General features: G+C 45.4%; 1 protein-coding gene across 2 annotated transcripts; it reads left to right on the plus strand.

The window, feature by feature from the left end:
• Positions 1-18,159: 18,159 nt before the first annotated feature.
• On the plus strand, positions 18,160-95,424 carry EPS15 (epidermal growth factor receptor pathway substrate 15). Of its 2 annotated transcripts, XM_073643490.1 has the most exons (26): positions 18,165-18,289; positions 35,014-35,055; positions 38,377-38,466; positions 41,377-41,424; positions 50,251-50,346; positions 52,121-52,186; positions 53,811-53,936; positions 54,129-54,188; positions 54,767-54,973; positions 56,171-56,316; positions 57,035-57,191; positions 58,701-58,760; positions 63,636-63,721; positions 72,328-72,400; positions 78,982-79,143; positions 80,031-80,228; positions 82,359-82,565; positions 83,166-83,255; positions 83,827-83,935; positions 85,368-85,403; positions 87,887-88,179; positions 88,283-88,352; positions 89,114-89,193; positions 89,483-89,633; positions 90,994-91,148; positions 94,736-95,424. In XM_073643490.1, exons 1-26 carry the CDS (start codon positions 18,263-18,265, stop codon positions 94,880-94,882), a joined length of 2,982 nt encoding a protein of 993 aa, XP_073499591.1. In that variant the 5' UTR covers positions 18,165-18,262; the 3' UTR covers positions 94,883-95,424. The 2 variants fall into 2 exon arrangements, with proteins under 2 accessions (XP_073499592.1, XP_073499591.1); XM_073643491.1 differs by lacking the exon at positions 58,701-58,760 and having other exon boundaries at positions 18,160-18,289; positions 94,736-95,422.
• Positions 95,425-129,438: the final 34,014 nt, after the last annotated feature.

Below are 129,438 nucleotides of genomic sequence, written 5' to 3' on the forward strand. Positions count from 1 at the left end.
TTGGCTCCGGTGAAAGATTTGCCCCTCCCCCCGCATGTTGGTTAGATGTATGGGCCCTTGTAGCGTTCTAAATGCTATAAGGATATACAAGTTGCACCCCTCCCCCATTATGTCCCTCATCCTGGTATATATGTCCCTCATCCTGGCCCCATCCTGGTATATATATACATATATATATATGTGTGTGTGTCCTCCATCCTGGTATATATGTCCCCCGTCCTGGTATATATGTTCCCCATTCTGCCACTGTGCTTTAATGCATAGAAAAAAAAATGATTCTATACACCTTCCCTCTGCTCCCCCGCCACGCGGCGTCCTCTTCTGAAGCTGGCAGCTGACTTCAGCGTGCAAATGACAGGGGCGCATGACGTCACTGCCATGCACCCTCAGTTACACGCACGCTGACGTCAGCTGCTGGCCTCTGATTGGCTGGCAGCATGTATTGCAGTGCACAGACCCAGCGGGTCTCTGCGCTGCAATACACTTCAGCTGAACAGCTGAATGTGCGTCTGAGGTTGAAGCTTACGCTGGTATTGGCAGGCCCTTCACCCACATGGGCCCTGGCACGACCCCTGCAACTATGATCGTTACACCCCTGCATACACATTAGATTACATGAATCCGCCAATATAGGCCGACACTCTAAAGGCCGACACTCTTCCGAGATAAGTCACTGCCAGAGGAGTCTGCCATAGGAGGGATTTTGCCGAGTGCTCCTGTGTATGGGGGACTCAGCAGTCAGCCGACCAGCCGAGAGATATCTAAAGTGTATGTGGGCTTTAGAAAGAAAAGCAAGGAAAACTGGATTTCTTAATTTCTGTATGTGGACCTGTTATGTTAAATAAATAAAGTATAAAAACACAAGATTTGTTTCTGCAGACTGTTACTAAAGGCATGAAGGGAGTCAGTGTTTTCCATTGTATTTGTTTGTTCAGATGGGATTCATCAGTGCAATAGTTGGAGGTTTATACGTCTGTTTACACCTCTATGCGCTGCCAGCACTTCCAGTTCAAGCTTTCATACAGGGCAAGATGGCTGTCCCTGATGGTCATTTAGTAAGTATGTAATTGTTTCCTTATTTAACACAGGGGAAAACCAGCGGGGAACTTTATATTCTCTAGGGACTTTTTCTTTAAAGGTTCCTGTGTCAATGTTTAATAAAGAGTACCCAGAACTTGTGATATTATATTCTTCAACAAAGGCATCATGGCCCTTCTTGAATTTGTTCAACCATCACAAGATCTTGTGACAGAGACGGTGATACTGTGACGCCTCTACTCGAAAGCCCTTTATTTACCCTGGGTGATGGGGGACTCGAAGTCGGGTCCTGTGATGGAGAGATGGGGTGCAGCCGTGGCCCGGACCCGACCCGTGCTCAGGGCCGTCACATTAAAAAGGGATGGTGTGGGCTTATCCGAGTTGAGTGGCTGATTTACGACTACGCCACCTGTGGCACCTGGTGAAGGCCACCAGCGCCGCTGCAGTCCGCTGAGGCATGGTGTTATGGCGGCCAGAGTTATTACTACTCCCCACAGGCGGAGCAGGGCCTCAGGGCAGAGGGACAGGATGGAGGGGGTAGTAGTAGAGGAGTACGGGCGCCGCGTCGTGCGGTGTAGCGCAGAATAAGCAGTCCGGAGGCCATAGGGGTGAACTTCCAAGGCTTTACTCACATAAGAGATGGCAGAAGGAAGGCGACTCCTGCAGTCACCAGGGACGGGGGTCCGACAACCTCCGAGCAAGTCCAGCGTTCAATCAGGACCCTGCACCAGAGTGTTCCTGAACTACAGACCGTATCCTTTCCTGTCCGTGTGTGTAGATAGGCCGGGTCTCCCTCTGAGCTCCTCTCAGACAACGGGTACCGGTGGCAGCTCCGCTCCTTCCGATACCCGGTGGGATCCTCAGGGCCTCCCGGGCTTTCCCGACCAGGACGCGGAGTAGCAAGGTCGGGTGTGGGGGGCCGGTACCCCTCTTGCAGCCGGACGCCCTCTGAATATACCAGCATGGCGAGGACAGGTGGCGTACACCGCTCCGTCTGCATCCTCCCTGGGATCCATTTGCTGTGAAGCTACACTCTTAAGCTACGGGCCTTCTTGTTCATGGTCCTTGAACAGGTTGAGACATTCTTGGTCTACAACCTGCCACTCGACCCAAGACCAGTGTCCGAGGGCTGTGTCTCCATCCTCTGTAGGCCCACACAGGATCCACGCTCAGGGTAGGAGATCACAGTACTTGACCGCCAAGAGACTTGACCTTCAAGGTCTAGGCTTCCTTGGACTAAAAACACTAAAAAGGACCAAGAACCAAAATGGCTCTTTATTAAATATGAAATTTACAGTGTCACTAGATTGTGAGTCCTTCACCCTCACCCACTAACTGGTTTCCCTAACTCTTCGTTCCCCAGTCTCCTTGTAACCAGGAGGGCAGCACCTAGTGCATTCTAGCCCCCTCCGGTGGAGAAATGTGGTGTTGGATGTAAAGGTAGGGTTCCGACCATCAAGCTGTTCTTACCTCAGAGGAGAAACACTACACTCCATTAGTGCAGCATCCCTGAGGCGGTCGAACCCTCAGGGGCGCCACAATAACTTCTTTCCTCCAGATGATGAGGATGGCCCCTTGTGATAGTTTTACACGCCTGGGTGCAAACAAATCATAAGAAATGTTTCTGTGTTGTCCATTAGTGTGGTGCCCAAAATTGGGTACAGTGCGGGACATTCATTCAAGGGGTTTACGCCATTCATCCATCTGCAGATTGTTTAAAAAACAAAAAAAATGTTCTTTATTCACCCTCCTTGGGTCCAGTGATGTGCCTCTGCCTCTGCTCCCAGTGTCTGTTACTGTCTGCAATGCTGATGTCATGTCAAAACCACTGCAGTCAATCAGTGAGCTCAGAGGCTAGTGCTGTCAAAATGGGAAAAAACGCTAAGCTCAGTTATTGAATGCAGAGCTGTCAACATGACGTCAGCACTGCAGACAATAACAGACACCTGGAGCAGCGACAGAGAGCTGTGGGGCAGAGGCGATTGATTGAGTAAAGCACAGTTTGTTCATTTTTTTCTTTAAAGGGAACCTGTCACCAGGTTTTCCGATCACCTTTAAGGCCTCTTTTACAGCATTCTAGTAAGCTCTATAGAAGTTCCCAACTCCCTCTGCAGATCCCAAAGAAGGCCTTTTATGGAACCCACAAACAGTCTGGTACAGTCTGATAGTTGTCTCTGGTTAAAGGTATGGCTATGTGCCCACGATGCAGAAATGCTGCATATTTTTTACGCTTCTCCCTGGCAGGAAAAACGCATGCGGATTTTACATGCGTTTTTCCCGCCAGGTAGAAGCGTTTGTCAAGCGTCTTTGCATGCATTTCTGCATGCGGGTTATCAAGCGCTTTTCCAAGCGATTTTAGCATCACTTGGAAAGTGCTTGACAACTTGTTCACACTATATAAATCCATGCAACCAGCATGGATTTATAGTAGTGTGACCAAGTTAGTTAAAAAAAAAAAGAATAAGAATGGTAAAAAAAAAAAAAGATTATACTTACCTTTCGATGTCCTCCCGGTGTTTTCTCCGCCGCGTCCGGACTCTCGCACTGCTCACAGTGGTGTGAAGGACCTGCGGTGACCTCATTCAGTCATGTGACAGGTCACATGACTCAATGACGTCATGGCAGGTTCTTCACAACACCGCGAGCAGTGCAAGAGACCGGACGGAGCGGACAAAACACCGGGAAGACATCGGAAGGTAAGTATAATCTTTATTGTTTATTTTAAATTCTTTTTTTTACAGTTGCTAGGTTACCCAGGTCTGGAGGAGAGTCTCCTCTCCTCCAGACCTGGGTACCATCCGCACATTGAACCGTGTGATATCCGCTTGTGCAGATGCAGTGATGCGGATGTCACGCGGTCCAATGCAAGTCAATGGCGGCGATTACGCTGCGTGTCCGCAAAATTAATGGACATGCTGCGGATTTTTGAGCGCAGCATAAATGCTGCGGAAAAATCCGCAGCAAGGGCTTTGACATTGCGGCTTGTCATTGGGAACCATGGGGGACGGATTACCAAGCGTTTCCCAAGCGTTTACGCTGCGTAAATTCCGCAGCATAAACGCTTGGAAAATGCTACGTGGGCACGCAGCCTATTAATTACCAGGGGTCACCTGCATTGTACAAAAAGGACACCCCTCACGCATATTTCACATTAGGTTCTTCTGAAGAGTTTTAGATACTAGAGATGTTCTGAACAAAGTTAATAATATTCATCTGTAAGATGCCAAGTGTTTACCTACATTGGAGCCTTATACACATCAATCAGACACCAAGATGGTCTATGGGTTAATAGCGTTACAATGCTGGCCAGCCGCCTCCCTGGAAGCATGGCTACCGGAAGAAAATTAACTTATTCCTTCTGGGAGCCGTCGGCTTTCAGTCAGAAAGGCGTGCCCAAAGCGGCCACAGTCATCGCAACAGTATCCACAACTTCTTCATCTTGAAAGAAACACTCTATCTACAGCTTCAGGGAACTGCTATGGGGGTGGCATTCGCACCATCATATTCAAATTTGGGAACCGCTATGGGGGTGGCATTTGCACTATCATATACAAATTTATTCCTGGGGCTGTAGGAGAGGGAAATCTTTTTCACTAATCCAATTGATTTTATCGATAAGGTTCTACTTTGTTCTCGATCTGAGCTCAGCAAAGTAATGCCCACATCCAGCCCTCTGACTATTCCAGTCCGGCCCATGGACTGAGACAACTGAAGGGCTGAAAACAGTGTCCCATGGGCTGCACCATGTTCTTGCCTGGTTCCCGATATCACCACTATCCGCATCCTCAAGATGCAGACAACGGTTTATACATTGGTGGAGGACGAAGCCGCCAACTTCTTCTTCCACCAACCAGGGCGTGCGACTAGGAAAACAGACATGATGATGACACTACACTGCGACTACTGTTGATTGGAAAGCAGAGCGCCAGGGGAATAGGATCGAGGTGAGTGTTGTTTTTTCATATGTGTATGGGATGTTTGCAGGTATATAGGAGGTAAGCAGTGGCTTATACTGCATTTAGTGGGCTTTGCGAGGGTTCATATTGTATATAGAAATGCTATGTGGGGGCTCATACTGTGTATCAGAGGCTATGTGGGGGCTCATACTGTATATCGGAAGCTATGTAAAGGCTTATATTGTATATAGGGGATATATTGGGGCTCACGCTGTATATAGGGGGCTATGTGGGAGCTCATACTGCATATAATGATGCTACATGGGGCTTATATTGTATATAGGAAGCTATGTGGAGGCTCATACTGTATATAGGAGCAGGGTCGGCTCCAGGTTTTTGTGGGCCCCGGGCGAAAGAGTCTCAGTGGGTCTCTTTAACACATACCACGATTTATGATGCACAGATACCGCAGAGAAATATATATACACTGTGTTCCAAATTATTATGCAAATAATATTTTCTCAGATTTTCCCAAATTACCTATATGAATTGCAGTCATTGTAATTTTCCAGTCAAATAACTATTAGAGTACAATTGAAAGGTTTTTGTACAAACTGCCTATGATAACAGTATATTTAAAAAAAAATTAAAAACTCAAACTGCACTCAAAATGCATGTTCCAAATTATTATGCACAGCAGTTTTCAACCTTTTCATTTTAATAAAGACCAAAAAAATGGTCATTTTTGAAATTATAAGCATTAGCAGGTTATTACAAACTGAAATCAAACAGTTTTCAACTCAAAACTTTATTCTAGGTGATGTAATGTAGCGCCCCGAGGGCTCGGCCGCTACAGGGGTATTGCACCTCTGCCAGAGGTGTGATATTCCACTCCCGGGTGAGGATGGAGTATGGACCAGGGCTCAGTTAGCTGCATACAGCACACACACCCCATTTCCGAGGGACAGCTCAACGGTGCTCCCACTAGACAGAAGTGCAGGCACGACCGACTATGTCCCTGTCTGGAGTGGGGAGGGGGGTGGAACACCCAGTGCTGTAGGGGCAGATAGGGGTTGGTTCCTGAGCATAGGAAGGAGCCCATTGGTTGCTGGTCACCTGGGCTCATGGTCAGAAGGAGGTATAAAAGGTGGGCACCATCTTAGATCTAGGTTCTGTCCAGAGAGGAGAAGACAGTGAGTAGAGGCTCTGTAGGAGCTCTACTCCAGGAGGGCCTAGTGAGAGGCCGAGGAGGAGGTGAAGGGGAGCTGTGGTGCCACCTGAGCCCAGCTCCAAGAGAAAGGAACAGGAAGGAATGGAAAGGGAGAAGAAGAGACAGAGAAACAGAAGGGCTCAGGAACAAGAAGGTGGAAGGGACCCTAAGAACCCACGAGAATCCAGGGTGAAGGGTCAGGCAGATTAAGGGTACCGGATCCCAAGTTGGTGGAGGAGAAACTACCCTCAGCCAAATATCGGTCGTCGTGATCATCTATTGGTGCGACACCTCATCAAACCTGCTAGGAAGGCACCATATAGGACAGCGGAGGACGGGGCCCACGTTTAACCGCACAAGTCCGCGGCAGCTGGACAAAAGTGAGTCACTGGTGAGGCTGGCCAGAGAAAGGATTAAAGGGGGTCCTGTGCCATGCTCCTGAACTGCCTGGGAGTTGACCGAGCCCCACACCTGGTGGACGTATCACGGCTCGGGCGGTCACTACCTGTACAGAAGTGACCTGGAGTACCTGAACTGTGAGTAAACGACATTGGACTGCAGTACGTTGTCGGTGTGCTCTTTCGCTCCTCCAGCACTATCAGCACCGGGACTCTCACTACCATCACTCCCAACATCCACTACACTGCCCTGGGGCCGCACTCTTCCCGTGGGGAGTCACACCATCCCAGCTGCACACGTCATCAGCCCCAGCGGACTGCCTTGCAGCGGCGGTTCCTAACAACCGCAATCCACGGGTGGCGTAGTCGGACTTTATCGTCGGTACGTAGCAGGCTACCATTGATCTGACCACCCTGAGCCACGGGACCGGGCCGCCACTACTACCCCCATCGTTCCCCTATCGCCCGGATCCGCGTGCCCCACGGCCCAGGGGGCGAGTCAGCTACATTTGCACATAGGACCCCTTGTTCGAAAGGAGCTTCTGAACTCTCTCGTCCAATGAATTTGTCAGGTTTTGGATGGTTTCTGTTTTAATTGTTTTGCATGAGGACAGAATACCCTCCCAGAGCTGTTGCTTAGATGTGAACTGCCTCCCGCCATCATAGACACTCCTTTTGATGATGCTCCAGAGGTTCTCAATGGAGTTGAGGTCAGGGGAGCATGGGTGCCACACCATAAGTTTGTCCCCTTTTATGCCCATAGCAGCCAGAGATGCAGATGTGTTATGTGCAGCATGAGACGGGGCATTATCATGCATGAAAATGATCTTGCTGCGGAATGCACAGTTCTTCTTCTTGAACCATGGAAGGAAGTGCTGTTTGAGAAACTCAGCATACATTATGGAGTTCATCTTTACCCCTTCAGGGATCCTAAAAGGGCTGACAATCTCTCTCCCCATGATTCCAGCCCAAAACATTACTCCACCTCCTCCTTGTTAGCGCCGTAGCCATGTTTGCGTGGGGTGTCCATCAACCAGCCATCCTCCACTCCATGCAGACCGCTGAGGCCGGTGGTAGGTTTATGCAGCAAGGATGGTATAACCCCCAACGGGAGGGGTATGGCCTCAGGGCAGCAGATGTGGAAGTTGGTGGTTGTGATGGTGCAGCAAGGAAGCTCAGAGACAGGTGATGCAGTTTCAGGGTTTTTACTCACAGGTGTTGCTCCGGTCACTCCGGCCTTGAGTGACCACCCGCGCCGTGCTGCGTCCACCAGGTGTGGGACTCGGCCAACTCCCAGGCAATCCAGAGCGTGGTCCTGAGCTCCCTTCTCTCTCTCTCTCTGCTGGCCGTTCCCACCAGGGATCCACCTTTGTCCGGCTCCCTCGGGCCTCTTGGTGGTATAACCTTCTCTGGCTTTCCTGACCCTATTCGTGGTGTGCCTTCCTGGTGGATGTGGTGAGGGTCGTGGCAAAATTTAACCACGACCTCCGGTTCCTGGCTAAGGATCATTAGCCTCTGCCAGTTAGGGTTCCGGTACCCGTTTCTGCCAACCCTTCACCCTTTTGGTTTACTTCTGGGATCTCAGGGTTCCCTCTTGTCTTGTGTCTCTGGGCCTTTCTTCCTCCTTCTCTCCACTACAGGCCTGGCCCTGGAGCTGGGCCCAGCCGGAGCCACAGCTCCCTGTCAGCCCTCCTGGCTGAGCTCCTCTGCTCTGCTCCTCCTCAGTCTGACTGACCCTGTCCTAAGATGGTGCCCACCATATATACTCCCTCTATGTGTGAGCCCAGGTGACTAGCACCCAATGGGCTCCTACCTCTATGCCCAGAGTCCCTCCCCTATCTGCCCCTACACTACTGGGATGTTCCTCCCCCCCTCCCACTCCAGCCAGGGACAGACGCTGTCGTACCTGCACATCTAACTGGTGGGAGTACCGTAGTTCTGTCCCCCGGAAATGGGATGAGTGTAGTGCATGCAGCTGTCTGAGCTCAGTCCCACACTCCATCCTTACCCGGGAGTGGAATACCACACCTCTGGAGTGAGGTGCAATACCCCTGTAGCAGCCGAGTCCTCAGGGTGCTACATTCCCCCCTGGTAAATCACAGCACGTCCTCTGGCTGTAAAAGAATAAAAACATGCCAAAACATACAAACTTTTTAAAACATACACTAACATATAAAACATTATAAACACATATAATATGACAGGTAACTTCTCATATATTATTTTAGCAATATAACTTTTGATATAAAACTTTTCATATAAAATGTTCTTAAGCTTCTGGCCACTGTGCAAATTGTGACCAGGTAAAGGGCCACAGTCACTAGAAGAAAACAGCAGTTTTCCTATAAAACCGGTAGGAGGCGCCTTGGAAAGCGCAACTATGTACAGGTTATGGCCGCTCTCAGTCCTCGGCCAGGTAGAGGGAAAGAACGACCGCTCTCAGTCCTCGGTCAGTGGGGATAAGGGATGGCTGCTCACAGTCCTCAGCCTGTGGGGAAAAGGGATGGCTGCTCACAGTCCTCAGCCTGTGGGGAAAAGGGGCACACAGGTAACAGTTCACACTAGTCCCAACGGGGACCACACTTCACTTAGCAGCAATTCACATAACAGTTCTTGTAACAGTTCTCATACCCCGACGGGTAACTTTATACAGTTCTCTTTACCGTTCAGTGGTAACGATGCCCTCCTGCTCCTTCCTGAAGGTAATTTTCAGACCCGTCCGGGTCCTCTTGTTCTCCTCCATACCGCAGCTCTTCTTCCGTCAATCGGTGCACATGAAGGGCGTACGGTCCTTTGGCACACTGATGCCGGGTGAAGGTGACCTCGTCACCCAGGTAAAGGTCACGACCACGGTGTCCCTCCGGCAGATGAGACTCGACATCCCTGCGGGTGACAAAGACGTCGCCGGGGGTTCTGTGATCCCTGATAAAGCCCCAACCGTGCTCCAGTTGGAACTTGATGACAGTCCCGGTGGCGCGGGGACCGTGGGCCGCACGGCGGTCTCGCCGGGTCCGGCTTTTCTGCTCCGCGCTCTGGACCTGCAGCCGCTCCTCGCGGATCCGCCTCTCTCGCCGTTCCCTCTGAAAGACCTCCAGCTGCTGACGGCAGCACTCCGCACGCTGGGCTGCGGCCGCCCGGGTCTCTTGGGTGAACCCCATGAGGTTTTCGCCGGTGGGGTCCCATTCGAACTGCGCCTCCTCCAACGGGAGTGGGGTGACCTTGGCGGGCGCCGGAGCCGGGATCAGGGGCTCACATAGGGGTCTTTCCTTCCGGAGTCGGAGATTGAGGTACTCCGGTGGCCACTCAAAGGGCTGCCCATCCGGGCAAGTATGTTGCGTGAACAGGTCTTCACCCAAGGGTAGCACAGTGGAGGTTGAGGGCGCGGTGGTGGTAGCGGCGCCCGGATGCACCAGGCCTTGCGACCAGGCCGGTGGCACCCTAAAGGTGAAGGGCACTGTGGAGACGGCGGCGCCCGGGGGTACTCGGCCTTGCGACCAGGCCGGTGGCGTTTCCTGCTTGGCCGCGCTCAGGGTCAAGGCGTGTGACGTCACAGGGGGCGTGGCCGCGGCTCCTGCCGCTTGAGGCCTAGTTTGGAGCGGTGGCGGTGTAGCAACAGGAACGATCAGTGGGACTTCGGGCTCTGCGACGGGGAGCTGGGGCAGGCTTACGGCTTCTGGGCTCGGGGTGATGACGTCCCCTTTACCTGCTTCCATCTCTTCAGCTCCTTCCACGGCGTCGTCTCCGGCCTTCGTCCCTCCTGCACCATCCTCAGAGGCAGGCGTGCTCCTCGTTGCGGGTGGCGTCCTATGCTGGCGGGTTCCAGCCTGCAGGGCCATTTCTCTGCTCCACTCGGCCAGTACTTCTTGCTGCACTCGGGCCATCTTCCGAGCCAAGCCCTCCAGCGCGGTCTGTGCATGCTCCCGATCTTTGGGGAGCTGTGCCAGGATCTCCACCAGGCCTTCTGGGGTGGCGGCCTGCAGCAGGCTCCTGACCATCGGGTCGGTGCTGCCTGACTCTCCCTCCATCTCCGGGTGCGTTCTCTCCAGACTGCTCCAGGCTGCACCCATCCTCTCTCTTTTGTTCTTGATCCGCCCATACTGAGGGCGGTCCTGGGGCAACTTGGTGATTGTCAGTTCCAGGGGCAGCCCTCTCACGCTGATGGACATTTCTACCATTGCAGTCTCTGCTGGTGGGGGCGGTTTCCGCTTTTGGCGCCATTCCTGGACCTGGCCCACGATGGGAGGTGGCCTCTTGCCACCCTCTGGCACGCCCATAATGGCGTCCGCTCTGCCAGGGCGGGAAATCGTCTCAGATGGCGGGAATTGTCTCTTTATGGCGGGAAACTCCGTGGATGGCGGGAAAAGGCTGCAGATGGCGGGCAAACGGCGGGAAACGACCCGAGATGGCGTCCGATGGCGGGGACCCTCCGGAATTGGCGGGAGACTCCTTTTTACGGTAAATGTGAACTTTTCTTCAGGCACGCAGTACCCGGTGGTTGCGGGCACGAAATCCTGCCGACTACGCCAAAGTTGACGCGCCCCCTGGGCCATGTTCAAGAGACACCCGGAGCCGGATCTGGATAGGGGTAGTAGTCCTTGTGGCGGTGACCCGGTCCGTGCCCAGGGTGGTCAAACTAAGTGTGTGGCAGTCTTTGCAGATGTTGTTTGAGTGTCGACTACGCCACCCGTTGATTGCGGCTAGGAGGCCGCCGCTGCAGAGCAGACCGCTGAGGCCGATGGTAGGTTTGTGCAGCAAGGATGGTATAACCCCCAACGGGAGGGGTATGGCCTCAGGGCAGCAGATGTGGAAGTTGGTGGTTGTGATGGTGCAGCAAGGAAGCTCAGAGACAGGTGATGCAGTTTCAGGGTTTTTACTCACAGGTGTTGCTCCGGTCACTCCGGCCTTGAGTGACCACCCGCGCCGTGCTGCGTCCACCAGGTGTGGGACTCGGCCAACTCCCAGGCAATCCAGAGCGTGGTCCTGAGCTCCCTTCTCTCTCTCTCTCTGCTGGCCGTTCCCACCAGGGATCCACCTTTGTCCGGCTCCCTCGGGCCTCTTGGTGGTAAAACCTTCTCTGGCTTTCCTGACCCTATTCGTGGTGTGCCTTCCTGGTGGATGTGGTGAGGGTCGTGGCAAAACTTAACCACGACCTCCGGTTCCTGGCTAAGGATCATTAGCCTCTGCCAGTTAGGGTTCCGGTACCCGTTTCTGCCAACCCTTCACCCTTTTGGTTTACTTCTGGGATCTCAGGGTTCCCTCTTGTCTTGTGTCTCTGGGCCTTTCTTCCTCCTTCTCTCCACTACAGGCCTGGCCCTGGAGCTGGGCCCAGCCGGAGCCACAGCTCCCTGTCAGCCCTCCTGGCTGAGCTCCTCTGCTCTGCTCCTCCTCAGTCTGACTGACCCTGTCCTAAGATGGTGCCCACCATATATACTCCCTCTATGTGTGAGCCCAGGTGACTAGCACCCAATGGGCTCCTACCTCTATGCCCAGAGTCCCTCCCCTATCTGCCCCTACACTACTGGGATGTTCCTTCCCCCCTCCCACTCCAGCCAGGGACAGACGCTGTCGTACCTGCACATCTAACTGGTGGGAGTACCGTAGTTCTGTCCCCCGGAAATGGGATGAGTGTAGTGCATGCAGCTGTCTGAGCTCAGTCCCACACTCCATCCTTACCCGGGAGTGGAATACCACACCTCTGGAGTGAGGTGCAATACCCTTTAGCAGCCGAGTCCTCAGGGTGCTACACATCCATCTGGACCATCGAGATCATTTCATGCATGATAATGCCCCGTCTCATGCTGCACATAACACATCTGCATCTCTGGCTGCTATGGGCATAAAAGGGGACAAACTTACAGTGTGGCACCCATGCTCCCCTGACCTCAACCCCATTGAGAACCTCTGGAGCATCATCAAAAGGAGTGTCTATGATGGCGGGAGGCAGTTCACATCTAAGCAACAGCTCTGGGAGGGTATTCTGTCCTCATGCAAAACAATTAAAGCAGAAACCATCCAAAACCTAACAAATTCAATGGATGAGAGAGTTCAGAAGCTCCTTTCGAACAAGCGGTCCTATGTGCAAATGTAACATCACCTAGAATAAAGTTTTGAGTTGAAAACATTTGGAACATGCATTTTAAGTGCAGTTTGAGTTTTTTATTTTTTAAAAAATATACTGTTATCATAGGCAGTTTGTACAAAAACCTTTCAATTGTACTCTAATAGTTATTTGACTGGAAAATTACAATGACTGAAATTCATATAGGTAATTTGGGAAAATCTGAGAAAATATTATTTGCATAATAATGTGGAACACAGTGTGTATATATATATATATATATATATATATATATATATATAGTACAGACCAAAAGTTTGGACACACCTTCTCATTTAAAGATTTTTCTGTATTTTCATGACTATGAAAATTGTACATTCACACTGAAGGCATCAAAACTATGAATTAACACATGTGGAATTATATACTTAACAAAAAAGTGTGAAACAACTGAAAATATGTCTTATATTCTAGGTTCTTCAAAGTAGCCACCTTTTGCTTTGATGACTGCTTTGCACACTCTTGGCATTCTCTTGATGAGCTTCAAGAGGTAGTCACCGTAAATGGTCTTCCAACAATCTTGAAGGAGTTCCCAGAGATGCTTAGCACTTGTTGGCCCTTTTGCTTTGTTACGGATCCGGGTGGTGGAACCTCTGTGCTGCGGTGCAAGGAGGGACCAGAGGGGCGTAACTAGGTATCAACTCGGACAGACCAAGGTCGTACAGCGGCTCAATCGACTCCATGACCAGGGAAGGACCTAGCAGAGGGACCAGGTGCTACTCTGGGGACCGACCTTGTATGAGAGCAGGTGACTCCCACGGGTCAGAAGGCAGGGACTGACCGGTACAGCAGATGAGCACGGCAGGCAGGTTGACGGGTCATCCGGGCAGACGGACTGGCAGGCACGGCAGGTAACAAGCAGGAGCCTCCAGGTAGGCTGGTTGGTAGACACGGCAGGTAACAGGCAAGTGCTTCCAGGTAAGCTGGCTGGCAGGCACAGCAGGTAATGGGCAGGTGCTTCCAGGTAAGCAGGCGGACAGAGCCCATAGACAGACTGGCGGACTGGACTGCAGACAGACTGTCGGGCTGGAGAGTAGACAAGCAGGCGGACTGGACCTGTAGTCAGGCTGGCGGACTGGACCTTTAGTCACGCTGGCGGACTGGACCTGTAGTCACGCTGGCGGACTGGACCTGTAGTCAGGCTGGCGGACTGGACCTGTAGTCAGGCTGGTGGACTTGACCTGTAGTCAGGCTGGCGGGCTTGTAGTCAGGCTGGCGGGCTGGACTTGTAGTCTGGTTGGCGGGCTGGACTGGTAGTCAGGCTAGCAGCAGGACCTGAGGGCTGAAACAGAGTATAACTCACAAAGCTACAACCTTGCACGGGCACCTCCATTTTGGAGGAGGTGCCCTTTATATGAGAGGACCTCTGGCCATTGGCCAGGGACTCCTTAGGACGGCGCGCTTTAAGTTTTGATGCCTTCAGTGTGAATGTACAATTTTCATAGTCCTGAAAATACAGAAAAATCTTTAAATGATAAGGTGTGTCCAAACTTTTGGTCTCTACTGTATATATATGTAGCACCCTGAGGATTCGGCTGCTACAGGGGTATTGCACCTCAAGCCAGAGGTGTGGTATTCCACTCCCGGGTAAGGATGGAGTGTGGAACTGAGCTCAGTAGGCTGCATACACTACATACATCCCATTTCCGGGGGACAGATCGACGGTACTCCCACCAGTTTATGTGCAGGTACGATAGTGTCTGTCCCTGGCTGGAGTGGGAGGGGGGTGGAACATCCCAGTAGTGTAGGGGCAGATAGGGGGAGCAGTCTGGGTAAAGCTAGGAGCTCATTGGGTGCTGGTCACCTGAGCTCACACATAGAGGGAGTATATAAGGTGGGAACCATCTTAGATCAGGGTCAGACAGGCAGACAGCTACCAGTCAGTCTGTTGTAGAGGGTCAAGCAGTCCTGAAAGAAGAGAGAGAGGAGTCAGAAGGACCCAGAGGGGAAGAAGAGGGAACCCCAAGAGCCCAAATACAAGCAACAGGGTGAAGGGTTGGCACAAGGGTACCGGATCCCAAGCTGGTGGAGGGCACTAATCCTCAGCCAGAGACCGGAGGTTGTGGGCAGGATCTGCCACGACCCCCCACTAAATCCACCCGAAAGGCAGACCAAGTATAGGGTCAGGGAACCCAGAAGAGGTGTACCCACCAAGAGACCCGAGGGAGCCGGACATAGGTGGATCCCTGGTGGGGAAGGCCAGAGAAAAGGAACGTCAGAAAGGGAGCTCAGGATCACGCTCCAGAATTACCTGGGGGTTGGCCGAGTCCAGGACCTGGTGGACGCAGCACGGCTCGGGCGGTCACTCAAGGCCGGAGTGACCAGAACAACAGCAGTAAGTAAAAACCCTGAACTGCACAGCCCGACTCTGAGTCTTAATACCATCCTCACTGCACCACCACAACCACCACCCTCTACAACTGACCCCCTGAGGCTATACCCCTCCCGTTGGGGGTTATACTACCAGAAGCTGCACACACACCACCAGCCTCAGCGGACCCTGCTGCAGCGGCGGCCGTATTGACCGCAAATCAACGGGTGGCGTAGTCGACACTAAAGAACATCCAGCAACATCTGTAGGACTGCCACACACTGAGCTTGACACCCTGGGCACGGACCGGGTCACCGCCACTCGGAGACTACAACCCCCATCTGATCCGGCTCCGGGTATCCCCCAAACAACACTGGCCCAGGGGGCGCGTCATATATATATATATATATATATATATATATATAATTAGTACAAGGCCAAAGATTTCACTTCTTATATTACATGAGCGATATCTATTGTAAATTCTACAATAGCTCAGAAACCGGCAAATCCTCGCAGCACATTGTGCAGACTGGATAGTATAGTTCTCCATACAGTATTATGGGCACAACTAAGTCCTCCATACAGTATTATGGGCCCCATATAATGCTCCATACCGAATAATGGACCCCTTAAAATGTTCCATGCAGAATACTGGTCCCCATATAACGCTCCATACAGAATACTGGCCCACATATAACGCTCCATACAGGATACTGGCCCCCTTATAATGCTCCATACAGGATACTGGCCCCCTTATAATGCTCCATACAGAATTCTGCCCCCCATATAACGCTCCATACAGGATACTGGCCCCCATATAACACTCCATACAGGATACTGGCCCCCTTATAACACTCCATACAGAATACTGGCCCTCATATAACGCTCCATTCAGGATACTGGCCCCCATATAATGCTCCATACAAAATACTGGCCCCCATATAATGTTCCATGCAGGCTGTGCCCCCACATAATGCCCATGCAGGATGTCACCCCCCCCATATAATTCCCCATGCAGGATGTCAACCCCCCCATATAATGCCCCATGCAGGATGTCACCTCCCCTCATATACTGTCCCATGCAGGATGTCACCCCCCCATATAATGCCCCATGCAGGATGTCACCCCCCCATATAATGCCCCATGCAGGATATCACCCCCCCTATATAATGCCCCATGCCTCCATACATAAAAAAAAAGTCAAATACTCACATCACTTCTCACCTGCTGCCGCTGCTCCAGACTCTTCAGCCGCATCGCCGTCTTCCCGCTCTGTGCTGTGACTGCTCAGGAGAGGGCACGGTGGAAAGACATCATCGCGCCCTCTGACCTGAGACGTCACAGTGCAGCAGCCACGGAAGATACAGGACCTGCTGCAGAAGCACGGGGAGAGTTAAGCATTGTGCCGGGGCCCTGAGCAAGCGGCGTGGTGGGGCGCTGGCACTGCTCTCCTCCGCTCACGAGTCCCATAGCGCGCCGGGGTGCCCAACTGTGAGTGCCCCCCCCCCCCCCGCCTGCTCAGGGCCCCAGCACTCGCCCGTGTGTGCCGGGTGTTGACGGCGGGCCTGTATGGGAGGCTATATGGGGGCTCATACTGTATATAGGAGGCGATGTGGGATGTTATACTATGACTTGTGATGCTACGTGGGGCTCATATTGTATATAGGAACCTATGTGGAGGCTCATACTGTATATAGGAGGCTACATGGGGGCTCATACTGTATATTGGAGGCTATATGGGGTGTTATACTATGACTAGTGATGCTAAGTGGGGCTCATATTGTATATAGGAAGCTATGGGGGGCTCATACTGTATATTGGAGGCTATGTGGCGGCTCATACTGTTTATTGGAGGCTATGTGGCGGCTCATACTGTTTATTGGAGGCTATGTGGCGGCTCATACTGTATATTGGAGGCTATGTGGCGGCTCATACTGTTTATTGGAGGCTATGTGGCGGCTCATACTGTTTATTGGAGGCTATGTATAGGAGGTATGTATAAATTAGATCCAGCACTCCAGATAGGTGAATTATGCAAATTTATTGATACAGGTAAATCCACTTTAAAGAAAAATATTTGACATTTTGGCCAATTACACAGCCTTTATCAGAACATCAGTGGAATGAAATAGTGAATATGAAGAGGTGCAGTTCACAACAGAAATATTCCATATGATGGCACATAGGCCTGGAGGATCAGTTACATTAAGTTGTGACGGTGATGGGGATCTGCACTGAATATAGGAGGACTCATACTGTATATCGGAGTCTATGCAGAGTCTTATTCTGTATATGGGGGCCTATATTGTATATAGGGGGCTATGTGGGGTCTTGTACTATATATAGGCTATATGGGGGCTCATACTGTATATAGAGATGCTGTGTGTGGCCTCGTACTGTATACAGGGGGTGTCAGCATATCTAAATCTGCTCAATATTAAGTGATACAATTAATATAAAATAACAGAATAAATATGTTAATATTAATATTGAGCAGAATTAATTTCAGCCTATCGGTTTGGCCTCCACAACAGTCACGGTCTCTCATGTGCCCCCTCAGGAAAATTAAATAACCGCTCATGTATAAAAATGGTAGTCGTACAGATGACAATTGGACTGGTTGATTTTTTTATTTTTGCTGGTGTGAACTAGGCCTTACAATCGATCAAGAGATCGCAGGTTCAAGACCCTTACGGGGGAGCCAATAAAAATGTAAAAAAAAAGGAAAATAAAATAAATAATACACACACACACACACATATATATATATATATATATATATATATATATATATATATATATATATATAAAATAAAACTAAAATATAGAAGTTAACATTCTCTTTCGGTATGGCTGTGTGCAAAATTGTCCAAATAAAATAATAAAAAGAAAAAAAAAAATGGTGGAATCACTGCACAAAAGAAAAAAAAATGAATAAAAGAGACATAAAAAAAAACTATAGCTCTTTGAAAGAGAAGAGGACCCCCAGGGGCCACAGACACCCGGGACCAGACCTAACAGCGACACCGAGTGCACTGACTGAGCGCTCGCACATCTCTGGAGTTCACCTCAGGTTTCCCTCTCCCGCTCCTCCCACATTCATAAAGGCCACGCCCACAATTATCCCGCCCTTTTCTGACTTTCCTCTGGCCCCGCCTAGAACCATACGTCACTCCCGTTTCCTCCACTTGGCCACGCCCCTTGTCATGTGATTGACAGCACGCCCCGCCCATCGCTTGCTCAGGCTCTGGGTTGATCGCATGATGGGCGGATCGGGCCGGAAGCAGCATGGCGGCCTCACTGCCCAGGACACAGGTAAATCTGGGAGCGGGGGGCTGTGTGCGGGAAGGCGCTGTCAGCGCGACATCTCCGGGTGATTGTGGGGTCGGTGACAAGTTGTACCGATGTGCGCCGACATTACAGCAGTGCGTTACCGTATACATGTATACAGTGTATATAGCTCTGCGTGCAGGATTCCGCCTCACGTCTCTGCTCACAAAAGTTTGAAAACTTTTTGAAACTTTCTGATCATCGACTTCTGCAGATCCTGTGTTCTATGTTTATGTTCCAGGTTTCTACACTGGGTATATATTATATTTTCTGGAGCTTTGGGGACCTGCAGACCTACAACTCCCAGCATGCCACCCCATCCTTGGGTCTACACAGCATGCTGGGAGTTGTAGTAACTTTTATTTTGGAGTCGTTTGTTTTCATTTTTTTGAATATTCCGGACTGTTTCCCATATAAAGCCCCATCCAGCGCTGGAATAAGGAAAGTTTGGGTCGCTGCTTAGTAACACGCGAGACGACAGATTTGCTGGATGTGATCAATGTGTTTTTTTATTTTTTTTATTGTTTTTTTGTGCTTCCAGAATGTATTGAAGAATTTTAAGATATTTTAGATTTTTTTTTAAGGAAACCTGGTGGCTCCTGTTGACATATAGCTGGTGATTTTATTTTTTTTATTTTTATTTTTTTTAATTGGTTAGAATCCTCCAACATGTAAATAGTCGGGGTCATTTGGCAACAGTTTTGCAGAATACTTTTTAGGCTACGTTCACACATTGCATTTTGTTTTTTTGCAGCAAAACCTGATCTCTTGGCAGGAGGTTTGTCTGGGATTTTTCTTGCTGTGTTTTTTTTTTTCACTGTCCTTTTGTCTCTTTATGCATGGACATAAATTTCAGTGAAAAAAGAAAAACACATTTTGGTTTTGGCAGAAAAACCTGACGCCTGTGCTTTTTATCGCCACCCATTATTTCCAATGGGTGAAAAAAAACGCTGAAAGAAGTGACATGCTCTATTTTGCAAAAAACAAAACATGCAAAGCACAAAATCCTGATTAAAAAAAGCCCAAGCTGTGTGAATGAGATTTCTGGAATCTCATAGGCTATGCTGGTACTGCAGCTGCAAATTTGCAAAAAAAAAAAGCATTAAAAAACGCAATATGCGAACATAGCCTAAATGTGTCTTCATGGTCTTTGTCTGGCCAGCTGCGATCTGGAAAGACGCTCCGCAGGTGCACGGAGACACGCAGTGGGCATGGGATTTCTACAAATCCATCCACTATGGTGTAACATCTGGACGCTGCAGGTTTAACGCTGCAATAAGTCCGCAGTGTCAAACCCGCAGCGGCTCCTGGGCACATACACTAAGAGTATGTTCACATATGGGAGCATCTGTGACAAATGTTTCAGCGGTCAGCCCCCGACCACACTGCTCGGATGTCATCCGTATCTGTCCAGAGAGGACTTGGAAGACACTGGGGAAGTTTCCTTTTCGGCAGTGTGTACACAGCACATCTCTTGAGCAGTGAGTTGTAGTGTGTATTCCTTGTTTCTATACTGTCCAGCATTGAACATATAGATACGCGGCCCTGTGATCCTGGTGCTGGGACACGGCACTAAAGTTTTGGTGGTGACTTTGGTTGTTTTGCCTCTTGGTAATGGTGACGAGCTCAGCATTCATGGGGTTAATGAGCGCTCTTCACTGTGTGGGAATGTCGGCATCACTCTGTATCTGCCGGGTGACTCCGACTTTCTGGCTCTGAGGTGTGTGATGCATTATTGAGTGTTGGGTGTGGACACGTGGGTGGTAATTTGCGCTGAAGGACTGATAATACATTTGACACCTTTATCAACCGAGTATATGGTGGTTCTTTGCAGCTGCAACATATAATTTGAGGGTTATTCTAAAGTTCTTTAATGGATAAAATTGGAATTTACTTATTAAAAATGGTCGCAGGAGGGATTTTTCATTTTCTTGTTTGCTGCTCATTGCCTAGGTTACTGGCCACCTCTGCAGTCTTATCAGCGGTGGCGTACACGCTCTGTGCTATAGAATTTGTAAGCGCGGCTCCTCTGAAGCTGGCCAGCCTCCATGACCCTGCTTTCCTCTGATGCCGCAGAGGTAACGTTGTGTCTGCTAGCAGCATGGCTGAGCGCACAGATCGATCGGTGGTTCAAACCATCAATCGTTTGGGAGCAGAAGACTGAGAGGCAAAGAAGTGTCGCCCTCCTGACAATAAATCATAAGACAATCCCTTTAAGAAGCTTATTTTAGTACTGTACTAGAGATTTTCCATCCAGAATTTCCAAGCAGAAAATCTGCAGTATATTTTTTTATGACATCAGCAAATCGACAGTGTAACTTGACCTGTTGTGGTGAAATTTATGGCAGGTCTGCAACAAAATGTGAAATAAAACAATATTTAATGCTTATTTGCTGCTGTTAAGTGTGGACGTTCCTTAAGGGCTGTGTGCACACTTTGCGTTTAAGCTGCGCTTTTTTTTCAGTTCAGATTTATTACAAAACCTGAAGGGTTTCCTGATGCCAGGAGTGAATGAGAATTTTGAGGTCTCATGAACATGTTTTTCTTTTGTAACTTGCAGATTTGGTGCAGATTTAGATCTTCAGCATGTCAATTCTTTTTTGCTGCAGATTTCACCCTAATGAGTGGGGGAAAATCAGCACCAAAAATTAGCATTTTTTTGCCTCTGAGTTTTTCCTGCCAAGAGATGTAGAAATTTCTGCACCAATTACTTAACGGGTTCACATACCCTAAAGTTTTGTGCACATGGCGTCTTTTAGACACTGCGCCGAGTTTTCCCGGGTGAAGCTGCTTCAGGCAAAAGTCATTGGTCACTATTTGGAAGTGACTTCTCTCGCAGTTTTTCCGTCGTTCTTGCTGCCGGCGTCCATTATTCTATACTTTTAAGTTTAGGGAGAGGGTGGTGGAAGTTGCCTAAATAATGGACAGGTCACTTCTTTCAACCTTTTCCGTGTTTCCCAACCCTGAGGCTGTGTGCCCACTATGCGTTTTTTAAGCGTTTCCGCAGCCACAATTCCGCCGCAAAAATGGTTAAAAAACGCTTGGTAGAAGGTCTGCCATGTTCCCCAATGATAATCTGCATGTGCTGTGCACATGCTGCGGACGTTTCCGCTACGGATTAACATTGCGGAAAAATCCGCAGCACTACCAATTATTATGCGTAATCGCGGCGTTTTTTCCGCCATTGACTTGCATTGAATCACTTAATATCCGCGTGACTACATGTGCACATGCTGATATTAAGCGATTCAATGTGCGGATGGTACCCGGGTCTGGAGAAGAGGAGACTCTCCTCCAGACCCGGGTACCATAGTACCTGCAAAAAAACAAAAAAACATACTCCCCTTCCGATGGCCCCCGGTCTTCTATCCGGTACGTCGTGGCTCGCGATGGTGTTAAAGGACCTTCCATGACGTCATTCTGTCATGTGACAGGTCACGCGACCGCTGACATCGGCGGTCGCGTGACCTGTCACATGACTAAATGACGTTATGGAAGGTCCTTTTACGCCACCGGGGAGCCACGACGTACTGGAGAAGGAGCCCAGAGGCCATCAGAAGGTGAGTATAATGTTTTTTTTTTTTTATTTTTTTTACCATTCTTATTCTTTTTTTTAACTAACTTGGTCACACTATATAAAATCCATGCCGTTTGCATGGATTTATATAGTGTGACCAAGTTGTCAAGCACTTTCCAAGTGATGCTAAAATCGCTTGGAAAGCGCTTGACAACCCGCATGTGAAATTGCATCACCAAAACTCTTCACGTCCGCTTGTCCCTGGCAGGAAAAGCGCATGTACAATCCACATGCCAGGAAGATGCAGAAACGCTCAGGAAAAATCCGGAGCATTTCTGCATCGTGGGCACATAGCCTGAAGTGGAAAAAGTCACCTGCAAACTCTCACAACTATGTAACAGAACCAATGGTTAGTGTTTTCTTTTTTTTTTTATGTGCCTTTTCCATCTTGCATTTCTGCAATAGCCGCAGAGTTGTAACATTTGTGACTACAGGGAGTGAAAGAAACCTGTCTGCAGCCAAGACTTTCCTGGGACTTGTTCTTCAGACTTTCCTGGTCAATGACAAATCGTCTATTGCACAATCTGTATCTATCCAGGTTCTGCTTTCCTGTCTCAAAATGCAGGAAACATTATGATCGCTGGGATGCATTTTCTCAGCTGACTGATGGCCAATATTATTCTGTACACACAAAAGAAGCGCTCATGTGTTTGTTAGAATGCGTGGTTCCCAGCAAATTCCCGGCCATGTCACTTACGGGGCAGATTTTTTTTTTTTTTTTTTAAATACTCCTTTTAAAGTGGATCTGTCACAATATTTCAGAATAAATACGGCATATGTTATTACATAGACCTGGGGAAGCTGGTGTACTTACTATGAAAATTCATGTCGAGAATGGCTTCGTAATTCTTCTTGAATGTTTTTGTTTTGCCTGATATTAAAATGAGCATTTTAATATTGGATGTGCAGCAGGTTTGCATGAGGATTAGCCCCATTCTCCCCGTAGTATATCGATGCAGAATGCTGCTTATTTCTGTAGCAGATTTTTTTTTTTTCATGTTCAAACCTGTACACATGGGGCGACTGTTTTTCCTCCTCGGCCCTGTAGGGACGGGGCCCACGGTGTTCCCCCTCCTCGGCCCTGTAGGGACGGGGCCCACGGTGTTCCCCCTCCTCGGCCCTGTAGGGACGGGGCCCACGGTGTTCCCCCTCCTCGGCCCTGTAGGGACGGGGCCCACGGTGTTCCCCCTCCTCGGCCCTGTAGGGACGGGGCCCACGGTGTTCCCCCTCCTCGGCCCTGTAGGGACTGGGCCCACGGTGTTCCTCCTCCTCGGCCCTGTAGGGACTGGGCCCACGGTGTTCCCCCTCCTCGGCCCTGTAGGGACGGGGCCCACGGTGTGTCCCCCCCCCCCCCCTCGGCACTGTAGGGACGGGACCCACGGTGTTCCCCCTCCTCTTTGGCCCTGTAGGGACGGGGCCCACGGTGTTCCCCCTCCTCTTTGGCCCTGTGGGGTCGGGGCCCACGGTGTTCCCCCTCCTCTTTGGCCCTGTGGGGACGGGGCCCACGGTGTTCCCCCTCCTCTTTGGCCCTGTGGGGACGGGGCCCACGGTGTTCCCCCTCCTCTTTGGCCCTGTGGGGACGGGGCCCACGGTGTTCCCCCTCCTCTTTGGCCCTGTGGGGACGGGGCCCACGGTGTTCCCCCTCCCTCTTTGGCCCTGTGGGGACGGGGCCCACGGTGTTCCCCCTCCCTCTTTGGCCCTGTGGGGACGGGGCCCACGGTGTTCCCCCTCCCTCTTTGGCCCTGTGGGGACGGGGCCCACGGTGTTCCCCCCTCCCTCTATGGCCCTGTGGGGACGGGGCCCACGGTGTTCCCCCTCCCTCTATGGCCCTGTGGGGACGGGGCCCACGGTGTTCCCCCTCCCTCTATGGCCCTGTGGGGACGGGACCCACTGGTTACCCCCTCCCTCTATGGCCCTGTGGGGACGGGGCCCACTGGTTACCCCCTCCCTCTATGGCCCTGTGGGGACGGGGCCCACTGGTTACCCCCTCCCTCTATGGCCCTGTGGGGACGGGGCCCACTGGTTACCCCCTCCCTCTATGGCCCTGTGGGGACGGGGCCCACTGGTTACCCCCTCCCTCTTTGGCCCTGTACGGACGGGGCCCACCCTTTTCCCCTCCTCGGCCCTGCAGGGTCGAGGTGGGCTTGTCTTCACATTCTCTTGTTGTTTATGGTTAAACAAGGTACAATGTCGGAATATGCAGCATCACTTTAGATAAATATTTACTGGAAATAAATGAAGAATCTTTGTCTATTCATTGCAGTAATTTTAGCAGTTCAGTGCTCGGCCTAGGGAAACCGGCCTGTAATATGGCACGTCTAGGGTTACACGCTGGCTTGCTGACTATTGCCGATTCAGCTAATGATGTTTCCAAAGATAACCGGCATTCCAGCGAGTGGAAGGACGAGAATTTCCAGCTATTATGTAGAGTACAGGACGGAGCTTTCCTAAACTCTGACCTCGACAGTGAGGAGAGGAGGTTTCCAGGATTAGAAAAATAAGGGTCTGGTATTGCAGCTCATCACCCAGATGAATGGGGCTGGAGTAACAAATACAGCGGTGGGATAAACTGTAGCTCTGAAGACTGTTATTATAAGAAAACTTAGTTACTAAAAAAGTTTTTTTTTTTTTTCAGCCTTCTGATTGGACAGTGCCTAATTTGGAACTGATTCCACCTGTAAAGATTTGCTTCAAAGTGGCATGCTTTTTATTTTCTTTTATCTATATCATATGGTCATTAGATTTGCATCGTTCTTTACATACCAACCTGCCACACAGACTGCTGTGCCTCACATCACACACACCCTGTGGTCAAGCCTGACTTTAGAAGTCTGAGTCTTGTTCTCCGGATGCATGGGGAATACTTATGCATATGATCCCACATTCCGTACGTGTATCCAAGCTCCCGCAGTCTGGCCTCACTGCTTTGTAACTGCATTGTCGTTCAGTTTTATGATAGCCAAGCAAAAGGGGTGAATGATGAATAGCTACACAGCTAAATAGGAGGCTATCGGCACAAAATGACTGTTCAAACCAAGCACAGGAGCTCAGTGCACCCTTGGTGTGGCCGAGCAGTTCAGTGCACCTTCCCATCAACTTGTTTTCCATCTGTCTCCTGTAATGCCAGAACTGTCAATTCAGAAAGAGAAGGGTGTAGATAGATGCTAAAAAAGTACATGGGAAGGTGAATTGCTCAGTCACTCCAAGTGTGCACCGAGCACCTGTGCTTGGTTTGAACTGTCATGTTGGGCTGAATGTATACTTTAATGTCTGGGCAAGTCTTTTCCACCCTCTGCTGTCTTTCCCGATGTTTATTTATTTTACTCACTTGTATATCGTCATTAATTCCACAGCGCTTTACAGCCATTATCATCGCTGTCCCCATTGGGACTCACAATCTAGATTCCCTATCAGTATGTCTTTGGAGTGTGGGAGGAAACTGGAGAACCCGGAGGAAACCCAGCAAACACGGGGAGAACATACAAACTCCTTGCAGATGTTGTCCTTGGTGGGATTTGAACCCAGGACCCCAGCGCTGCAAGGCTGCAAGGCTAACCATGTTCCCATAGATTTGGACTAACGTGCATGTGTTGTTGAAACTAGAGTTCAGCAGAAGAATTCGCAGGACCTTAGTGCAGTTTCCACCTCTTTAGTCGGTGTCAGCTGGACCAGAGCCCTGCGAACCTCCTATTGTCTGCGGCGTCCCCAGTGCCTCCTCTGATTAGTATCCCCCCATGATGTCATTGCGTTGCAGCATGATGTCACGGGGAAAGGAGTGGCTTGAGGGGGAGCTACTAATATAGTCATAGAAATGCCCTTGTATTGCGCTCCTGGGATCTTTGCTGCCCTTCTGTTCCTCTTGGAGAGCGATTTGTTCCTGTGTCTCCGGGTCTCTTGTGTATTGTCGTCTCAGACAATAGAAACTCTGTGGTTGTGATTCCCGGGAGAAGTTGTGTGATCTGTCATCAGCGCGTCTGTGCTGTTGCTATGTGCTTACGTTCTATGTCTGTGTGTGTATATATAATGTATACACTTATATACTCCACCATTCCTTCGCTGCAGGTGCACAAATGACCTGTGCTCGGATTGTGAATTTTTTAGACATTTGTTGACTTGGATTGCATTTTCTAAGCCGCTGTTGACGGATTTGATACTTATAGAGTGTATTAACACAGTCATAAAAAATAGTTTGCAGCTCGGCTCATTCACACACAATACTCAGCGGAAGCCTATACTTTATATTCAATTAAAGGGGTTTATCGAATTTGCAAAATCCTGATTCCCCGGCTGCAGTTTGTTTGAAAAAATAACAAAACTGTACCCGGATCCGGTATTGAGTTTCCGCCACTGCTCCCTGTGTCTGTGATTGTGTGCAACGCTGATGTGACGCCGACCGCGCTGCCGCCAATCGGTGAGCTCAGTGGTTCATGCCTTCAAATTGGACAGTACCGCTGAGCTCACTGATTGGCTGCAGTGTTGTGAACGTAACATCAGCACTGCACACAATAAGGGCTCATTCAGACGTCCGATTTTCACATACGAGTGCTATCCGTGTTTTTCTCGACTAGCACTCGTACCTGTGATAGTCTATGCGGCCGTTCACATGATCGTGATTTTTCAAAATCAATGGCTGAGACATGTCCGATTTTGCTCCAGAGATCAAAATTGGCAATGCCAGTCAATGATTCCATGAACATAGACTGTTGGCAAGGAGAAGGTGGAGAAACTTTTTTTTTTTCTGTTTTTCGTACCACACTCGGACCAAAATAATCGGTCTGTTTTTCTTGAACGTTGGAAAATCGGACGTTTGAATGAGTCCTAACTGACACAAGGAGCAGCACTGGACCTAGTGAGGGTGAGTAAGGCGCACATTGTCAAGGATAACATTGGGGAAATGGACCACTCTCACAGTGAACTATGTCTTCCCAAATTCAGTTTATTAGTTCAAGGTTACGCCCACATACCTCCCTTGACTTGGTGGGGCCATGGTGGTAGTGGGATGAGCTAGGTCTGTTAGAATATTATGAGATCCCTAACTTTTGGGATATCTGCGCCCCTTGAGGTCCCAGGCGGTAGATATTGTCATCATGATTCTTATCGCGATTTTATCTGTCTATAGAGATGAAACATGGCATGGATAGCATCATCCATCAGACCAATATTAAGTTGGAGGGGTTCTGATGGCCTTACGATGATGTGAGTGAATGCGTTATGTTCGTCCCTTCGCTACGACGCCAAAAATATATCTCCCATAAATATTGGATCAATGCAAACTGCAAAATTCATCACTGACCACTGGCTCCAAAAGGTCTACAATCAGATCTTTGATCAGAGGAAGCTCATCCCTGGGGAGCATACTTCCCCGCTTCTGCATAAACGAATCTCAGTCGTGCTGTCTTTTTCCCAGAACAAATCTCCTATGGTCATTACCTGTTCACTGCAGGAGGCCCCTACTTAAGTGGAGGTTGAAGTGTTATCACTCTCTCTCACTTCCCTTGTTTTAATTAGTTTCTCTTTTCCCTAGTTAGAATTAATCAATGTGAAGGTGAGATGTCTCCGCCCTGGGGACGTCTTATGGATTTTTAATTTTTCTCTGACACGCATATCATTTTTTTTTTTTTTTTTTAAACTGCAGCCAGATGACAGGTGATTTCAGAAGCTACGAGAACAGACTGATAGGCAAAGTAAAAAACATTTATTATCTTGTTACTATAAACCTGTCAGGAGTGGGATATATTAGGCAGCAAGTGAAGAGTCAGTTCTTGAAGTTGATATATTATAAGCAGGAAAAATGGGGAAATTGTAAGGATCTGAGCCACAAAAGCCAAATCATGGGGTCAATGCATTTCCCAATAGGTCGGTCTTGTGAGGGATAGCAGGTATGCAGAGCCTAGTATCTAACAACAGTGGTCAAAAGAAGAACGATAAACCTTTTTTTTTTTTTATTATTTTCTTCCCTAGTGCAAGTTTGTAAATATTCTCACACAACGCCATGGAGAATCTCACTTGAGTTTTCTTTTCCTGTCTTCTTGTAGATGCAGTTATAACAATGTTCCTTCACTTCTGGCTAGAATTTAGAATTTCTTCTAAGTTGTATAATAAATTCCATCTTTTTTGTTCTGGAAGAAACAATATGAAACTTATTATAACAGTATCGCTCTGAGCGAAACTTTTCATTCTGAAACAATTAAATGTTTCCTGGTTGAGTTTGCAGGTAGGAATGTAGTTCATGGTGCAGCAGATTGTGGGGCGCAGACAGGGCAGAGGAAATCGGGGGATGTCCAGGAGGAGAATGGCTTATTAAATGGATGATCAGCTATTAATTTGAGGATAACTTAAACAGGACCCCATCAATCCCGAAATCAGTATTATGCAGTCTTGAGCGGAGTGTAGGTACTAATGCTCGGCCTCTGCTCCATTCATTATCTATGGGACTGTTGAGCTCTGTGCTCTGCTATTTCTGGCAGAAAGTTAATGGAGCAGAGGCCGAGAGCATATGCACCTCTCCTCCATTCAGGATGGGGCTGCAGAGTCCTGTTCTAGGGGTTCCAGAGCCAAATCTTGGGATTACTGGGGTCCCAGCGATCAGTAAGCTATCTCTTATCCTATGGAAAGATTACTTGATTTTTTGGGGGAATAACCTTATAAAGTGTAACTGCCCTTTGAGGTATTACAGGTTCTCATTCCAATCAATAAACTGTTAGAATCAAAAGCAGAAATCCAGCGCTCCGTCTCCACGGCATAAAATCCTCTCGACTGTATATTAATACAAAAACCGAGACTGAGCCGGAGGCGCAATTTCTGCGAGTGAATGAACAATGCAGGAGAGAAGTGACTGATCTTATGTTTTACTCTTTATTGAAAAAGTGAGATTTACCCTTTCCAATACACAATTAGAAAATAAAGGCACGTACTGGGATTCTGCAAATCTGAACACAAACTTTTTTAAAGAAACTTTCCCAGCTGTATTTCTGAGATTCTCTGGTTCTTCATATATTGGATTATTTTATTAGTCGCCAGTGCAATCAGGCTGAACACGACCATCCTAATAAAATATTTTTTTGTTCCTCTATAAGCAGGGACTTTACACATGACTATGGGACTTAAAGGGGTTGTTTAGATCTTCATTATTGTGTACCAAGGGCAACATGTGGGTTTAATACCGAACACTAAAGCCGGCCATACACATTAGATGGCTGTTGGTGTTAATGATGCTTCAGCCTTTTGTTCGGCCGACAGCCATCTCACCCTACTCTCCCATACACAGGCTCGTTCGGCCGAGCGCTCCTGTGTTTTCTGAGAAAGTCGCGGACCGACACATGGGCGGCAGCTAATTTCCAGGAGGACAATGTGATCGGCAGTCCGAAATCGGACATGTCCAATCAACATCTCTCCCGATGATCAGTTTGCCGTCTGCCCCATACACATTAGACTGTTGGCCACATCTAGTAGGTTCAGCCGACGTTACTCGGATTTGTATGGGGTCCTTAAGACCTGGATTAATTGGTGTTTATCTCTTGGACACATCCAATGATGTATACTGAGACTTAAAGGGCATTCACACCATGTGTCATGGACAGTAACATTAAAAAATATGGAAATATTCCTTCAAAACATTTTTATTTCAATGCCATATTTATTGTATACGTCTTCAAAAATTAGCATAATTTTACCATTGTCTTGCTCCAGTGACTATTCCGCACGTCCATCCAATGAGCCGAGTGCTGGAGGTCGCACGTGCTCAGTCACTCTCAATCTCAGCCATAGTGATCCTCTGCGCCCCACAGAGCAGACAATACAAATGTCTTTCAACCTTGGTTATCAGGAAAGAAGCGGAATCGCTCTAGGGGGACTGGTTAGGGAATTTACTTTCAGATGCCAGAGGGGGGAGGAGACCGATTTTTGCCTAGATCTACAGATAAGTTTCCATCATCAGTGATGGGACTGCACCTGGATTGTTGAAGTGACGAGTATGCCATCTTTTAAAGTTTTACCCCCCTTCTTCCTTTGTAAGAGGGCTGATCCCACCATGAACTTGCGCCTGCCATCGAGGAGAATTGTAGGATTTCCTGTGTTATTCACGCACAGTACAATCCTTTTTCAGTGGCCTGGGAGGTTGCACAGCCCAAACTGTTAATGCAAGCTTGAAGCTCATTTCATTGCATTATGTCCTTAGATGTAAAAAGTAAGATATCCAGAGTTTACTACAAGCTAAGGAGAAGCTGAGGAGCTAGATAAGCGTCCAGGTCTTATCTGCTGACATCACGTTGCCCTCTGGGTCTTATGTTCTGATGATGGGAAGGTTGTAGATCCGGAGTGTAAAAGGAAAGAAATTCCAGCATCGGGATCTTTAATAAAAAACACTCTTTATTGCAAAAATAGTTAAAGTTGCCATGCCAAAGCCAACTATGGCTAGCAGACGCGTTTGACAGGTGTCTTTAGTCCTAGATCCGAAGTGGTTTGGGGAGCACGGTCCAGGTTCTCAAAGACATACTCTTGTTAAACTTTGTAGTCACATCTTTGCTGTTTTTGAAACCCAAGTGAAAAACCCCCCCAAAAAAAGACTTCTGTATTGTTTGTTCTGAGTTATGGATCAAACTCGCCAACTCAAGTCCTTGGGTCTGTGAAAAACTCGAACAGGTCACTTCTGGCATCCAAATGCTGGCCCTACTTCACTGACTGTTTGCAGGAGGATACTACAAAAAACTGACCAGCACCTCTGAACAGAATAAAGCAAGTGTGAACAAGTGCAGGCTGCTATGACTGCATAATATACAAACAAAAGCATACAGCAGCACTCTGTAAGCACTAAGATGTATGCAAACGTTGAATACTAGCAGCCCAATTTCTGAAACAAGTTTCGGAAGCTAGAAAAGTGTACTCTACGTAATAAAAACTAACTCAAATTACCCATGTCTATCTACTTTCAGCCTTTTTACACGATAAACAACAAAGTTGTCATAATTAATAAATTAGTAAATGGCATTACGGAGAACAAAAATAAAATTTAGAAGATTACAGAGACTTTCGCCAATTCAAAAAGTGAATTGCCCAGGGTAGATCGCGTGGAAATCTCTCTGTATGCTGCCCCTCTGGCCTACTGAAGTAATTGCAGCTGATGTTTTTCTTGGACTCACCTCAACATTAAGCTCTTTATGAACTGCATTACTGCTATATGGAGTATTTGTATAAAAATGAAGAGCATAAATTGGCCAACTCGTGAGAGCCCACCATCCGCGGACAAGGCAATGACCTTTCTTTGATGGAACCCTAACCTAGTGTCATGCCTCTCCTGAACGAAGAGCCTACAAATTTAAAGGGCAGGTAGGATCCAGCACTAACTAAGAACAGCATTACGCTGATGGGAGGAGTGCACAGTCAGAAAAGGAGGCAGTCACAACCTCCAGTGCAATACTACAAAAAAAAACTGACCATCACCTCCGAACAGAATAAAGCCAGTGTGAACAGGTGCAAGCTGCTCTGACTGCATAATATACAAACAAAAGCATACAGCAGCACTCCGTAAGCGCGAAGATGTATGCAGACATTGAATGTGTGACATTCGAACTGCATTACTGCTATATGGAGTATACATATAAAAATGAAGGTACTTGGTGCATAAATTGGCCAATTCATGAGAGCCCACCAGCCATGGACAAGGCAGTGACCTTTCTTTGATGGTACCCTAACCTAATGTCTCGTCTCTCCCAAACTTAAAGCCTACAAAGTTAAAGGGCAGATAGGATCCAGCACTAACTAAGAACAGCCTTAGGCTGATGGGAGGAGTACAGTCAGCAACAAAAAAAAACAAAAAACTGACCAGCACCCCCGAACAGAATAAAGCAAGTGTGAACAGGTGCAAGCTGCTATACTGTTTGCAGGAAGAGCTTGATAACATCAGTTGTTTTTTGTTTGTTTTTTCTTTTCCAACGAGAAACTTATGAATCACTGATGGGGATGAAAATCTGATCCAGCGCACTGATCAAAATAGGTCACACATGCGGAAAAAAAAAGCAGGCATCTAACTGAGGAATAATGCAGAACCTGCACCGAATAATTCTGCTGGTTTTTCCTTACATGACGCCCACATTTCGGGTGTGTCTCTTCCCAGAAGTTTGGCAGCTATGAAAACTGAAAGTAGTCGCTCCTCACATCTGCTTGTAAAGTCACATTTGGCCTCTTGCGGGGGCTCGGAAACAAGACGGAGCTTCTTACAGGGAATGTCGTGAAATCCACAATAATGTTGATTTCATTTTTTTAAAATAGTTCAGAAGTTTTGATTTATACGTAAATCTCCTCTAATATAATCTGACATTATCTTATATTCTTAAAGGGATTATTGACACATCTTTTTTATTATTTGATTCCTGATTTCTTACAGCTTTTTTTTTTTTTTTTTACATTTTATTTATTCAGTTGAAAATGTTCTAAAACAAAAAGGCAAAAAAAAACATTGGTAGGTTAGGAAAAAAAAAATACCATGACGCTTTGTTGATCTTCCTGGTCTTTTGTTTACAATTGACCACTCAACATTCTGTACTACTGACATCATCGCTGAGGTCATTGATTGGCTGCAGTGGTCACATGAGGCTGCTTGTAAACAGTTAGTGGCTGCAGCAGTTACTTGTGCTACAGGCATAATGACTCCTATTGCTGAGTGGTGATTCCAGTAGGATGGCACTGACCGGCCACCTCTTGGCAGCAGGAAGCTGGCCAGGATTAGGAAGTAACTGTGCGCTCTTGCTATCCCTGTCCTGCTTCAAAATGATGCTTCTAAGCTCCAAGAGCTTGTAGGCACTGCACATGTTCTGCTGTCTAGCAGCGGTGGTCGGTCTCCAAGGCGACGATATGTAAACAAAAGAAAAGTTTTAATAATCACTCAAGAACGGCTGAAAATTTTAACAAGCAGTAAATTGCAAAATTAATTGTAAAGTTCTGTGGAATATGTTGGCGCTATATAAATACAAATTATTATTATTATTAAAATTATTATTATTATTAAAATTGCTTGTATTTACCAGCACATATTTACGAGCATGGGAATAACCCTTTAGTGGACCAAGTTATCACCTATTAACTGGTAACTTTTGTAACTTTTTAAAAAGACTACCTTTTTTTTTTTCCCCTTAAATTAAATCTAATATTTAATAAGTTTGTTCCGTGCTGCTCAACACGTACCCACAATCCTGAAGAGGGAAAGTATCTAAAGAGGGAAACTGGGGGTCCCCCATTTGAGCAAAGTGGTGGTCTCTCCCCTGGTCAAAGCCGTTCTGCCCCCATCATGGTGTCGTCTTTGTGAGCGTTCGTGCTGTTCACATCCTCCGGTCCTGAGTCAGCAGACCTCTTTTTTGTGTCTATCTTTACTCGTATCTTTCCTTCGTTGGTTTCCAGGTAGTGAGATATTTTTCTCTGGTTTTACAGGAAATCCGGTTGTAGATAATTTCATCTCCGGCTGGTTCCTGGCACAATTTTATATGACTGTCACATTTTTTAAGAAGTGCCCCAATTGTGATCCTCGCTCCACGTCTGCCCTTTTAGCCTCCAGGAACTTTACCTCTTATACCAGGTACCTTCTGGTGATGTCCTCCGGCAGTCAGGAAGCTGTGGTCTCTTAAAGGGGGTGTACATTTTTAGTCTAAGTCATATGGAAAAGAAATTAAATCCTCATTATTTCCCTATAATATTGCAGTGCATATGATATCCCCAGCTGTCTGTCCTCTCACCACCTTCACGTCACCCCCTTTATAATTCATACTACAGCAGCATATTTACTGCTTTATTACCGGTAGTTGTTTGGGTGCTCACCGGCGTAGTAATCATTAACAGAAGGAGGCGATTGCTGCCTGCGGCATAACAGTGTCCCGAGGAGGTGAGGATTACGGCAGCGTGACTCGGGTCATGAGACTGTGCAACCAGCTGGGAATAGCCTGATAATCCTGGGTTATGACACTTTTTTTTATTTTTTTTTAAGCAATTTTGGTTAATACCCAGAAAGTATATACCGTATCTTGGCATATTTCTGGTTCAGACATCATAATACACATGTACATACAGCAAGGCTTGGACTGGCCTGCGGGAGAACAGGAGAATCCTCCGGTGGGCCCCACCACCCTCTTATATGATCGGTACTTGGCACTATATACTTGAATCACTATGTACAGACAAAGGTGACATCTTGTTCATCTAACAATCTACCCAGTTCACTGTTATAAATAAATTTGTGATTGATGATAATGTCACATTTGCATGTAGCTGAAAAGTGGGGCCCTCAAGTTGGTTATTGGTGGGCCCTTGGCATCCCAGTCCGACACTGCGCACCACTTTCCCAAGCCCCTAACAAATTTCTTGCATTCTGGAATACATAGGGAAATACATCCAGGTTATAGTTTCCCTCTTCAGGATTGTGGGTACGTGTAGAACATAACGGGACAAACTTATTAAATATTACATTTAATTTACGAAGAAAAAAGGTACAGTCCTTTTTAAAAAGTTACAAAAAAAATGAAATAACAAAAAGACACTCACAAATAGTAAAAACAGTGTAAAACAAAAAAATGAAACAAACAAGGAAAGTTTATGTTTAAAATTTGCAATGTGTCCGTCATAATTTCTGACCTGACTCCTGTGGCTTTGTCCATCTTCGGATTAATGGTAGGCAGGGACTTCGTCTACTGCCATTTTGGAACTTGCAGCAACGCTCTTGATTCCACAATGATGCTTACAAGCTAGACAGAAAAGAGCTGCTGTCTAGCAGCGGTGGTCGGTCTCCAAGGCAACGAGCTGTAAACACAACAAGTTAATATCTCAAGAACAGCTGAAAATTTTAATAAGCAGTAAATTGCAAAATTGCTTGGATTTGCAAATGCTATCTGACAAAGCCATTTATGAAGATGAGAAGCCATAATTGTAATGAAAATAAAGCCAGAGCATTGCTGATGGCTTCCAGGAAGCAACAGGAAGATTGTTTTTTTTTTTTAATGTATAAAGGTAAGACATTACAGATGTGATGGACGACGCAGTTGTAAATGTTCTATCATTTGCTAGTCCAAGATGGCATCACTTAATTATATTTTCTATTTAATTTGCCCTTCAGCCATTTCCTGGTTACATCTGAATTTTAATTTTCTTTCAGGTCCCGAGTAACAATGCCGTGTACGAGAAATTCTTCCTCCAGGTTAGTGTCTTGCACAAGGTACAGTTCATCAGTTGGGTCAATAGATAATGGAAAAAAAGAAAAATTTCATTTTTTTTCCCTCTCCTTCTTCCAAGAGCCGTAACTTTTTTAAAAACTTTTTACGGTATTTAACAGTCCCCTTAGGGGACTTGAAGCTGTGATCATCTGATCACTTGTGCTATATGTAACAAGGCATCAGCACTGCTATATATAGCTAAAATTACAATCTCCTATGAACGATAGCTAAATTCTGGTTTTCACAGGAGGATTGTAATGACAGGCACGGGGGTCATCAGCAGACCCCTGGCTGTCATGGCAACCCATTGGCGCCCCGTGATCACATCACGGGTGTGTCGATGGGAGCGCGGAATCATGCTCCCCACCTGCCGACGCTTGTCAGAGAGTGACATCGGCATTTAACAGGTTAACAGCCACCAGCAGAGCTCTGCTCCACCTGCGGTTGTTAAAGGCACATGATGGTCGTATAAATCAGCCATCATCTTCCGGGAAAGATTTGGGCTCTGCGAGGTCCACATTAAAGGCAGAGACTCGAAATATATGATGGAACTGTACGTCTTATGTCGTGAAGGGGAGATACAGTACAGACCAAAAGTTTGGACACACCTTCTCATTTAAAGATTTTTCTGTATTTTCATGACTATGAAAATTGTCCATTCACACTGAAGGCATCAAAACTATGAATTAACACATGTGGAATTATATACTTAACAAAAAAGTGTGAAACAACTGAAAATATGTCTTATATTCTAGGTTCTTCAAAGTAGCCACCTTTTGCTTTGATGACTGCTTTGCACACTCTTGGCATTCTCTTGATGAGCTTCAAGAGGTAGTCACCGGAAATGGTTTTCCAACAATCTTGAAGGAGTTCCCAGAGATGCTTAGCACTTGTTGGCCCTTTTGCCTTCACTCTGCGGTTCAGCTCACCCCAAACCATCTCGATTGGGTTCAGGTCTGGTGACTGTGGAGGCCAGGTCATGGGCGTAGCACCCCATTACTCTCCTTCTTGGTCAAATAGCCCTTACACAGCCTGGAGGTGTGTTTGGGGTCATTGTCCTGTTGAAAAATAAATGATGGTCCAACTAAACGCAAACCGGATGGAATAGCATGCCGCTGCAAGATGCTGTGGTAGCCATGCTGGTTCAGTATGCCTTCAATTTTGAATAAATCCCCAACAGTGTCACCAGCTAAGCACCCCCACACCATCACACCTCCTCCTCCATGCTTCACGGTGGGAACCAGGCATGTAGAGTCCATCCGTTCACCTTTTCTGTGTCGCACAAAGACACGGTGGTTGGAACCAAACATCTCAAATTTGGACTCATCAGATCAAAGCACAGATTTCCACTGGTCTAATGTCCATTCCTTGTGTTCTTTAGCCCAAACAAGTCTCTTCTGCTTGTTGCCTGTCCTTAGCAGTGGTTTCCTAGCAGCTATTTTACCATGAAGGCCTGCTGCACAAAGTCTCCTCTTAACAGTTGTTGAAGAGATGTGTCTGCTGCCAGAACTCTGTGTGGCATTGACCTGGTCTCTAATCTGAGCTGCTGTTAACCTGCGATTTCTGAGGCTGGTGACTTGGATAAACTTATCCTCAGAAGCAGAGGTGACTCTTGGTCTTCCTTTCCTGGGGCGGTCCTCATGTGAGCCAGTTTCTTTGTAGCACTTGATGGTTTTTGCAACTGCACTTGGGGACACATTCAAAGTTTGCCCAATTTTTTCGGACTGACTGACCTTCATTTCTTAAAGTAATAATGGCCACTCGTTTTTCTTTACATAGCTGCTTTTTTCTTGCCATAATACAAATTCTAACAGTCTATTCAGTAAGACTATCAGCTGTGTATCCACCAGACTTCTGCACAACACAACTGATGGTCCCAACCCCATTTATAAGGCAAGAAATCCCACTTATTAAACCTGACAGGGCACACCTGTGAAGTGAAAACCATTTCCGGTGACTACCACTTGAAGCTTATCAAGAGAATGCCAAGAGTGTGCAAAGCAGTCAACAAAGCAAAAGGTGGCTACTTTGAAGAACCTAGAATATAAGACATATTTTCAGTTGTTTCACACTTTTTTGTTAAGTATATAATTCCACATGTGTTAATTCATAGTTTTGATGCCTTCAGTGTGAATGTGCAATTTTCATAGTCAGGAAAATACAGAAAAATCTTTAAATGAGAAGGTGTGTCCAAACTTTTGGTCTGTACTGTATATATATCGTTTTTTGGTTATTTTTATTTTACTTCTTTTTTTTTATGATTTATTTTTCCAGCAAGGAAAGTTATGAAACTTCGCAAATCACTTTTTAGCTGCACTGATGTCAGAAGTTACTCATTTGGAGTACAGATGATGGCAGTGATCTTGCCAACAGTTAAGACCCATTTACTCTTTGCCAATCGGCGGTCATTTAATGTCCGAGTTAGACAGAGTTGTACATGCACAGAAAGATTGGTAACACGATCGTCCTTTGCACATAGAGAAGATCTTATTATCGGCCGTATATCGACTAGCGATAACAATGATTTTAATGCCGGAATGAAGAATCCAAACATTTTGCTTGTTCTTTGGATTATTGCCGCTTACACAAATTGGCAAAAAGGTGACCCGATGAGCACTCGTTTCCGATTATTTGCTCGTCTAAATGGATCTTAAGATATTTGGGATATTCATAAACAGTGATGTCCTAATATGGGTAAAGGTGGCCATGCACTTTAGAAGAAAGTTTGCCGATTTTGGTGTGATTGGCCGACTATTTATTGCGTAGAGGGTGTCCTGACTCCTCCAATGGCAGATGTTGGAGGGAAAGAAGGGTCAGGCCTGTTGGATTTCAGCATGCCTGATCCTTTATTCCTGCAGAGAATGAGTACTTGCCAGAGATGTCTGCCAGAGACTTATTTCCCCTCCCTTTCTCAGCTATGTGTATGGGGGAAATCGGGGGCTCTAACTGATGGGCGACCTTTATAGCTTCCCATGGATGGGTGTCTCAGTTCGGCCCTGTCCTGCTCTGCCCTTATTCACATTGCCGTGCTTTGGCAAGGTTTTAATACTGGAGACCGGTCTGGACCGTCCTGATGGGTACTCCTTCTCCTGGAGGGATGGCTTTTTTGCGTAGCGTTAACCAAGTACCCCATGCTATTTACATGTACCATTTACTGATTTACTTGCTGTAGGGTATATGCTCATTTTTTTTTCTTTGGTTTTGTCTAATTATTTACACTACGCAGTTTTTATAGCATTTTTTTTGTTAAGGTGCTTTTTTGAGAAATTTATTTTAACTTCTTCTTCACTGCTTCTTTTTTTCAGGTTGAGTCCGTAAACTCTGGAAAAGTCTTGGCTGGAGATGCTGCTCTGTTCCTGAAGAAGTCGGGGTTGCCCGATGTGGTGCTGGGCAAGGCAAGTGAAGCTCGATAGCGTGTCCTTTCAATATACATGAGGCTGCGGCATGTCCTGATGTGGGATTAGTCCCATAAGTGTTAGTTAGAAGATGGCAGGGGTTGTGTAAGGCCGCATCTTTACTGCCATGGGTTGTGCGAAATGTCCTAAAATCATGAAGGAGTTGTCCGGGTATATAATATTCAAAGAATCATAGAATGTTAGTGTTGGAGGGGACCTCCAGGGTCCTCGTGTCCAACCCCCTGCTCAATGCAGGATTCACTAAACCATCTCAGACAGATGTCTGTCCAGCCTCTGTGTGAAGACTTCCATTGAAGGAGAACTCACCACCTCTCGTGGCCGCCTGTTCCACTCACTGATCACCCTCAGTGTCAAAAAGTTTTTTCTAATATCTAATCTGTGTCTTCTCCCTTTCAGTTTCATCCCATTGCTTCTAGTCTTTCCTTGTGCAAATGAGAATAAGGATGATCCCTCTACACTGACAACCCTTCAGATATTTGTAGACAGCTATTAAGTCTCCTCTTAGTCTCTTAAGTCTATTAAGGCTATGTGCACACGATGCAGAAATGCTCAGGATTTTTTCCTGAGCGTTTCTGCATCTCCCTGGCAGAAAAAAACGCATGCGGATTGTACATGCGGATTGTACATGCGTTTTTCCAGCCAGGGACATGCGGAACTGGAGCGGTTACCCACTGACATTTCCGCATGCGGATTGACAAGTGCTTTCCAAGCAATTAGCATCACTTGGAAAGTGCTTGTGACAACTAGGTCACACTATATAAATCCATGCAACCGGCATGGATTTATATAGTGTGACCCGAGAGAGTGGTAAAAATAAAAAATAATGTATACTTACCCTCCGATGGCCCCCGGTGTCCCGCTCACTCCGTTCTCCTTTGCCGGCAACTGTGAATTGAAAGACCTGCCGATGTCAGCGTCACGTGACCCGTCACATGACTCTGACGTCAGCGCAGGTCCTTCAACTCACTGCAAAGTGCCGGGAACCAAGCAGGAGCAGTGCGCGGGCCGACAGAAGGTAAGTATACATTTATATTTTATTTTATTCTTTTTTTACAGATTTTTTAATGGTACCTGGGTCCGGAGGAGAGTCTCCTGTCCTCCAGACCCGGGTACCATCCGCACATTAGAACGCTTGGATTACGCATTTACATATACAGTGATGCGTAATCCATGCGGTCTAATGCAAGTCAATGGCGGCGAAGACGCAGCACTTCCGCAAAATAATTGGTAGTGCTGCGTTTTTTTCCGCAATGATAATCTGCAGCGGAAATTTCCGCAGCATGTGCACAGCACATGCGGATTATCATTGGGGGACATGGCAGACGCTGCAAAAACGCTGCGGAAACGCATTAAAAACGCATCGTGTGCACACAGCCTTAGTCTTTTTTTTTTTGCAAGCTAAACATTCCCAGATCCTTTAACCATTCCTCATAGGACACAGTTTGCAGTCCACTCACCATCCTGGTAGCTCTTATCTGAACTTGCTCCAGTTTTTCGATGTCTTTTTTTTTTTAAATGTGGTGTCCAGAACTGGACACCGTATTCCAGATGAGGCCTGATCAAGGCGGAGTAGAGAGGGATAAGTACTTCACGTTATCTAGACTCTCTTGCTTCTCTTAATACATCCCAGAACTGTGTTTGCCTTTGTTGCTGCTGCATCACACTGCTGACTCATGTGCAGTCTGTGATCTATTAGTATACCCAAGTCTTTTTCACACGTGCTGGTGCTTAGTTCTATTCCTCCCATTCTGAAGATGTATTTTTCCTTTTTTCTTGCCCAGATGTAGAATCTTCTTTTCTTCCTGTTAAATACAATTTTATTAGTCGCTGATTATTGATTACTTGTCCTTAGTATAGGTCACCAGTGTCTCATTTTATAAGAAGTTGTGATTTTTTTTTTTCCATATGTATTGCAATACCATAGTATAGACATGGATCTGACAATCACAGGCTCAAGTTGTCTACAGAAACTTAGTAGTAAAAAAAATGATCCCCCTTTTCCTCTTTCTATTAATCAACAGTAAAAAAATAAACATATTTGGTATCATTGCATCCATAAAAGTCCAATCTATCAAAATATAACTTTCACTTGTACAGCAAATGCCACAAAGAAAAATAGAAATGAAATGCCAAAATCTAGGGTTTTGGGGGTTTTTTTGGGTCGCTTTTTCTACCATCCAAACATGAAAGAAAATGCATTCCCAACGTTGTATATAACCCAAAATGGTACCAATAAAAGCGTCAGCTGCTGCGCAAAAAAGACAGGAAAACAGAAAAGTTAGTTAATACTATTTTTTTTTTTATATGATTATTATTATTATCAGAAAATGACAACACGGACCATTCCACCACAATTTGTATTCCACCCCCCCCACAGTTTTTCAGTACATTACATAATGTTATCATTCAAGACTAAGACTCATCCCACAATAAAACAAGGAAAAAAAAAGACTCTTGAAAGAAGGGCAGACAAAAGGGAAAAGCAAAAAATGACATCTAAGTTCTAGCATAACTGCACTTTTATTCTCCGTGTGGCCGGACCGCCTGGCGCGGTGCGACTCCCTGGATTGTACGGTATTTTAATGATTTACTGACCGGTGTTGGAGAATGATCGTGTAAGTGCCCTAATTAATTTTATTATTTCTCCCCATGTCAGGGCGGCCGTACAGCTTTTACTCATCTGTCATTTATATTATTTCTTAGCCCATGATATGATGTCGTTTTTTTGCTCTCTTTGAGTTTTACATTTTTCTGAAATTCCGGGGAAATGAATATTATTTCTGATGACGCAGATTTTAGGCTGATTTAGTAGGAAACTCTCTGCTGTATCATTGTCTTCCTGTGAGTCATTTTATCTGACGCTGACCTCTGCACTTTCTTTTTGCACAGATTTGGGATTTGGCAGATACAGAAAGCAAAGGATATTTAAATAAGCAGGTATGTTATAGCGAGATTTTATGCTAGAAATGTAGTATAGTTCTTCTGATTAGCTACGTCGCTTACCCCATGTGCAGGGCATTGCAGTAGCTTTAGATATCCATGGTTACAAACACTAACAGCTTTTTAACTGTCACTCTGAGTGGTGGTAACCATGGATACTGAAGCTACTGCAATGCCCTGCACATGGGGTAAGCAACATAGCGAATCTGAAGAACTATACTACATTTCTAATTGGAGGTATTTGCTAATATTATTATTATAAATACTACATATTGTGAAAGGGTCTTGGAGATGGGAACACTCCTTTAATGCCGTACAGAGTTGCAGACAGCGATGGTACTTCCTACTCGCAGATGCATGGAGCAGGCTTGTAACTATGTAAAAGCAATATGACGTAATATATCTTATGACTAGTAAATGTGTTGGTCGAGCAAAAATATTTGCATGACCCTGGTCCAACGGCTACATTAGTATTCTGAGGTATTGCAAACTTTTCCTACCTGCCAGTCCATCATGTTATCATCACGTCAGTATGCACTTATGATGTTGCCGAGCTCCGAGGAAGCCGCAGATAGGAGTTTTTTTTTCACGAGGCTAGTCCAGGTGGCCGTGGACTACCGACGTGGCCGCTGGACCACGATCCTGTGAATCTCTTTGCTGATCTCTAAAATATATCGGAAATTAATGTAATGGTTCACTGATACAAAGATGTCTGCAGCTCTGACGCCACACGTCTCAACTCCAAAAACTGCGCTCCGTGGTAAAATGTTATTCTCCCTCCTCTCCTTTCTCAAGAGGATTTTTTTTTTTGGTTTATAGCTTTTAACCTTGGGAACCGGCCACAGCTGCTGTCTACCAGTGGTGGCCGCACATGCTCAGTGCTTACAAGCTCTTTCCAGTAGATATTGTCAGTGCTGCGCTTAGGCTGGCATGGATCCGCTGGAGCGCAGTGTTAGCGCACGAGACATTGTGGGACAAATGCTCAATAGGTTTTCATGTACATCAGACCATATAGCAAGGAGGGATGTTTCCCCCCTGTATAACAGATAGTGCCGCTCTCACAGGTCTGGCATTCCTGCTACCTGCACAGTTGGGAGCCTCGGGCACATTCCAGCCCCGGACCATGTATAGGTGTATATGACATGGAGATTGTTAGTGTAACGGGTCTGGGAGGCGGAACCTCTGAGCTACTATACAAGGGGGCGGTCCTTGTAAGGGAGCGGGTGGCGACCAGGGAAGACGGGCAGGAAGTCACAGCAGGTGACCGGGACAGTCTCTGAGTGAACGGGCTGGAGGTCACGGCAAGTGACCGGGGCAGTCTCTGGATGAACGGGCAGATGGTCACGGCAAGTGACCGGGGCAGTCTCTGGATGAACGGGCAGATGGTCACGGCAAGTGACCGGGGCAGTCTCTGAATGAACGGGCAGATGGTCACGGCAAGTGACCGGGGCAGTCTCTGGATGAACGGGCAGATGGTCACGGCAAGTGACCGCGGCAGTCTCTAGGTATAGGGTAGGTACGACCTGTGGCGGCTGAAGATAGACGTGAGCTCCCAGGTGAGCAGGCGAGAGTCTCTGGATGACCGGGTGGTCACAGCATGTGACGGCGGAGCCTCCAGGAAGACCAACAGACAGGCGGCAGATGAGCGCTCCCAGGTGAGCGGGCAGAAGTCTCTGGACAGGCGGGTGGTCACAGCACGTGACGGCAGAGCCTACAGGTAGGCTAGCAGACAGGCAGCAGATGAGCGCTCCCAGGTGAGCGGGCAGGAGTCACTGGACAGGCAGGTGGTCACAGCACGTGACGGCGGAGCCTCCAGGTAGGCTAGCAGGCAGGTAGCAGATGTGTGCTCCCAGGTGAGCAGGCAAGCTGGTCCATAGACAGACTGACAGGAGTTGGAAGGCAGACCGTCGGACCTCAGGCAAGCAGGCAGGTAGTTGATGTGCGCTCCCAGGTGAGCGGACAGGCTGGTCCTTAGACAGACTGACAGGAGTAGTAAGACAGACCGTCGGACCTCAGACTAGCAGGCAGGTAGCAGATAATCAGGCAGGAAAAGACGGCAAGCTGGCAGGTATCTGGCAGGTAACTGGCAACGGGACCTGAGGGCTGAAGCAGAGTAGTGAACAGTGCAACAACATTGCTCGAGCACCTCCATTTTGCAGGAGGTGCCTTATATATGGTGAAGTCCTCCGGCCATTGGCCGGGGACTCCTTAGGACGGCGCGCGCGGCCCCTTTAAGAGGGAGGGAGAGAGCGCGCGCCCTAAGCACAGTGGCCGGGAAGGAGCGCGCGCTGCCAGCAGAGCGGGAGGAGGACGCCGGGCACGGAGCAGAGAGGTGAGGGGAACAGCGTCCCTGCCTAGCAGAGGGCAGGGACGCCGGCGCTACAGTACCCCCCCCTTTAGGCCCCCCCTTTTTTAGGCCAGACAGAAATTTAGCTAGGATAAGAGGGGCATGGATGTTCTCCCGGGGCTCCCACGTTCTCTCCTCAGGACCAAACCCCTTCCAATCTACTAGAAAAAAGGTCTTTCCTCTTACCCTTTTGGTGGCAAGAATGTTCTCTACCTCAAACTCGTCCTCAGCAGAAACCGGAGCAGGAGGCGTACCTGTAGACTTGGAAAAAGAGTTAAGTACCACAGGTTTGAGGAGAGATACATGGAAGGAGTTAGGGATCCGCAAGTTGGCCGGGAGTTTCAATTTATAGGCCACCGGGTTGATCTGACTGATGACCTCCAGAGGACCGATGAACCGAGGCCCTAACTTGTAAGAAGGTATCTTGAGTCGGACATATTTAGATGAGAGCCAGACTTTATCTCCAGGACGAAATTGTGGAGGATCCAGGCGTTTTTTGTCAGCGTGTCTTTTCATCCGTTCGGACGACTGAAGGAGTGCGGATCGGGTACTCTCCCAAATGGAGGAAAATTTGCTAACGAGAGATTCCACAGCCGGGTTGTCCACAGAGGTGGAGACAGGAAAAGGAATCCGAGGATGCTGACCGAAGACTACAAAAAACGGGGATTTGGAGGAGAATTCGCTCTCGTGATTGTTATAAGAGAACTCGGCCCATGGTAGGAGATCCACCCAGTCTGAATGATGGGCATTAACGAAGTGCCGGAGGTAACTGGTCAGGTTCTGATTGATCCGCTCCACTTGACCATTGGACTGTGGGTGGTAAGCGGAAGAGAAGTCCAGGGTGACGTCTAGCAGTTTACAAGTGGCTCTCCAGAAACGTGAGGTGAACTGTACCCCACGATCCGACACGATGTGGAGGGGCAGGCCATGAAGACGGAAGATGTGGCGGATAAAGTCTTTAGCCAGCTCGGGTGCAGACGGGAGGGCTGGCAGGGGAATAAAGTGAGCCATCTTGGAAAAGCGATCAGCGACCACCCAAATGACCGTACAACCGGCGGAGACGGGGAGATCAGTTATGAAGTCCATAGCAATATGCTGCCAGGGGGCAGCAGGCACAGGAAGCGGAAGGAGGCGACCGGCTGGCAGGTGTCTCGGGACTTTGTTGCGGGCGCAGGACACACAGGCAGAAACAAAGTCTATTACGTCCTTGTGCAGGGTAGGCCACCAGTAGTGCCGGGCAATAAGCTGGAGGGTCTTTTTCTGACCGGCGTGGCCAGCTAGTTTAGACGAATGGCCCCAGTGTAGGATTTTCTTCCGATCAGGTACTGAAACAAACGTCTTACCGGGAGGGAGACGATTTAATCTCACGGGAGCCACCTGCATTACTCTGGCGGGATCGATGATATGTTTAGGTTCTTCCTCGAGATCGGACACCAGAAAGGATCGGGACAAGGCGTCTGCTTTGACGTTTTTGTCAGCCGGGCGAAAATGAAGAACAAAATCAAAGCGAGCAAAAAACAAGGACCACCGGGCTTGGCGCGGGTTAAGTCTCTGGGCATGCTGGAGGTAAGCCAAGTTCTTGTGGTCAGTGTAAATTATTACCGGGTGAAGAGCCCCCTCGAGTAGGTAACGCCACTCCTCCAACGCCAGCTTGATGGCCAATAACTCTCGGTCTCCTATGGAATAGTTGCGCTCAGAAGAGGAGAAGAGTTTGGAGAAGAAGCCACAAGTTACCATTCTCCCGGAAGATGATTTTTGAGTAAGTACCGCTCCGGCTCCAGAGGAGGAGGCGTCAACTTCCAGGAAGAACTGCTTGTTGCCGTCCGGGCGATGCAGCACCGGGGCGGAAGAGAAGGCCTGTTTTAGGGAAAGAAAGGCCTCCTCTGCTTCGGGCGGCCACTCTTTGAGATTAGTACCCTTACGGGTGAGCGCGGAAATTGGGGCGGTCCGGGAAGAGAAGTGTGGTATGAAGAGGCGGTAGTAGTTAGCGAAGCCCAGGAATCGCTGAATGGCCTTCAACCCCTCCGGTCGAGGCCATTTCTCGATGGCAGACAGTTTCTCTGGATCCATTCGTAGGCCGGTCTGAGAAATAATGTAGCCCAAAAACGGAAGCGAGGTCTGCTCAAAGAGGCACTTCTCGTATTTAGCGAAGAGGTGATTCTGCCTGAGCCTGAGCAGGACCTGACGAACGTCCCTCCGGTGAGTCTGGAGATCCGGAGAGAAGACCAAGATGTCGTCCAGGTACACCACTACGCAGGAGTAGAGAAGGTCCCGGAAGATGTCATTGACCAACTCTTGAAAGACGGCAGGAGCGTTACAGAGACCAAAGGGCATTACCAGATATTCATAGTGGCCGTCCCGGGTGTTGAATGCCGTCTTCCATTCATCCCCCTGACGGATACGAACCAGGTTGTACGCCCCACGGAGGTCCAGTTTGGTGAAGATACTAGCCCCCCTCAGACGATCAAATAACTCCGGAATGAGCGGAAGGGGGTACTTATTCTTCACCGTGATCTGGTTAAGGCCTCTATAGTCTATACAGGGACGGAGAGAGCCGTCCTTCTTTTTGACGAAAAAGAAGCCTGCTCCCGCCGGGGAGGTAGATTTGGCCAGATTCTCCTCAATATATTCGGACATCGACCGGGTCTCAGCAGCGGATAATGGATAAATACTCCCACGGGGAGGAGTAGTACCAGGTAACAGGTCGATAGGGCAGTCGTATGGTCTATGAGGGGGTAGTGTCTCCGCTTCCTTTTTATTAAAGACATCAGCATAAGACCAATAAGGAATCGGAAGTCCAGGTAGATTAGCTGGGGTAGGAGAAGGACGGACGGGATGGACGGGAATCAGACAGGTCTTATGGCAGTCCTGTCCCCAGCGAAGGACCTCTCCGGTCTGCCAGTCAAGCACGGGTGCATGTCTCTGGAGCCAAGGTAGGCCTAGCAAGAGGGCGTGGGAGAGTCCAGGCAGAACATGAAAGGAGATACTCTCAGAATGCAGCATTCCCACCTGCAGAGTAATGGATTCGGTGATGAGTTGGATGGGGCGTGGTAAGAGACCCCCATCCACGGCAGCAACAGACAAGGGTACAGCCAGAGGTTTGGTGGGGATGCGGTATTTCTCTACCAGGGACTGTGAAATAAGATTCCCGGCTGCTCCAGAGTCAAGTTGGGCTAGTTCGAAATAACGGTTCTCCCCGCAGACGATTGAGACTGACAATAGCAGAGATGGAGAGGATTTATTCTTGTCTAGGTCGACCTCTCTGAGCGAACCTAGACACAGGCGTTTCCCGACCTCTCCGGGCAGGTACGGATCCGGTGCTCCTTACTGCCACAGTAGAAGTAGCTCCCCTCGGCACGGCGTAAGTCCTGACGGGTTTTGACCATCTTGGTCTGGTCGACCTGCATAGGCTCAGGAGAGTGTACCTGGGTAGAGACGGAGGGAGTGACGGGTTTCTGAAAAGTAGGAGCTAGACGTGGTAACCTCCTCTCACGGGTGACCTCTTTGGCACGCTCCTGGAACCGTAGGTCAATCCGGGTGGCAAGAGTTATTAGGTCATCGAGAGTGGTAGGGATGTCCCGACCGGCAAGTTCATCTTTAATACGACCGGACAGACCCTCCCAGAAGACGGATACCAGAGCGTCGTTATCCCAGGCCAGCTCCGAGGCAAGGGTACGGAACCGTATGGCATATTGGCCCACGGTGAGACTTCCCTGACGGAGGCGTAGCAGTGATGATGCGGATGAGGTCTTCCGTGCGGGTTCGTCGAAGACTTTCCGGAAAGCCGTGAGAAAAGCAGGCAAGTTGGACACCAGGGGGTCTCCTCTCTCCCATAGAGGATTTAGCCAGGCCAGCGCCTCCCCGGTGAGATGGGACATGATGAACGCAATTTTGGCTCGGTCGGAGTTAAACTGGTGGGACAATAGTTCAAAGTGCAGGGTGCACTGATTTACGAAGCCCCGAGCCTGGGCGGAGTCGCCTCCGAAGCGAGGAGGTGCAGAAAGCCGGGGTCCGGAGTAGGATACCATGGTATTAGTGGGCAGCGGAGCTGCCGGATTGCAAGATATGGCACTGGCGGAGGTTGCTGGTGGAGCAGTCAGAGTGTTCAGGCGAGTATTGACATTCCGCAGGTGACCCAGGATGGACTCCTGTTGGGACCTTTGACGGGACAGTTCATGACACAGGTCCGAGAGCGAGGGAGCTTGGGTGCCACCGGGTTCCATGGCCCGAGCAAACTGTAACGGGTCTGGGAGGCGGAACCTCTGAGCTACTATACAAGGGGGCGGTCCTTGTAAGGGAGCGGGTGGCGACCAGGTAAGACGGGCAGGAAGTCACAGCAGGTGACCGGGACAGTCTCTGAGTGAACGGGCTGGAGGTCACGGCAAGTGACCGGGGCAGTCTCTGGATGAACGGGCAGATGGTCACGGCAAGTGACCGGGGCAGTCTCTGGATGAACGGGCAGATGGTCACGGCAAGTGACCGGGGCAGTCTCTGAATGAACGGGCAGATGGTCACGGCAAGTGACCGGGGCAGTCTCTGGATGAACGGGCAGATGGTCACGGCAAGTGACCGGGGCAGTCTCTGGGTAAAGGGTTGGTACGACCTGTGGCGGCTGATGATAGACGTGAGCTCCCAGGTGAGCAGGCGAGAGTCTCTGGATGAACGGGTGGTCACAGCATGTGACGGCGGAGCCTCCAGGAAGACCAACAGACAGGCGGCAGATGAGCGCTCCCAGGTGAGCGGGCAGAAGTCTCTGGACAGGCGGGTGGTCACAGCACGTGACGGCAGAGCCTCCAGGTAGGCTAGCAGACAGGCAGCAGATGAGCGCTCCCAGGTGAGCGGGCAGGAGTCACTGGACAGGCAGGTGGTCACAGCACGTGACGGCGGAGCCTCCAGGTAGGCTAGCAGGCAGGTAGCAGATGTGTGCTCCCAGGTGAGCAGGCAAGCTGGTCCATAGACAGACTGACAGGAGTTGGAAGGCAGACCGTCGGACCTCAGGCAAGCAGGCAGGTGGCTGAAGTGCGCTCCCAGGTGAGCGGACAGGCTGGTCCTTAGACAGACTGACAGGAGTAGTAAGGCAGACCGTCGGACCTCAGACTAGCAGGCAGGTAGCAGATAATCAGGCAGGAAAAGACGGCAAGCTGGCAGGAATCTGGCAGGTATCTGGCAGGTAACTGGCAACGGGACCTGAGGGCTGAAGCAGAGTAGTGAACAGTGCAACAACATTGCTCGGGCACCTCCATTTTGGAGGAGGTGCCTTATATATGGTGAAGTCCTCCGGCCATTGGCCGGGGACTCCTTAGGACGGCGCGCGCGGCCCCTTTAAGAGGGAGGGAGAGCGCGCGCGCGCCCTAAGCACAGTGGCCGGGAAGGAGCGCGCGCTGCCAGCAGAGCAGGAGGAGGACGCCGGGCACGGAGCAGAGAGGTGAGGGGAACAGCGTCCCTGCCTAGCAGAGGGCAGGGACGCCGGCGCTACAGTTAGTGTCCTGGTGGTAAGGAAAAGAGCAAGTAGACTAGTAAGTAGCAGGACCACATGTGTAGCTGATGGATCATTCTTAAAGGGAATGTATCAAACATATTATTTTAGTCATCATTAAAACCAAGTATTGATATGTATTTTTTTTCTTTAAGTCTATTTGATAATGGATCAACCATCTTCCCAAGTTTTTATTAACAGCATTTAGAGAGATGGTTTACAGCAGCTACATTTACCATAGACAGCAATAGACTGGCTCTGACTTCTGTGGAAAAGTGTTGTGGGCATGCTCTGTGATCTGTGCAGGAAGGAGGAGGTGAGCTGTGACATAACACAGGATCCACCATTCACAACGAGTTATCTACTGTATATAGAGGTGTCATTGTACAGGAGGAGGAGGTGAGCTGTGACATCACCTATTGTCAATGGTGGATCCTGTGTTATCTACTGTATATAGAGGAGTTATCAATCATTGTACAGAAGGCGGAGGTGAGCTGTGACATCACTTTTTGTGAACTCTTTCGGTGGCCGCTTACCCTATATTCCTGTCCCGATTTTGGCAGTAAACATCTGCTTGCCATGCTGAGCTTGGTAGTAGGCTGTTCTGTTTGACCCTCTTACAGAAATCTCTGGCTGATACAGTAGTAGTGCCTTCATACTAGCACACTGCTTGTAAAAGATGATCCTGGTCCCTTCTCTTACTAATCGTTTAGTCGTTTTCTGCAGACGTCCCTTCTCTCCTGCTTTGCCGCCACTTATATTCAGTCCAGAAGACAGGAATTCCTGAGTTTACACACTTTATGCCTCCTGTGTTACCCGAATGGTGATTTATTTCTCTGCACAATGTCTTGTTTGAGTTTCTAACTCTAGAAAGTGCTGTACCGGTGTCTGTGCTTATAACTCGTACCTATGTACACACATACTGGACTCTCCGTGCCATAAATATTTGCGCGTCATGTTGTCTCGCTGTAACACTCTTTATTTTATTCTTCTTTTCCAGGAATTTTTTGCGGCTTTGCAGCTCGTCGCCTGTGCTCAGAATGGGATGGAGGTGTCGCACAGCAGCCTCAAGAAGGTGGTGCCCCCGCCAAGATTTGTAAGAGCCCGATATTAAGTCCAGTTGTTATTGCTTAGAGTGGAGCAAAAAGATTGTCAGGACACTGGTCTGATGGGCATGCTGGTAAATCTGTGGCCCCCAAACCATAGCATTGCAAACCTCCTACTGTCTGCAATATTCCCGGCACTTCTGATTAGTAGTGGCCCCCGTAACGTCATGCGTGCATCTCAAAATAATGACGTTGAGGGTCCCATTAATCCGAAGAGGTGCTGGGGACATCGCAGGTAATAAAAGGTTAGCAGTGTTCTCATCCGTTGGCCATGTTTTGCAAATCTTTTTGCTCAACTCTCATTATTGCTGATACCTACACTTGCAATAATATTACTTAAAAGAGGTTTTTGGTTCTAATTTTAAAGTGATTAGAGGGAAGCTACCCTACTGGGGTAATCGGCAACAAGAAGATAAAAGAGACTCCATGAGCATTAGACGGGCACATGCAGGTTCCCTCCTTCATAACTGGCACGATAGCCATTTTCCAACCCACTTGATGCTGCTCGCCATCTTAATCTTTCCCCTTCCCTGCTCCGGGGCTGTGGCTCCAGTTGGCTTCACCCGGCCAGAAGTGATGAGGTCCTGGCCGCCAGTCACCTAACCGTGCAGCCAATCAGTGCTTGTAACAGTTTAACAAAAATGGAGTTTCCAAAGAATTTTTCATCTCTTGTGTTTGACACTAATACCCAGAACGAAGTTCACTTTGGAAATAAAAATACAAATCTAATAAAATAGTTTGCAAATTGTTTCTATGCACCATTCAGAATAACTGCACTGATCAGAGAAAATCCAGTGTGAATGGGGTTGTTCTCATAAAAGGAGACCTCCTTGTAAAACTAAGCCAACTAATTGTCCCAGGTCGGACTTCTCTCGCATTCCTCTAATCCCTTGTTACTACATAAGAAACCATATCTAGATATGCATAGGAGTACATGCTGGATGCAAGGTCTGCATGTATTCAGAACTGATGTCTTCAGTAGCTGATATATCAGCACAGCTTCTATCCTGCACCTATTTCCTGTTCATGATGTGCTTTCCATCTTTCCCATAACCCCTTTTCCTTGCTACAATTCCCCTACCATCCTTCCCGAGACATAAGAAACTATAGCTAGATATACATTTTTCTCCTGCAGTGGCCTTTGGTAGGGAAATGTGGGAGTACATGCCAGCTACTCAAATAATTTGCTGGTTGTGAGGTCTGCATGTGTCCAGAACTGATGTCTTCATTAGCTCATATATCAGCACAGCTTCTATCCTGCACCTATTTCCTGTTCGTGATGTGCTTTCTTCCTTTTCCATAGCCCGTTTTCTTTGCTCTCATTCCCCATCCTTTCCAAGATCTAAGAAATCATAACTAGATATATATTTTCTCCTGCAGTGGTGCCTGGTAGGGAAATGCAGGAGTAAATGTCGACTATTCAAACAATTGGCTAGATGTGAAGTCTGCATTTCTCCAGAGCGCTGATGTCTTCATTAGCTCATATATCAGCACAGCTTCTATCCTGCACCTATTTTCTTTTCATGTGCTTGCCTGTTTTCTTTGCTCCCACTCCCCCAACTTCCTTCCCTTGACGTTAGGCTTACTCCAGACTCTAGATTTTTAGGATGCATAATGTGTATATCTGCGAGAAACTATTAAATTCCCAGCGCTTGCCTCACACGCCGGGCAGCAGTACCAGCAAAAGAAAGTTTTAGTTTAGTAATAATGTATTCGTTCCTATTACTCGCTGGGTAAGCTGTGCTTTGTATGTTTTGCATTCAGCATGATATGACCGCTTCCTCCTTGGTAGCTGCTCCAGTTGCTGTGGACTCGCCATGGGCTGTAAAGGTAAGTCCTATGACCAGATATTATGCCACCATGTGTATTTGATAATTTGTACACTTTATATGCATCTTGTAGGTGATCATTTTCTTTCAAAAATTAAAAAATGTAAAGTATTAGTGTTTTAATAAAAAAAACACTTTTTTTAATGGTATAAAATATGAAAAATGATTAACGTTTTTATATTTTCAACTTTTGAACACTAGAGGTAGCATCTCCTGAAATTGGCTATAAAAACTTAGTGTACTACCTGCTCGCATTACGACTGCAGTAAATGTGGGAGGGATCTGCTCACTTGTGTGTGATGCCACTCCTCCACCACTCCTCTTCTGGGCGTTTTCAAAAGGATAGAAAGTTTAGGATCACAATGTGGAGACATTTTATTGGTGACTGCCGTGTGTTACTGAGATGTGGACAGTAATGGCAGCGACAATTCTGTTAGTTGGTCCTGCACTGCTCTTTACAGAGATCTGAGTGGAGCAGTCATCTCACTGCTGCAGTGCTCAGATCACAGTAATTACAAAGTTCAGCAGTCAGTATCACACATGAAAGGATTAGATACATGGCTCAATACTTTGTATTACACATGATCCAATTAAAGACATTTCTCTGCGGACTGTATCCCTCACGATAGCATTAGATACACCTCTCACCGGTAACTAAGTACAGTGATCTGAGTGGAACCGTCATGTCATTGCTGCACCAAGATCACAGTAATTACAGGTGAGCACAAGTCTGGGCACCTGCGCTGTTTTGGTTTCTTCATTCAGTGATGATGTAATTCAGCTGAATGAAGTCACTATCGTAGTCCTGAGGCCAAGACTTAACGGCTCCACTCAGATCACAGACATTACAGGTTACCTAGGGAAATGGTAGTCCAGAGCACAGCCTTGAGCTAAAATATAATGGCGCCAGGCTCCACCTACAGCTGTAAACTTGGCGCGCCAGTGGTGTAATCAGTTCACAGCTGATATAACCAAAATGTAGGAGATGGGGTCGGACACTGACCGCAGTCTCCTATGGCCTGGGGCTGCCGCATTTGCTGTGTGTAAGTGTCGTGCTCCAGCTCATTCTGCAGCCAGCAATAGCCCGTGTAACACAGAGACTACAGGAGGCAGACGGTGCAAATTTTTTTAATGTAGGCCAATGGCCAAAAATGATTGTTAGCCAAATACACATGCAATTTACTTGTCACATAATATCCTTCTCAGTCCATGGCTGCATATGTGGCATCTACTCGTGTGGTACTGATATATCATTTAAAGGGGTTTTCTAGTTTCAGGTAAAACAAGTGCTTTAGTCACCCTCCCCGCATCCTGCACTGAGTCTCTGCCACTCCTCCTGCCATCTGTTATTATTGGCAGCGCTGCTGCCAGTCATTGATCTCAGTGGCTCTAAGCATCTTGTGCCGTCAATTCTTTGAGCTCACTGATTGTCTACAGAGGTGTTGACGCAAGATAAACGCTGCAGACAATAACAGATAGCGGGAGCAGTGGGGAAAACACAGCGATTGACCCAGGGAAGGTGAGGAAAGCTGGGGAGTAGGCTTGATCATAAGGCTTATTATGAGCCCTTATTTTCAGTTTCACGAAAGACTGAAATATTCATTATGTTGTGCTTTACATGGCAGCCTGAAGAAAAGGCAAAATATGATGCAATATTCGACAGTCTGAGCCCCATGAATGGATTCCTATCTGGGGACAAGGTGAAACCTGTGCTGCTTAATTCCAAGCTGCCCGTGGAGGTCCTGGGCCGTGTGAGTGTTTGTTGTTGTTGCTTTTTTGTTTTTGTTGTTGCTTTTTTGTTTTTGTTGTTGCTTTTTTGTTGTTGTTTGCTTTTTTTACTGTTGCTTTTTTGGTTGTTGTTTGTTTTTTAATTACTTTTTATTTGTGTTTTTATCTTTTTGATGTATTTCCTTTTTTTTTTTTTTTTTTTTTTAATCCTCAAGGTCTGGGAGTTGAGTGATATCGATCATGATGGATTACTGGATCGAGATGAGTTTGCTGTCGTAAGTCAGTTTGCATTTCTGTGATTTATGACTGGCCCATTGTGCACCAGTTGAAACGTCTTGTGCTTTTGCCGATATAGTCTTTCGCGTATTCAAGGACCTGTTTTCATCACAGGTAAGTGGGTAGAAAAGGACAAATGTAGAGTTGGTACAGATCGTTTCGCAAGACTCTGTCCAGTCGCCACATTGCCGTCAGAACCTTGAGAACCGCCTCCTATCCTCTTCTTTTGATTAGCTGACCTGGCGTGACATCATAGTTGCGCTATTATGCACAAGTCATCTCACGCCAGACTGGCTAATCAAACGAAGAGCTGCGACTGCCGGCAGATTCAACCGCCACAAATCCGGCCACTGGACCGGTCCTTCCGAGTCCTTCTCGTACATATGTACTGAAGAAACAAACCAGACATGCTCCTGAAAGGGCGAAGTTGTATTCCTTTCCTGATTTCTCGCGTTTCACACAACGGATAAAATCTCTCGTAAATTATTAAGACTTTAGATGCGTAAATATTTTCAAAAATACCATATTTTATACAGACCCATAACTTTACTTTCTTTGAATTACGTTTTATTTCCAGGCCATGTTCCTGGTGTATTCTGCATTAGAAAAAGAACCCGTTCCTATGGTTTTACCTCCTGTTCTGGTGCCACCATCCAAAAGAAAAACATCAGGACCCCCATCATCATTGCCAATAATCCCACCTCTGCCAGCGCCGCCTTCCAAAGAGCCGAGACACTCGCTGCCTCCTGTAGGAATCCTGCCCACAAAAGCCCCTGCGACACAGGTGAGCATAAAACTGCATGTAACACCATCACTGAACATAGATATAACAGGTGCATATGTCAATAAAATGGAAAGTTTCATCTTTTTAACTTTTATTCACCCCCCCCTCCCAAAAAAAAAAAAAAATATATAATTTTTTTTATATATTTTTTTCTCTCCCAAGTGTTTTTTTAATTTTCTATATTTGTACAGAAAAGTCTAAAATTTCTAGAATTTTACTTCCTGTACAATCACTTTTCAGCAGTCTCATTATCAGGATTACGATGAAAAGACACAGATCTATACTTCAGTGATAGGACATCATCCCCCAATGATCCACAAGTGGACTAATAAATACCATGAAGAGTAAAAATAAAATATTTTAAAAATATGGGAAAAAAAAAAGATTATTTAAAATCACCACTCTATTCCCCTAGTAAAATTAAAGATAATAAAAAATACACATGGTGTCGCCACGCCCAGAAAAGTCGATTTATATCAAAATCTAAAATTAATCAACCCGATCGGTAAACAGAAAACAAATTAAAAACTCCAAAATTGCTGTTTTTTGTTTTTTTTTGCAATTTCATCAAACTAGGAATCTTTTTCCCATTTTCCAGCACTATCTGGTAAAATTAATGGTGTCAATCAAAAGTACAACTCGTCCCACAAAAAACAAGCCCTGATACGACTGTGTGGACGGAAAAGTAAAAAAGTTATGGCTCCTGGAAGCAGGAAAGGAAAAAATGGAAATTGGCCGTAGAGGGAAGGGGTATTCCTATCTCTAAGATCCTATCCCAATATGTGTAGGTACGATAATAATAATAATAGCAAATGCATCCAATTAGAAATGTAGTATAGTTCTTCTGATAAGCTATGTCGCTTACGCCTTATGAAGCTTAGATATCCATGGTTACGACCACTAACAACTGTCACTATATGAGTGGTTTTAACCATGGATACTTAAGCTACTGCAATGCTCTGCACATGGGTAAGTGACATAACTAATCAGAAGAACTATACTACATTTCTAATTGAAGCTATTTGCTAATATTATTATTATTACACCTAGTACATATTGGGATAAGATCTTTAAAATGGGAATATCCCTTTAATGTAAAAGAAGATAAAATGAGGTTTCCATGAAACCAGGGAGACGTCTGTGTTTAGATGGCCTTATACTGTCCTTACCTTTTTGTTTTACTTTTTTTTCCTCCAGTGGGTTGTATCACATGCAGAAAAAGCAAAATATGATGAGATTTTTCTAAAACTTGATAAAGACCAAGATGGCCTGGTGTCTGGGCTGGAAGTTCGAGAGGTCTTTCTGAAAACAGGATTAAAATCTGCACTGCTCGCCCATATCTGGTAAGTACAGTTAACTGACCCATCTGCCAGTTCTCTGATTAGCCTTTGTTCATGCCACGGTTTGATATTCCAAACCTAACTTTTAAGGGGTTGTCCATCTTTGGTGCCAATTTTTATTTTTTTTCTTAAATGCATGTCTTTTGGGCTAAAATTTTAAATTTTTATAATTTGGTTTAATTACAAATTTTGCACCGTTTGGCTTTTCCAGGCTCTTCGTTTCCTTTCACATTTAATTTTCATATGGTCTGTGACCATAATTAAGCCAAGAGGAGGTCAGAAAAAGACTGATTAAAGAGTTACAATCTCTGTCAGGACGTCATAGGGAGCTCACTGAATTCCCAGTTAACTCCTTCTGCATCTATCAATACACAGTGCAGCGCAGAGGCTATAGAAGGCAAACGGTGCAAAATGTTTGATGAAACCTTATTACAAAAATAATTTTTAGCCCCAATTACATTCATATAAATAAAATATCCCCAAAAGTGGACAACCCCTTTTAAGACCCCCGCTAACATCGGCCATCGACATTTCGGCCAACTGTCTAACAAGTATGGGTTTTCATGCATTTCTTGGTCAAAGAGCTGATCTGAAGCATTTAGGATCTTTCCTCCTTCTCTGATGCAGTATATGGCGTAATTACTTTAGCGCAAACTGGAGATAGTCGACAAGTGTCTTAGATTTCCTTGAGAATGTTCCCGTTTTTGTGGTGTCTTTCCAGGTCTTTGTGTGACACCAAGGACTTGGGGAAACTGTCTAAAGAGCAATTTGCGCTGTCACTTCATCTCATCAATCAAAAACTCTCTAAGGGCACTGATCCTCCTCAATCCCTCACTCCAGAAATGATGCCTCCATCTGAAAGATCAGCGACACCCAAGGTATGTTCTAGAATGAGCCTGTACGTTGCATCGTGTCACCCTCGCAACTCCCAAGATTCCAGTTCTTTAAAAGATTCTGTCAGCACAAAATGACTGTTCAAACCAAGCACAGTCGCTCGGGTGCACCCTTGGTGTGACCGAGCAGTTCAGTGCACCTTCCCACCTGCTTGTTTTCCATTTACTGTACCTCTGCCCTCCTTTGACTCCTGAAAACTGTGAGATAAGGCCTCATTCAGATGTCCGATTTTCACGTACCAGTGCTATCCTTGTTTTTCACGGATCGCACTTATACCTGTATAGGGGTCATTCATATGTCCATGACTTTTTGGTCCACTAAAATTGTGGAGACATGTCCGATTTTTGATTCAAGAAATGGGCAATGCAAGTCAAAGGGTCCATGAAAAAAATGGCGGTCTGATTTTCATGGACTGTGAGAATGGATGACACTCAGACCTCACTTTAAGCCTCACTCAGACCTCACTTTAAGCCTCACTCGGACCTCACTTTAAGCCTCACTCGGACCTCACTTTAAGCCTCACTCGGACCTCACTTTAAGCCTCACTCGGACCTCACTTTAAGCCTCACTCGGACCTCACTTTAAGCCTCACTCGGACCTCACTTTAAGCCTCACTCGGACCTCACTTTAAGCCTCACTCGGACCTCACTTTAAGCCTCACTCGGACCTCACTTTAAGCCTCACTCGGACCTCACTTTAAGCCTCACTCGGACCTCACTTTAAGCCTCACTCGGACCTCACTTTAAGCCTCACTCGGACTTCACTTTAAGCCTCACTCGGACTTCACTTTAAGCCTCACTCGGGCCACACTCTGTGCCACACTTGGACCACACTCGGATGAAACCCTGATCAGAAAAATTTGTCTTTTTTACCCGCACGTGGAAAAATCGGACATCTGAATGAGTCCTATGGAAGAGCAGTGTGGAGGTAAATAGAAAACAAATAGGTGGGAAGGTGCAGTTAATGTCTTGGCCACACCAAGTGTGCACCGACTGCCTTGCTTGGTTTGGACAGTCATTTTATGCTGACAGATTTCTACTACATATATTTATCACCAGTTCACAGGTTAGGCGATAAGTGAATGATTACTGGGCGACCATCTGCTGTGATGCCCACCAATCATGAGAGCAAGGAGTCTCCGAATCCCTTGTTATAGCTATCTCTTTCATTCCCATAGAGCGTGAATAAGAGGCTGTGGCTAGCTTTGGAAGCTCAGTGATGGTCCTAGTGTTCGCACCCCTCGCTATCATGCTTCTTAATAGTTTTCTTAGGAATAAGATAGCAAAGACTTTAGTGGGAAAACCCCTTTAAGATTTCCGGCTCACATTCTTCATCCCTTTAATTAGTTTGCCTGTTTCCCTGGCCTCATTAGTACGTAAGGGAAATGTTATATATTTGCTGTGTCTGGTATATATAAAAGTGATTTCTGCATTGTGTAATCCAGAGAGGAGGAAAATCTTTATTTTATTTTTTCATACCTTGAATTGTAATAGAGTCCCGGTCCTCCTCTGATGTGGAATGTTCCGTGTCCTTATGTCTCGGGACCAGTTTGTGTAAGTGAGTGGGAAGCGTGCCATAACCAAGACTCACCGCACTGTTTGTGTGTGTTAACAGTAATTTGTGTCGCTGTAATAATTTTGAAGTTGTGAACTTTATGATTCCAGATAAACTAAATACATTTACACGAAGTTAAACACATCTGAAAAATTAGATATTATCTAAATAAAGACCGTCTAACTACTTAAAACGTTGTCCCAGTCCACGAATGACTCTGCACTGACATTTTAGATGTCATTGCAGAGCCATCAGCTGGCAAAAATTATGGAATCACCGGGCTCGGAGGATGTTCATTCAGTTGTTTAATGTTGTTTAAAAAAAGCAGATCACAGACATGGCACAAAACTAAAGTCATTTCAAATGGCAACTTTAGGGCTTTAAGAAACACAAAGAAATCAAGATAAAAAATGTGGTGCTCAGTAAGGGAAATTTTTTTTCAGACCAAGCAGAGGGAAAAAGTTATGGAATCACTCAATTCTGAGGAAAAAATTATAACCTTGTTTTTTTCTGTTTCGGTGTTAATGATGGCTTATGTTTAGCTTTTCTGTATGTAAATCCCATTTCCTTTAGGCGGTTTCTTACAGTTCGGTCACAGACATTGACTCCAGTTTCCTCCCATTCGTTCCTCATTTGTTTTGTTGTGCATTTCCTGTTTTGGAGACATATTGCTTTAAGTTTCCAGTCTTGACGCTTTGATGTCTTCCTTGGTCTACCAGTATGTTTGCCTTTAACAACCTTCCCATGTTGTTTGTATTTGGTCCAGATTTTAGACACAGCCGACTGTGAACAACCAACATCTTTTGCAACATTGCGTGATGATTTACCTTTTTTTAAGAGTTTGATAATCTTCTCCTTTGTTTCAATTGACATCTCTCGTGTTGGAGCCATGATTCATGTCAGTCCACTTGGTGCAACAGCTCTCCAAGGTGTGATCACTCCTTTTTAGATGCAGACTAAGGAGCAGATCTAATTTGATGCAGGTGTTAGTTTTGGAAATGAAAATTTACAGGGTGATTCCATAATTTTTTCCTCAGAATTGAGCGATTCCATAATTTTTTCCCTCTGCTTGGTCTGAAAAAAATTACCCTTACTGAGTACCACATTTTTTATCTTGATTTCTTTTAGTGTTTCTTAAAGCCCTAAAGTTGCCATTTGAAATGACTTTAGTTTTGTGCCATGTCTGTGATCTGCTTTTTTCAACAACATTAAACAACTGAGCCCGGTGATTCCATAATTTTTGCCATATATATATATGTGTGTGTGTGTGTGTGTGTATGTGTATATATATAATATTATTTACAATAAACTTTACATCCTGCAATGATGTTGGAAGAAAAAAAATGTAAAAATTAGGCATCACATATTGCTTAAAAGTAAAAGCAGACCTTTGAATATCTGAATGAGAGAAAACTGTTGAGGTCTGAAATCTTTTAAAATTTGTTTTATTAGTAGCTGGATCGGTCCTGTTAGGTCTCCAATGGAGAGAGAGCGATGGTGGTATCTTTATGATGCAGCAAGCAGCTGTCGCAATAATTTTCCGACTTTTTTAAAAAATATTGCTTTTTTTTTAGTTCCGGTAGTTATTTTTTAATTTGAAAGAAAGTTCAAGAACTTTTAACTGGGCGCAAAAGTTTGAATTTGTGCAAAATTCCGCAAACATCTTGCGCTATTGCGAATAATTTAAATCAAAATAGATCGAAAAGTAAATTTGGAAAAAAAAATACTGTTTTATTTGCATCAAAGTACATTAGTGCAGTGTCTCAGGGCTTACTGTTAGTTATAGTTTCACAACGGCTGGAGTGCTGTAGGTTTCCGCCTGGGGCTAGGGTCAGAGAATGTACCTGGCATATTGTATACTGTAGGTCTGGGTTGTATTAGAAGTTGAATGTTTGGGATTTCTTAGATAAAAATCGTTCCTGTCTTTACCCCTTTAGTTGATGAACCTCAGTTAGTAACCTACCGGCGATGCATAGACGACGTGTTTGAGATCGGCGCGTTTCTGCCGGCACTAACCCTCTATTCTGCTTTGCTTTCTTTTGCTCTGTTCTAGCTTGCTGGACTGTTTTATTGCCATCTGCTTTCTGCTCTAATATTCCTAACTCTCGTCTGTCCTGTTCTGCCTGCGCAAGGTTAGACTTTTTACTCTAATCTTCTGTTTCATTTCTGTTTATTACTCCAAGCTCTTAAGTTACAACAGCTGGCATAATGCTAAATCTAATACCTACACAATGAAGGAATAGGACACATTTATGAGCACTTTTTATTTTAAATACATTTGTTTAGGGCGGAAAATAATTTTTGTGTTCAAGTTTCATTAAAAATTTTACACCGTTTTCCTTCTATAACCTCCGTGTGGAACTGTTTATTGCTGGCTGCAGAATGAGTCAACTGAGTTATGACAGGAGAGTTTGGAACTTATTTATCTATTTCATTCTGAGCTTTCTTTTATCTGTGAAAAATATTTTAGCTCAATATAAATGTATTTATTAAAAAAAAAAGCCCACTAATGTGTCCAAATTCTTTAAACTGAATATGTCAGCAGGTTTTGCTATGTAATCTGAACCCAGCATGATGTAGAGGCAGAGACCCTGATTCCAACAAGGCGTCATTTACTGGGCTGCTTGCTGTAGTTTTGATAAAACTGTTTTATCTGCTGCGGATTTACCAGTTCTCTGAATGCTGACATCTGTATAACTCCGCCCACATCCCTGATTGGCTGCTTTCTGTTTACACTGTGCATAGGCTGCCAATCAGTGGTGGGGGTGTGGCTGGACTACCTGACAAAAGGTTTATTAGTCATCTAGTAATAATCGCCTGCTGATTTAAAACTGATTTTATCAAAACTACAGCAAGCAGCCAAGTAAGTGATACATCGCTGGAATCAGGGTCTCTGTCTCTACATTATACTCCTCTCAGATTAGGTGGCAAAAACCTGGTGACATATTCCCTTTAAGAGCTACAGTACCATTCACTACTGTGCCATGTGTTATTTAGTGATTTTGTGACATAAATTTTTTTTTCCAATTTTAAATAGTTGTCCCATGATCGGTGGGGATCTGATCACTCGGACCCTCACTGATAATGAGAACAGGCAAGCAGGAAGCCGTGAGACATAAATGGAAGTGAATGGAGCAGCGATCATTCTTGCTCCGTAATGCTTCAGTCATACAGAGGACTGTGAAAACCCTGTTTTCATGATCGAGTAGGGGTCTCCGGGTCCACAGTCCTTGTACAGTCATCACCTGTAAATAAATGTTGATTATCGGACAACCTACTTAATTAATAATTTTCCTAAATTTCATATGAATTAAAATTCTAATATTTTTGGAATGCAGCAACAGATAAAAGATACAAAGGTGTCTATGGATTTAGCTTTCAAAGAACTTCATGCTTATATGTGCTGTTTTGGGGTTTGATCTTAAAGACAGATTATTTTTTTACGTTCACAAGTTTTGTAACTTCTTGCATGAATGTACAAAATTGCTTCAATTCTGACTTCTGCATGAGAAAATTCCCTAGTTCTGGTTTCTGCGCTTTTCTCTTCCTGATTATTAAGTTTTTCATTTGATGACTTTTTCTACTGAAAAAAACCTCGCCAGTCGACCTGAGTATTAAATTAAGCCATTGCCGTGTTGAGGTATGCAGATACAAAATAAGGACTTTATAGAGTCTACAATCCCAGGGCAGTCACAGTATCTCCCTGTATGATCCTCACATGGGTCACTCTGTCAGTGAGCTCTTCTGATCTGGTTGCATGAATGATTTTTTTTTTTTAGCGGATTTATTACCAAATTAAGTTTGAACTTTTGATGTTGTTTCATAAATTTGCTTAGAAGCTTGAGGTTTGCCTGTTAACCCATTCTGTAGTTTGCTATGTACTGTGATACATAGAGGATGTAGAGGCCAAAGGATCCAAAATCTCTAATAAAATCCTATTGCAAAATTACTCGTTAGCCAAAAATGCATTGAAATAAGTAAAACAAATGTATCCAAAGATGTCTTTAATATTCTTTGGCATTATAATAAGACAGGTGCGCGACTCCCGACAGGGATCAGTAGATGTCACACCACCCTACCCCGATCAACCTTTTGATGTGGATGTGATCAGTTGCTCTCTGAAACTTCACACTTTTTTACCCAAAATTTTTTTTTAGAAGTCAGGAAAAAAAGTGATACAAAAACTCTGCATGGAGAAAGCCTAAGGACGGTGTCACACATGACAATTATTTTATTTGTACTTATAAAAAAAAAAATAGAAAAAAAATTGTCCAAAAATCCCAGTGTGAAGGAAGTGGAAAAATTTATTTGAAATGTATAGAAGACTATAGTGAATGGATTGCGGTATTCAGGGCGGTTTAATGGAGCCTCCATAAAAAAGTCAAAGTCCGCGGCTGCTCTGCAAGGAGACGACCAAAATCTGCAATTAAATCACAGATGAGAATATAACACAATACTGCTGTGTTCCTGAATTTATGAAATTCATTATTTTCAGGGAGTAAAGCCAAGTTGTGGTGATGAGCTGCATTACACCATTCACTAGAGTCCTCCGTATCCCGGTGATTTGTCCTTTCTCATTTTTAATATCTGATTTCCTTGCCTGATGTATGTCACACAGTGACCTATCAGTCAAGATAAAGAGGCTAGTGCTGATACAATCAATCTGGGAAGGTAGAGGCTTCAGAAGTGCTCTGTTACACCCTAATTTGCATATGAATTAAAATGATAATATTTTCGGTATGCAGCAACAGATAAAAGATACAAAGGGGTCAAAACCTCCGCTACTTTGTTTTCCGTCCATTAGAAGTGGAGTGTCCTGTGCCGGATTCTATCTACCATTAAGCCAGGCCAATCACCCTCTGGTTACTTTTCAGATCCCGTCGGCCCCCAGTCCCGTTTCTGATTTCTCTGCCATTAAGGAGCTGGACACATTGAATAATGAGATTGTGGATTTGCAGAGGTGAGTGCAAATAAACCATTTTTTTCCTCTTTTATGTAAGTCCCTCCATGTTATTTATAAGGCGCAAAGATGGCCAAGGTTTCATTGGGATGGAACTGTCCCAATTTTTGGGAAAAAAGTACTGTGTCCTAAAATAAAGCACTTTAAGAAGGAAATTAAGATAGAGGCTGTGTACACATTTACTAGATTCTAGAAATTCAGCAAGTTGAAGACTTAAAAGGGTATTCCCACCTCCAAGGTCCTATCCCAATATGTAGTAGGTGTAGCAATAATAATATTAGCAAATATCTCAAATGAAAGATGGTGTGTAGTTCTTCTGATTAAGTATGTCTCTTACCTCATGTGCATGTATTGCAGTAGTTTAGGTATCCATGGTTATGACAACTCATATCAGTTAGCTGTTAATGGGCGTAGCCACGGATAACCCAAGCTACTGCAATGCCCTGCACATAGGGTAAGTGACTTAGTTAATCAGAAGAACTATACTATATTTCTAATTGGAGGTATTTGCTAATATTATTATTATTACACCTATTATATATTGGTATGGGATCTTGCAGATGGGAATACCCTTTAAAGGGTTATTTTTACTGACCCCGTCTATTCGACCAATCCCTAGATCGGGGAACTGGGATCTGCAGTGCTCCGGCCAGAATGGAGCAGACGTGCACATGTTCTACCTCTGCTCCATTCATGGTCTATGGATAATTTGGGAGCGCTCTGCTTTTTCCAGCAGTCACATAGACCATTAATGGAGCATGCACATCTTCGCTCTATTCGGGATGGGGCTCTGCAGAGCATGATACCCAGGATCCATGGCCCTGCACTTGGGGTCAATCCCCTTAAGTATCAGTAAGTTATCCCCTATCTGACTGATGGGGGAGAACTCAACATTTTGGAAATAATCCCAGAACTGTTCAGAAATCTGCATTTGGTAGAAGTTGCTCAGCGCATAAAAAGTGACTCGGACCGACTTCTTAATGGAGCTGTGCACAACACGGTGCAAAAATGAGCAGTTTCCCTGCTTACAGAAGACGGGTATTATTTGTTTAGAGCATTACTATTTCTGGGTTGCGCTGCAGGTATGTATTTTTTGTTCTCCTCGATCCGACCGTTTTATTTTAAGCCATTCCTTTTATTTTGGATGATTACTCTTTGGCACAACACTTGTTAAGGAATTGTTCTGTGCCTGGTGACGGTGTGAACGGTTCGGCTCCCTGGTTACAGCGTCTCGGAGGGATTTCTCATTCTCTCTGTAACAAACCCGCAGCAAGGCCTCGAGACACGGCACGTTTCCAGATGTGTTAATCTCGATTTGTTTTTTGATCAGCATCCCCCGTCTCCCTTTTCACATCAGCAAGCTGATTGTTCACTATGTACCTGCGGTTCGAGCTTTCCGGCAATGAATCGTCAGCACATATTTCCTTTTTCAATACAAATCTCAGTGATGACCTAAACCTTTTCTGGAAAGCTGGATGATACCCACTTTGGCTGCCATAACTGCCCTCTCACTCTTTTTGGGTCACTGCTTTCTTTGTACCGCAGTGACTCATTGTCTACATCACTGTATAATTAAAGAGTCAATCTGACTTCTATGCAAAATTTATCAGTAGCATAAAAAAATAAATAAAATAAAACCAGCCAAAGTCACCTGCTTTAACTCCTCAAGGATCTAACGCTGGCTGCAATAACGTCCCATTTTTCAATCACCTGAATGCTGCGGTTTGTGACTTGGTGGCTGTCGTCAGCCCCATGTAATTTGAATGGAGCGGCAGCACGCTTGGTCCACTGAGGATGCATGGGAAGCATCAGGATCCCTGTGCTAGTAATCAGTGGCGCCCCCCAGTGATCCTGTAGGTAGGTGATGCATGTCTACTTGGAAAAACCCATCTCGTAGAATTAAAGGTTTATTCCCCTTGTTGGCAGTTATCATCCGTGGGATACATGATTAATTGTTGATCAATGGGGGTCCGATTGCAGGAATTTTCTCCGATTCTGTGAACGGGGCGTTGTATCAGCCTATCTGGGCCGTCCCTTAGGGAATGAATGAATGTCCGGCCCCTTTCTCGGGATTGATCAGACCCCCACTGATCACCTAAAGATGGGAACAAGCCTTTAAATGTAGTCTCTTCTTGGCAGTAAATATTCGGACTTGTGCCGACCATGCGCCCAAATTCTTGAAATCCACATTCTCCGTGATTGAAATATATTTTTTGCAGCAGATATTTTCGCGGATACGATTTCTGCTTTTCTGTAGGTGACAACAGTCACACAGCAGCTGCCGTCCGGTCACGTGTCACAATGGCAATCTGTCGTCTTCTCCGCAAATTGAGCTTGGGGGGAAAAATAAAGTATGAGACATTCAGCGAGCGACGGAACGTGGGATCGTGAAAAACGCTAGTGTTTACCACCCTGACGTGTCGCTCTCGTTATTCCTTTTTTTGGCGCTTGTGGTTTCTGTATTGTCCCATCCATTTATATCTTGCGGGGATTATATTTTTATTTTTTCTTGTCCTTGTTGCAATGAGACCAAATTACAATGGAAAATGTTTTTTTTTTTTTTTTTTTTTTTCCTGGACTGGTGACCCTTTAATAGAACAAGACCTATATCCATAGGGCAAGGGTCAGCAACCTTTGACACTCCGGCTATTGTGCATCTATAACTCCCAACATTTTTATTGATGTGCATGCTGGGCATTGTAGTTTTGCAAAAGGTAACTGACTTCTAACATAGGATTGAAAATTTTGCTCTCGGTCCCAAGTAGAGTCTTCTTCATCCAGGATCGCTCCCGTTATAAGTATGGGGCAGCAATAACAAAATCCCACTCCCCGTGAGACCTTCTATATAGGACGTGCTGCAATTTTTTGCAGCCTGCATATGGTGTAGCGGATGCTGGCTGTCAAAAACAGCTTGCATCTGCGAAGATGGTGGAGAAGTAATGGGCGCCTTGCGTACATTACGTAATTGTCACTAGGGCTTCTGCTATTTATGTCATACGTCTCTGGGGTAGGAGCTAGCACTTATCCTGCGTGGATCTCTGGTGCCTTCTCTCCTGCGTAGCCCTTGATGGCCACCGTGGAAAGCAGAAGATGAACTTATGATGCCCCCGTCTCTGCACCCTCAGGACTTAGGGACTCTTTGATTATTCGGCAACCCTTTTAATTCTACTTTTTGTTTTCCTTCGCTTTGTAACCAAATCTCTCAAGGATTATGAGTCTTCAAAGGAGCGGAGAAGGCAGCCTCAAGTGCACGACTTATTATCTGCTCGCAGGTCACAGCCGGAGCTGCTTTCCTCTCATCGTTATAATTACGTTTCTGTCCCAAATGAGCGTAGACCAATTATAATGCTGCGTGCGGTGAGCGACTGTTTAAAGTCACCGTGCCTTTGTTCTGCGGATCGCCAGGGGTGAGTGAGTATGCGTAGTATTCGTAGTGGATTTGCTCTGGCATATAAAGGGTGGGTTTAATATTTGCCGAGCCTCAAATGGATGCGGCATGGCGGATTATTTCGGTCATCGGAGTATTCACAAGGTCACGGCTTCATGGAGGGTGTCGAGACTTTAGTGCTGCTCAGCACCATTGCATTGGGTTTATATTACTATTCTGATGTCGAAGTTACTGAATCCTAATGCAAATCTGTCACGGCCCCCCATATACAGTTGTGCTCAAAAGTTTACATACCCCGGCAGAAGTTTTGCTTTCTTGGCCTTGTTTCAGAGAATATGAATGATAACAAAAAATGTTTTTCTCCACTCATGGTTATTGGTTGGGTGAAGCCATTTATTGTGCAAATTGCCTCTTCAGAGAAAAAGAGCCTCCAGAGCCTCTCACCCAGCCAAATCAGTTCTCATACTTTGCACTGACGAGGGCCAACAGCCCGAAACACCGTGTCTGCAAATTGAGATTCTGATTTGGCTTTTATCCTAAGTCATATCGCACGACTCGTTAAAGGGTTGATTGTGACTTGTAGGATTGCTACTTCCAATAGGTGGCGCTGTAGAGTACAAGTCCTCTTTTTCTCTGAAGAGGAAATTTGCACAATAAATGGCTTCACCCAACCAATAACCATGAGTGGAGAAAAAGTTTTTTTGTTATCATTCATATTCTCTGAAACAAGGCCAAGAAAGCAAAAATTCTGCCGGGGTATGTAAACTTCTGAGCACAACGGTATACTATGACGACTTAAGTATCTTCTTTCTTCTGAGACTGTCTAAATGGAACTACAACCCAAGTTTTCAAAAGACTTTGGTGGGGAATAAAAGTTATTGTCTATTCCCAGGATAAGTGATATCTTGCAGATCAATGGAGGTCCAACTTATGGGACCCGAACTGATTGGCAGAACGGAACTGTCAAACCCCCTTTTAAAATGCAGTGCGTTCATGACCACCGCTCCATTCATTCTTTATGGGGCCGCCATAAAATGCTGAGGGCAGCACTCGATGGAATGAATGGAGTGGCGGTTACAAATGCGCACCTATGCTCCATTCTAATGGGCAACCGGTGGTCAGATTTCCATGATCTATAAGTTATCACCTATCCTGTGGATAGGTGCTAACTCTTTTTCACCGGACAAATGTTTGACAATTTACCGTTAAGAACAGTTACCAGGATCTGTTCATTATTATGAACACTAGTAATTGCTACCGATCTATTTAGATGGGACGTTAGTTAATCTTAGGATATGCACGTTTTTATTTTTGGACGTTTCCTCTTTATGCTTCCGGCGGTTTTGATACCGAGAATAGCACAGATTTATAGCCCCCGTTCTTGCTATCAACATGACAGATAGACAACCTCCATTGACCCCATTAATTAGTGGGGTCTGTCACACGATGTATCCGCTGTATGACAAATCTGTCTCTGTATTTAATTCCACAAATTTATGACTTTTGGATTTATTTATTTTTTAATTCACGGCCAGACGCGGGCACAGTCTATTCGGCCGTACTCTAAAAAACGTGACGGAAATTGTTCTAATGGGTTTTGGTGGTCACTTGTAGAAAAACCTGCATTGTAATGAAGAAACCCAAATTCTTCTGTTGTCTTTATTGGCTCTATCTAACCTCCCAGATATATGGAACTTGCAAGTGAACATTGAATTGTAAGGGATGTACAATGTCTCCGTGATTTAATTGTGGCAGGGATCTAACGACGATCTTATGTTGCTTGGGGGTCCATGGAGTCTGCATAATATTATGTTTTAAAGGGAATCAGTCAGCAGGTTTTTGCTATGTAATCTGACAGCAGCATGATGTAGGGACAAAGACCCTGATTCCAGCTATATATCACTTAGTTTTCTGGGTGCAGCAGTTGTGATGGAATCACAGTTTTCTCTGCTGCAGGTATAGCAGAGCTCGGAATGCTGAGCTGAATATAACCCCGCCCACATCACTGATTGCACAGTGTACACACAAAGAAGCCAATCAGTGCTGGGGGCGGGGTTGGAACAGGAGGCACGAGACTCCTAGTCCAGTAGTGATAATCTCCTGCTGATAAAACACTGATTGTATTGGAAGCAAAACCCAGCCCAATAAGTGACACATTGCTGGAATCAGGGTCTCTGCTCTCAGATTACATCGCAAAAACATGCTGACAGATTTCCTTTAAGAGAAAAAAGAATAGGATGTATCGAATTTTATTGCCCAATGCAATTTTGATAAGCAGCAACGAGAGGTGTCTGAGAGCAGCCCTTTTCCCTGGGATAGGGAATAGATGTTGGCGAAGTGTTTGTACAGCCGACAGCATTTCCTTTTACACCTTCCCCATACACATGCTCAACCCGGCTAAGTGTACATGTGTCATAAAGGGGAGCGACCTTCGTAAAGACCCCTGCCCGTGGTTCTTCTCACCTGCCAACAAAATTATCGGCTTGTCAAAATCCAGTATGCCCAGTCCTCCTCTCCTCTGACACCGGGGTAGAGCCTGGGTACACCCATACATACTGGATGGTCAGTGGGTTCAGCTGCTGTTCTTGGCCACTTTTACTCCCTACTGTCTGCCATTACTAAGAAAATAGAAACACATAAGCCTGCATAGGAGCTGTGTGCACAAAACTGCAGGAGATTTCTAATCGAGACTATTTGCAAAATTACAAATATACAGATTCTGCCCAAAAAAATGTCTCTTGGCAGAAAAAACGCACGATTTTTGCATTCCTTTTTGTTGTGCTTTTTTTCACATTTAGTAGAATGGGTGAAAATCGCTGCAAAAAACACAGAAAAAAATGACATGCTGCAGAATTAAAACTGCTTCAAATCTATAAGGAAAAAATAAAAAGCGCGTGCAGTGAGATATCAGAAATCTCATTCACTTTGCTGATACTGTGAAACTTTTTTTTTTGTTGTGGCAAAAATTCAACGTGTGAATATACCCTAAAGTCTGCAACAAAAGATGTGTTTCTGCAGCTCAAAACGTCATCTTTTTTCATTTCTACAGCGCCGACATATTCAGCAGCACTTTACAATTCAGAGGGGACTTGTACAAGAAAAGAAATTACAGAGTAACACATAGTTCAATGCATACCAAGATGAGTCCTGTTCACAAGCTACAATCTATGAGGAAATAGAGGGACACGAAAGGGAAAAATAAAGAGCTTGTGGTGTAAGGTCCAGCCATCCGCATAAGGCCATGGCCCCACTATCAGTATTTAGTCAGTGTTCGGTCATGTGCAGGTACAAAGTGCTACTGAGTGCGTGGAAGCGAAAACAGAGGATAGTTTGATCAGTGAGGAGAGAGGATAGTCCAGTCTAAAGAAATGTGTTTTTAGGGGACACTTGAAACTGTGGATACTGCGAATTAACTAGGATTGCCTGGGGTAGTGCATTCCAGAAAACTTGTGCAGCACGAGAGAAGTCCCAGAGATGAGAGTTTTAGATTCGGATTATAGAGGATGTTAGTTTCAGAACGAAGAGGGTAAGGGAGTAAACAGAGATCAGGGAGGAGATATACAGTGGGGCAGAACTGTGGAGATATTTTTGGGTGAGAGAGATAAGGGACGCATGGTGGCTCAGTGATTAGCACTGTTGATTTGCACTGCTGGAGTCCTGGGTATAAATCCAACCACAGAAAACATTTGCATGGAGTTTGTATGTTCCCCCCATGTTTGCATGGGTTTCCCCCGGGTTCTCCAAATTCCTCATACACTCCAAAGACATCCTGATAGGGAATTTAGATTGTGAGCCCCAATGGAGACAGCGATGATAATGTCTGGAAAGTGCTGAGGAATATGAAAGCATAATAACAATATTGGATTCTGTGGCGGATGGGCAACCAGTGCAATGACTGGCACAGAGTGGAGGCATCGGTGTAGTGGTTGGACAGAAATGATCCTGGTTGCATCATTCAGGATGGATTGGAGAGGAGAAAGTTTGGTAAGAGGGAGATCGATTGGTAGAGAGTTACAATAATCCAGGTGGGAATTAATCAGAGCAACAGTAAGAGTTTTTTCAGAGTCACTCATAAGGTCAAATTCTAGAGATATTTCTGAGGTGTAGGTGACATGAGAACAAAAGCCAGTACGCGGATTCCGCACCCCAAAAATAAAATGCAACATGTCAATGAGATTTAAGTAAAAACGCATAGACTTTGCTGGAACTGTAAAATGTGATGGAATCTTATGTGAGTAAAATCCACACCAAATGTGCAAAGTGTGAACCCGGCCTGAGGATTGGATGGTGGATTTTCTGCAGCATTTCTGTTGCATTTGCACATTTACAATTGCATTGCAAAGGGCGAAGTCCACAGGTCAATTTTCCGTGAACGTGTAGATGAGATTTTTACAAATAGGATTATTTTAGCAGATACTTGTATTACGCACTTTCCAGAGAATATATTAGGCCTTATTTAGCTAATGCATGGGGTTCTGCTTTCCCCGGCTGCCTACTGAGGCTCATCCAGTGCCGATCTCGGTACCGGACACCAGTCCTTTGTGCAGTTGGACGGCAGGACGTCCGTTATTTGCAAAGGCTGAATTCCTAATACAGTGACTAATGATTTACCATCCAGGGTTCTGAATAAAGACGGAGTATTACAAATATTCCCTTATTTTAAAGCCTTTTCTCAATCTCATTACCCAGTAGTGGAGACATTTAATTGCTGTGATGGAAAAGAACAGCAACGTGTGAAATAATCAGATCCATGAGTCAATCGCTGTCGGCAAACGTGTTGTTTTTATCTGTGGATGCAGAGTCATCCTCTGGGCCCCGTGCAACCGGGAATGCGATGTTCTCCTGGCTTACGTGGGTCTGCTGGTCATGTGACTGCGGAGAGTTAAATGCACAGCTTGCCGTCTGCTGTTTCCCACCTCCCACCCGAACCTCTCGGCGTTTTGCATTTGCTGCTTTCTCCTTAGCAACAGTGAGCTCATCGCAGACTATTTCATTGATTCCTGACTCTCCTCCTATTGCTTGTGCCATTCTCCCCGAGCGCTCCGCTCCACAATGAGGCGTTGGTTTTAATGCTCCCTGGGCCTTAATCATTCCGATAAAGGAGCAGCCAACCCCAGGCCATGTACCTGAAGTGGGACTCTGGATTAGGGGGCTGGATCAGCATGCCCGCCGTCTCTGATGTCTTCAGATATTCCTGTATGGTTTGCTGGTCTTCTAGGGAGAAGACTACCGTGGAGCAGGAACTGAAGGAGAAGGAGGAAACGGTGCAGAAGAGAACAAGCGAGGTCCAGGTAAGCGAGGCCAACCTGGCACTGCCCAGCGCTTCTCTGTTCTCAAACCTGAAAATGAATGGACTTGTATAAAAGCCATAGGAGTGTATGCAACGTGTGGATGTGAACTGCAAGTCCCAGCATGACCTGGGAGCGACTTGTGTAATCTCTAAAGTATCGAAGTATCGATGAACTTTCTCCTATATTTTCTACCCACTTTATCCATAATTACCATACTAATGCTTTTTTGGGTCATACTTTTTCCATCTTCGGGGACAGTGTTTTTTAGGATTTTTTTTTTTTTTGCAATTGGATTTAATTAAAAATTTGTCTTTTATTGCATCTGTGTTGCGCTGTCTATTGCTGGCTGTAGAATGAGTTAACTGAGAATCAGTCCGTGAGATCCTTTTTGATAGAGAGAATTATCTTTTTCTGAGCTCCTAACCTATCTTCAGGGACAGTTTTTATTTTTGCACGTATTTTGGGCTAAGTAATTTTTGCAATTGAATTTCATAAAAAAATGTGTCTTCTGTTGCATCTGTGTTGCACTGTCTATTGCTGGCTGTAGAATGAGTTAACTGAGAATCTGTCAGTGAGCTCCTTTTGACAGGAGAATTATCTTTTTTCTGAGCTCCTCTCAACCGATTTATGACCACAGAACACAACAAAGTTAAATTTGTAGCCTGTAAATGCAAAACAATGAAACATTTTTAATAAAACAGTTTCAAAATTTTTTTTTTTTGGCCTAAATAAAAAATAAAAAAATGTCCCCAGAAATGGACAACCCCTTTAAGGAAACCTGCAGACTGCTCCCTATTAATAATGGATGCATTTTTACTTGCTGCTTCCACCCCAGGAATTGTATACAAGTCTATGTCCTGGTTTATATATCTGGCTGGGCTTGTGCTATGTGAAGATGTAGCAGAGCTGACTTTGTTTTTTTAATGATCTGGTTTTATAATACAGATTGACATGCAGTCCTATGCAAAATCACAGTCACGTGACAAGCGGCGATACCTTATACACTCGCCTGTGTACATCTTCACAATCTCGGCTCTGCTACATCTATATCAGGCTAAGGCAGTCAGATGAGCCGGTGCTTTCAATTTTGGCTCATGGTTATACATTTCCTTGTAGCTTATGATTGGAAACTACTTGACCCTATTTTCTGTCCTTAAAGGGTCTCCAGGGTGTCAGCCACTTCTTCGCCCATTGATTTTACAGCCGGTCCCTTATTCCTTAACCTTCATCTGACCTGTATGTGAAATAGAACACAGTCGCCTTTCTCCTTACTGCACAGTTCTGCCTTTTCTGCTGTTATTTTAGCCTCTGCTATGGTAGAAATGTAACCATTTGGTACAACTTCTTAATTTACATAGGACTGCAGGTTCTATATGATTATTCAATAGTGATCACAATGCTCAAATAATGCGAAGGACACACTCATCTCTGTAACCGGAAGCTGGTCAGACCCTTGTCTGTATATTGTGCTTTGTATGGTAAACATTTTGCCCATATTTACATAGGACTGCAGGTTATATACACTGCTAAGGTTTCCTATCTGTCGGCAGCATATGATAGTTCAGGGACTGAGCTCAGGAATATACATTTTTTTCATGATTTCATCAAGTATTTTCTTGGAAAAGGCTAATTTTAACACAATTATAAGGAAAGCCTGCGAGCGTCGCTCACCCCGTTCACACACCGAAAGAGGCTGTGAGCCTCACTACCACCGCCCACACAATGATTGACAGCTTATCCGATATAGGACTGTATACAAGGAGTGCCGCCAGTCAGCCAAGTGTGGCAGAAGGTGCAGGCTCCACAGGAATTCTGTATACGTAGACAAGGGAAGTAGGACTCACAGGCTTTCTGAGAACGTAGGCAAGGGAAGCAGGACTCACAGGCTTTCTGTATACGTAGACAAGGGAAGTAGGAATCAGGCTTTCTGTCTACGTAGGCAGGGGAAGTAGGACTCACAGGCTTTCTGTATATGTAGGCAGGAGAAGCAGGACTCACAGGCTTTCTGTATATGTAGACAGGGGAAGTAGGACTCACAGGCTTTCTGTATATGTAGACAGAGGAAGTAGGACTCAGGCTTTCTGTATACATAGGCAGGGGAAGTAGGACTCACAGGCTTTCTGTATATGTAGACAGGGGAAGTAGGACTCAGGCTTTCTGTATACGTAGGCAGGGGAAGTAGGACTCAGGCTTTCTGTATACGTAGGCTGGGGAAGTAGGACTCACAGGCTTTCTGTATATGTAGGTAGGAGAAGCAGGACTCGCATGCTTTCTCTATATGTAGGCAGGAGAAGCAGGCCTTCTATATACGTAGGCAGGAAAAGCAGGACTCACAAGCTTTCTGTATATGTAGGCAGGGGAAGCAGGACTCACAGGCTTTCTGTATATGTAGGCTGGAGAAGCAGGACACAGGCTTTCTGTATATGTAGGCAGGAGAAGCAGGACACAGGCTTTCTGTATATGTAGGCAGGAGAAGCAGGACACAGGCTTTCTGTATATGTAGGCAGGAGAAGCAGGACACAGGCTTTCTGTATATGTAGGCAGGAGAAGCAGGACTCGCAGGCTTTCTGTATATGTAGGCAGGAGAAGCAGGACTCACAGGCTTTCTGTATATGTAGGCAGGAGAAGCAGGACTCACAGGCTTTCTGTATATGTAGGCAGGACTCACAGACTTTCTGTATATGTAGACAGGGGAAGTAGGACTCAGGCTTTCTGTATACGTAGGCAGGGGAAGTAGGACTCAGGCTTTCTGTATACGTAGGCTGGGGAAGTAGGACTCACAGGCTTTCTGTATATGTAGGTAGGAGAAGCAGGACTTGCATGCTTTCTCTATATGTAGGCAGGAGAAGCAGGCCTTCTATATACGTAGGCAGGAAAAGCAGGACTCACAAGCTTTCTGTATATGTAGGCAGGGGAAGCAGGACTCACAGGCTTTCTGTATATGTAGGCTGGAGAAGCAGGACACAGGCTTTCTGTATATGTAGGCAGGAGAAGCAGGACACAGGCTTTCTGTATATGTAGGCAGGAGAAGCAGGACTCGCAGGCTTTCTGTATATGTAGGCAGGAGAAGCAGGACTCACAGGCTTTCTGTATATGTAGGCAGGAGAAGCAGGACTCACAGGCTTTCTGTATATGTAGGCAGGACTCACAGACTTTCTGTATATGTAGGCAGGAGAAGCAGGACTCACAGGCTTTCTGTATATGTAGGCAGGAGAAGCAGGACTCACAGGCTTTCTGTATACGTAGGCAGGGGAAGTAGGACTCAGGCTTTCTGTATACGTAGGCTGGGGAAGTAGGACTCACAGGCTTTCTGTATATGTAGGTAGGAGAAGCAGGACTTGCATGCTTTCTCTATATGTAGGCAGGAGAAGCAGGCCTTCTATATACGTAGGCAGGAAAAGCAGGACTCACAAGCTTTCTGTATATGTAGGCAGGGGAAGCAGGACTCACAGGCTTTCTGTATATGTAGGCTGGAGAAGCAGGACACAGGCTTTCTGTATATGTAGGCAGGAGAAGCAGGACACAGGCTTTCTGTATATGTAGGCAGGAGAAGCAGGACTCGCAGGCTTTCTGTATATGTAGGCAGGAGAAGCAGGACTCACAGGCTTTCTGTATATGTAGGCAGGAGAAGCAGGACTCACAGGCTTTCTGTATATGTAGGCAGGACTCACAGACTTTCTGTATATGTAGGCAGGAGAAGCAGGACTCACAGGCTTTCTGTATATGTAGGCAGGAGAAGCAGGACTCACAGGCTTTCTATATATGTAGGTAGGGGAAGCAGGACTCACAGGCTTTCTCTATATGTAGGTAGGGGAAGCCGGACTCACAGACTTTCTCTATATGTAGGTAGGGGAAGCAGGACTCACAGGCTTTCTCTATATGTAGGTAGGGGAAGCAGGACTCACAGGCTTTCTCTATATATAGGTAGGGGAAGCAGGACTCACAGGCTTTCTCTATATGTAGGTAGGGGAAGCAGGACTCACAGGCTTTCTCTATATGTAGGTAGGAGAAGCCGGACTCAGACTTTCGGTATGAGTCATGGTAGCATATAAACAGTTTTTTTTTCATATGTGATTACTTGATAAAATTATAGGAGACTGTATATCTGCCTGTTCCCAGCCAATCACTTTCTTGCAGCACCCTAAAAAGAGGTCATCCACCTCTTGGGGCCAATTTGTTTCCACATATTCTGGCATTTGGGGCTAAAATTCATATTTGCTACTGGGTTTCATTAAAATTTTTGTACAATTTACATTCTATAGATTCTTGGTTGCACTGCCTATTGCTGGCTGCAGAAAGAGTTAGCTGACAATCTGTCAGTGAGCGCTTTCAGATTCAATGACTGGATAAATTATAACTATGACCACATTAACCTTGACTGTGCTAGGAAACAAAAAGCCTGTAATAGCCAAACTGTGCAACATTTTTAATGAAACCCAATTGCAAAAATAATTTTTAGCGCCAAATACATGCATTTAAAGTTAAAAAAAAAACAAAAAAACAAAAAACAAAATTGGTTTACCCCTCTTAAGTCAAATGTTTGTTCGGGGGTCCAACAATTTAATTAATAATTTTATTAAATTTTCCCTTATACTTGACAACTTGATCTAATCTGATAGATAATATGATAAATAGGAAATCTGTAAATCACGGTATATAATAATGACGTTGTCTTACCCCAGAGAACGATCTCCAAAGGGCTGATTGACCATTTAATTTTATGCTTTTTCTACGTCTTTTTTTTATGGTACAGACTATGCTTTATGGTTTTACTAGAAATTTATATATCTAATATATGACTTTTTTTGTAGGAAGAATATAAATCTGGAATAGTACCCTTAGGAAATAAACCAATAAATCACTGATTTAATTTACTGTAAGGCGCAGAACACAAGTATTATGTGTCCTCTACAGGAAAAAGAAAGTTTTCGTACTAACACAATACTTTTCTTTTTTTTCTTTTTTTTTATGCCCTTCTCTGAAAGTTCACTACTTCCTAATTATCTTCATTTTGCAATCATTATATTTAATTGGCTGTAACTTAATTAATTTTAAATAATGGAAATGTTTCCCAAGGAAGCACAATGGTAATTAAATCTATGCGGTTCACAAAGCTGATTAATGCTTAATCTGGATCCTGTATGAAAAAGGTTATGAATTTTTAATCAGTCTGCAAGGTAGATCTTCAGTTGTTCAAGATTAGAAAAGCATGGCTGCTTTCTTTCAGAAACCGCTCTATCCCTGGCAATTGGGACGTCTACTGTTTCGGCACAGCATTATTGATATGAATGAAGCTGAGCTGCAATACCACTCATAACCTGTACACAGGAGTGGCACTGTTTTTAGAAGAAAACCATCTTTTTAAGGTCACTGATGCTCGCGTGCAGCTGAAGACAAAGCTTTAAAGTTCCAGATTTCACTAGTCCTTTTAAAAAAGTTTTCCACCTTTTTGGGGCTAATTTTCCAATTTTTGGGGGGGGGCGTGCCATCCAGTGTCTTAAAAGGGCAGGGCGGTCCACATATAACTCTACAATGATGTTTTAGCTTGTCATTGCAGAAGGATGGAGATCATGAAGCTGCTTGAGTGCGAAGGCTGCAGAGATGGCTGCACTCAACATAGAGAAAGCAGAGGTGGTTTATTTCCATCTCTGCTTTCCTGATCACTGTATACATAGTTCTGAAGAAGCTGGGATAAAGCAGGAGCTGCTGGGTCCTAACAGACCTGCAGCCAGAGACTAGATTTACCCTGTAACTTGGGCTAATATACCAATCCCAGTTACAGAGGAAATTCTCAATTAAAAAGGGTAAGCAGCTGCATAGAGTATCGTGAGGCTGCAAGAGCGTGAAGCCTGCAGAAACAGACACTACATAAAGAAGGCATAGGTGGTTTATTACCGTCTCTGCCTTCTTGGTCACTGTATACATAGTGCTAAAGAAGCCTGGATGGGGCAGGAGCTGCTGGGTTCTAGCCGACCTAGATCAGCATAGCTGCATTGCCAGGAGACTAGATTTACCCTGTAACTTGGGCTAATATACCAATCCCAGTTATAGAGGAAATCCGCAATTGAAAAAAAAAAAAAAAAGTATTTAGCTGTTGAAATGGCCCCTTTAAAGTCTGTTATGAACTTATGGTGGGGGAACAATGTGTGAAATAAATAAGAATAGAAAAAAGCAGAGAAAAATAATTATTAAAAAGAAATGTGATATGTATAAAATAATTACGGGAAGGGGAACACAATTTAAAATGTATCATAGTGGTCCTTTGTGGTCGTAAAAACATTTTTTTGTATAAAGTGTGAAAAATACAAGAATTTCCTTTGTATTCTTTACAGTTTCTTCCAAAATAAAAAAAAAATATATATATATATCTTAATAGAGCACTTAAAGTCGCATGTAGAAAAACAGATAAAGTGCCTGATGAGTGGAGAAGTAAAAGGTTTGGTCTTGAGCTGGTTTATGGTGGATTGCCCTTGGAGTCTCCGCATCGGTTTCCCAGATGGCATGTGCCCCTCTTTGCCAGTCGCTGGCCCTGCTTGTTGTTTCTTGCACATTATTTGAGGCTGGATTGTTCTGTTCTCCAGGATCTGCAGGATGAGGTGGAGCGAGAGAACACCAACCTACAGAAGCTGCAGGCTCAGAAGCAGGAGGTGGAAGAGGTCCTGGCGGGGCTGGATGAGCAGAAGGCACAGCTGGAGAGCCAGTTACAGGACCTGCGGCTGAAGTGTGCGGAGGAGACCAAGCTGGTATGGGCCTTGTGATGTCGCTGTAGGGTGGCAGTGCCAACCAGACATTGTGCCAGATCTGCTAATTCTAATGTATTAATTTAGACTAGTCAGTCTGAAAATGCAACAGATTTACTACAGTGGCTCATACTGGATGGTGTATTTGGCGCTTCTTTACACCGCCTGTTTGTTGGCTTATTAAAAATTGGTCTGGTAATTTTCAATTTTTTTTATCATAGTTAAAATGGTTTTTTGGTTTTAGAAACACTTCTTCCCTGATGCAGTTTGTTTAAAAAAAATTGTGCTTTATTTCCCCTCCCAGCGTCTCCATCGCTGCTCCCATTCTTTTTCTATTTTCCACAATGCTGACGTCACATCGACAGCGCTGCAGCCATGGGTGGAGTTGCTGAGCTGCAGCACTGTTAATGTCACGTCACTGCTGCAGATAACAGACACCAGAACTCTGCACTGGACTTGGGGAGGGTGAGTAAAGCACAAAATTTATACCGAAAGACCCTTAAAATATATTCTTGCTTTAGGCTGCCAATTATAATGAATTTTTACCTAAAATGTCAGATCTTTCCTCACGGTGTATGGCCGTTTATATTATTCTGTGGATCAGCATGCAGCTATATATCTGGGTTAGCTTCAAAGCTGCAATGTCTGGCGTGCAGCGCTCGTTATGCTGCTGCCTGACTTTTGTAAGACGCATTGACAGAGCTTCATAAAGCAAAAAATCAGGCGGTTGCACTGATCCCTTTACAGTTAGCAGACATATTAATAACCAGTATGGAACAACATGATTAATGCTCCCAAACACGTCCTTTAAAATCCAGATCTGTGCAGTTAATTCTCATCGTTTCTACAGATTAACCCTTTTCTTTCGTGTCCACCTTCTGCCTCTTCAGATCTCTTTATTGCAAACTGAGGCTTCCAGCCAGGAGACGCAGGTTTCCAATTATGAAGAGGAAGTGAGCAAGGCCAAGGAGGAGCTGAGCAGACTACAGGAGGAGACGGCGCAGCTGGAGGAGAAGCTGGAGCGCGGGAAGGAACGGCTCACACCCCTGGAGCACCAGCTGCTCGAATGCAAGGAAGAGCTACGCTTAGTAAGATGCTTCTCGGCAATCACTGTGGGGTAATTGGGTTTTGTTTCCAGAATTTACTGAGACATGCTAATCCTAAATTATTTAATTACTATAAATCAAAATACAAAGGACCTGTCCAATCTTTGAAGGGAATCCGTCAGTAGGATCCACCCTCCTAAGCCGTCTATATGGGCGTGTAGGTCATAGAAAGTTGAATAAAATGACACCTAGTTATCCGCAATCTGATGTTTTATTCCAGAATAATCCACATTTTTCTTAATATGTAAATGAGCTGTTAAGATCTATGGGTTGGACATAAATCTTCCCGATAATCTGTCTCCAGAGCCTATTTTATATGATGAAACGAGGCTTTACCAGTGTGAGACATGTACATCAAGACTGTCAGTTATTACATGTCTAACACTGGTAACACCCCTTTTTATTTAAAGTAAGCTGGAGGCAGATTTTCAGGGAGATCTATGTCCGGCCCATAGATCTTAACAGCTCATTTACATATTAAGGAAAAGGAGGATTTCTCTGGAATAAAACATCAGATTACAGATATCAACGTGTCATTTTATTCAGCTTCCTATGACCTATGTGCACTTATAGACGGCTTAGATCCTACTGACAGATTCCCTTTAAAGGACACAGACACCTTTTGGGGACATTTATTTTTAGATGCCTGTATTATGTGCTACAAATCCTCTTTGCATTTGGATTTCATTAAAAATTTTGAACCTTTTGGCTTTTACAGGTTCTTTGTTTTTTTTTTCACATAGTGCTGGCTGCCGATTGAGTTACCTGGGAGTCCATCAGTGAGCTCGTTCTGACTGGGAGTTTGTAACTTTATTATTTTCTTAGCTCCTTTCAGTTGATTTGTGACCACAAAGTTCAGCTCAACTTTGATGTGGTTTCTGTACATAAATCAGTAGAGGGGAGTTCAGAAAAAAATGCTAAGAGTTACAGAACGAGCTCACTGATGGGTTCTTGGTTAAAGAAGTTGTCCACTACTTTATATGAACCCCCCATCCCCCCCAATGTATCCCCCCGGGGCCCAGAAGTGTTTTTGTAAATTCTTTGCAGTATCTTTTCTGCCTCTGAGCGGCGCTATCGGTGGCCACTCAGAGGCATCACCTGACCCGTCACTGATGTCCCGTCAAGTGAGGCGTGACATCAGTGACGCGCTCCCCGCGGTGGACGCTGGGCTGTGGGCGGGGTTTCCCCGTGCATCACACCCGGCATCCACAGCGCGCTTTCCCAGTGAATGAGGAGAGGGAGAGCGCGCGGTGGATGCCGGGTGTGACACGCTGGGTAACTCCACCCATCACCCCTGCAGCTACCGTGGAACGCAGAAGTAGGTCACCCCCTGCTGCAGCCGAAACTTGACGTGACGTCAGCAGTTGTCAGAGCCGGGTGCAGCTGGGGGTCCTGTGCTGCCTGTGAGTGGCCAGTGATAGCGCCGCTCACAGGCAGAAAAGGCACCACAAGGTATTTAGAGAAACACTTATGGGCCCTGGGGGAATACATTGGGGGATCATATAAAGTAGTGGACAAACCCTTTAAGTTATTTCCGCTTCCAGCAATGTGCAAGGAGATTGTAAAAGCCAAATTGTGCAGAAATTTTGATGAAGCCCAAATGAGGAAGGATGTCCATTCGAAACGTGATATTGAAATTATAGGGTTAAAGGGTTAAAAAAAAAAAAAAGGGAAAATTTAAATTTTAAAAAAACAAACAAATAATCAACCAACTTGACGGTTTCAGAGTTTACTTTCCCGCAGCAATGATGTCACATGTATCTGTGACCGCTGCAGCCAGTTACTGGCCTTGGTATTGATTCTAGCACATACGGCACAAGATCGCTGAGGTTAGTGATTGGCTTTGGTGGACTCATGGATGTACATGATGTAATTGCTGCAAGGAAGTAAACCGAGACCTGGGGACCAATGGGATATCTGCAATGAAAATGCCGGGAGATTGATCTGATACGTTTTTGTTCTTTCTTAGTTTTTGTTCTTTTTCATCAACCTTCTCACTTTTAGCCCAATTTTTGGACAAAACTCCAACTCTTGATTGTAGTAATTTCTCGTTCCTTACGTATGTTTTGTGTTTATGTATAATTTTCACATTTTTCTCTTTTTTTTTTTTAGGCCAAAATTCAAGATGTAAAGCCCAGTGAGAACGACCTAAACTCTCAGTTCCATATCAGCTGGCGTCACCACTTAGACTCGCCCATGGTCAATGGCACGGGGGATCATTCCAGTCTGAGTAACAGCAGCAGCGAGCCAGCAAATCTTTATGAAACTGCAGAGTACGAAAGCTCAGCCCATCCCGAAAACCAGAGCCAAAGTTCTCCGGTTCGTATACCATTTGCATTCAGTGATGCAGAAGTAACGTTTTCCTGTTTGCGTTATGCTTTTCACTTAAAGGGGTTCTCCATTTTCAGCAAATTCCTGTATGCAGGTGAAGTTTATTTTATTTATTTCTTTTTTTTAAATATGGTTTACTTTCCCTCCCCGGGTCCAGCGCTCAGTCACTACCTCTGGTCCTGGTGTCTGTCATTATCTGAAGCACTCACCTAGCTGCAGCCAATCACTGAGCTTAGCGGCTCTGCTCAAGGAGACTGCAAGAGCTGCTCAGAGCCTTGGAGATTATTGATTGGACAACAGACAATGGCAGCTGCGGCAGAGACTCAGCGCAGGACCTGGGGAGGGTGAGGAAAGCAGTTTTTTTTTTTTTTAGAAACTGCGCCAGGAGGCAGGGATGTTCTTAAAATGGAAGCCCCTTTAAACTGACCATGCAATAAATAGATATACCTAACCCAACAACCATCCAATGTTTTGGGGGCCTCCCAAAGGTAGATGTAATGTGAGATAAGGATTGGGTTGTTGTAAGTCAATTTTGGTCAGAAGTGACTGCCAGCAGCTGACTCTTCACCATCCGTCCTGACATTACAGATACGGAGCAGTCCAGAAATCGCCAATACTTCAGGGAGCGAAGGGGAAGAGAAAGACGAGACTCTGAATATACCTGCCCCAGCTGACAAGGTATGGCGCGGATGATCTGGGCTCTCAAAAAGATTTGCAGGATCCTCGTCCAGTGGCCACAGCGATAGTCCATGACCACCGAATGAGAGCCCTGCGAACTTCCCACTCAGGGTTGGACTGGCCCACCAGAGAACCGGAGTATCCTCCGGTGGGCCCTGGCTTCTCCTTCAGGAGAGTTCATAGTGGAAACCTTGCAACTGCTATGGGGCTCTTGAGTGGGGGAGAAAGGTGGTCCCTCAGAATAAAATCCTCTGGTGGGCCCAATGTTCTTCAGTCTGACACTGTGAAACTACAACTCCCAGCATGTCTTGACAGGCCCATGATGGTTATGGCATGCTGAAAAGTTGTAGTTTTGCAGCAGCTGACAACTAGCGGAAACTAGATAAAATGGCATTAAAGTTACCAGTTTCGCTGCTGGAAGTTCATCATAAGACATTTTGCTTTGATTCCTATAACTTTTATATCATTTTTATTCCAACATCATCTGTCACAGTTTTCAATAGAATTGAAGTCCTCACATCTTGTACGAGAAAAAAAGTAAATTCTGCAAATATATTGTCTGCTTTTCCAGGAAATCACGTTCCATGTGGATTCCTTTGAAGTGCAGCAAAGTGCACCTGCCTCACAGTGTGTGCCGGAGACCGGACTGGACTTCTTCCAGAATGACCCTTTTGTTGGAAGTAAGTGCTTTCTTTTTCCTTTTCCTTCTTTTCTGTGTTTTTTTTCTTTGGACGAGGGCTCATATTTTAATCCGTATCGAAACTGAGAACTACAAGTTTGTAGGACGTGTGATGGATTGGTCTTGTAATGTCCAACCAGCAGAGTTACTGTTTTTTAGTTATTTTAGTACTGAAGATCTTTCTACTCCATGTGTAAAGATGAATTAAGGAACTATGAAAGGTTTGAAAACCCCCCCCAAAAAATTCCTAGACTTATTTTGGCAAACACAGAGTAAAGCCACTTCCAGAGAAGGGGTAAAAAAAATTTTTGCCTCTATATTACGGAAACAGAACCTGGACCTCTCGTGAATCATTAGTACCGGAGTTAGAGAACTTAAGACTTTTATAGGGCTCTAACTCCAGGGTGTAAGGAACCGTGAGTGGGGTGTCCGTAAAAAAAAGCGACAATAATACCCATATCTGAAAGCGACTGATGATGATTTTTTTAACCTGGTATCTGAGCATCCCCAGTATGTGATATTACTGAAGAAGAGAATTTCCCTTAAAAGAAAGTATAACCTTCCTGAAAATGCACCTATGCTCAAACCGAAACACACACCTGCCGTCCAGGGGACCGCCAAATCCTTCGCCAATCCTGTCTATAACTACAAGCCCGTCCTAAATATTGCGGCTTAAAAGGGGTTTTCAGCTCCCGACAAACCCCTGTTCTCCGGCTGTAGTTTTCTTGGTGAGTAAAGCACAGTTTCCATTTTCAGAAAACCCCTTTTAATTCCTTTTTGGAAATAAAAAAAATAAATAACTGGATCCATAATCATTTTCCTTTTTTCTCCTTAGTCAACAGTGTCTTAAAGAAGTTGTCCGGTACTTTTTTTTAAATTGCCCAATGTATTCAGCATGTGGGCATAAGTATATTTGTAAATACCTTGTGTTGCTGATAATGCCTGTGAGTGGCGCTATCACTGGCCGCTCACATGCATCACATGACCCCGTGCTGACATCATGACAAGTGAGGCGTGACTCAGCGCTGGGGTCCCCGCGGTGGCTGTTGAGTTATGGGCAGGGTTACCCCGCGTGTCACACCCAGCATCCATTGCGCTCTTTCCCAATGAATGGGGAGAGGCAGAGCGCGCGGTGGATGCCGGGTGTGACGTGCTGGGTAACTCCGCCCACATCATGGCATCCACCGGTGGAACGCGGAAGAGGGACCTCCGGCTGAAGCCTGGACTTGTCGTGACGGCAGCGGATGTCAGCGCTGGCTGCAGCCGGGGGTCATGTGATGCCTGTGAGTGGCCAGTGATAGCGCCACTCACAGGCATTATCCGCAACGCAAGGTATTTACAGAGATACTTATACCCACATGCTGAATACATTGGGCAACTTAAAAAAAAAATGTACCGGACAACCCCTTTACTCGATCTTTCTTTTCTTGCAGATGATCCCTTTAAAGATGATCCGTTTGGTAAAACAGGTGAGTTGTCGAGGTGTATTAAATTATCGGAACATATATCAGTCACTATCGATGTGGATGTGACAATTGCAGTTAATAAGATACATGTAGAAAGGGTTTTCCAGTAATTTTTTTTTTCCAGGGGGTTAAAAATTACAAACTAATATTAACTCACCGGCCTGTGCTCCGATGCCGCCTCGTCCACTGCTGCTCCTGGTGGTTGTTTGCAGGCTGCAGTGGTGACATCACAACGACAGGTCATGTGACCGCTGCAGCCAATCTCTAGGCTTATGCAATCGACATCAGCTGAGCCCAGTGACGCCTGTAGAGATCACGTGCGGTGTAGTCGTGATGTGAGCGAATGGAGACCAGTAAGTAAACCTGTTTGTTAAATTTAGTCCTTGGAAGCCTATGAGCTAAAAATTTAATATATATGTCTATGTATGTGTATACATACACATACACACACATATATAGACACACATATATATTTTCAATTTTTAGCTCATAGGCTTCCAAGGACTAAATTTAACAAACAGGTTTACTTACTGGTCTCCATTCGCTCACATCACGACTACACCGCACGTGATCTCTACAGGCGTCACTGGGCTCAGCTGATGTCGATTGCATAAGCCTAGTGATTGGCTGCATATATATTATAGTGTGTGTGTGTGTGTATATGTGTATGTATATATGTATATTTTAAGATTCTGTTTTTTTAATTTTTACTCCTTCATTGTGAATTTTTTTTTTTCCCTACCAAGGAGAAATGCTAGCCAGCTACAAAAACATGTCTGGTGTGATAATATTCACCAGATATTATACACCGCGTGCAGAATTATTAGACAAATGCGTATTTTGATCACATGATACTTTCTATACATGTTGTCCTCTTCCAAGCTGCATAGGCTAGAGAGCCAACTACCAATTAAGTAAATCTGGTGATGTCCATCTCTGTAATGAGGAGGGGTGTTGACTAATGACATCAACACCCTATATAAGGTGCTTAATTATTAGACAACTTCCTTTCCTTTGGCAAAATGGGTCAGGAGAGAGATTTGACGGGCTCTGAAAAGTCCAAAATTGTGAGATGTCTTGCAGAGGGATGCAGCAGCCTTGAAATTTCCAAACTTTTGAAGCGTGATCACCGAACAGTCAAGCGTTTCATGGCAAATAGACAACAGGGTCGCAAGAAGCGTGTTGGCCAAAAAAGGCGCAAAATAACTGCCCATGAATTGAGGAAAATCAAGCGTGAAGCTGCCAAGATGCCATTTGCCACCAGTTTTGCCATATTTCAGAGCTGTAACATTACTGGAGTATCAAAAAGCACAAGGTGTGCGATACTCAGGGACATGGCCAAGATAAGGAAGGCTGAAAAACGACCACCTTTGAACAAGAAACATACGATAAAACGTCAAGAATGGGCCAAGAAATATCTTAAGACTGATTTTTCAAAGGTTTTATGGACTGATGAAATGAGAGTGACTCTTGATGGGCCAGATGGATGGGCCAGAGGCTGGATCAGTAAAGGGCAGAGAGCTCCACTCCGACTCAGACGCCAGCAAGGTGGAGGTGGGGTACTGGTATGGGCTGGTATCATCAAAGATGAACTTGTGGGACCTTTTAGGGTTGAGGATGAAGTGAAGCTCAACTCCCAGACCTACTACCAGTTTCTGGAAGACAACTTCCAGCAGTGGTACAGGAAGAAGTTGGTATCGTTCAAGAAAAACATGATTTTCATGCAGGACAATGCTCCATCACATGCATCCAACTACTCCACAGCGTGGCTGACCAGTAAAGGTCTAAAAGAAGAAAAAAGAATGACCTGGCCCCCTTGTTCACCTGATCTGAACCCCATAGAGAACCTGTGGTCCATCATAAAATGTGAGATCTACAGGGAGGGAAAACAGTACACCTCTCGGAACAGTGTCTGGGAGGCTGTGGTGGCTGCTGCACGCAATGTTGATCGAAAACAGATCAAGCAACTGAGAGAATCTATGGATGGAAGGCTGCTGAGTGTCATCATAAAGAAAGGTGGCTATATTCATCACTAATTTTTTTTGTTTTTGCATGTCAGAAATGTTTATTTCTAAATTTTGTGCACTGATATTGGTTTACCTGGTGAAAATAAACAAGTGAGATGGGATTATATTTGGTTTTTATCAAGTTGCCTAATAATTCTGCACAGTAATAGTTACCTGTCAAACAGATATCCTCCTAAGATAGCCAAATCTAAAAAAACCCACTCCAACTTCCAAAAATATTAAGCTTGGATATTTATGAGTCTTTTGGGTTGATTGAGAACATAGTTGTTGATCAATAATAAAAATAATCCTCTAAAATACAACTTGCCTAATCATTCTGCACACAGTGTATGTGATGTCTGACCCCCTGCTGTGTTACTTGTCATGCTCAGATGTATATGCATTTCTGGTGGTGTCACATAAATCCTTCCAGTGCACAGACTGCCTCCATGTGACCTGTCCCCCTTTTTTTATTTGCAGATCCATTTGGGGGAGATCCTTTTAAAGATGCTGATCCTTTTGCTTCTGATGTGTTCTTCAAACAACCCTCAGCAGATCCTTTCTCCTCTTCAAAAGCAGATGCCTTCCCATCTGCAAAAGCCGAAACGTCGGATCCTTTCTTATCTTCAAATGTAGAAAAAGACGACCCTTTCCTGTCCTCGAAGGCTGACCCCTTCTCCAAAGCAGATCCCTTTTCTTCTGCAACCGAGGATTTGTTCACATCTTTCAAAGCGGATCCCTTTTCAGCCCCATCTGACAGCAACTTGGCCTCGGTATGTGGTGGTGCTATCACCTAGATAAATTCTGCTAGTATGATAGCTTTTCTGATCTTGCAATCTCCCCTCCTGAGAGCCATCATATGTTGTCTCATTGTAGAATGAAGCTGTGAGGACCAATGACCCTTTCGCTCCCGGTGGTACATTTCTACCAGCAAGCACTGAACCTGGTAAGTAATCGTAAGAGGTCGTGTCTTTTCCCTCCTAGTACTGAATATCGGTGATATTTTCTTGTATTCAGTCTATACCTGACATGGACAAATCCCAGGAGGCAAGGATCAATGACACCTGTTTTTTGCAAAAAGTTTTTTTCATATATTCTATAGTGTTGCTGATTGGTGGTGGACCGGCTCCTGAGACCACCACCGATTGCTCACAACATCACGTTGAAAGTGCTAACCTTTTGCACGAGTGTATACACAGAGCTCAGCAGTCTGTCTACGGGTCCGAACACCGTTTTTAGAAAGACCCATAGAGTTTTTATTGAGCCAGTAAACCGATCGGTGCACTTCAGAGCGCTCTTATGGGCGATCGGTGGGGTTCTCTGGACTTGGGCCACCACCGATCAGCAGCGCTTTTCAGCCCATACAATAGAAAAACTTTTTGCAATATTAGGTGTCCTTTTAAATAGGTTTAGGAAACTTTTTAAATGGGTTTTTTGGGCAATCCATATCAGATTGGTGGGGGACCAATTCCCAGCACCTTTGGCCTGGTCACCAAGAGTCGGACCCCCACCGATCAGATAGTGGTGGCCATTAATATCGAGATTGTCTGGACACTAGAAGAATAAGGCTGGTTCCTGGAGTGCAACTGGTTTCTACAATCCTGGTTGCATCAAATTTAATGCAGATCTGTACAATGTGTTAAATCCAACTTCTTACATAATGTGACTGTACGTCATCGCCATGTTCTCCTAATTCTTTATCATCAGGAAATGACGACCCCTTCGCTTCGGTGTTTGGAAATGAATCATTCGCCAGCGGATTTGCCGACTTCACTGAACTTTCTAAGGTATTTTGATCTGAATTTTCTACTTATCTTCCATTTTTTATTTTGGATTTTGATTATATTTCCCCTCCCGCCCAGAGAGTGACAGCTGCATATATTTCTGTTCAGCTGTCGTGCTCAGGTGGGTAGAGCCACTGGCCAGTCCGTGCATTGCGATCCGATTTATATGGCCGCCTGGCTGCGCCCTTATGGTCATTAATGTTTTCCCTTTACAGCCCAGAGTTTCTTTCTTCTCCTCCTTTATCCCCCAAACAAAAAATTTTTTTGTTTGTTTTTTGTTGTCACACATCAGAACAGCAGCACGGACCTAGCTGATGGCACAAAAGAAAAGGAGACACTAAGCATCAAGAGCACGATAGAAGAGGAGTCTTCACAAACAGACACTCCACCGGCGTTACCTCCGAAAACTGGAACTCCCACTCGGCCGTGTCCACCCCCACCAGGTAGGCATCCAAACTCTGTACTGTGGCCATTGAGCCTCATAATAGGCCGACCCTTCCTGTTCAGTACAGATGACTTTTCAGTAGTCTCATTATCATCACAGACTAGATAATGATAGATAACACCATGCACTTATGATTTTCTCAGCTCACCTCCTCCCCTTTCCTGTACGATGACCTCTGCACGGGTCATGCAGCATCCTTGTAACGTTCTCCCATAGATGTCAATGAACCTCCCCAGTTTAGAGGCCATCTGTGAATGTTGTTAACATTGCCCAGGCAAGTTGGTGACCCCCATAATCATGTGTAAAAAATAAATCGGAAAATAGAAAAATCTCGTCTTAGTGAAAAAAACAACAACTATACAATAAACTGTCACCTTCCATGTAAATTCTGGTATCCAGACACTTCCCCGCCGTAGCCATTGACTTTAAAGAGGCAAACGGAGACTAAAATATTAAACCTATCGCTCCCATTAACTTCTTTTACTGCAGTGTTTTATTTTTTGGACACAAAAGTGTGGGAGGGAGTCTGAGCATTAAAATGGTCACTGCCAAAAGAGAGGTCAGAGTTCCTCATTAAAGCAATAAGGGGTACACCTGGAAACCACTTTTGGGCCTCCATTGGATTGCTGAATAGAGTGGAGAACGTAGTGTGAACCGGGCCTAAACCAAAAGTCAAGAAAGAAAATGGCTCATCAGCATTTTCGAATTTAGTTTGTATAATCCAGGTCCATCCATGTGTTAGAGGGGTATTCCTATCTCCTATCCCAATATGTAGTAGGTGTAATAATAAAAATATTAGCAACTACTTCCAATTAGAAATGTAGTATAGTTCTTCTGATTCGCTATGGCACTTACCTCATGTGCAGGGCATTGAAGTAGCTCAGATATCCATGGTTACGACCACTAAAAACTAACTGTCACTATATGAATGGTCGTAACCTAAGCTACTGCAATGCCCTGCACATGGAGTAAGCGGCATAGCTTATCAGAAGAACTTTACTATATTTCTAATTGAATAATATTATTATTACATATACTACATATTGGGATAGGATCTTAGAGATGGGAATACCCCTTTTAATCCTGCAGCCATCACCCAATTCTTCATCTGGGGGCATAAGCCAAAAAATGTGCCTAAAGTGCTTTTACATACATCTCCATCCAACCCAAATCCGGTTGGCTTTTTCCTTCCCTACGGGACATCTTCTGTTTGTATAATCAGGAGGATTAATGCCACGTCTGCTATTGTCCTCTGTTTTCAGTTTTTTATGCTTGATGTTATTGCAGCGTTGTGTCCAGCGCTCCTCCAGAAACGCGTTGTACTGATAGGAATGCGCTGTCCCGCTCTTTCCATTTAGGCCAGAGGCCTCCCTCTAAGCCAGAGGACTTGTTCAAGCAAGGAGACCCATTCCAGGCATTCAATCTCAGCTTCCCCAGCGAGGCGGCGGAGTCTGACCCCTTCGCAGCCGGCAAAGGGACAGGCGAGAGCGGGAGTCTTAGTAGCTTTAACACTGTAAGTACAACCTGAGCCCAGAGGCGGTGAGGACTGTGATCCTTCATCAGGACGCTGCTGTGTGTATAGCTGTATCCAGGGAGCGGGTGCGAGTCTTATGTGGCTCCTCTGTTTTATATAAACCCTTCTGTATTTTATTGTTATTTACCTCTTGTATTGTTTTATCCATTTTGAAGTAAAAAAGAAAAATTCCAATTATGTCTTTTTGTTGATTTCTTTTGATTCCTTAATTATTTTGCTCGTTGCTGCACGTAGAGAACAGTGCAAAAAAAAAATCCACAGCAGGTGCCATAGACCTAGAAATAAAGTCACGCGGAAAGGAGAAGATTCACGTTTTGTAAATATGTATTTCACGAGGGTTGGTATCTTCGTTATTTTGTTTTTTTGTTGGAAAGCTGGGTGACACCACAGAGTAACCACACCGGCTCCTTCTTCCATAGTCATCCAGCTTTCCCAGACTCCTGCACTGCAGATCTTTTATAATCCTACAATGACACGTCACTTAGTACGAGCTGCATTATGATTCGGAGCTGCCATTCGGAAGGCTGGGAAAAGTAATACGCATGATCCAAAATCTCTAATCTGTAATCCTGCGAGAAACGTAATGATTTTATGGCGCTTGAGACAAATTTGGTAAATTTTATTTTCCCTTTTAAAGTGCGGTTCCAGTTGTGAGAGGGACTGGGGAAGGTCAGACGGTTGCTTTTTACTCTTTCGGAGGGAGATGCGGCCTCTCTCATATCTAGAAATGTGAAACGCGTCAGTTTTCCTTTAAACTAATACGTTAAAGTATTATTTAGATTAATTTTAAAACCATGTAAGTGACCCATCAGCGGCCGAAGGCTCCATTCACACATCCTCGTGTCGCAGGCCAAGTACAGACCGGCTACAGGTCTCATGACCCAAACCAGACAGCCTTGTATTATTCCCATGAGGCGGTTAAGATTGGATCAGAAAATCCAAGTCCAGCATCCATGATCGGTCCGAGAGCCCCAGATATGTGCATGTAAGCGCCAATTCAGACGGTAAACGTCTACCAATCAGCCATATATAAGCCGGTAATCTAGTGGTCCATTCAGACCGGTCGACCAGAATTTTACGTGCGCAGAACGATCGTTAATATGATCTTTCTGCATCATTATTCCCGGCAGCACATACGGGATCATATGCTGCCGAGAACCATGATATTAATGCTGGCATGAACAATCCAATTACTCAACGAACAAGATGTTTCTGTGTTCATTCCGAAAATTGATGTAAGAATGATCGTTCCCAATTAGCGGCTTATATAACTGAACCTGGGTCGCCCACTAAATCTCCGTCTACACATGCTGTACTTGCCATAGACAATATACACCTTTATACTGACTTTTTTTGCTTTAATGGAATTCGGTCATTGTCCAGTTTCCATCATTTTACAGCAATTATTTTGCAGAGTGCGGCACTATATAATTCCCTAATGGAAGGAGTGGACACTGGTGTGAACATAACTTTAACACCCTATACAAAATCTGTCATGGGGTCCCATTACCCATCATTAATTCTAATGGTCTCCTTGTACAGGACTCTTCACCATGCCTCCATCCACTAAATGGGGGATAGCATACTGATCGGTGGGGGTCTCACTACTGGAACCCGGACTGATCAGCCCAACTGGGGCACGTCTATCCCACTACAAAATTGAATGGCAAGTGAGACGTCCGACTGCCGCTCCATTCATTCTTTATGGCTATGTTGCAAAGAGCGGAGCACAGCTTTCGGCAGCCCCATAGGGCATAAATGGAGCGGCGGTTGAGCAATGTGCGTTGCTGATCCATTATAACGGCATAAAAATTCCCTGCTGTGCCGATTTGGTCAGACCTCCACCGATCAACAAGTTATCAGCTATCCAGTGTTTTCCCCAAATGACCCCTTGTTTTACCCGCCATGTACATATGATTACGCACAGTAAATCCTCATTATTTTTGCAATTCGAGTGTTTCCCATAGGGAAAAAAAAAGTTGCACCGAACCTTTCAAGGTCACTTTCAACTTTTTCTCCCACAATTGAGGTCACCCGTTAGTTGCTGTGACATTACTGTACAATATAAGGTACAATTTGTCACTGTAAAGCCCTAACAGTGGCCATCTGCTCATCAGGCTTAGCTAATATTTAAAGGGGTATTCCCATCTCCAAGATCCTATCCCAGTGTTTAGTAGGTGTAATAATATTAGCAAATACCTCCAATTAGAAATGTAGTATAGTTCTTCTGATTCGCTATGTTGCTTACCCCATGTGCAGGGCAATGCAGTAGCTTAAGGTATCCATGGTTACAACTACTCATATAGTGACAGTTAACTGTTAGGTATCCTTGGTTATGACCACTAACAGCTAACTAACTCACTAAATAAGTGATTGTAACCATGGATTCCTAAGCTACTGTAATGCCCTGCACATGGGGTAAGTGACTTAGCGAATCCAAAGAATTATCCTACATTTCTAATTGGAGGTATTTGCTACTATTATTATTATTATTATTACACCTACTGCATATTGGGCTAGGATCTTGGAGATGGGAATACCCCTTAAAGGTTGTCCCAGTTGGACATCCCTAAGAGTGACACCACTTTTGTGTTGATCTCATCACTGGGGGTCCAGCTCTGGTGCCATCAGTTGTTGCAGGTGGCGCTATATGGGCAGGTAATGATACTGTCTGACATCTCTGTTGATTTGCAATAAGAAGCTTAAAGGGGGAAACAACATGACTCCACCTCAATGTATGTGAGCAAGTGTCACAATAATCCTTAATGTTGCGCTTTCGATGATAATTCATCTGTTGTTTGCTTGTTTTTTGTAATGGAATTAAGTCCAGGTACTGAAATTATAATACACAACTAATATAAATGAGCAGAGCTGCAGTGTAAAGAATGGAGGAGAGGTGGTAATCTAAAGCTTGTTAGCGCCAATAGGGGACAGCAATAATACGGTCTATGTTAAAGGGTTAAAATTGCAAAGTGCTTGTGAAAAAAGACAACTTTGCAATTTACCTCCTATTAAAAATCTTCTCTGCTCTCAATAACAGAGGGATTTTTAATTCTATAGTTTAATGTTCACTGCCTAGGTTACCGGCCACCTCTGCAGTCTATCAGAGGTGGGCAGTTTCCCAGGCAAGGAGCACATTGCTTATATGCACTTCTCTGAATCTTGCCACATCGATGGTCTCCCCTGCTCTCCTCCGATGTTGCAGAGGCAAAGCTGACTCTGCTTGTTACATGGACGTTGGCTGCCCTGGCAAGCAGGAGGCAGGGGAGCGATGAACGATCATGAGACAAATCCCTTTAAAAGGTTGCCCACTACTGGAAATATAAAGCGATGATCTTCCTAATGTTATTCAGTGATTCTGCATTTTTTTTTGTGAATCCTCCATTTTCACTCCTTCACTGTGCCTGTCTGTGTGATGATTGCGTCCCCATTGTACACCCGCACCGCCGACCCCAAATCTCTACCCGCTTTTGTCTGCTCTGTGGATACATCCTCAGTTCTTCCCTAATTTTTATTTTTCTGCCAAGACTTGCTTAGCCAGTGAATGTCTCTCTTGAAATCTGCAGTACCAGTCTGAAGATGATATGATCGAGTGGGCGAAGAGGGAGAGCGAACGAGAAGAGGAGGAGAGACTACAGAGGCTAAAGCAGCAAGAGCAGGAGGACCTGGAACTTGCCATAGCACTCAGCAAGTCCGAGATCTCCGAGGCGTGAGACATCCGGAGCAGCGGGTGTAATAGTAACAAAACTGTGTAGTTTCTAGAAAATATTTAAATAGTTTGCAACCTCCTACCTATGAAGTATTCAGACGTCTCTACAATCCTTGCTTGGCTAGAGAAGTCTCTGGCATTGAACAGGTAACTTCGCCCGTTTGTGTCTTGAACATGGCTGTGGAGTGCCACTTTGTATTTCTATATGCCGTTGTCCAACCTATGCTCCTTAAAGGAACACTAGCAAAATCATACCCTGAGTTATGGCTAGTGTAGGGTCTGAGCATGACACCGAGATTCTTCAAGGAGGATCTGTCACTTGTCATAAATATGGATTTTTCCCCTTGCTGTAAATGCCACTGCTGTCCTGAATCCGGCGACGTTTTTCTTTTGTTCCTGCGCCCCTCCGTTCCTGAGATATAGCCCCTACTTCCCTGTATGTAAATCAGAGCTTTAAGCAAAGTGGGCGTGATCTCCAAATTTTTTTCTGTGGGTGGCTTCTTGAGGACCACGCCTACTTTTGCTAAAATGATAATTTATATATAGGGAAGAAAAGGCCATATCTCAGGAAGTGAGAGGCGCAGGAAGAAAAGAAAAACATCGTCGGATTCAGGAGAACATCAGCATTTACCCCAGGTAAAAAAAATAATACATATTTGTCAAGTGACAGGTCATATGCTGTCCCCAGGACCCTGCACTAGGTGTATCATTTCACAGGCGTGTTCCTCCAATGTACTAGTTGCACTGTGCTACAAACAACTGTCCTGCCAGATCTGTTCTTTTACCCCTGGATTATTATTTAAGAGTGATTCTGCCTAAAATGAAACCTCTCGCAGTACATGTAAGTCCCCGACTCCTCCTTATTTTCACATTTTCCGGTTCTTGCTTCGGTCTGTAATTGGGTGAGCTGGGTGATGAGCAATATGATTGCCATTATGGGATGGCTCACCCAGCTTTCCCAGTTCCCAGATGGCAAATCCGCTGGGTTTTACAATGATTGTTCCTCGAGAGTCTGCAAAACTTAGGAATATGATGGCTCCCGTATTTGTTGAATATAAGGATATTGTGTTACCTTGATGGAGGAGGATTCTGACACCTTGATGGAGGAGGAGAAGTCGGGGACTTATGTATAATATTAGTGCATTTTTTTTTTTATATCTTTCATATATTGCTAGATTTGTCACTACTATCTGGTCATCGGTATCCTGACATTGTAGCTTCATTCATCTATAGATATTTGACATAATGTATCTTGAGGTATGTGCTTGTGATCTAGAGATATACCCTGGATTTAAAGTGGTTGTCCATCTTTAGGGGCATTTATTTTACCTAAATGGTAGATACCAGATACATATCTGATGCTAAAAAATCATTTTTCTATTGTCATTAAAAATTTTGCACCATTTGCCATCTGTAGCCTCTGTCTAATGAATGAGTTAACTGAGAATCCATCAGTAAGCTCACTGTGACGGTCTGATGGAAGGTTTGTAACTCTTTTCCTGTCTTTTTCTGAGTTCCTCTCACCTGATTTATGGCCACTGACATCAAAATTGAGTGCGCCGAGAAACATAGAGCTTGCAAAAGCCAAACTGTGCAAAATTTGTAATGGAACCCAATTGCAAAAATTATAATTTTTTAGCCCCAAATGTGTGCATTTAAATAAAAAAAAAGGCTCCAGGGATGGACAATCTCTTTAGAGGGCTGAGCCTATGGACAACATTTAGCAGCTGTCCATGGGAGCAGTGATAAATATATGATCACTGGGCCTTTGCCCATCCTATATTCACAGTTTGCATGGAGCAGTAATCATGCGTATTCACTACCGCTTTATCCAAACATCGATAGGGTACAGTGCTTGGCGACATCCATCTACATCAATCTGTGACCACTTCCATTTAAACAAAGGACCCTGTACTCAAGATTGGTGTTCATCACAGTTATTGTACATGTATCATTTATCCTGTTGTTTGAAGGCCAACCCCTTTAAATCAAGCCTTATCTTTTACAATTAATTTTTTATTAAAACTGAGGGCAGAAATAATTTGCAGAATTTCCTTGCAGATATGATAAGGCAATAGTGCTCAATAACTTAAAAAAAAAATATACAAAAAAAACCTGTTATCTTTTGCCACCTCTAGAGGGAGCTAATCTGCATACTGCTGCAGACATCTCCTTCTGATGACCTGAATTGTAACTGCATACAGTTTCCTTCTCCCCCTAGTGGTGGAAAAAGGCAGCCACGATGTGCATGGGGGGAAAGCCATTCTCTATTCTAACAAATGGATCACCATAGCTGTATCAAGAATTTTTGGAAACCAAGCGGAACCGTTGATGCTGCTATGGTATAATGGTGGCTACACTACATGGAACACATTTTCAATGACAAGATAAAATAGTGTCATGAGATGGAGTTAAACATTTTCCCCCATAGATTACAGGTTTTGCACAGAAAAGTCAACTGTGACCTATTACAGCCCTTTTTTTTCTTGTTTTATGTACCATAACACTTTTGCAATAGTTTGATTGTTAGTTGTTATAATGCTGAGGTTTATCTCTCGAATGTGCCCTTAAAGGGTTGTTCCTATCTTTATAAATGAGTATTGTCGGATAGCGCCAGAAAATACAAGTAATTTTGCAATTTACTGCTTATTAAAATTTGCAGCCGTTCTTGAGATATTAACACTTTTTTCTTTTGTTTGCAGCTCGTTGCCTTGGAGACCGACCACCGCTGATCTACAGCACAACGTACGCTTTGCTTACAAAGCTCTTTTCTATTGACCTTGTAAGCACTGTTTTTAAGCTTGGAGAGCTCTGTTACCTCCTAATCCTGACCATCTTCTGCACAGTGCTTACAAGCTTATATATAGCAGTGGTGGTCGGTGTCCAAGGCGACAAACTGTAAATAAAAGTAAAGTGTTAATATCTCAAGAATGGTTGAAAATTTTAACAAACAGTAAATTACAAAGTTGTTTGTATTTACAAGCACTATCCTACAATAGCTATTTTTTATGAAGATGGGATTAACCCTTTAATTTGTTCAGGGACTTCTTGTGCCTTTTATTTGCAATATACCTTTATTATTGGATGCTACTTCCAGCCTGAGCGATGTCTTGGGGAGTAGACCTGCTGCCATCAATTTAGTGCCAAATTCCACCGCACAGTATATATGGGGCATCATTAGGTGTCTGGCTTAGAGCAGCTCTCTGCTTTTCTTCAGGGCAGAGATTTAGTTCGCTCTTCTGGTTCTTTGTCCAAGTTTCCCAGCCAAGTGTCTTTTTGGCCTCCCCTCGGTACCCAGCTACAATGCCACATTTCTCCCATATACTTTCTGGTGCAGCTTTATGGTACCAAATTAAATGCAGCTTGGATGCTAATATAATTCAGCAATGGTTTCCAACCTTTGCAAAACTACTACTCCCAGCATGCCCTAACATGTTAGACTATTTTTCACCATTGCCAAATAATGTCAACAGCTTCATTCTAACACACCAGCAGTGATGCCAAGGCCGACCTGACGCGCGTTGTCATTGTGAGTCACGTACATACCTACCTTATCTTATGGTTAGTGTCAGACATCTTGGCAATAATTAATATGCATTACCAATCATTTACAATATGCAAACATGGGTTTATGAGCTCGGAAGCCAGAATACTGAACATATCCTACACTGTACCCAGCCACTCTGTAGTCTGGATTCAGCCATAAATAGCAAAAAACCCCAAAAAATAGCAAATTGTCGGTCACCTAATGCGGGTCGGGATTTCGCCTGGACATCGGTATCCATAAAATGAGCAGTAAGCTCATTTCTCCTCCTTTCAGATCTACTATTCACAAAACGACCATCTCTTTGGCACATTTTCATAACTTTGCATATTTTTTAAACTTTTTTTAGACATCCAAAAGTTAAGTTTTTTCAGATATTAGTGTGCAGCAGCCCTGTGTGAATGGGCTCTTATTCCCATCTTTCTGCGGATATGCCATAAAAAGCCAATCAATGCTGGTCACGGCTGTCTCCTGGGACATGCATATGCATCGGTCTCCAGAACGGGGACCTGTTACACGCTGGCATCAGTGGAAACGTGGCTGCCCATGTGCAGCACTCTCCATTTATCTATGTAAGAGCTCCAAAAATTCCTGCGTTCACGTGCTGTTCCCTTTTTGTAACTCCCAAACAAATCAAAGGAAAGTGACGTACACGGGTGGCCACTTCTTACATGGTACATGGGCGGCCACTTCTTCTTTCCCGAGTACTCGAGATCCCAGCAGTGAGGCCGCATCTATCAGATCTTTATGGCATATCCTGTGGATGGTGCCATAAATGTTCAATATTGTATAACCCACTTTAAAGAGAACCGGACAGAAATTCATGCTGTCCGAACTACGGACTTAAACGCTCCTGCATTTCAGAGAACACAGTTAGAAAAGCCATCTCAGATGACTAGTCCGAGGCAGGTCCCCTGCGGCTAACTCCTACCCTGATTCACTAGCCTGATAGGTCACTCCTTATTTGTGTGTATAGGTAGAGACCTGTCAGTCTAGGGGGCGGGGTGGGGCGAAGCTGCCAGGGACCTGCCTCCGACTAGTCCTTTGAAACGCATAGTAATCAGCCAACTTTTCTAAGCAAGTTTTCTCTGAGGTGCTGCTTCCTGTGGTTCCAACAGAATTAATCTAATGTTAAGTTCCCTTTTAAGCTTCTGTACACATTAAAGGGATTTTCCAAGAATAGGAAAAATAAAGTAGATGTCATTAAAAATAAGTACCGTAATACCTTTTAATTTGCACATCATACTTGTTTTGTACACAGTATATTATAGTGGCCTCAGTCTTGTTACACTGGCATAAACAAGTTCTAGATTGTTAGGACCGGAGCCTGTGAGCATGTGCAGTAGGGAGCTCTGCTGCTGTGACCCGGAGATGACCTATACCATGAGCATGTGCAGTATGAGGCTCCGCTGCTGTGACCCGGAGATGACCTATACCATGAGCATGTGCAGTATGAGGCTCCGCTGCTGTGACCCGGAGATGACCTATACCATGAGCATGTGCAGTATGAGGCTCCGCTGCTGTGACCCGGAGATGACCTATACCATGAGCATGTGCAGTAGGAAGCGCCGCTGCTGTGACCTGGAGATGACCTATACCATGTACTGGTAAATTATCTCCACTTCACAGCAGCAGCGCTTCGTACTGCACATGCTCATTGTATAGGTCATCTCCGGGTCACAGCAGCGGAGCCTCGAACTGCACATGCTCATGGTATAGGTCATCTCCAGGTCACAGCAGCGGAGCCTCGTACTGCACATGCTCTCTGGCTCGTCTCCTATTATTTTAGGACAGGTTTCTGCCAGTGTAACAGGACATTTAGTGATTACCTCCCAAGTCCAAACAAGTCTGATTTTCTAATTAAAGGTATTAACATTTGTTAATAATTGCATTTTCTTGTTTTTTTCTTCTATTTTTAGAAAACCCCTTTAACAAATCTTTCATACTGGTGATTAACCCCAAATACATGGTACATTTTTTTTAAAGTTTTTTGCTATTCAAAGTCCATTTTTTGTATGATATATCCTTAATATTTGGGATGTTTGTGTCATTATACAGTGAAGCATGTTCATATCCTCCCTCTCCCCCACCCCTCCTAGACATACAATGCTCTCTTAAGTGTACACTGTTTTACAGAAATATAGAATCTATTTGTTATAATGAATACTCTGTGGACCAATATTATTATTATTAAATATGTATATACAATTCCTATATGATATGTTCATCCTACTGACGTACAGCTGTCTCCTGCTGGAATTTTAACCATAACCACTATGGAAAAAAAATATAGCAAGATGTCTCATCCCTGGGACTTGCAAGGGTCAATGTCACGTTGCTGTCGCACCGCAGCGTCCTGACGATTTGCAGGATTCCTGGGATGGATACGAGCTTCTTTTAAATGACTCCTTTTATGTATTGTTTTGTTGTTTTTTTTCTATATTTTATTGCCGCTCGATGTTGTAATTATGGACATAAAATGTAAGTACTTAATAAAGTGTAAATTGCTACAGAGTGACTGCTTTACTGAGGTTTTATTATTGGGGAAAAATAGGAACGGGGGCAACGTTCACACAACATATATTAATGGGTTTTTTTTGTGTGGGTATAGCCAATCAGCGAACATAGATGGAAAATGGGCCAAGGCGGTCCCATAGAACTCTGATCCGATAACTATGCATAGACCAGTTTGAGAACATCCACATACCCGGCTGTGCTCACATTTTCCCCAAAGAATACTGCACCCAGAATCTTGGTACTTTTCTGTAAATCAGCCTCCACTATCGCAATGCATTGGCATACACGTAGTACTACTGCCCCCCACCGACAACCTGCTTTCTTCTTCTTCTTCTTTCCCCTCTCCTTCTTTTTCCTCCTCCTTCTTCTTTTTCCTCCTCCTTCTTCTTCTTTTTCCTCCTCCTTCTTCTTCTTTTTCCTCCTCCTTATTCTTCTTACAACATAGAATGTTAGTGTTGGAGGGGACCTCCAGGGTCATCGTGTCCAACCCCCTGCTCAATGCAGAATTCACTAAACCATCTCAGACAGATGTCTGTCCAGTCTCTGTTTGAAGACTTCCATTGAAGGCGAACTCACCACCTCTTGTGGCCGCCTGTTCCACTCATTGATCACCCTCACTGTCAAAAAGTTTTTTCTAATATCTAATCTGTATCTTCTCCCATTCAGTCTCATCCCATTGCCTCTAGTTTTTCTTTGTGCAAATGAGAATAAAGATGATCCTTCTACACTGTGACAGCCCTTGAGATATTTGTAGACAGCTATGAAGTCTCCTCTCAGTCTTCTCTTTTGCAAGCTAAACATTCCCAAATCCTGTAACCGTTCCTCATAGGACATAGTTTGCAGACCGGTCACCGTTCTGGTCGCTCTTCTCTGAACTTGCTTCATTTTCTCAATGTATTTTTGAAAATGTGGTGCCCAGAACTGTACACAGTATTCCAGATGAGGTCTGACCAAAGAGGAGTAAAGTGCGATAATGACTTCATGTGATCTAGACTCTATGCTTCTGTTAATGCAACCTTGAACTGTGTTTGCCTTTTTTGCTGCTGCATCACACTGTTGACTCATGTGCAGTCTGTGATCTATTAGTATACCCAAGTCTTTTTCACACATGCTGTTGCTTAGCCCTAGTCCTCCCATTCTGAATATGCTTTTTTCATTTTTCTTGCCCAGACCTTGCATGTCTCCCTGTAAAAAAAACATTGTTAGTTGCTGCCCACAGTTCAAGTTTGTTTAGATTTTTTTGAATCCTCTCTCTCTTCTCTAGTATTAGCTATCCCTACTTCTTCAATTCTTTTCTTCATTTCTTATTCTTTTCTTCAATTCTCTGCTTACTTTCAGAAACAGCGCCACCCCTGTTCATAGGTTGTGTTTGGTATTTCAGCTCCGTTCTTGGCATTTGTTAGCCAAACATAATATCGCTCATTATTTATTCACTTACTCAAAAGCTATGAAGAGGTTAAATGAATAGAGGTCATGTAAAATGTATCATGTTTTACGGAAAGCTATTAATCTCTCAAGGCGATCTATTACGCTTTTTTAGCTTTTTTTTTCAACCTTGTACTAAAACTTCCAAGGGCTTTTGACGCAGAACCATTGAGTATTCGGATGTCATCATTGTGCCATACAGTAAGCCTCCATTAGTCCACGTAATAACAAAAAGACCAAGAATTTTTTTTTTTGGGATCATTGGAATGATTGGCCTGTACATATTGAATGGTGATGTTACAGCAATATGGGGAGCCCCTGGATTATTACAAAGTAATTTTATACTTTTGGAATCTTTAAATATAACAGATTTGTTGCAAAGATCATCTGAATTGGGATTTGCAGAAATCCATAAATTCATTGTGGAAACGCTATGGTTGTGCATTGCACAGGATGAAATCCACTGCAGACATTCACCTGCTGCAGATTTCACATTTTCTCTGCAACTTGTGGATGAGATTTTGTAAAATCTTGCACAGTTCCTGGACTGTAATAAAGAGCGGATTTCTGTTTCATATACAATTACAATGTAACTGCACTTTCAGACAACTTTTTCCTTTTGGAGTTTGGAAAAGTCACTTTTTTTTGCCAATCCAAATTTGGGCTCATCTCTCCAGAACTTGTCAGATCTTTGAAGGTAAGTGGAGAATATCAGCAAACTGCATTAAAGGGTTTGTATAAATGTAGAGACACAGGGGTCAGTGGGTGCTCCCATCCGCTGGCCCGAGACCGCATAGGCAAAGGCTCATCCCACTGAACTCCCGTGCTCCTTTTTCCGTGGGCATAATACTACTCAGACAACACAGGGTGAGGGTTAAATGGTGTGGCAATACTTTTATTGAACCACCAAAAAGACAATAAACACATAGAACAGTCCCATCAAAATACCCAAGATGGTGCAAAATTACACAGTCTCACCCTTCCACTGGCCTGCCGGGATTAGAGCAGCTGCAACTTTTGGTCTTCCAGGGCCGACTACCCCCACCAGTGGCACCCCGCTTTTGGTGGGCACCCACAGAGAGCAGGTGATGACAAGCTTAGGAAGCTGACAGTCCGTTGAGGCACGTGACCGGATGGTCCCAACCTGGCTTCTCCAAACTTATCCATGGGGGTCAGTTGACCAGAAGGTCACAATCCTGGCTTACCCAAATGACTGGGGTGGGGGTGGGGGGTCACAACTTGGATCCATGGGTTCAGTGATAGTCAATGGAGCAGATCTGTGTTCTTCCAGCTGGGGCCGTGGTCCCCTAAGCTGACATCCTGTAAAATGTCACATCTGTGTCCCTCTTAATGGAATCAAGTTGTACTGTCAAGTCACTCTTGATACAGAGGCATATCTCCTTTTTATAGTTCACAACAGTCCTTCAAGCTATCCTCCACAGGTCAAGGGGAAGGTGTGATGAGATTAAATACTCAAAACAATGTGAGTTAATCAATCTGTCCAGTTTACCCTTCTCAGTTTTGCAGGTCAACTACAGTTACATGAAAAAGTTTGGGCACCCCTATTAATCTTAAGCTTAATGTTTTATAAAAATTGGTGTTTTTGCAACAGCTATTTCAGTTTGATATATGTAATAACTGTTGGACACAGTAATGTTTCTGCCTTGAAATGAGGTTTATTGTACTAACAGAAAATGTGCAATCTGCATTCAAACAAAATTTGACAGGTGCATAAGTATGGGCACCTCACCAGAAAAGTGACATTAATATTTAGTAGATCCTCCTTTTGCAAAAATAACAGCCTCTAGTCGCTTCCTGTAGCTTTTAATGATTTCCTGCATCCTGGATGAAGGTATTTTTGACCATTCCTCTTTACAAAACAATTCCAGTTCAGTTAAGTTTGATGGTCGCCGAGCATGGACAGCCCTCTTCAAATGATCCCACAGATGTTCAATGATATTCAGGTCTGGGGACTGGGATGGCCATTCCAGAACATTGTAATTGTTCCTCTGCATGAATGCCTGAGTAGATTTGGAGCGGTGTTTTGGATCATTGTCTTGCTGAAAGATCCATCCCCTGCGTAACTTCAACTTTGTCATTGATTCTTGAACATTATTGTCAAGAATCTGCTGATACTGAGTGGAATCCATGCGTCCCTCAACTTTAACAAGATTCCCGGTGCTGGCATTGGCCACACAGCCCCAAAGCATGATGGAACCTCCACCAAATTTTACTGTTGGTAGCAAGTATTTTTCTTGGAATGCTGTGTTTTTTTGCCGCCATGCATAGCGCCTTTTTGTATGACCAAACAACTCAATCTTGGTTTCATCAGTCCACAGGACCTTCTTCCAAAAAGAAATTGGCTTCTCCAAATGTGCTTTTGCATACCTCAGCCGACTCTGTTTGTGGCGTGCTTGCAGAAACGGCTTCTTTCGCATCACTCTCCCATACAGCGTCTCCTTGTGCAAAGTGCGTTGTATAGTTGACCGATGCACAGTGACACCATCTGCAGCAAGTTGATGCTTCAGCTCTCTGGAGGTGGTCTGAGGATTGTCCTTGACTGATCTCACCATTCTTCTTCTCTGCCTTTCTGATGTTTTTCTTGGCCTGCCACTTCTGGCCTTAACAAGAACTGTCCCTGTGTTCTTCCATTTCCTTACTACGTTCCTCACAGTGGAAACTGACAGGTTAAATCTCTGAGACAGCTTTTTGTATCCTTCCCCTGAACAACTATGTTGAATAATCTTTGTTTTCAGATCATTTGACAGTTGTTTTGAGGAGCCCATGATGCCACTCTTCAGAGGAGATTCAAACAGGAGAACAACTTGCAAGTGGCCACTTTAAGTAGCTTTTCTCATGATTGCATACACCTGGCTATGAAGTTCAAAGCTCAATGAGGTTACAAAACAAAAAAAAAGTGCTTTAGTAAGTCAGTAAAAAGTAGGTAGGAGTATTTAAAACAAGAAAATGATAAGGGTGCCCATACTTATGCACCTGTCAAATTTTGTTTGAATGCAGATTGCACATTTTGTGTTAGTACAATAAACCTCATTTCAAGGCAGAAACATTACTGTGTCCAACAGTTATTACATATATCAAACTGAAATAGCTGTTGCAAAAACACCAATTTTTATAAAACATTAAGCTTAAGATTAATAGGGGTGCCCAAACTTTTTCATATAACTGTAACTGGCCTGTGTAATCAACATATTAACAAACTCCTATTGTTCAATTACCCTATGTCCCTGTCCTCCAGAGATAACAGACAATAAGTGACAACAAACATCAACTCAAGTGTCAACATTGAGACAATAGCCTATGTCTACTGGCCTACTGAAAATAGACCTCGGGATAATTAAGATTAAATGCTGTGGTCCTCACAATGAAGATATAAGTTTATATATCCATAGAATTGGTGATAACGTGCTGGTTGTTGGGGGTGCAATACTGTGGAGTGCTGTTTGCATGGATCAGCGATCGAGCATGTGCACCACCGATCCATAAATGGTCTATGGGGCAGTTAGAGAGAGACAGCCAAGTTTAGTAACCTCCGGCAGTCCGATTAACAAGGAAAAAACAGCCATGCCCATGTTTGACCACCAAGTATACTTTTTTAGGGAGCTACAAACCACTGTTACCCAACTGGGGTATCTTGGTCACACGCTCTCCGGCTCTCGATCCAATCATCATAAAGTAGAGGAGCAACCATAAAGATCAGAACCAGAAGATAAGGTGTGTGGCTACTTGTAGTAAAAAAATCCAAAATCCTCGCCCAACTGCGACTATATATGGCACACGTCCCCTACGGAACCCTCGTACATCAGTATTTACTTCTGAGGTTATTGATCCGTGCTTTGATGCTCATGAAAAATGTTCCGAGCCGAGCACACAAACAAGGATTTCTCAAAATTTTCCTTTACTTTTGTATTCTGGAAATTCTAATATTTGATGTTAAATTTACAATTCTTTTTCATTTTCCAGCAGATCTTGTCATCTTTCTTCACTTTGTCACTTTTGCAAACACAACCTGAATTTACCTAAAGTCCGCATCATGATGTCGTTACGGGCTACACCTGACTTTCCAGGATGTCAGCAGTCTAACAATATCATTTACTCTTCTGTAACCTCCCTGCGGCTCTGCAAACAACCTCCATTATGCCCCGACAGCCATAGGTTGGGGGTTGCAAAAAAAATATAGTAAAAAATTGCAGCCGAATAATCATCTATAAAACTACTGATTGCTGCTCATAATGATACACTGATGAGATTTCCTGTGATGTTTAATAAAATCTGGCAGAAATTCTGTAGACGGAATGAAGCATTTACACGGTTCTTATTGAAATCTGGGCCCTTCTGAATGGTCCTGCTGGGTCCTACAGAACAAGACACATTTTTTTTTTTTGCATCTCTCTCTTAGTAACCTCAGTAGAGTATTCCAAAACATTGCACCATTGCCCCTATGTTATTCATCCTTTACGTAGATGCACAAGTTGACTAATGAGCATTTTCATTCTTCCTGGCAATAGGGTGTCACTACACAGTCTGACCCAAAAAAACATATATATATATATATATATATATCTCAAAAAGTTGTAAATTTATTCCTACATTTCCAGGAGGAATGAGAGAAGAACAGCACAACTCAGTAAAGATCTTCATTTTTGGTGTGAATACAAGTTTTTACTAAAACAGACAAGTCAGGAGAGATGACAAATCCTTAAAGGACCATGTAAAAATCTGTGCTTATTCAAATTAACATTAGAAATAGAAAATGTCATTATTTCTCCCAATCGATCCTATTGCAAGCAGATATGTTTTTCTCCTGTGTTCTAGAGAAAATATACTTTGAAGATCCAGCCGAGGACGAGACTAGGTCTAAATTGTCCTTGGCCAGCTCTTCCCAGCACTGCTGGAGGTGATTGACAGGTCTCTCCTTATCTACACACTAGGAAGAGACCTGTCAATCACCTACAGCAGTGCTGGGAAGAGCCGGCCAGAGATTGTGACAGGCTAGTCTGCTCAATGGCTATAATCCACGGCCAGCTCTTCTCAGCACTTCTGTAGGTGATTGACAGGTCTCTCCCTATGTGCACGTAAGGGAGAGACCTGTCAATCACCTGGAAGAGTCGACCAGAGATTGTGCCAGGCTAGTCTGCTCACCGGCTATATTCAATGGCCGGCTCTTCCCAGCACTTCTGCACGTGATTGACAGGTCTCTCCCCATGTTCACATAAGGGAGAGACCTGTCAATCACCTAGAAGAGTGCTGGGAAGAGCCGGCCAGACATGATGCCAGGGTAGTCTGCTCACCGGCTATAGTCCCCGGCCGGCTCTTCCCAGCACTGCTGCAGGTAGTTGACACGTCTCTCCATGTGGTAGAAACCTGCCACTCACCTCGTGCTGGGAATAGCCGGCCGTGGACTGCTCCAGGCTAATCTACTCACCGGCTATGGCCCCCACCTGGATTTTTAAAGTATATTTTCTGTGACATGCTGCAGTGTTTCCAAGAATAATATACCTGGCTACAGGCTCTGAGTCAAGCCGCCTGCGGGTTTGGGCGCATGAATTGCCTCACAGGTTCCCTTTACCTGAGAATCCATCAAATCGGAGCTCTTTCTGATGTGGAGTTTATAACTCTTTTACTCATTTTTCTGAGCTCCTCTCAGCTGATTTATGAGCACAGACCACATCAAAGTTGAATGTGCATGGAAACAAAAAGCCTGTAAGAGACAAACGGTGCAAAAGTTTTAATGAAACCCAAATGGAAAAAATGATTTTTTTACATGCATTGAAGTAAAAAAAAAACTATCCCCTGAGCTGGGCAACCCCATTAAGTATTTTGCTTTTAGTCTGCCCTATTTATTATATAATTGAGCATGTCCCTCCCTCCTTATACAACGTAATCCATGTGGAACCAGGACTGATAGATCTGATGCTGTGAGTGCACCATTGCCGTTCTCCACTTCTGCCTCCTGGGACTTTGCGTTTCGAAGTACAAATCGCTGACTTTGCAAGATATCCTGTAACACTGAGATCGGATGAAACAGATATTCTTGTTTAGGCCTGCGGCTGATTGTGACATAAATCCATTTTCCCATTTTGCTTAGCACAATGTAGTTAAATTCATGTACTCATCCTGAGGCAGAGGACGTTACACTCAGCAGTAGGATTTATTGATACCATTTTCGGATACTTACAAAGGTTTGCATTTTATTGCATTTTTGGGGAGGGAGGTCCTGTGACCAAAAAACATGAATTATTGCATTTATTTTTTTTTCTTTACACTTAGAGGATTATTAATTTTATATGTTCAGCAATTGAACTTTAATGGATGCAGTAATGCCCATTATGCTCAATTATTTTATTTATTTATTTTTTAATTGGAAACAGGGATGATTCAACGTTCTCTTTTTTTAAAATATTTTATTTTATATTTTTTTTAATTAAAATGTGAGTATAAAGCATAGGGAATTTAACAATCTCCTAAGAAACCCAGCCATAGGCTAGGCTTTATGGTGGTACAAAGGGGCCCCAACTGCCATTGCACCCCTCTTCTTGCATCATGGGGTGGGGGGGGCGATGGATTTCTGAATGGGAGCGCATGGTGATCACAACACAACAGAGACTGATAGCAGCATCTCTGTAGTTAAACAGCAGCAATTGGAGTTGGCTCTGGTTGCTGATGTTAGTGGCAGGTGTCAGCTGAATAACGCAACTGGCATCCACTGTGTATGATGCAGGCTCAGCTCCTGCACACACACATGCACCCGATTAAGAAGGTTAATAGTTGTCACAGTCAAGGCAAGACTGGCAATCTGTCAATTTTGGCAAATGCCAGATAATCCAGTCAGGCATTGGGCCACATCAGCTCACAACACTTTCATAAGTATCAATGTCCCAAGAATGCTGATATTGTTAAGCACTTTAGTGGAGCAGAGAGTCATCTGCTCCCTGCTCCGCTGTTTACTCAGGCTTGCAAGAGGCTGGCGCCATGCAGGGGACGTCACGCGGCGAGGTTACATCACTTTATCACGCTGTCTGCACCCGCACAGAGGCTGCAATGGAGGAGAGCACCCCCACTCAGTGTTGGGGTGAGGTGTGGATTAGTTTAATTTTGTTCTTTAAGAGGGACTTTATTATTACTAAAAAGTGGCACTTTGAAGATCATCATCAAATGGAGGAAAGATGCACGGCACACTGGGGGGGTCATTATAAGGAGGGACATTTTTAGGTATTAATAGGAGACACATGTATTATTACTGTAATGAGGAATTGGGGCATTACTACTGGGTAGGGTACAGAGGGAGTGCTGTTCCTATGGTGGGTACTAAAGATAGATACTACTGCGGGGCATTATTTATAGCATTATATGGTTTGTTTAAAGGTTAGGAATGTGAGGATGGAGATGGAAAAGCAGTAAATCAAAGACGTCTCTGTTACAATTTGCAGGGACGAGTTTTGAATGGAAGAAAAGGTCATGGCGGTCTGGGCCGAATAGAAAAGAAAAGGTAAAATTAATGACTATGATCATCAAGAACATCACTGGTGAGAATCTGTGCAGTATACATACAGGTGCATCTCACTAAATTAGAATATCATCAAAAAGTTAATTTATTTCAGTTCTTCAATACAAAAAGTGAAACTCCTATATTATATAGAGTCATTACAAACAGAGTGATCTATTTCAAGTGTTTATTTCTGTTAATGTTGATGATTATGGCTTACAGCCAATGAAAACACAAAAGTCATTATCTCGGTAAATTAAAATAATTAACAAAAAACACCTTCAAAGGCTTCCTAAGCATTTAGAAAGGTCGCTTAGTCTGTTTCAGTAGGCTCCACAATCATGGGGAAGACTGCTGACTTCACAGATGTCCAGAAGGCAGTCACTGACACACTCCACAAGGTCCCAGAGTTCCAATTTTCATTTGGAAATCAAGGTCCCAGAGTCTGGAGGAAGAGTGGAGAGGCCACAATCCAAGCTGCTTGAGGTCTAGTGTGAAGTTTCCACAATCAGTGGTGGTTTGGGGAGCCATGTCATCTGCTGGTGCAGGTCCACTGTGTTTTATCAAGACCAAAGTCAGCGCAGCCGTCTACCAGGAAATTTTAGAGCACTTCATGCTTCCCTCTGCCGACAAGCTTTTTGGAGATGGAAATTTCATTCTCCAGCAGGACTTGGCCCCTGTCCACACTGCCAAAAGTACCAATACCTGGTTTACACACAACAGTATCACTGTGCTTGATTGGCCAGCAAACTCGCCTGACCTTAACCCCATAGAGAATCTATTATAGAGAATCTATGGGGTATTGTCAAGAGGAAGATGAGACACCAGACCCAACAATGCAGACGAGCTGAAGGCTGCTATCAAAGCAACCTGGACTTCCATAACACCTCAGCAGTGCCACAGGCTGATCACCTCCATGCCACGCTGCATTGATGCAGTAATTGATGCAAAAGGAGCCCCGACCAAGTATTGAGGGCATTTACTGAACATACATTTCAGTAGGACAACATTTCGGATTTTAAAATCATTTTTCAAGCTGTTGTTATAAAGTATTCTAATTTACTGAGATAATGACTTTTGTGTTTTCATTGGCTGTAAGCCATAATCATCAACATTGACAGAAATAAACACTTGAAATAGATGACTCTGTTTGTAATGACTCTATATAATATACGAGTTTTACTTTTTGTATTGAAGAACTGAAATAAATTAACTTTTTGATGATATTCTAATTTAGTGAGATGCACCTGTATATGTGGTCTGCAGAGCACTGGTGTAAAACTGCTGTTTGTTATGGATCCGGGTGGTGGAACCTCTGTGCTGCGGTGCAAGGATGGACCAGAGGGGCGTAACTAGGTATCAACTCGGACTGACTAAGGTCGTACGGCGGCTCAATCGACTCCGTGACCAGGGAAGGACCGAGCAGAGGGACCAGGTGCTACTCTGGGCCAAACCTTGTATGAGAGCAGGTGACTCCCACGGGTCAGAAGGCAGGGACTGACCGGTACAGCAGATGAGCACGGCAGGCAGGCTGACGGGTGATCCGGGTAGACGGACTGGCAGACACCACGGGTAACTGGCAGGAGCCTCCGGGTAGACGGACTGGCAGACACGGCAGGTAACAAGCAGGGGGCCTCCAGGTAGGCTGGCTGGTAGGCACGGCAGGTAACAGGCAGGTGCTTCCAGGTAAGCAGGCGGGCAGAGCCCATAGACAGAATGGCCGACTGGACTGTAGACAGACTTTCGGGCTGGAGAGTAGTCAGGCTGGCGGACAGGATTGGTAGTCAGGCTGGCGGACAGGACTGGTAGTCAGGCTGGCGGACTGGACGTCAGGCTGGCGGACTGGACCTGAGAGCTGAAGCAGAGTTTAGGACACAAAGCTACAACCTTGCACGGGCACCTCCATTTTGGAGGAGGTGCCTTTTATATGAGAGGTCCTCCGGCCATTGGCCGGGGACTCCTTAGGACGGCGCACACGACCCCTTTAAGAGGGAGGGAGCGTGTGTGCCCTAAGCGCAGTGCCCGGGAAGCTGCACGCGCCGGCAGCATCAGGAGCGCCTGGGGACGCCGAGCGGGGAGCGCGGCGGTAAGAGGGACGGCGTCTCTGCCTGTCAGGGGGCAGAGACGCCGATACTACAGTACCCCCCCCCGCCTTTACGACCCCTCTTTTTTAGGCCTGAAAAAATTTTTAAGGAGAAGCGGGGCGTGGATGTTCTCCCTGGGTTCCCAAGTCCTCTCCTCTGGGCCAAACCCCTTCCAATCCACCAGAAATAAGGTTTTTCCTCTTACCCTCTTGGTGGCCAGAATGTTCTCTACCTCATAGACTTCCTCAGCGGAAGCCTTAGCTGGGGAGGTACCTGGATTGTCGGAAAAAGAATTAAGCCCAACTGGTTTGAGGAGAGATACGTGGAAGGAGTTGGGAATCCATAAGGTGGCCGGAAGTTTTACCTTTTAGGCTACTGGGTTGATTTGCTTGAGGACTTCAAATGGACCGATGAACTGTGGACCCAACTTATAGCAGGGTATTTTGGGACTAACACGTTTGGAGGAGAGTCAAACCTTGTCTCCCGGACGGAATTGAGGCGGATCCAGACGTCTCTTATCAGCATGTTTATTCATCCGCTTGGAGGATCGAAGAAGTGCAGACCTAGTGTCCTCCCAAATGGTGGAAAAATTCGCTGACCCGAGACTCTGCGGCAGGGTTGTCCACTGAAGCGGAAACGGAATTCAGTGATGTTGACCATAGACTACAAAGAACGGGGACTTGGAAGAAGATTCGCTCTCATGGTTGTTGTAGGAGAACTCGGCCCATGGTAGGAGCTCCACCCAATCGGTATGGTGAGCGTTGACGAAGTGCCGGAGGAAGCTGGTAAGGATCTGGTTGATACGTTCCACTTGGCCATTGGACTGCGGATGGTAAGCAGAGGAGAAATCCAGGGTGACATCGAGCAGCTTACACGTAGCTCTCCAGAAGTGCGAAGTGAACTGGACCCCTCGATCAGACACAATGTGGAGGGGTAGGCCGTGGAGACTAAAGATGTGATGGATGAAGTCCTTAGCCAGCACAGATGCAGACGGGAGACCAGGCAGAGGGATGAAGTGAGCCATTTTAGAAAAGCGGTCAGCGACCACCCAAATGACCGTACAACCGGCAGAAACAGGGAGATCAGTTATAAAGTCCATAGCAATATGTTGCCACGGGGCAGCAGGTACGAGAAGAGGCAGGAGATTGCCGGCTGGTAGATGTCTGGGAACCTTGTTGCGGGCACAGGACGAACAGGCCGTTACGAAGTCTACCACATCCTGGCGCAGAGTAGGCCACCAGTAATGCCGGGTAATGAGCAGGAAGGTCTTCTTCTGGCCAGCATGGCCGGCTAGTTTGGATGAATGACCCCAGTGAAGAACCTTCTTACAATCCGGAACCCCTACAAATGTCTTACCGGGTGGGAGACGAGACAGGTCCAAGGGGGCCACATTCATCACTTTGGACAGATCGATGATATGCATAGGCTCCTCCTCTTGATCGGAAGACAGGAAGGATCGGGACAAGGCGTCGGCTTCAACGTTATTGTCCGCCGGGCTGTAATGTAGAGTAAAGTTGAAGCAGCCGAAGAACAAAGACCACTGGGCCTGACGCGGATTGAGTCTTTGGGCATTCTGTAGATATGCCAGGTTTTTGTGGTCAGTATAGATGACCACCGGGTGCAGAATCCCCTCAAGCAGGTAACGCCACTCCTCCAGCGCCAATTTGATGGCTAGCAGTTCTCGGTCTCCTATGGAGTAGTTGCGCTCCGCCGAGGAGAAGAGCTTGGAGAAGAAGCCGCAGGTTACCATTCTCCCGGATGGAGATTTCTGGGTGAGCACCGCTCTGGCTCCGGAAGAGGAAGCATCAACCTCCAGAAAGAACTGTTTGTTGCTATCCGGACGGTGCAGCATTGGGGCAGAAGAGGCTTGTTTTAAGGAGTGGAAGGCTACAACCTTGCACGGCGGACTGGACTGGTAGTCAGGCTGGCGGACTGGACTGGTAGTCAGGCTGGCGGAGAGAGCGCACGCCCTAAGCACAGTGCCCAGGAAGCTGCAGGAGCTCCGGGGGACGCTGAGCGGGGAGCGCGGCGGTAAGAGGGACGGCGTCTCTGCCTGTCAGGGAGCAGAGACGCCGATACTACACTGTTATTACTATATGGTCACTGCATGGTGGAAATATTAGTCCTAGTATAGTGGTTTTGGTAAATGATCAGTATTGCGGTATTATCACTACTATATATGCTGGTAATATATGATTTTAGTCTGGTGATATTATTTATCTATTATATTGCGGGGATCCAAGGGGTAACGTTTCTCCTTGTGGAGAGTGACAAGCCAAGCCTAGCATGCCAATGTGAGGAGACATTTAAGCCTTGCAACTCTTATCTGGGAAATTAAATATGCAAATTGTCTCTTCAGAGAGGAAGAGGACTAGAATTCTAATGCCAACTATTGGAAGTAGCGAACCTAACAGATGCCTCTCACCCAGCCAAAACAGGTCTCACACTTTGCACCGATGAGGGGCAGTACCCCAAAACACAGTGTCTGCGAATTGAGATTCTGGTTTGGCTTTTATCCTAAGTCATGTGACAAGGCTCGTTAAAGGGTCGACATTGACTTTTAGGATCGCTACTTCCAATAGGTGACACTAGAGTTCTAGTCCTCTTCCTCTCTGAAAAGACAATTTGCAAATCTATTATTTTACAGATTTGATACTAATATTGGTCTTGGTACATTCGTTTGTTAAAGGGGTTGTACATGTGGGTAAATTTGCAGATTGACGAACACTAGCTGTATGTAATATACACACCAATTGGATTCGGCTCTGGTTTCCGGTTCCAACGATTTCCATACTTGCAGTCATAATAATAATAATGCTTTCAAACTTGCAAACTAGAGTCTCATCCGCTTTGCTCAATGGAATATGGAGCTAAATGGTCAAAAACATGCTCCGCGGTGTACAACCCCTTTAATGATCTTTTTGATGGCATTATTCTGCAGTATTTTTTAATCTTATAGTAATCTTGGTCTTGCAATAAATCTTGATTTCCTCCAATGACAGGCAGGGCAATATTTGTAATGGGAGGTAGGGGATTGAGTAATGGGTTTATGGTTTCAAATTCCAGGGCTGAATTTCAGTCCCAGCCTGGCCCTGGGGGTCACAACTCTTTTTTTCCCCTGATACAGTGTTCCAAATCTACTGTATATACATTAGAATTAAATAATATTCTGGAAGCCTCAGTCTACCACTAGGAGGAGCTAATTGAACAAACAAAAAACAGTATTCAGTGAACCACTAGGCTCCCTCTAGTGGTGGCTCTTGGTTTTATAAATTGTATAATTTACCTCTTTGAATATATATTAAGAAATGAATATGCACAGAAATTTTGACCTAGTTCAAATAATAAAAAAAAAAATGGCGTTTTAAAAGTTGAAATTCATTTTGGTATATGTCCCATGAGAAAGACTTTGTTTTGCATTTTAATCATCTTTATCATTAAGCATAATTTTTACTATTGGATAATAAAAAGTATTATTGGCTAATCTGAGCAATATTTCTCCTTAATAGTCAGTGAGTACGTGTAGCATCATTGTTAGGGTTCAGGCAACACTCACTCTGGCCAAGAGAGCGCTGTCAATCAGAATGGGGGACCTGCTCATTATGCAGATTGAGGGGGGTGTAACAGTGCATAAAGCCTCCTCATTTGCATATGGAATAAAACAAGTTTTAAAAGTAATTACAGCAATGAAATATAAACTGCTAATATGATTTATAAAGAAGCCATCTCCCCTATATAACTGTTTAATTAGTTTAATTTGCATTTCTGGAGTCACACTCCCTTTTCGGGAAGGTATATTTTTAGCTAATACTGAAGCCTGCATTCTCATGTTCTGTCAGCAGGGGGCCTACAACACGTTTCAATAAAGAAATTGCAATACCTATGTTACGCCTATGTTTTGCTTCTTTTACATACTAAACCTGATGTGTTTAGACACCATAAGGCCACGTTCACACGTTCAGTATTTGGTCAGTATTTTATATCAGTATTTGTAAGCCAAAACCAGGAGTGGAACAATCATAGGAAAAGTATAATAGGATCATGTCACCACGCCTGTATTTATCACCCACTCCTGGTTTTGGCTTACAAATACTGATGTAAAATTCTGACCAAATACTGAACGTGTGACCGTGGCCTTAAAGTAGATCACCGTACCGCAAAAAGCACATAGTGCAGCATTGGAATAACCCCAGCCATGCAGCTGTAATGAGGCTGAATATGAAAGCTGTATAATTACAGGAGAAGGGTCTGAGTGGGGGAGGGGATCATTACCAAAGTAAAATAATTAATCAGCGTGAAGTAGAAGCCTTTTAAAGGGAAAGTGTCATCAGTAAATCACCTATTGTTTAAATCAGATTGTTATGTTGCATGTATTTTTTAAACATGTTTGATAATGTTTTCTTTTCAAATTATATATGTATCTCAGAAATGTTGCAATTTTTGCACTGTCCACTAAGCCTAATATAGAACTCACACTTACTGTTCTGTACAGAAGACTTTCCATGTTTCATCATAGACAGGATAACGATGATAGGCATCATCTATATCTATCTATCTATCTATCTATCTATCTATCTATCTATCTATCTATATATATATATACACACATACAGGGTGGTCCAAAAGTAGGTGGACAGAAAGTGTAATAAGGTTATGAAGGGGGAGATTTATCAAACACTAAATTGCAGCCGCCTGTCTGGATCATCCTCCAATAAACCATGAATTAGACGTGGACGATCAGCTTCCACCCAATAGATTTCAGGATTCGCATGATAGAAGCTCGTGAAATTCCCAATTCCAAAGAGGCTCTTTCTGGTGGACTTTTTTGGACTCTGAACAAACGTTTCAGCAACAAGTTGTTTATTATCTTCTGTACAGACTGTTTTGGGTCGACCAGTTTTTGGAGCATTAAGGATTGAGCCAGTGGCATTGAATTTGTCACGAATGCGGTAAATGGTTTGTCTCTTTGGGGCTTGAGTACCAAATGTTTCAACCCAATTTGCCATTATGTGTTATCTGAATTATCTGAAAAGAAAACAGATTTGGAGGAGATCTATCTGTGAAAACTAGATCTGTGAAACTGGCTCAGTTGCCCTTAGCAACCAATCAGATTCCACCTTTCATTTTCCAAAGAGTCTGTGAGAAATGAAAAGTGGAATCTGATTGGTTGCTAAGGGCAACTGAGCCAGTTTCACTTTACACCATGCTTGATAAATCTCCCCCTTCATAACCTTATTACACTTTCTGTCCACCTACTTTTGGACCACCCTGTTATATATATATATATATATATATATATATATATATATATATATATATATATATATACTCAGGATCCATCATTCACAATAGGTGACTTCGCAGCTCACCTCCTCCCCCTCTTGTACAATGATTGATAACAGCTTTGTATACAGTAGATAACACAGGATCCACCATTCACAATAGGTGATGTCACAGCTCACCTCCTCCCCCTCCTCTTGTACTATGACTGATAACACCTCTATATACAGTAGATAACACATGATCCACCATTCACAATAGGTGATGTCACAGCTCACCTCCTCCTCCTCCTGTACAATGACTGATAACACCTCTATATACAGTAGAAACACAGGATCCATTTGCAATGGGTAGTGTCACAGCTCACCTCCTCCCCCTACACAATGACCTTTGTCCAGATTAGAGCATTCCCAGTTTATATCTCTTTATTTATTTAATAAATAATAATAATTTAATATCTCTTTAGAAATAAATTCTCATTCTGTTGCTACTAATATCCATGTGAAGAACAGGAATTAGGAGTCTAATATTAGGCCTAGTGACCAGTGTGAAAATTGCAAGATTTCCTCTTTTTTTTTATAGATAGCAATATGGAAAATTGTAATAATATTATTACAAAATAAAGTGCATGAATTATAGAATTATAAAAATCTAATTTAAACAATAAATAATTTTCTGATGACACATTCCTCGCACACCTTATTGTCTTTTTCCAGGACTAGAGAAGTCAATGGCCGTTGGGTCGGGTTTTATCACGCTCATCAATTAGCTCACTGATGGGACCATGTTGCTTCCCTGAGTCCTCGACCAGGCACAGTGCCATATATTTTGTAGTGGCTGTGTCTTGGTATTACAACTCAGAACTGCTCATTCCCATTCAAGTGAGTTGTAATACCAGACACAGCCACTGCAACAAGTCTGGCGCTGTGCCTGGTGAGCAACAGAGGGACCATGGCACCCCCAGTTAGCTGATCGGTCAGTGGCAAGACATCCATAGACCTATTATTGATATACCATTAATTTAGTAACAGAGAGCCCCTCTAAAAAAGTTGTCTGTCTTTGGTGACAATTTTCTTTTTTACTTAAATGCGTATATTTCTTGCTAAAAATAATTTTTCCAATTGAGTTTCATAATTTTTTACGCCATTTGCCTTCTATGGCCTCTATGCTGCACTGGCTATTGTTGGTTGCAGAACGAGTAAACTGAGTAACCATCAGTGAGCTCATTTTAACAGTCGAGTTTGTAACTCCTTTTTCTGTCTTTTTTCTGAGCTCCTCTCAGCTGAGGTAGGGCCACAGACCACATCAAAGTTCAATGTGGATGAAAACAAAGAGCCTGTAAAAGCCAAACGGTGCAACATTTTCAATGAAACCCAAATGCAAAAATGATTTTTGGCCCAAAATACATGCTTTTGAGGAAAAAAAAAAGTTGTCCCCGAGGATGGACAGAAACCTGTTTCTTCCTTCTCACATGAGTTTGCAGAAGAGGCTGGCTGCATTCAGCTTTGGACAAACAGGAAATGAATGTCACAAACTTTTCGGTCATCCTTGTAATTGTCTGAAGGGTAGAGAGTCACATGACCAGGTCACATACTCGGCCAAAACCAAATAAAATATTACTGGAAAATACTTCTCTGATTCTGCTGACTCCGTGATGATGTCACTGATTTAAAGGGCACCAGTTGATCAGCAGGGGTGCTGTTCCAATATGGACGACCACTTCTCGGCTGAGAGTAGGACTACTTGTGTACGGGGTTTGCTGATTCTGAATGTAAATAGTAATGTTTTCATTCACGGACAGCAAGTAAAATAAATGGCGATGGGGTCTGTGCGCACAGTTTTTTTTTTTTAAAGAAGGTTTTGGAGCAAAAAATGAGTGGAAACTCTCCAAATCCTCCTCAAAAACTTGGAGTTTCTTCTCTGAAAACTTTGCACAAAGCCTGAGATTGAAACCCAAAGTACTGTGTATTAGAAAGTTATAAAAGTTTTCATTTCTTCCGAGAATAAACCTTATTTAGACAAACTGGAAGACCCAGGCTCGGACAGGTGAATCCCACGGTGGGCCTTCCATACCCTTAAATGAGAATTAATTTGCACAGTTCACTTTTTGCATCATGTACTAGAATCTCATCATTCATTTATAATCTACCCAGTTTATTATTATATAGAAGCATAGGCAAATTTGGGAAAAAGGGTCAGAACATATACCATGCAGCTGAACAGTGGGGCCCTCAGAATCAATGTAACTGGTCGGCCCTCGACATATCAGTCCCACACTCGGAAGACCCCTTCAACTTCTTCTAGCTGTGGCCAATTTTAGTTTTGCGCTTTTTTTGTGTTTTTCCTCCCCAGTTTCCAAGAGCCCAAACTTTTTTTTATTTTTCTGTCTCAATAGCCATATCAGAACTTATTTTGTTTTTTTTGCGAGGTTAACTTCTGAATGACGCTCTTCATTTCACCATATATTGTACTGAAAAAAAAATCCAATTGGGGTGAAAAAAGTGACAATTTCACATTTTATATATATATATATATAATTTTTTTTATTTATTTTTACGGTGTTCATTGCAAGTTAAAAATGTCCTGGCAATGTGATTCTCCAGAAGATATTAAACATTTTTATTTTTTCATTCTTTTAGTGGCTTAATAGAATTTTGAATGTTGTAAAAATTAAATAAAATTCTTTGTCTCCACTTTCCTAGAGCAATAACTTTTTTTTTTTTTTATCATTTTGCTGTTGGAGCAGTGTCAGGGTTTGTTTCTTACATGCCCAGCTGTTATTTTTAATGGTACTGTGTTGTGGTGCGGACAACATCTTGATTGCTTCTTATTCCAGTTTTTCGTGGAGGTGCATTGACTATGACGCGCCCCCTGGGCCTGTGTTGTGCAGGGGAACCCGGAACCGGGCCTGTTGTAGAATGCTGGGGGTTGTAGTCTCCGTGTGGCGGTGACCCGGTCCGTGCCCAGGGTGGTCAAACCAGTGGCAGTCTTAATGTATAGCAAATGTCCGACTACGCCACCCGTGGATTGCGGTCAGTGGGGACCGCCGCTGCGCTGCCGACCGCTGAGGCTGATGTTGTTTGCGCAGCTGAGTATGGGATAACTCCCCACGGGAGAAGTATTGCCTCAGGGCAGCTAATGTGAGAGATGATGGGAGTGATGGTGTGAGGGTCCCAGTGCTAATGGTGCTGGTGCGGCAAGGAATCACAGAGACGTGAGGTGCAGTTCAGGGTCTTTACTGATGGTACAAGGCAGACCCTCCTGGGAGTACTGGCTAGTATAAGGGGCCTGGTCAGTCTGTGAGCATGCAGGAGTTCCCCTGGCCAGGTGGAGTTGTAGGCCTCCCCGTTTATCTGCACTCTTCCTGGCTACCTTGCTGTCAGCAGTTACAAGTAGCCCACGTCCCTGAGTATACCGTGTGGTGCTCACCCGTATGGCTGGTGACTTGGGGCCTTCTGTTAGCCTCCGCTCCTGGATGGCGGCGCTGGTCCCTTCTTTGTGACTGAGCCTCCGGGCTTCTATGGCCAGAGGACCTGGAATCCCCTGCCGGCTGGTTTCTGCTGCTGGGTATATATCAGTCCCCACAGCCTCGGACTCCTGTGTCCGGTTTTAGTAACTTCAGCCAGGGCGAGCTATATCTCTGCTCACAGCCCCTGGCCTTCTGCCTCTGCTCCTACAGAGCTCCTGTTGTCACTTTCCCTCTCCAGGCTCTGACTGCTCTGCTTGTTCTGCAGGCTCTGTCTCTGCCTCACCTAATCCCGCCCCAGACCCAGTTTATAAGGGCAGATTCCTCCCCTCCCAGGTCTGGGTGGGCTGTGTTGCATGCTTAGGGCTCCTGACCAGAGAAACCTCCCACTTGCTCTCAGACATAATATCTCTATTACTGTGGCAACCAGACCCCTGGGGTGTCACATTCCCCCCTAGTAAATTTTAGTACTGCGGGACTAAACACATTTTTAAAACATAATAACAGGGTATAAACAATAATACGATAACATATTTTCAAGAAGCTTTAGTTTTTTTTTAAAGGTCACGGCGTGTCCGCAACCGGGTGTCCATATCACCCAAGGTGAAGTTTTAAGGGAAGTAGGGGACCTGTCCAAAGCAAACCCCTTGCGTTGGCCTTGGGCGTGGCTGCAAGGGTAGACTAACTACTTTGGGCCGCAAGGAGGCCACGCCAGACAGGTTTTCTCTTCCGCGGCCGTCTTCGCAAGAGGCACCAAGGTGCAACTATTTACAAAACTGTTCCGGTTATCCAGCGTCCATAACCTGTTAGTCCATAAAAATCTGCAGGGTAATTGAGAAACATAATTAATAACAGGCAACAAACATAAACCATAAACAGTTAACAGATAAATTCACAGTGCATTAGTTTAGATTCTCCAGCGAGCGGGCATCTGACCTCTAGTGACTCTAGTGGACCTACGGAGCTCACTAACTGGTTCTGCACTACAGGGTGTAGGAGGTGTTATGGGTAAGCTGGGCAGCTGTCTGCGCACTCTTTGGCTCACTAGGGGCACGGCAGGCTCACTACTAGCAGAGGGTTGATCCTCCTGTACTGCTGGTGTGGACTCTTCTGCCTCTTGGGCCGGCTGCTCTGCCAGCTCTACCGGTTCCTCTGTAGGCACTTGCGGGGCTGGCTGGAGAAAGGTGAGGACGGGTACCACGACAGCGCCGTTTACTTGTGTCCAAGACCGGGGGAAGTCTCCGAGTACGGTACTGATCATTTCTTCCCTTTCCTCTGCGGGTTGAGGGTTTTCTTGATCTTCTTCAGGGCTTTGCAGCTGCTCGGGACACTTCTTCAGGTGGTCTCTGGAGACAATGGCTGTGGTTTCTCCTCCATCCTTACTGATTACGCAGATTTTTGGGTTCTCATGGCTTGATGGCAGTACGGTGTACGGGTCCTTCTCCCACTGGTCGTCCAACTTGTGGAGCCGCCTCTTCCTCTTCAAGACCTGCTCTCCAGGTACCAGGGGAACAGCGGGAGCATACTGGTTATAAGCCTTCTCTTGCCTTTCTCTAGCTTGAGACAGACTTCGCTCGACGCTCTCCTGTACTTTCCGATACTGCTGCTGCCGTTCTGTATCCCAGTCTGCCTCTGGCGAGGTGTCCTCAGGCGTCAGGACTCCCATATCCAGGTCAATAGGCAGCTTACCAGGTCTTGCTCTCATTAGGTAAGCCGGGGTACAGTTGGTGGAACCTACAGGGATGTGGTTATACAGGTCCACCAGATCGGGCAGTTTCTCAGGCCACAGATTGCGTTCTTCCAGGGGCAATGTTTTTAGCAGATCTATCACCACCTGGTTCATCTTCTCGCAGAGTCCATTGGTTTGAGGGTGATAGGGCGTTGTTCTTATCTTCTTGCAGCCATACAGGTTGCAGAACTCCTGGAAGACCTCCGCTTCGAAGGCTGGTCCTTGGTCTGTCAACACTTGGTCCGGGTACCCGTGTGGATGGCAGAAGTGCTGCTGGAAGGCTCTAGCTGCTGTTTGAGCCGTTAAGTCCTTGACCGGGACCACCACCAGGAACCGGGAGTAATGATCTACGATTGTGAGGGCGTAGACATACCCAGATCTGCTTGGAGCCAGTTTCACATGGTCCAGGGCTACCAGTTCCAGTGGCTGTCTGGTGATGATGGGCTGCAGGGGAGTCTTCTGGCTGGCTCGGTCTTTTCTTCTCAGGTGGCACGGGCCACAGTCTCTGCACCACCTCTCGATGGCTCCTCTCATGCCTACCCAGTAGAACCGTTCACGCAACAAGAACTCCAGCTTCTTCCATCCGAAATGCCCTGCTCCGTTGTGGTATGCCTCCAGAACCATAGCCGCGTCTCGTCTTGGGACCACTACCTGCCAGGTCAACTCATGTGTTCGAGAGTTAACCATTCTCCGGCACAGCTTCTCCCTGTAGAGGAACAGCTTACTTTTCTCCTTCCACAGTTGCTTGGTCTCCTCCGGAGCATCTGGGTCAAGACGGGCATCGGCCTGGGTCATCATTTCCTTCACCAAATGGACTGCGGGATCACTGTCTTGCGTCTCCGCCCAGTTGTAGTGGGGCAAGGGATTGAACGTCACGGAGCGCCTGTCCTTCACACGGTGGGAATACAGGGTAATCCCATGACGGTGGAACGCAGGGAGCTCAACTTCTTCTGGATCTTCCCCTACGTCCGGTAAGTTCGGCATTCTAGACAGGGCATCCGCGTTGGCATTTGAGCGTCCTGCCCGGTATTTGATGGTGAATTCAAAGTTGGACAGGCGGGCCATCCATCTCTGTTCCAGGGCACCGAGCCTTGCAGTGTCCAGGTGTGTCAACGGGTTGTTATCCGTGTACACGGTGAATTTGGAGGAGGCAAGGTAATGCTTGAAACGTTCGGTCACTGCCCACACTACTGCCAGGAACTCCAGCTTGAATGAGCTATAATTCTCAGGGTTCCTCTCCGTGGGCCGTAGCTTTCGGCTGGCGTAAGCGATTACCCGTTCTTTCCCTTGCTGGATCTGGGACAGTACGGCTCCTAGCCCGATGTTGCTTGCGTCCGTGTGGAGGATAAAGGGCTGGCTGTAGTCTGGATATGCCAGGATTTCATCCCCCGTGAGGGCCATCTTCAGCTGGCAGAAGGTCTCCTCTTACAGCTTTTCCCACCTAAAGGGCGACTTCTGTTTTTTGGCTTTCCGAGATTGACCTATCAGGAGGTCCTGCATAGGGGCTGCCATTTTGGTGAAACCGGGAATGAATCTTCGGTAGTAGCCTACCAACCCGAGGAACTGCCGCACTTCCTTTATGCTGGAGGGTCTTGGCCAGTCCTTAATCACGGTGATCTTATCAGGGTCGGGAGCCACTCCGTCAGCACTCACCACGTGTCCCAGGTACTGCACCTTTGGTTTCAGGAGGTGACACTTGGAGGGTTTCACCTTTAGGCCGTAGTTTGCCAGAGCTTCGAACACTTCTGCCAGGTGTTTCAGGTGGTCCTCGTAGGTCTTGGAATAGACGATGGCATCGTCCAGATATAACAGGACCGTCTCGAAGTTCCGGTGTACCAGACAGCATTCCATCAACCGTTGGAAGGTCCCTGGTGCGTTGCAGAGCCCGAACGGCATACAGTTAAATTCGCTGAGACCCATCGGGGTGGTGAATGCGGTCTTCTCCCGGTCCGCCTCTGCTACAGAAACCTGCCAGTACCCGCTAGTGAGATCCAAAGTAGAGAAGAAGTTAGCAGATTTTAATGCAGCTAAGGACTCTTCTATCCTTGGTAACGGGTACGCATCTTTGTGTGTGATACGGTTGACCTTCCTGTAGTCTACACACATTCTCATGGTGTTGTCTTTCCTTTTCACTAAGACTGGTGGAGCTGCCCAGGGGCTACAGCTGTCCCTGATTACCCCAGCCTCCTTCATGTCTCTAAGCATCCCCTTGGCGTGTTGGTAGTGTGCTGGGGGTACGGGTCGGTATCTCTCCTTTATGGGAGGATGGTCTCCCGTGGGGATGTGATGTTCTACCCCCTTTACTCGCCCGAAGTCTAGCGGGTGTTTACTAAACACTCTCTCGTACTCTCGAACCACCCGATAGACTCCCTGTTTCTGGTGTGAGGGAGTGGAGTCAGTACCCAAATGCAGTTGCTGACACCAGTCCTCCATTGGTTTCTTAGAGCCGTTACCTTCCTCTGGTTGAGATGGAGGCAAGGGTTCCACGGCCTGTACAGAGTTCTGGTTGATGGTGAACAATTTGGCTAGCGTGGCATACCGGGGCAGGTGTACTTCTCTCTCCCCGATATTTATGATGCGAATGGGCACCCTCCCATGGCGTACATCGACCACCCCCCGTGCTGTCAAAATGGTGGGCCTACTGTCTGAGTAGACGGGTTCTACCATTGCTTGGTAGTCTCTACCTCTTAGACCAATAGCTGCCCGGCACCAAATCATCATCTCACTTTTTGGGGGCATGGCAATAGGGAACTGGTCACACATTCTCACGCTACCTATCTCACCACCAGATAGTTCCACCTGTTGCCGTTTCATCAGTGCCCGGATCTCTTTTTGGAGCACACGCTGCTGGCTGGAACTGGTTCTTGGCAACCTGTTGCAAAATGAGAATCACCTCTGCAAGACAATTTTCAATCACATTAGTTCCCAAGGTTATTCTAGGGTGACTCTCATGACGGTCTATGTCCACTATAATCAGTGCTTGTGCCGCCAGTTCGACTTTACCGATCTTAATGGTCACCTCTTTGAATCCCACCTGCGGCACGGGCTGACCATTGCTGGCGATGATACTCAGGTCGTCATCTGGGTAGCGGGTTATGTCCGAGTCATTCCAGTACTGTTTAAAGAGCACGTACGGGATGGTGGTCACCTGTGACCCAGTGTCTAGTAGGGCACTGATAGGAATGCCATCCAGTACCACAGGCAAGATTGGACGTCCCCCTACGTATTTATCACGCCAGTTTGATGGGCCTGATGGTCTTACGCCTGGGGGTTGGCCCTCTACCCCAGGTTGTGCCCGTTTAAATGACAGTACCTTGCCACATGTCCGGGTTGATTGCAGCGGCGGCAGATGGGTCGTCCGTCCTCGTTGTATCTGTCACTGGGTCTTCCTCTGGCCGGTGGGGTCCTCCTCAGTCGGTGCCACGGAACGTCCTCCGGTCCGGATGCCAGCTGGATCTTTCCTGGAGAAGAGACCTGTAAAGACTGCACAGTTCTGGTTAGCGCGGCAACGCTCTTAGTCAGCTCTTGGACCTGATGGTGCAGGTCTGTAGCCGGGTTATTGTTCAAAGCCTGCGCATCAGCTCCCACAGGCCCTGCAGACAAGGGCGCCGTCTCCTGGTGGTAAGTGATAGCAGGGCGCCTGTGGGTCACAGCGCCACCTGGTGCCGGTTCTCGGAGCACCCGGATGGCTCTGTCCTTGAACTGTACAAAGTCCAGGTCAGGGTCCTGTAAGGCCATTGCCCGCAACTGGGTTCGGTGGGCATTGCACAGTAGACCCTCAATAAATTGTTTAGTCAACAGCTTATCTTCATTTCCCACGCTGTCAGGGTCTGCCTGCTTAATGGCTCTCAGGGCCTCTTGTAGGTTTAGAGCATAGTCTCTTATACTCTCATGTGCCCGCTGTTTACACCCGTAAAATCTGAGCTTTATTTCGGCTGAGGTGCGGGTATCAAATGTGTCTTTCAGCCGGGCTAGTATTTCTCTGACAGTCCTCTTCCTCCCAGGTGGCCAGGACTTTACCTCCCTTTGGGCTGCCCCGATTAATTGGGCCACCAGGATGCTTACTTTTTGCTCTTCTGTGAGGGGGTACACCTGTAAGAGGCTATCCAGTCTTTCTCTAAAGTCATTTAGAGTATGTGACTCCCCTGAGTACTGGGGTAGCCAGGTTGCCCCCGGGATATAGGGCATGGTGAATGGCATGACTGTTGCAGCGGTTGCGCTGGCGGTGGCTGTGGCAGTGGAGCTCCCCTCGGTATCCGGCATCCTCCTCCCCCCTAGTGGACCGTGGCCTACCTTGCGATGCTCTTCTTCCATAGGCCGCGGCTCCGCAGTCGATCGTCGGGGTTGAGGACCTGACGTCGCGCTCCGATGACGTCAGCGTCGCTCTTCCTCCATTCCGGGACCTTGCGCAGCGTCAGAGCGTGGGGCGGAGCTTCGGATCTCACGCGCTTTCGGCGTCCACGCCCCTCTTCTTCCCGTGCGGCGTCCCGAAGATGGCGTCCGAAGGCGGGAAGCAGCTGCGGATGACGGGAAGAAGGCAGAAGACGGCTGGAAACGGTCCAAGATGGCGTCTGATGGCGGGAATCGGCTCCGGACGGCGGGAAACTTCACCACAGCTAAGTATAAAAGTCTCTTTTTCAGGCACGCAGTACCCGGTGGTTGCGGGCACGAGATCCTGCCAACTACGCCAAAGTTGACGCGCCCACTGGGCCTGTGTTGTGCAGGGGAACCCGGAACCGGGCCTGTTGTAGAATGCTGGGGGTTGTAGTCTCCGTGTGGTGGTGACCCGGTCCGTGCCCAGGGTGGTCAAACCAGTGGCAGTCTTAATGTATAGCAAATGTCCGACTACGCCACCCGTGGATTGCGGTCAGTGGGGACCGCCGCTGCGCTGCCGACCGCTGAGGCTGATGTTGTTTGCGCAGCCGAGTATGGGATAACTCCCCACGGGAGAAGTATTGCCTCAGGGCAGCTAATGTGAGAGATGATGGGAGTGATGGTGTGAGGGTCCCAGTGCTAATGGTGCTGGTGCGGCAAGGAATCACAGAGACGTGAGGTGCAGTTCAGGGTCTTTACTGATGGTACAAGGCAGACCCTCCTGGGAGTACTGGCTAGTATAAGGGGCCTGGTCAGTCTGTGAGCATGCAGGAGTTCCCCTGGCCAGGTGGAGTTGTAGGCCTCCCCGTTTATCTGCACTCTTCCTGGCTACCTTGCTGTCAGCGGTTACAAGTAGCCCACGTCCCTGAGTATACCGTGTGGTGCTCACCCGTATGGCTGGTGACTTGGGGCCTTCTGTTAGCCTCCGCTCCTGGATGGCGGCGCTGGTCCCTTCTTTGTGACTGAGCCTCCGGGCTTCTATGGCCAGAGGACCTGGAATCCCCTGCCGGCTGGTTTCTGCTGCTGGGTATGTAGCACCCTGAGGATTCGGCTGCTACAGGGGTATTGCACCTCAACCCAGAGGTGTGGTATTCCACTCCCGGGTAAGGATGGAGTGTGGATCTGAGCTCAGAAAGCTGCATGCACTACACACATCCCATTTCCGAGGAACAGACCAACGGTACTCCCACTTAGAAATGTGCAGGTACAACCGAGTCTGTTCCTGGCTGGAGTGGGAGGGGGGTGGTACATCCCAGTAGTGTAGGGGCAGATAGGGGGAGCAGCCTGGGTAAAGATAGGAGCTCATTGGGTGCTGGTCACCTGAGCTCACACATAGAGGGAGTATAAAAGGTGGGCACCATCTAAGATCAGGATCAGTCAGCCAGTCTTTGCAGAGAAGTCAGAGGAAGAGAGCAGAAGAGCAGAGAAGCCCCAGGCCCAGAGAGAGAGAGAGGAGAAAGAAAGAAAGACCCAGAGGGGGAGACAGAAGGAACTCTGAGAACCCAAGTACAACCCCAGGGTGAAGAGTTGGCAAAAGGGTACCGGATCCCAAACTGGTGGGGGCTAAAGCATACCTCAGCCAGAGACCGGAGGCCGTGGGCAGGATCTGCCACGGCCACCCACCACATCCACCCTGAAGGCAAACCACGTGTAGGGTCAGGGAACCCAAGGCCAAGGGTCTCCCAACAGAAGGCCCGAGGGAGCTGGACCTAGGTGGATCCCTGGTGGGGACGGCCAGAAGAAAGGACAAGAAGGAGGGCTCAGGGACACGCTCCGGACTTGCTTGGGGGTTGGCTGAATCCGGGACCTGGTGGACGCAGCACGGCTCGGGTGGTCACTGAAGGCCGGAGTGACCGGAATATCTGCAGTAAGTAAACACCCTGAACTGCACAACCCGACTCTGTCTTTAATTATCATCTACGCTGCACCACCACAACCCCCATCCTCTGCACCTGACCCCCTGAGGCCATACCCCTCCCGTTGGGGGTTATACTATCTAAAGCTGCACCAACACCATCAGCCTCAGCGGACCCTGCTGCAGCGGCGGCCGTAGTGACCGCAATCCAACGGGTGGCGTAGTCGACATAACGAACTTTGTAACATCTGTAGGACTGCCACATACTCTGAGCTTGACACCCTGGGCACGGACCGGGTCACAGCCACTCGGAGACTACAACCCCCATCTGATCCGGCTCCGGGTATTCCCCTAAAGAATATGGCCCAGGGGGCGCGTCAGGTATATATCAGTCCCCACAGCCTCGGACTCCTGTGTCCGGTTTTAGTAACTTCAGCCAGGGCGAGCTATATCTCTGCTCACAGCCCCTGGCCTTCTGCCTCTGCTCCTACAGAGCTCCTGTTGTCACTTTCCCTCTCCAGGCTCTGACTGCTTTGCTTGTTCTGCAGGCTCTGTCTCTGTCTCACCTAATCCCGCCCCAGACCCAGTTTATAAGGGCAGATTCCTCCCCTCCCAGGTCTGGGTGGGCAGTGTTGCATGCTTAGGGCTCCTGACCAGAGAAACCTCCCACTTGCTCTCAGACATAATATCTCTATTACTGTGGCAACCAGACCCCTGGGGTGTCACAACTACAAAATGGCAATCTTGACGTTTAAAATCTCTGTTCTTTACAATGTTTACAT

The sequence above is a fragment of the Phyllobates terribilis genome, unplaced genomic scaffold, assembly GCF_046119375.1.
Source record: "Phyllobates terribilis strain yellow unplaced genomic scaffold, ASM4611937v1 Scaffold_8__6_contigs__length_399053987, whole genome shotgun sequence".
Lineage (NCBI taxonomy): Eukaryota > Metazoa > Chordata > Amphibia > Anura > Dendrobatidae > Phyllobates > Phyllobates terribilis.

Coding starts and splice junctions, on each gene's coding strand:
- EPS15 (XM_073643490.1), top strand. CDS start 18,263: ATGGCGGCCTCACTGCCCAGGACACAG. Junction 38,467..41,376: donor CCGATGTGGTGCTGGGCAAG/GCAAGTGAAGCT, acceptor CTTTTTGCACAG/ATTTGGGATTTGGCAGATAC. Junction 41,425..50,250: donor AAGGATATTTAAATAAGCAG/GTATGTTATAGC, acceptor CTTCTTTTCCAG/GAATTTTTTGCGGCTTTGCA.